The 106021-nt window shown below is 36.9% G+C and overlaps 1 protein-coding gene across 1 annotated transcript; it reads right to left on the reverse strand.

Annotated features, from left to right (window-relative positions):
* Positions 1 to 647: 647 nt before the first annotated feature.
* LOC140164548 (phosphatidylinositol-3,5-bisphosphate 3-phosphatase MTMR3-like) lies at positions 648 to 68872 on the reverse strand. Its single transcript, XM_072187853.1, is given in 16 exon segments — positions 648 to 838; positions 3577 to 4990; positions 5689 to 5859; positions 7081 to 7266; positions 8092 to 8208; positions 8210 to 8285; positions 12284 to 12395; positions 13060 to 13191; positions 13689 to 13882; positions 17252 to 17365; positions 27053 to 27146; positions 30747 to 30925; positions 45019 to 45101; positions 56924 to 57139; positions 63821 to 63994; positions 68706 to 68872. Coding segments are annotated over 15 exon segments (3150 nt in total). The 5' UTR covers positions 63824 to 63994; positions 68706 to 68872; the 3' UTR covers positions 648 to 779.
* Between the last annotated feature and the right edge of the window lie 37149 nt (positions 68873 to 106021).

The raw sequence follows: 106021 nt of genomic DNA on the forward strand, positions 1-106021 counted from the left end.
ACCATTCATAAGATGCTGTGAACTACCAAATTGCAACAGTTTAAAATGGTTGCTAACCTTAACAATGCAAACATTTTCGCCACTGTGTTTTACTATTACCGTGTAAAATGTTCCACAGATAATAACTTGTTTGAAGTTTTACAACATAGGACTTTGATGGGATATATGGTATTTGATATGACCAAGCAAAATTACTCATTTATTGTTATGGAATGATAGCAAGTCCAATTTTGGTACATTTTTTTAACATACTGTAGCATGTTACGTAGCAAACATATGACCTGATAGGCATTAAAAATTATTTTGCTCAGCACTTGGGACTAATTATGCCTGATAGAGTCAAATGATTATGGTCACTTTTAAAGACCCCCGACTGTTAAAACTTGGTGATAACTCCCCCCGGTCCGGCCCAACCCATTGATATATTCCAGACCCATAGATTTAGAACATTTTAAAATCCAATCCACTGTCAGTCTGCATCAGCTGTTTGGGGAATTTCAGGATTTCCAGATAGCCCTGTTGGGCATTAAGATGAAACATCCATTGATGCAAGTTCACTGTTTGGACCGAAATATGAAACATTAGACAATCCTTTTATACATGTGGTTAATTTAATGTTTCAAATTCATCAACTGTACCTGCAATGATGTCTCCTATAGAGCAACCCAAACTGTATATTGCACATGGGGCACTGTGAGACGGCATGGTCTGGGACCCATAGAGTGCGTCTTGCATCTTCTTCATTGACTTGCTCCCATGACAAGTCTGAGTGTAGTGAGTTACAACGAGAATGCTGACCAGCTTCCCCAAGTTCTGCTTCTAAGTCCTTCTGATTTAACTACAAAGGAATAAGAAAAGTTGACAAACCAATCAATAAAGAGAATCTTGGAGGACACTTTTGTCTGACTTCTTGATGGGGGATGAAACAGCATTGGGGTTAGAGTCACTGTACCAGAAGAGGTCACACAGGAGAACATTCTCTTATACTCATGTACTCTCTTATACTCATGTACTATAGCTTTAGAAATCCCCATATGACATTAATTTCACAAGTTCTGGTACTTTCAGATATGAAATAAAGTTTCTGAAGCTTTAAACACCTGACGCAAACTTTGTGGACCAAGCTCAGATCAAAAACAGGAATGATCAGTTGACTTATGGACTCAGAACCAAATAGAGACCAAGGGCTAGAAATGCTCAGCATATATGTGACATGATCAAGGGGGAACGAGTTACATGTCTAACCCTGGTCGAAAAATAAGTTTTAAAGAGGACATTCAGAGCTTTCAAACTGAAAACCCTGTCTTGATACGACTTTTCTTTGCGAAGTTACATCAATTGATCAGTCGCTGAAAACAATAAAACACAAAAGAATTTCAACACTTTCTTTGCCAATATCTCAAAATCAATATTAGCGACATAAGAATGGAAGCCAACTGGTCAACTGGTCGTGGGATAATTTCAGCAGAGACTTTGACATCAGTGAATTTCTGACAAGCTATAGCTTGAAATATCAAGGTATTTATATAATTTTGTGCTTAAAGCTTATTTTAAACTTTACTGACTGAACCATATCAGCACTTATACGACATTACATTCAGCTGTTCTTGGAAACTGGTATGCCTTACAGTGCAATAAAGTGCATGATACAATACATAATACTGTACGACCATTAATGTTTTCTAAGCACTACAGCTCAACTGATCATACTTTTCCTACATTCGACCTTGCATGATTTTTGAGTTGACACAGTCATGAAAATAACTATAGATACTTGACAGACCATTAGTAGCCCAGTTTTGAACCTTTTCATTGATCATTCATAACAATAGGTATCTGATGGATCAGTGAAGATAAGAAGGGATTAAAATATATCCGTAACCTTGATATTATAGAACATCTCGAGGAAAAAGTGCAATGGACATGTTTTCATTTTATGTTTCAAATATCCCAAGCATGAAAATTAGTATTTAACCCAAAATGGAAAATGGAACAATTTATTGAAATCTGATTTAACAGATTTTTTGACATCTTTTTCTGCACTGTATTATACCTAAATTAAGAAATTTGATAAATATTCAAAGAAAATAGAGGGCAACCAAAAAATTGTGGTTTTTACACATTTTGGGGCAAAAAAGGAAAAATAAGCAAAAATATCAAAATCTGTTTTAACAGCTTCATTCATCAAGTCATAACAAACGGCCTACATGCTTAATTTCTAATAAAATATTGAAATTGTGAAAAATATAGGTATTTTCATTATATAGATTTTCATGTTTTTTCTTGCAAATATGCTAATAATATGCAAATTATGAAATTGCAAAATAAAGTTTCTACATAGCATACATCTTTCAAGTGTGATGTTCAAAATGACAGACATCAAAAAGAGATTCGATGAAATGTAAAGGTGTAGTAACAATTTTGGCATGGACTGTCTGGTTAGGAAAAGTATGGTAAGTTGAGCTGTACTCATCCATTACTTCATTGTACAGCCTAATTCTACCAGCCATGCTGTAATATTGCTTATTATGTTACTCTTACTTAGGTGAGACAGGAATACAAATACATCCTGCAGGAGTCTTGCACTACTACACCCACTCATGCATAATATCAACAGTGTAATTGCCTAATACTCGGTTGCACTCTCACATTATAACAAACAAAACCACCCTACTCTATGACCTGAACTAAACAGGATATGCCACTTGTGCTCGGCAGTGTACAACCAGGGTGAAAAGATAAAACCTTGTACAAATAAATATAGACACTTCTACAGTGTACAACCAGGACTGTCAACTCTCATGCATTCGGAGTGAGTCTCACATATTTGGGCACTTTTCACGCCAAGGTAGTAAAATCTCACACCATCGCCAAAATATAGTTCGAGAATTTTGTCCCTACACCCCCCCATACACATACACTTTTTAGATTCTCATGCTCACTGGCAACAAAAATCGGGGGTCAAAAATTAAGAATTTTAGTTAACAGACAATATTTCCGTCTCGGTACGCACCTGACTATGCCCACAATGGCCTCATCCCAATGACATAGTTCAATAACCTCAATTAAACAATCACAGTGGAAAATTTGACCTCAAGTTGCAGAGTATGAGTTTTTGTACTCAAAATTTCAAAGGTCATTCAATGAGTGTACAAATATATTGGGGTCAAAGAACTGTGCCCTGATAGATGAGCCTGTTGTGGATCCTAGTGCCTATCTCATGCCAAGCCAAGCAATTCCGAAAAGTACACAGTCCTGTGTGCAACCATGTTATCTGTTCTTGAACTGCCAGAACATATAAATGATATAAAGTTTCATATCATTTTGCAATCCAAGCCTTTATCCTACACCCTGCGAAATATGTGCAAAGAGTACCCTGCAAATACTGCTAAAATATCAGTAAGGTCCATGCTTCTCATAACATCAACCACCAAGAAAATATACGTAAAAATGTGTTACCTTCAACAAAAATTTGTAGATGCATGACATGCAGAGCTTTGAATTGCATGAGTTGTGAGAGGTAGGCAGTAATCCTGCAGAATCAAGCCTGCATTTACAGGTGTGAGTCAGTCTTACCATTTCCCCGTTGACATCTCCGTTCATAATCGGCAGCGCTTAACCCCATCGCCTGTTGCTCCTGCATCTGCTTCATATAGTTATGCATCTGCTGAAGCTTCTGGTGCAACATCAGAATCTCCTGCTCGTGTTGCTGCATCAACTCCAACAGCTGCACCTGCTGCGGCATATTCACACACGTCAGTCCGTCCTCGTCGAGGTGCCTGCCGAGTCGCAGTGTGCTCGGAGACAAAGGAAGATGCGGTTGCGGCGGGGTGTGACTTGGCATTGCACTGAACTTGAGAGGATGCCCCTCAAAGCCCGGGCTGGGTCGCGGGCTGGAATGTGCCGAGGCGAAACTTGGAATGCTGGAACCGCCGGAGAGATTGCGAGTGCGCGGGTCACCTGCTAATTTCGTATGCAAAGGCATCTGAGGACGAGTCCTGGCTTCATTAGACAGATTATTGGTACTCCAAAACATGGGCGCCCTCATGCTTTCCAAGCAGAGCGCTTCCGACATACCAATATGGGAACTGCTAATATCACTAGTGCTCGTGCTGATGCTTGTACACTGTTCTAATTTCCTTGGCGACAACAGAGAACTTGCATCTTTGTTTATTTCGCTGTGACTACCATTTCTAGAATTAGTCCTACTCCCTTTGGGAGTTTCAAGATCAGATTCACCACCTGCATCTCCATTGCAAAGATGTCCATTTTGGTGGGTTTCTACAGATGGCGTGCCGTCCCCAGGTTGTTGAGACGAGGTCTCCCCTGTCAACGTATCAGTGGATCCGTCCAATTTACTACCATCAACAGAATGAGCACTGTTGGTACGACATGCCTTCACTGGAGTTGAAGTCATTGAGTTTTTGGTACTATCGTTTGACGGAGGAATAAAATCTTCCTCTTCGACGCAGTTGCCGTTCAGAAGATCATCATGGCCATTAGTTAACGGCGTGGCCAACTCCTCTTCACCATTTTCTAAATGATCAGCTTCGCTGTCCATATCAGAATGTCCGTTCATTACAGGTTTAGTCTCAATTAGTTCCGATTTATTAACCTGCTCTGAATCATCCGTTTTCACATCCTTTCCATCTCTAGGTTCCAAGGTGGGGGATTCTGGCGATCGCTCTGACAATTTACGATTGGGTGGAGGGGTACCAATCCTGCCTTCTAATCTTAAATCGCTTAAATTGGGGTCGCTCAAGCGTCTAGGCATGGCGGGATTTTCACTAATGCTTCCACGTCTGCTGTCATCTTCTGCTGATGCTGTGTGGATATCGTCGACGGATCTCGTCCTGGTTAGCTTGGCTGGTTCCGTCTGTGAGTGAACCGAGGTCTGCGTAGACTCTTCAGGGCTGGCTGGAGCTATGTCGGACATGTACACAGACTTCCAAATAGCGAGGTCTCGTACGTTGATCTCAGGATTCAAGACCTGGGCGATAAAATTAAAAGCAGAATGGAAAAGTTAGTCTTGGTTCAGGGTTGTTACTGAACTATTATCAATTGGTGGATTTGGAATCGGATACTCTGATTTACTTGTGACTTGTGTCTAGAGTAGAGAGTTTGATAAACTCAGTAGAGACCACAAGAGTAAGTATCATCAATCATGGTCATCTATTTATTCCCAAGCAATATTTTACTTGAGTTTTTTTTCATCAACATTCATTTTTCACGATTTTGAAAGACCTCTAATAAAATCATAGGCAAGGGCGTAGCAAGGGCCTTGGAGGCCAATAAACAAGTAGAAGTGTAAGGCCCTTTCAACATCTCCCTTATCAGCCCTATCCCTAACCCACCTTATTTTTGCTTTTGCTCAGGCCCCTGAACCCTCAGGGTCCCTGGACTTCCTCCAACATGTTCACCCCGCTCTCTACACCCCTGATCATAGGAGATTCAACGTTACTCCAAATAATTGCTATTATAATCAAAAACCTTCATGCATAATCACAGCAACCTCCTACTTGCTGTGCTGTGCACTAATCTCATTATTTTCCAAGAAATTCACAAAAAATTGTCACACCAAAATTTCAGGTCAATATATTGCTTCCTCCTGCATTGGTTAATTAATTGCAGGGTTGATGATGTCAGATGCAAACTAGTCTTTTTATCTCTGTCTTCAATTATACCTACCTGCTCATTACTAGGGTTGTACAGGAAATTCCTATACTTGTGGCCTTCTACTACCAACAGCGACCACACTGAACATGTGCGCTCCTTTAAGATGTATTTCTGCCTCTCGAGGGCGTTATTACATAAGAATGTGCCAAACAAGCATGAGTAGGTATGCTGAACAAGCTTCACCTAGTGAAGAAATAGATGTACAATACAGAATTAGTTTGTGTGCAATTTACAGCTTTGTGCCAGAGCAGATATCTAACACTTCCCACAATGCATTTCTTCCATGCACTGAACAGTGATAAGAAATACCTCAATTGCAAGATCTTGATGAGCACTGTTAATTGAGGTAGACAAGCATTGTGGGAAGTGTATGATATCTCTGTCTTGGTGTTATACAAGTGGTTATGCTACAATATTGTTCACACTTTTTGCTCTCTTCAAATTTTGTGTACTTGAAGAAATATTAATTTGTGAAAATGTTTATTTTGCATATAGGTCTACAATTACAAACAACAAAATTTAGTGAAAAGTTTGAACTTTTTACAGCAAAAATATAATTGGGCTAAAATACTATTTTGATATGTGACACGATCTGGTCCATGGGGGCCAAAGGCGGCAAATTTGAAACTGACATAAAGGTCAAAATATGGAGTAAAAAAACAATAAAAAACATAAGAAAATAGACATCAAAAACTTCATAACTTTAGAACCAAGTATGCTAGACCTTTGGTGTTTTCAGTAAATGATAGCCTATTGTATTTATAATGTAATAATTATAGTACCTCAATTTTCAAAAATGCCTCCTTTGGCCCCTATGGACCAGATCGTGTCACATATTATGAAATACTCTGGAGCCTACTTCACCGGACTACAAATCTTATGATCAATCTTGAGATTAAGGTTTATGTTTGACAAATTGTACCTCTTCGTAAAATGGGCCCCAAGTGTTTTTTGACATGGAAACAATGTATAAAATGCACAAAATACAACATTGACAAAAGATCATATTTGTTATGGCAATGAAATGGCCTCATGTTTGTTTCATTTGCGTAAACAAAATCTAGGGGCCACCATAACAGTTCATCAGTAGTGTTGATGTTAGTAATAACTTGTCTAGTGCAAGCTTGGTTGTTTTATCCCTCTCCACATGGGAGTCAACTGCAGACAAACAACTTTGAAATTTTCTTTAAAATTCAAAAACTTCAGAATTGTATATCGTCATAATTGGAATTTGCATGAAAAATGCATTAAAATGAGCACAAACAAGTATTGGTTCAGTGGTTCTTGAGATAACTCTTGATATTTTGAGAAAATCTCTCAAAACTTTATTAGTTTTTTATGTATTTGGCCAACACGCAGAAAATTAAATAAAATATGAATACTTGAAATCTTAAGTTTGCTTACCAGGAATGTTTCATTGAATTCAAATGCTGTTGGATACTGTCTTATCAACTGATGGACAGCGTCCAGCCACTGGACAAATACTGGGCATCTCTCGTTGACGTCATCGTGTCCTGGTTGGTGACCACATCGTTCACCAAATTTGTGGCCAAAATCTAGCCACTCCCTCTCAACCAGTATTTGAAAGCCCTGTGTTTGTAACATGGATCAGAATACATGATATCAATAATACATTACAGATGAGTAAAATATTCATGTTTTTAAATACACATAATATAGAAATCTGTAGAAATTATTTCTAGTATGTAAACTACATTGAACATAGAGACTATCTTGTCTACATTTAGTAATTCACATTTTTTCTGAACTGCTACAAGAAATGGATTGTAATGTCATGCAAAGTAAGCTTCCACAACTGTTCTGTAATTGTGTCCGGCTGCAATGGCCTAAAAACAATGTCCCCTCTCGGCTTACTTGACATACTTCAAGTCTGTACAAACTTTTCTATAATTATACCGTATTTCCTCAAGTTCTCGCCCCCGGGGGTGCTGCATTTTCCAAACTGTTAAAATCATTTGGTAAGCTTCAAACTCACGCTGAAATGATGAACTATGAACGTAGGAACACCGACTTCAGGTTCACTTCCCAGGTTTCTGACCAGATTTTCGCCAATTATCAACACTATCTTCGCCATGTGTGCAACTTGATAAGCTTACTACACAAGATAGCATAGAAATATCGGCATTTTTAAAACATCTTGGTTGAAAAAAGTGGTGGGCGTTTATTTGAAGAGGAGCGACTATTCAAGGAAATAAGTTGAAATTCATACACCATCTATGGAAGACATGACCTTAATCTTTCACACAGGGAGTGTAGATTTTCAAATGGAGTCACACATTTGGGTAACCCCATTTGAAATTCACACTCCCTGTGTGGAAGATTTAAGGCCAAGTCTTCCATAGGGGGTGCATGGATTTCAAGTGGAATAGCTCATTCAAGATCCAGAAGACTTACCTCTAGTGTCCTGTAGTATGGATCCAGCATGAGTTCAGCCAATGCCACAAGCTGCGGTGTCCTATCCCAGCCGTCTGTGCAATGTACAACTACCGGATGACCTTCCTCGATGGCGTTGGACGATGATCATGGTGGATTTGAGTAACAGGGACAGGTGGTGTAGCCATTTGGTATTTTCTAGTGATGTCAACCAACTGTAAAGAAACAAGGAGATTAGTAATTTGGGTTATTCCATTTAAAATCCACACTCTCCCTGTGAAGATTTAGCTAACGTCTTCCACAGTGGGAGTATGAGTTTTGAATTGAATAGATAATTGGGTAACTTCCATTTGAAATCCTAATTCCAGTTATAGGTAAAGCCATAATACAGGGGGAGTATGGGTTTCAAAATGATTAACCCTGACCAATTACATTTGAAAAACATATTCCCCCTGTGGAAGATATTTCCAAATCTTCCACAGGGGTAGTGTGGATTTCAACTGGAATAGCCCATTTCATGTTTGCGTTAGACGTTTCCACGCAGGTACAGTTCTTCGGCTTCCGTGGATCGTAAACCAAAAAAATTAACATATTTGCAAAATGACCTCTAGATGACCTTTGACCTGACACCTGTTGACATCATACAAGTAAATGTACCCAAGGGTCATTGTGTAAAGTCCAATTGAAATCCATCAAAGCATGACGGAGATAGCCGGAAAGCGTAGACAATGATGATGAGGGAGAAATCAATAAAAGAAGCCTAGGGGTAACATTGTTTGCAGAAGGTTAACATTTTCTGAACACACAGTCAGACAAGCAGCCTCACACACATACATCGGAGCACATTTTATATAGTCCCCTTTCCAAACTTCATTTGGCGGGACTTGACATGAACCCACACAGGGAGTGTACAGTTCAAATGGAGTCACATATTCAGGTAATTCCACTTGAAATTATTCACACTCCCTATGTGGAAGATTAATGTCATGTCAGGGAATAGCCCAATCAATAATAAGCTTCTGATCACATTGCTCAAAATAATTTAAAACAAACAAAATAAAAATATACATTTATTTGGACATCATTTTAAACTTATCTTAATTACATTTACAGCTACAAACAATCTACATTGCTTTACATCATAGTGTCAGTGAATATTGTACATGTGGACAAAAAGTAGGCAAAGAAATACCTTATGAATGTAATCATGCATTTGGTGGGGTTCTAATGATAAGAATCTCTGATGTATTTCACAAAGCACCATTCTAGGGACAATTGAGTATATCAAGTTACATGTTGTAAGTTCAAACTTGTCAATGGAGTTAGAAGTATGTGACACCCCTGAAAAAGTGCAAATGTGGGCTACACAGACAAAATGTGCTTATGCATTTTCTCTACACATATTTTCCTCCCACCAGGTGTCTGCAAACCCAAACATAAGAGGTTCTGCCACACAGTGTCATCGACCCTATATCTTCATGGCAGGAATCACAATGGTAGGTTGAATCCACAGCCACGATTAGCCATTTGGTTCAAACCTTTAAAGCTCTTTAGAACTAATAATTAGTCGAGGGACATAACTAAGGCTACTCACAACGGCCGGGTAATTGATCTTGGTTGTGCGTGAATAAGCTTGTATACCCCATTGAGGTCAATGGCCATCGACTTTTATACTGCCTACAGTGAGTGCAGCTGTACTACACGCTGTAGTACATACAGGGTATTACAGGACCAACGCAATATAAAATGGTCCAATTTTGAGTTCAAAGCGCACGGCCAATTTTCAAAGCGCATTCTAGCGACTATCATATCTGTTCAACACGTATTTTCAAGTGTATGAGACCACATCTGGTTTCTTGAGAAAAATTCATTTGCGGGAGATATTCATCAATTTCTAACCCAGTATTCAAGATTTTCGTCTGATATCAAAATCGTGCATAGCAATTCACGTGTATCGATCCCGTGTATTCATTTTAGTGTCCCTGTTCCACCAAATAATTATTAGCCAGGCGGTGTCGGTGTGTGCCATACAAGTATTATACCGTCAATATGGCGTACTGCATAACTGCATGCATGGTATTAGAATACAATATCCACATTTCAGTTATTGCCTCACATTGTACGCATAGTAGTAGGTAGACTGTCCCACAGTCTGGGTTCCATCTGTGGGTAAATAATTAGAGCTAAAACCACCTTCTCCTTCACTCCAACACACCACTAAGCCCTAATTATAAATGACAACAAAGTTATAGTGCTCCTAGAGCACTGCGTGTCGACGAAAACTCAATTAATCTACAGACCAACTTGTTTATTTTTTTTAAATAGCTCTCCTAAACCCAGACTGTTCCGCTTTGATAGTAACCTCCCTTCCAAATAATTATCAAGCTATGTAACATGACTGTGGCGTCAATTATGATAGCCCCGCCTCATTGTCAATTCAAATATGGTAGGCACATAACATGCATGACCCAGTTCTATTGTCATTTTGCGCGCACGTTGGTTATGATCAATAGACTATCAATGAAAACCTATTTCAAATATCGCCTTGCTTGCTGAGATCTACATTGATTGGTTAGGCTAAGTAGCCGCTTACACAAACGGCAAGACAGTGAGACCACGGACGTGATATATAGAAAACTTGCGTCTGACCCAGGATTGGTAAAAGTGAACTCCCACAAAATGCTGGGAGCTGAGCTGGAAGGCAACTTGCCTACACATTTGAAGGGTCCGTGTATCGGGTTTATTTAATGTTGTATAATCTACATTACCAGTCGTTCTCCATGGACCCGAGGTAGGGTCTAAGTAGTAGGATGTGTTAAATTGAATGGACTTGATCAAAGTATAGCATGCCTGTTTGATTCCTTTGATCCGAGTCAATCGATAAATGAAGGAAGAACTTCTATACAAAATCTGCCCCCTGAAAATACAATGCTGAAAATTCTAAAATTTGCATCCAGATTTAAATATTCTACCGTGTGAACTTTTATTTGTAATGTTTCATGGGAAAACTTAGTATTTGAATTAGAAATCAGTCAGCTGTAGGCAAAATAAAAAATGTCCTTTTTTGCACACCAATATTAGTCCACATAATATGATATCTACTACAAACTAAATACCCTGTCATTGGGCTATTTCCAATTGAAATCCATCACCCCCTATGGAAGACATGACCTTAATCTCCAACACAGGGAGTCACCCATTCAGGCAATCCGACTTGAAATTCGCACTCCCTGTGTGGAAGATTAAGGTCATGTCTTCCATAGGGGGTGTGTGGATTTCAACCAGAATAGCCCAATAATAAGCTACTGATCACATTGCTCAAAACAATTTAAATCAAACAATACAAAAATATACATTTATTTAGACATCATTTTAAAATTCTCCTAATTACAGCTACAAACAATCTACTTTGCTTTTTTACATCATAATATCAGCAGTGAATAGTGTACAATGCTTCCCTGAACCTGACCCTAACCTTGGCACATATATAATAACCACACTTTCCAATGCACCACTTGACTACGTGCATATGTTCAGGTCAATATACCTTATCAATCCCTTGTTATCAATTTCATGCTAGGTCTGTCATATGACCATGACCATAAAATAATAGTTTTCCTGGAATATGGACTACTGACACAGTACAGTAACCTTTGGAGTCTGTATACAGGCTGTATCAAATGTCTATTGAAAAGCCTGCCTCTTCTAAATGCAACATTGGATATTCTTGAAATGTCCAGAATGTATACATGTAGGTTTTGACTTGTATTAATGTACAAATTATTTGGATCTTATGTTGAATTTTGATGTGTCAGACTCATCTATTTCTAATGAAAACTGATGGGTACCAATCATTTTGATACCGCTTGTAAAAGGCAAAGTCTCGGGTTAACGGAAATAATAACAGTAATACCTGCATTTTCTACCATGCTTATCAGATTTGATGGGTGCTCAGCAAAGTCTAGCTTTACAAAAGCCAATTGGCACATATTGTTTGATTTTATTTAAAATTCCATGCCTGACAGTCCCCAAAGAAATACAAAATTAAAAACAAAAGGGGCCCGTTTCACTAAGACTGACAATCGATTTTACGATTGATTTAATAGGGGCTTACATGTGGTAAATCCTAAGTAAGATCGATCATACGGCTTTGTGAAACAGGGCCCAGCAGTATCAGCAACAACGAATAGCAACAATGTTTGTATGTACTTACTTGGCCATTTCTGGTGAGCTGCTGCATAAAAAGCGTACACTGTGGAAACTTTTGCGTACTACATGGATGTTGGCTAGTCCCATGAATTGTATATCGCTGGTTGTGTAGTACTCTGTGAAAATCAACATCATTATTATGTTTAAAAAATGCAAAGACAATTATTAAACATCTTTTACGGCAAACCAATGTTCACTTGATATACTCGTTTTATATTGCAGGGATGTAAACGGGCAACATTATCCATTTCCTGACAATCCAGCTGGTCCTTGGACAGGTTGCTTAGGGCTTGCGTGCGGTATTGACATTTAGGGGGTTTTGTCCTTGGAATAGGCTGCACAGTATCCCCTCCCCCCAAAAAAAAAAGTTTTGGGGGCTCTTTTTACGACGAATTATCTTAAAGGTATCAGTCAAAAATAAAGAAATAACACCTTTTTGGGGGAAGGGCAACACAACATCGTAACATCCTATGACATCATATTGTCAATCACATGACATCATCAAAAAGGACTATCCCGATTGTAGACAAGACATCATTACAACATCACCATCTGCTGAATTGTGTAGCATTGAAGTTTAACTCTTTACTTATTTTTATTTAAATTTTCTTGGCCTTTTTTGTGCCATTACATGGCATTGCCATCCTCCTCTTCAGACCTATTGGTTCAACAATCAAAACTTTCTACCAACATTTTTATTAATGCTGCTGGTAAGATGTATATTAATTTTCAACCACATCTTTCCTATCCTTACCAATGTAGTATCCCCCTCATAATTACCTGGGCATTCGCATCCTCCTCCTTTAGCCCTATTCGCCCAAGCTGCTGTATAGGAGCGTGCATCAATGATGAGTAGCTTTCTACCAGCGTTGTTATCATTGCTACCCAAGGTGGGAAGTAAGCTTAGATCAGCTGTAAAGGTAAAACATAAAAACAAGCATTAACTCAACTTAGAACTTATCGAAAGTTCTTATATTCACTTTAATTCCTCCCTTAAAGCTACACAACATAAATAACAATAACGATAAATAACACTTTGATGTTTTACAAAAGTTCATTCTACAAATCATATACTATGAAAACATGCTTGATATATTGTAATTGTTAATGAGTTATGAACATTTTACAAAAGTGTTGTTGTTTCAGCCCTCTTTACAACATAACTCAGGAACCACAGGACCTACAAAAATATATCTGTGATATTTGAATTCTTCTAAACACTCGCTATGAATTGATCAATTCAATTTTTGCCAAAGCTCACTACCATTCGCAAGATGCTGTGAACTACCAAAATGCAACAGTTTAAAATAGTTGCTAACCGTAATTTTAAGAGTACCACAAAATTTATCATTGAGACTTCCCCACTGGTTCCTTAAATATTAAGACTTCATCAAAAAAAACCCACTTACCTCTAGACTCTCCTCCAGCTGACCCATTTGCAAGTTTTTCATCGCTCCCTCGCCAGTCTCTCGTCCTTGGATCATCTGCGATGCAAGCTTTCAAGATGGCCTCCAACATGTATTCATCCTCAGAACTCCGCCAGCCTAACCAGCCTACTTCTGGCTGGCTGCACCGTGCTATAACTGCTCCATTCAGTTGATGTCTGCGAAAAAAGATACAAAGAACTGAAAGAAAAAATAATAAATGATAGACTCAAATCTCACAATCTTTGCAAAATATGATGTCGTCTGCATCACATACTGTCGTATCTCAAAAGGCTGCCATATGTGATTTTTAATATCAATGTTGTATTTCATATTGTTATTTTATATTTCAGCACGCTTCTTTCATTTATGAATGGACATGAGATTGTAATATTGTGAGAATACTTGAAGATTAACATTTAAAGTTAATTTTACAGTGTATCTCATCACAATTAGATGACAATTATACAAAAATCACAAAAGGCAGCCTTTAGAGATATGTCAGTATGTGAAGCAGACAACGATAATACCAACCTACTTCTGGTTGGCTGTAAAGTGCCATAACAGCTCCATTCAGTTGATATCAGGAATAAAGAAACACGTTTGAAATAAAAAATCAATGACATCAAACTCAGAGCTTTAACCAAACTCTTCACACTATAATATGAGCTAACTTCTAGCAGGTTGCTGCTATGTTATAACAGCCTCATTCAGTGGAGAGCATGTTTTAGGCGAGTTACAATATGGGCGAGTTAGGTAAAGGCGAGTTAAAAAGGCGAGTTACCCCCCACAGAGTCAGGCTATTTTTAGATATTCCCATGGGTAACACTATGAAGTCCCAGTGGCGAGTTACAGTAACACTATGAAGTCCCAGTGGCGAGTTACAGCAACACTATGAAGTCCCAGTGGCGAGTTACAGTAACACTATGAAGTCCCAGTGGCGAGTTACAGCAACACTATGAAGTCCCAGTGGCGAGTTACAGTAACACTATGAAGTCCCGGTGGCGAGTTACAGCAAGACTATGATGAAGTTCCAACAGTGAATTAAAAATGTCACAGTGTATTAAGTACTGTTTTTTTTTAAAGCTGCTAGTCCAAAATCAGCAAAATCAGTTTCCATTTATCATATATTTCTCTCGGGCTTGGGAATTAATATATAGAGACAGTGCTACTCTCGCCTGTGCATAGGCTGCCCTCTTCTTCTAGTATAAATAAAATCTGAAAAAGTTATACAAATAAAAGTCATAAAACTTTTTAAACACTTTTAAAAAAAACACAACACAAAGGGGCACAACACATAATCAGTCAATTGATTGTACCATGAATAATCGGATATACAAGCAACCACTAATATAAAAGAAACCTAATCATATCTCACTACTCTTGAAATAAAAAATCATACAAATACATCACTATGCATTCTACTGATACTGAAATCCTTTTGTTTTTACCATCAAAAACTAGTTAGGACATACTGCACACAGAGAAAAAAAAATCAAATTGTATGTGCCAAAGTCAAAACACATAATGCCTACATAGGCAAATTTGTACAGTATTAATGGTATTTGTAATAACTATTGATTGCAGTATTTAAAATCAAGGCTGATATCTATTTATATGATAAAGTATAATATGGAGCGGACATGAGTCAAAGAATACATTAATGGTATCAATTTTTTTAAATAATCATTTTTTGAATTTTGACCAAAACTGCATTTTTCACAACTCGCCACATGGACTTTCCGGAAACATCGCCTCACTTTCCGGAAATTCACAACTCGCCATGTGGACTTTCCGGAAATTCACAACTCGCCGCGTGGACTTTCCGGAAATTCACAACTTCGCCAGCGTGGACTTTCCGGAAATTCACAACTCGCCGTGTGGACTTTCCGGAAAACACTGCTGAGGGTAACTTCGCCATTTTAACTTCGCCACATGGACTTTCCGGAAAACACTGCAGGGGGTAACTCGCCATTTTAACTCGCCTTTTTCTAACTCGCCTATTTTTTAACTCGCCAATAACCTGTTCTCCATTCAGTGTATGTCTGAAATATAAAATCACATAATTACATTTAAAGGAAACTTCCCTGAACTATAATACCTGTCTAAGAAACAAGTTCTAACTTGAATCTCTCCGGTGAAAACAAAACTAGCCCAAACAAATTGCCCACTCCAATTCTGAGCATGCTAATGAACGACTTCATTCTGATTGGGTCTACAAAAAGAATATAATCTTGAATGTAATTGAAGCATAAAATAACAAAAAAGTGGGTAACTGTGAATCCAACGGACGAGGACACAAAACATATCAAGGACCATAAATGATACACAAAGATACCTTCAATATGAACAACCGGAAAGAAAAAGAGCAAGTTACACCAACTTGATGTGGGGAAACAATTCAAATACAGACTATACAGTATGCAGGAGGGACAAAAACAGCAAATGTAGGCATTAGAAGTAGGTACAGTTTAAATAGCCAAAAATTACCAGTTCCAAGGCTCACAGAAGTGCTGGACCTGCAAAATCAACATGGATCAATGGGAATATAAAAGTACACTAGAACAAGTGATGAAAATCACTGTGCACTTAAAGAAACACGCCAAACCAAACAACCAATGTAGGCATAAAAACAGGCAAAGTTCGATGGCCAAAAATTGCCAAATCCAGAGCCCACAGAAGTATCAGGAAAACAGTACAAGAGTACACTGGAAGTGATGAAAATCACTGTGCACATAGCAGACAAACAAAACCACACAGACAAAGAAAACCCAATAAAATAACACCTTTCAGCTTTAATACCAGGAGTTGTTTTTCAACACAACCATAACTAGGCCACTTTCATTTTTACTCTCAATCAAGAAAGGAAGACAGTCCTACATTTCTGTTCAAAAAATAATATGAGGAAAAGATAACAGCGGTAATTTGATGACAGATATAGCCAGACCAACTGACAATCACATTATTGTTGACACGTCTACATATAGTTCTTGGCACACTTCTGTACTTGTTCAATTGTTAAGCAATTAGATAGACAGTGCAATTTAAAATTACTTGGTTCTCTAGGTTGGTAAACATTAGTCAATTTCATCTTTTCGTAACTCTACCGAATACCACCTCTAATTTAGAGTGTGTAAGAAATATCACTACATATCAAAATTAGGATTTTAAAGTGGCAAACCTCTTTTTTAACTTGCTGAATTCTAGGACAATTATCATATTCATATTTGGATTATTCCATCTGATATCAAGGTCAACTGAATCTTACACCCACCATGCAGTTCTTCTTCAACACCAAAGGAATATTCCATTTAAAATCCACACTACCCCTAATAAAATAGACAGTTGGGTAACTTCAATTTGAAATACTCACTCCAGTTGTAGAAGATTTAGGTAAAGCCATAATACAAGTGGTGTATGGGATTCAAAATGATTAACTCTGACCAATAACATTTGAAAAACATACTCCCCCTGTGGAATATATTTCCAATATCTTCCACAGGGGTAGTGTGGATTTCAAGTGGACTAGCCCAATCTTTGCAACCTACCTCCACACAACTGTAGGAAACCTATGAGATGTTCTAAAATTGGCAACTTTCCTTAGGTCCTCATCAGTTGCCCAAGCAGGAACTATATGCATCTTAGGATAGGTGGAACAATATCTGCAAAAATAACACAAAATAACAGCATTTGTTAAAATAATGACATATTGAATCCCTTTACTTCCAGTACAGTATTAGGTACGGAAAAAAACCCTGTTCTACGGGCCCAACCAACCCAGATTTCCAGGCCCGTAACCAGGGGGCTGGGGACAGATTCCCCCAATCCCCAAATGCTCAAAAAGTCCCATTTGCGAGGGTAGCGAGCGAAAAAATAAGGGGTTTTTTATGCCTTTTTAGTCAAAAAAAGGTCAAAATTTTGGGGAAAAAATCCAGTTTTTCAAAATATGCCTCCCTAGTCCAAAAGGTCCAAATTTTGGAAAAAAGGTCCACTTTTTCAAAATCAGCCCCCCAAAAAAACAAAAAAATCCTGGTTACGGGCCTGCAGATTTCCATTGTTATTTAACAAGGTATATACATATAAAATCAGAGTTTGACAGAAATTGCTGTGTAAATGTAAAAGCAGCTGTTTTGGGTAAAAAGGAGATTTATTTTGACTGGAAAAAAAGTTTGCACAGCAATAGCAGAACAAATTTTAGAGTCATTTGCCAAAAAAATGCCTGATTATCAAAATTAACATAAAATAATCAAATTATGAGCAAATTCATAGCCTATATTCAACATTTCAAATGCTTAGACTTGTACCAAGTATTTTAATTTTGTGACTGAAATATTGTAAGAAATCATGCAAAATTGCATGTTTTGGCCCTCGATCAAATTGCAAAAATATTCAAATTTGACTTTTATTGCCAATTAGAGTTAAATAAGGATTAGGATTTAGCTATTTTTAGATGTAGCTGTATTTTTCTGGAATCAAGAGTAGGTCATAGTCTTACATTGTCATACGTGTAGTTCACACACAAAGGCAAATTTTAATGATGACGAAATCAATTCAAACAAAACATTGTGTTGCAAGTTTTCATAATGTAAACCAACCCATGATTATATTCATGTCTACCAACCACAACTACCGGATGTCGAAGCTATTCAACATAATTTAACGTAATCCCTTAAGGCAAAAAAAATTTGTTTGATTGGCGTAACATGAAAAAAAAAAAATTAGGGTAGGTCGGTTGGCAACTTTTTTTTTTACACACATTTTAAGCTGAAAATTGCAAATTTTTCTTCTTTTTTTAAAATTTTAATCTTTTTAAATTTTTTACATTTTTTTTGCAAAAAATTAAGAAAAAAAAGTCTAGGGTCGGGCCTATTTTTAGGGTCGGTTGGGTTACGCCAATCAAACAATTTTTTTAGGCCTAATTGTACTGTACAACTTTTCCGGAGTGGGACCATGGTATGCCTTTCACAAACTTCAACACACTTTACAGCCTAGCGAGAGCATGACTTGTGTACAGAAGGTCTGAAGTGCAATATTTGGACAGATGGGTCCATTTTTTTCAACCTTATGTTTTGTTTATAGTTTTTGTAAAGTGTTTACACATGAATAATTGGAATTGAGTCAAAAACCTAACTACATGACAAAGCATTTGAAACCTTGTTGAGAATCTATGTATTTTCAAGGATTTTATACCAAATTACTGTTAACCCTTGATGAGCACGACTACCGTGATGTTGCAAAGTCAGAGCTAACAACGTGCACAGCGTTCTTAAGTTCATTCATATATTTCCACTAGGCAACAGCAGTGGCTCAGCAGCCAATCAGAGACAAGTGCATTTCGACGATGCACGATTAAAATATGTTCTCGTCAAAAGTTTACAGGAAAAGATAATAGTTTTCTATTTTTCGGTGTTTAATATAAAGTATGGTTTGTTATAATCAGTGGCATATAGCGTCATATAGGGGCACGAGGGTGGGCATTCTGAAAATTTAGAAAATCCCATAGGAAAATTGCCGAAAAATGGCTTGTGCCCCCCGACCGGTGCCCCCAATATGGCGATTCACGCTACGCTACTGGTTATAATGTAAAGCTGCAATGCTCATGTGTTCTACAGTTCTTAAAACACCCATCCTTCCGTGCTTTATTTACAAAAGCAAGTACAACTTGAATATCTGAACAGGTTTAACATCCTGTGCATTATTCATTGTGACACAAACTTGAATAATACGAAAAGCCATTTAGGACAGAACTGTCAAAGCAACAGATGGTGTTTGATACATAATTTTGTAATCGAATGTCAAATCTTTTTACTCCAGGATCACAAAAGCAACAGAAAAAGGTATTAGAAACCTAGAAAGCATGTCAAGGCTATATGGGGTTTGGCATGCCGCACTTCTGTCTTTTCACTATCATCTTTTTACTTTTATCATTTCACTATGAAATCTGAAATTAAAAACATCTCCAAACTGTCATAACGATGATATTGATTTGCAATTGTCATCAACATATTTTGTGGTGCAAACCACTCAAATACACATTCCATTTGATAATATTTTGTATTTATATAATAGATGACTCATACACAGCTGATCATATCATTATTTACAATCAGAATAATGAATATGATTAAGCGAAGGAAATTGTGGGATGTTGCCAAAACTGATATTTTCAATACAGGCAAATAAAAAATGTTTAATATATTTTGTTTTTTAACGTTTACAGCAAAATATAAAGCATTATATCTCTGGCAGACAGACGGATAACATTATACAGGGCTCAAAATACAAGGGGGCTAATTTTCTCCCAAATTTTACAAAACAGTTTGTGAAAAATATTTGTGGTTGGCAAAAAGTGCTCATGGGGGTACTTTTGGTAGAATTTTCAAAATGGCCCTTTTTTATAGGCGAGTCAGAGCAGTGCCTGGGTAATTGTGCTCAATTATTGAGACAAATAAAGCCCACACTCAGAGGGTACAGTATGGGTTCAATACATGAGATCTCAAGGCTTACATGTATTTGAATGGGTTTTATTTTTCCCCAATGTGCATGATTTTCCCTGGAAGGGAAAAAATAGCAAAAAACTTTCTTTTTTGACTTGTTCATAACTCAACAACTGCAATACATATGAAAATATAAGTGACCAGTAGCTTCTGTGAATGTATTGCTCTGCAAAAATAAATTTAAGCAAAGTGACCAAACTTGAAAAATGTGATCTGAATGCTCCACGTTGCCTTAACCCTAACACTTCTTTTTGCTATCCAAAGTTAAAGAAGAAACAAAAAAAGGAGAGAAGATGAACAAAGAAGTCACTTAGTACCCCCGGGATTCAAACCTTAGACCCCTCGCATGCCAAGCACATGATCACCGACTGGTAGCACACAATCACCGACCGGTTGCACTGGCCCGGCCAGGGATCCCCCAAGCATATAGCACTTAAGGTGATTGCGTCATCGTATCACCTGGGATTCATGCATGCACAGTGGTTATCCTCATGATATTTTGTGTTAATTTCGGGTGTTAGGGTTAATCAAAAACGTATATTATTGAGTCTTGAAATACCAACATGAAAATTAAATTAACAGTTAACCAAGCACCTCCCTTTGTTTAATGTCATATGCGATGCATGAACAAATATTATATGCAAACATCAGGTATGTTTACGTAATAGCTGTCTAACCATTTGAAATATTTCAATTTATGAAACTATAAATAGATTTGTGAACAGATGATTTTTAATTAAGTAACAAAATGTACTATAGTGTGTCTCGTCTCAAGTTGGGAGTAACGCCATGTTGGATTTGGTAGTGGCCAATTTTTGAATTGCCCGATCGGGCAAGGTTAGGTCAACTTTTGCTAGCCCGATTATGCACAAATATTTGTGAAAGAAAACTGTCCATACCGGGAAATAGCAGGTATAAACTCAGGAATTGTTCCCGGGAAATTTTAGTTACTCACAGGAAATTGCGATTTTAAACTTACAAAAAAATTTACAGCATTACCCTGCTTTGAAGCTTTACAGTATTGCCTGCTTGATCCTCCGACTCATTTCTATCCTTTTCAGATTATTATCTCTTCCCAAATAATGTTTTGTAATTTTACTTTGTGGCAAAATAAAGAATACTAAGATAACAATTTATCAAAATTGGTATTCATCGTAGCATTTGTGATGTATTTACATACCACACATATTGTACGATAATTTTGCAACTGCCCGATCGGGCAGGGTGTCTGATGATTTAGCTTGCCCGACAGTACTTTTAATTGCCCCAGGAATCGGACAGGGGTTTATATCGGAGCCTGGTAGTGGCGAATTTAAATCTCTCGTGCTAACCTAATTACTGCGATAACACATGTGTTGAAGGGGCATTAGTCCGTACACTGGTAGCTCAACTGCGTAAACGCACTGATTCAAATCTGCCACTGCAAAATCAAACAAGGTGTTACTCTCAACTTGTGACAAGACACACTATATTCCATTTATGCTATTCACTTGATAATATAGCTCTTGATCAGAGCCCTCGCAGTACCTTAGAAGATCCAGAGATCCCCAAGTAAAATAAACCCAAGCAAGTGACTAGTATTAGTAAAGAAAATGTATATAGGCCAATCCATTCTGTAAAAATTAATACCACTCCCATGCATCACCCAGCAGTACATGTATTTGTACAGAGCTTGCCGAAGGCAAGCTTCACTATAGGCAAGTCACCAACAAGTAAAGTAGGACCACTTATAGATCACTGTCTACCTGAGATATTGGTCTACCCAACACACCAACCGCGAAAGTCCAGTGACCGGTCTTTACTATAGTGTCAGAGGGCATATGGCATGGTTTTTTCATTTTTCTTTCAATTGGATGGAAAATAGGTTGGCTTTGGAGCAAAGCTATTGATAATATTGAGATAGAATTTTGACATACACATATAATAATAATATTATGACCTGACCTACATCAAATATCAATACCATGTAAAATCTATTTATTATCATTTTTGTCGTTGCTGCTGTTGTAGTAGTTTTTTGCTTGTTTGTTTAAGGGCTGGGGTATGAACGTTTGGACAGTATTTATTGTGGGACATTAGAGCACATCAGACATATCGAATTGCATTCTGAATACGAAGAATGTCATTCTGATATCAAATAATTTTGATTTTTGAAATTGCAATTTAATACACATTTTATGGCAAATCATTAAAATTGATATTTTTGATATTTAACAGTACTTGAAGTAAACTTTATAAATCTGATGATTTATACTTAAAAAGTGTATGTAGGTGGGATGAAAAGCCGACAATCAATTGAAAATGTTGACCTTTCGTATTGAAGATATGGATTTTTTTCCCAAAACACCAAAAAAATTAGGTCTTTTTGGGAAAAAATCCATATCTTCAATATGAAAGGTCAAAATTTTCAATTGACCGTCGGCTTTTCCTCCCTGCTACATACACTTTAAGAATATGTCATTAGATTTATATAATTTACTTCGAGGACTGTTATATATCAAAAATTTGAAAAATATCAAATTTTTATAATTTGTCATAAAATTTGTATTATATTGTGATTTTCAAAAATGAAAATTATTTGATATCAGAAAGACATGCTTCAGTATTCAGAATGCAATTCGATAGGTCTGAGGTGCTCTCATGTCCCATAAAAAATACTGTCGAAACGTAATAAACGCTCATTTTAGATCCCTTAATTAGATGCTAGAATTGCAGTTTGGGGTCATCGATTGTCACCCTCTCCAGGACCCTTTTGTAACTAAAGAGGCAACTTCATTTCATAGTACATATAATTAAAGCAGGCCCCCAGTCAGACAGGCAACTCACAAAGCTACATTTCATTTATACACCTAGATATACTATTGGGCTATTCCATTTAAAATCCACACTACCCCTGTGGAAGATATTGGAAATATCTTCCACAGGGGGAGTATGAATTTCAGATGGAATGAACACATTAGCAGCTCCATTTGAATTTCATACACCTTCTGAGAATTAAAGATTCAACCTAAATCCTTTACTGAGGGAGGGTGAGTTTCAAATGTAACTGCTGATGTGTTCATTCCATTTGAAATTCATACTCCCCCTGTGGGAGATATTTCCGAAATCTTCCACAGGGGGAGAGTGGATTTTAAATGGATTAGCCCATTCTCTGTTTGCAAATATGAGTACCTGAACGTGGACAATCACAGCTTGATCTGTGAAACCGATAGGTACCTATTACAAAATATTTACTTTACTATTCCATGGGAAAATGTTGGTGATTTGAAACAACAATCACAAATTAATTCTGTTCATGACTTTACCACATATCTGCACTGAAAAGGCTTCTAGGACATGATCACCAAAATCATATCATGAAAAAGACTTAAGAAATTTAACCAAAAAGAGGTAGTGTTAAAAATAATTAAAATGACATACTGAGCTATCTAACAGGCTGGGAAATAAGTCGGGCCAGGAGCCATTTAGCCCTTGGTTCATTGAAAATAGCCCCTGATTCCATGTAAAACCCCTGAACCAGGGGCTATGTTTTTACAAAGTAGCCCTTGGTCCGGCACTTCTTACTTCCCAGCCAGATTGAGTGAGGTATCAAAATGTACACAACAAAGTTTCCCATCCATTGAATAGCCCCTGATTCATTGAAAATAGCCCTGGTTCCCTGTAAAACCCAGTGAACCAGGGGCTATTTTTAGTAGCCCCTGGTCTGGCACTTCTTATTTTCCCAGACTAGCTGCTTATAACATAATTTGCTTCTTCTTTTGCTCTTTTGTTCATCATTTAATTTTCTTTCAATTTCTTAAATCTAGGATTTTTAATCAAAATTAATATTTATGTGTCATTCATGGAGCTCAAAAAATGAAAATGTGTTTTTATATTGGTTTGTGGCTTCTTGATATTAGCACTCTCTACTACAATTCTTCTTTTTTCTATAGTCTGTACACCTTCCTCAAGTCAGTAATTCAGATATTGTTTTTTTTATTTTATCACTAACTGTAACAATGAGAAGTATATATTTTCAGAAAGGAAATGATGCAAGGAATCCAACTAGCATAACAGATTCCTGCAAAAATTAACAGTTTTTGAGAAAATCCCAAAATTTGATTTTACTTTTACTGACTCGAGGAAGGTATACGTACTAAGGCTGGCATTTTCTGGCGGGCTAGCGGGTACCCGCCCGAGATTACATTACCCGGGCAGGAAATACCCTGCCCGGGTACCCGAAATTCAACAAAAAAATGGACCTAGACCTAAATGCTAGGATCATTCATGGTTGACCTAAAAAAAAAAAAATTCAAGATGTTTTGTATTTTTAATATGAAAATTGATAATTTGTATTCATGTCATAGTCTATTAATGATTTCAAAATGCATTGAATTTGACTTTTTTTTTTTTTTTTTTAACAGTTTACCCGCTTTAAAAATGTGCCGGTTACACTGGTACAAAATTACCCAAAAATGCCAGGCCTAATACGTACTATAGCTAACATGTTGTATTAATTTTACTTTTCATGTTGCTAGTTGCATGTTGTTGTATTTTTGTTATTTTATCTATTGCAAAGTGCATTGTTCTAGATGTAATTGTGCTGTGTAACTAATACTCATAAAATCTATTTTTAAGCACACACCCTCAATTTTACTTTAAAGCAGTCCACCATTAAAGTATATTTGTTCACTTTTAGTATCACTTTAAGAATAATCCATAATTACAGCCTCTGAATGTGAAATTGGCCACGAATCAACAATTACTACACTTAGTAAACCAATTTAATAACCCATGACATAAATATTCAGCTCTACTAATTAGGACTTGCTACTTTTAGCCATAAACGCAGCCAACTTCTTTAAAATAAACTTTGGCATAATCATTCTTTCCCAAATTAGTTTCATTAGTTACTGCTGTAATTTGCTTGGTAGACAGTTGTACATTAAAAGACAGCATCATTAATGTTGTTTCATAATGTTAACCTTGACAAAATAGTATTAAGAGATAATCACTATACCATACCGTGAGCAATACATCAACATGCTGAAATCTACTTAGGCTTATCGATAATAGACAAGAGCAGAAATTTCATAATGTTAAAATAAAGCGTTGAAGTGTTGTCTGGCTTTTTTTCGTCAGAAGGGTGCCCATGTTGGGGGATTGGCAGGGGCCCAACTTAGTTCCCCAAAACAGATCTCTACAACTGCAAGAAGGAGCAGTGGGCCCCAATACCAAAATTTTGTTGTGGGGCTGACTGTGGACCAACGCCACTGCTATCTAGCATTGCTTTTCATCGTAACAATTACTATAGAATTCATTAAGGTCCATCAGCACTGACAACCGCTCTTTCTGATTATCGCGCAAAAATTAAACTAGGTCACGTCTGGATCAAACGATGCTATAGTGATTTAGGAGCCAATGAGATAATGGTGTAGTTCAATTAGCCGATCAGAACCCTACTTCTGTGTTTAAACAGCGCCAAATCAGCACAGACTACTGAAGGAACTTGTAGATGAGAATATGGTTGGCAAATATGATGCAAGTATTTGCCACACTGACTGTTCCCCCCCCCCCTGCCTACCGCGTTATTTCTTTCTGCAACCATAATGGGCCGCAATGCGATAACACATAGTACATACATGTAATTATAGGCCTATGAGGCTAGATATAACACGAGTTTATTACCATTATTATTTCCTCTTACTTTATAAAATAAAAAGCAATCGATAGAATTAAAATTCTACAACGGTTTACCTGGGGGTTCGAACCCACAATCTATGTATCCATAGTCTAATGCCTACACGACTGTGCTATGATTCGATTGTGCCAGAAAGGTGTTTGTTTATGATACTTATTGATTACGGAATAAAGTGCATACACACAATATACTATTACTAGTGTATTAGTACTAATAAATACGTATATAATCCTAACCCTAACCCTAACCCTAACCCTTACCCTAACCCTAACCCTAACCCTAAACCCTAACCCTAAACCCTAACCCTAACCCTAAACCCTAAACCCTAACCCTAAACCCTAACCCTAACCCTAACCCTAACCCTAACCCTAAACCCTAAACCCTAAACCCTAACCCGTACCCTAACCTAACCATAAGACCCTAACCCTGACAATAATGAACCTTGCCTCGGACTATGCGGTTAGTGATATATTGCGGCCCATTATGGTTGCAGAAAGAAATTAAGCCTGCCCACCATGGCAAAAAAGGAAAACTGAAACATTCATCAAAATTAAGTTATCAGAAGTGAGATCAAAGATATCTAGTAAACATCTCAAAAAAAGTAACTAACCCCCCTTAAATAATGGCCATTATTCAAAAAGGGGTTATTGTATTACAAATCTGTAAAATGTGTTGGAAGCAGAATTTATTTCTGCGCATTTTGACACCTCATACGATACGATAGCCCAGAAAACAATAAAACACCGGTCAATTTAATGTACATTTGTAGTGAGGTCCAGATTTGAAAGTTGCACTTACATACAAATGTTTACAATACAAAAACACTCAGATCTTTACACAGATTTCCTCCCATTACACTGAATACAAAATCAATACAATTTACTGCAACTTTCAAATCTTGGGTTACTTTGATTTGAATGTACGCTGTGACGTCAATATTTAGTCAATTGCTGCAAATGAGGTGTCAAAATGTGCGGAAATAAATTCTGCTTCCAACGCATTTTACAGATTTGCAATAAAATCACCCATTTTTTTAATAAGGGGGTTAGTTACTTTTTTTGAGATGTTTATATATCTTCTTTACCTACAGAACAATATGGTGCTTTAGTATAAGCAATTTGGTAGCTACTTGTAGAAGTCACTTTAAAACATGACAAGCAAACACAACTTACTTGAAATCTTGGTTTTCAAACACTCTCCAAGCATGCTCCAAGTCAAATCCTAGCCGCCGTCTCTCCACATCAAAGTTGTATTCAAACAGACCACCTGAAGATGCAAATCACATTAAAAACAGAGAAAATGGATCAGAGCTTATACTTAAAACTGTGTTATCAACTTCCCCAATGGCCGAGATTGGACAAGTTGTTTTGATTCACAACTGCCTTGGCAGTGTTTTAACTTGCTCAGATCAAATTGCTGCCCAGGAATAGTCCATGTGTTTGCTATGTGTGTCACCATTCATGTCTTGTTTCACAAGGTCCTTTAAAGGGGCATTTCATGATCCACATCAGCCTCGGCCCCAACTTTTCTATAAAAATAAGAGTTCTTATACCATCGGAAACCTCGGACTACATAATGATTGTGCGCAAAAAATCAGGGATTGAGTTTAAGGCATGCGAGTGCGATCGTACACCATCGCACATCTTAAATGGCCTGTCCGAGTGTTCTTTATAGCACACCTCAATTCCTAAACTTCTTAATGAGTACAATTTAATAGCACACCTGACAGTCCGCCTGGACATTTCAAGAAGTGCGATTTGTAGCACCTCTGTTATTTTCAAAAAGTTTTTGTCACCAAAGTTTCAAAGGTCACTCAGTGAATGTACAAATGTGTTGGGGTTAAAGAACTGTGTCCTCATAGATGAACATTGTGGATCCTAGTGAATGTAATACTCAAACGGAAGCAACTGCAAATTTCAGTTGCCAATAAGCAAATGACAGTGCCAAATTCAAGCCTTGAAAAAATGGATTATAATCCAAATTGATGCATGGATATTCTTTTTTCCAGTTTTCCCGTAACTTTATAATCATATCTTTAATGCTCTAGCTCTTGATGCGTTCGTACCAATCTCCCATGAGGTTCAGATCAGACAAAAATTCACAAAATACAATATCATGAACAAGATGTGCCGGAATTATGTGATGCAAAGTAGAAACCTATAGGTTTCGATATCAAGCTTTTTGAGAATCGGATAACTCCGGCAAGTAAATTTAGTAAGATTGAACCCATTCTCACCAAGAAATTTCAGGGTTTACATAAAATATTGCAAATGGGATATGTGACAATCATTTACTGTAAAACTGGTATTTTCGTGCATGTATTGTAAATGTTCGCGCTTTGGCAATTTTAAACTACATTGCTTCAATTTATTTGCTTGTTTTTAATTTTGCAATTTTGAGTTTTCTTACATAGACATATACATTATAGTCCTGTGTTTTTATTTTTCACGGTAGCTGTGTTGCGCGAAAAAAGTGCAAAAAATTAATGTACCGCAAAAATTTCCACTCTTACTGTAACAGCATCAATTTGCTGATTCTTGCTAACATGTTAACGCTTGAAAATATGCAATGGGTTATTCCAGTTGAAATCCTTACACCCACTGTAATGGAAGACAAGGCATGACCTTAATCTCCTACACAGGGGTGTAGATTTCAAATGGAGTCACCCATTCTGGTAACCCCATTTGAAATTCACACTCCCTGTGTGGAAGATACAGGTCATGTCTTCCATAGGGGGTGTATGGATTTCAATTGGAATAGCACAAACAGTTATATAAGATGCAGTGGAGAACATTAAGAAATAATGCAACAACCTGCAGCTAAGAATCAGTGCCAAAAGATTTCAACCCAAATCGCGGGTCAAATAATCGAAAAGTCGCCCAATTTTTCTCTTTACCATTGGTTTCTATGGTGCAGGAAACTATCGGAAGTCGATGGAGCCAATGTTAAAAAGTCGCCCAATTTTTTTCTTGGGACAGGAAATTGTTAGAAGTCGCGGGAAAAATCTTCAAAAGTCGCCCAATTGGGCTACCAAATCGCGGGTTTGGCAACCCTGCTAAGAATATTCAGAGCACAGTCTGTGCAGAATTGGGGGAAAACAAAGGGATTAAAAAACATGCATTGTGTTACTGAATTACTATAACTGCCAAAATCATATATCATGTATGGAAGAATCGGCATTGCTGATCAATTTAGAGCAAGTAGTCGATTTTCGAGTAGAAGATAGCATTTATATGCAAAGAGTTTCTACATTCTCAAATTACACAAATGAAACTAAGAAGTAGCACAACAGTTCTAACAAAAAATGAATCGAAACGGTACAAGTCACCGTACAACTAATTATTTATTCACTAAGAAGTGAAGTGCTATGTTTACACCGGATATGCAGGTAATGGGGCTTTGTTACGAAACTTATAAAAGTGAATCTACTTTGTTTTGCAATGTCTTCTTTATTCAAAACTGTGTGTGAAATCAAGAAACTGGCATATAATAGACCATCTTTCCATCATTCTATTATGCAGTTGCATAAACTACAAAATAAAGATGTATAACTTAATTAGTGGATAATTAAATCTGGTCAACCAGAAAAACTCACTTTTTGGTCAGATGGAATCACCCAGATGGAATCACCGACGTTTCGGCCAAAACCTTTGGCCTTCAGCTGGGTGGATGATTTAGGGTCATCCGAGGTCAATCGATGAGGAAGTTGCTTGATGACCCGATCCCAACCATGTGACAGATTCACTCTAACGCCCCCGCTCCTGTTGAGTGACGGTTGTTCGGCTCGCACCCACACTGCTTCTTTGACTCCCCGTTCAAACCAACGGGGTTCCATCTGGGTGATTCCATCTGACCAAAAAGTGAGTTTTTCTGGTTGACCAGATTTAATTATCCACTAATTGATCAAATCCCAGATGACTGAAAGTATACACAGTGTTAAAGATGTATAACTCTAAGCCCAGTCTACAGTAAGCCAAAAAATTAAGGTACCAGTTACATTTACCCCCTGTAAGGCAGATATGTCATAATTGGAACCCACAGCCAATAGCTGCATCTTTTAGCTCGACATTCGTTGACATTGTTCAAGAAATTTAAAAGACTTCATTGATTAGCACGAAAAACTAGCGCCATGCTTTCATTGATTAGAACACAAAAGTGCATCTTTTTATTTTGTATCTTCATTAGGTTTGGGATCACCGTTTCTTTAATTCTCCACCAATTTCAACAAACAAGGTCTTAAATCAGAGCTAAAGAGTACTGGCATCGGGTGCTTGTTTTAATTTTGACATATTTGTCTTTATTTAGGATATACAGGGGTGAACACAACTGCTATCTTAATTCTTTTGCTTACTGTATTATTACATTGTCAGAGGATTCCTACACTTTTCCTGGTTTAACAAACTTTTAATGCTGATTATTAATCTACATTACACTGTAGACCTGAAAATTTCGCCCACGTTTTTCCAGTATGAAAGAACTTTTAACAACCATCAACATTCTTCACCAAAACAAGACCTTATTATTATACAAAAAATCCATTTCACTTTCATTTTTGTAAAACTACAAAAATCTTATTTCCTGCTTTATCATTTCAATATTCGGGTCATGAATATGTCCAGGGATAATACAATCAAGGTAGTTTGTGAACATGGAGACTATAAGAATCTAGTCTTGTGCAGCTCAGATTCTCTAGATAGATCTGATCATGCATGGAAGACATACAAACATATTGACAGACATGACACCCTTACCTGGTGTCTGCAAGAAGCATGTCCCTGGCATTGGTAACTCAGGTTCTCTATGGACCTGATCAAAGCACCAGGCATGGAAGACATACAAACATATTGACAGACATGAAGCCCTTACCTGGTGTCTGCAAGAAGCATGTCCCTGGCATTGGTAACTCAGGTTCTCTATGGACCTGATCAAAGCACCAAGCATGGAAGGCAAAGGCGAAGACATCTTCTAACTTCTCTGGAGCTGCCGTGCAAGCTGTCAATCGTATCAGCCAATCCTGGCAATGCTCGTTGGTAGCAAATTTGCATCTGTAGAAGGGAAATAAAAAAGGAAATCACATTTAATGATTACTGATATGGGCAATTCCAAGCGTTGCGGAATGATGCAAACTGCCTTTGTGCGAATTTCTTTTTGATGCAGCAGCCAAATATGTATTAACAGCACAAGGTGAATAGCATAATGTTAAAGTATTTTTGGTTAGTGAATGATTAAGGTAGGTGAAACTTTTCCAAACCACCCTAATTTCCTAATTTGCATATGCAAAGTTCAAGCGTTATGGAATGATGCGCACGGGACCAGTATTTTTGCACTAAAACATTTTTGACAAACTCTGTGAGTTTAGTAATCTGAGATATTAAATGTGCCACTTAATCTAAAGCTTAGGATGTAAACTGACAATTGTCAGTATCGATTAAAAAAAAATTTGGGCATTGTCTCTTTATGCCAAATTTTCCGACACTAGGTCACGCTATGGAATGATGCAAGGAGCGTTGGAATGATGCTGTGTGTAAAATCCCATAGAAAATGAAAAGCAGTCCATGTTTGAAAATAAAAATAAATAGATCAATAAATTTGAGTAAATTGTGTTTTATATACTTGGCTACTTATGTTAGCTGACAAATATCAATATTTATCCAAAAATATTTATCACCAATTTTTTTTAATCAGATGACTTGTGTTGCATGGTCACATTTTGAAACTAAAATTATGTCAACATTTTGCTAGTCTAAAATTCTTGGAAGTGAAATTTAGCACTGGGTGTTAGCCATAGGATGTAACATAACAACTATCACCATCTATCAAGAAATAATCATCACTGTTTTTATTTTATCGTAAATTTAAAGAAAAAATCCTTGCAATCCATGAATCCTTATGGCGCTTGGAATGATGCAGGGGTTTTGTGGAGTTATGTCACTTACAATGGTTCAGGCAATGCTGAAACATCAATTACTGTAAAGATAATTCTGTGCAATGCATTTCTGAAAGTTCTAACCCAAAATTGTGAATATTTTTTTTTTCAAACGGGCACATTATGAATTATGCATCATTCCGCAACGTTGCGGTATGATGCAACTTTAATTGGTCGTTACCGCCGCAAATTAGACTTTTTGAAAATTATTTTTGGGTCATTGGATAGGGATGAATAAATTTGCTTTGCATTCTAGTTTCAATGAAAATCAACCTTATTTTAAAATTGCAGTGCTAATAAATGATACTTTTGCGTTGCGGAATGATGCTTTTAATCGTAAAATTGGTACTCAAACAATGCTGACGAAGCTACACGTTATAAAATTTGAAAATTTCTGGTGTTTATATTTTGAGCTACTTATAAACTTTATATTCACATGCATAATTTGTTTCCAAAATTTTACAGTACAGAGCAGTTGCTGTGTTTTTAGTTTTGCTGCTTTTACCAGTCAAGAATATGCAAATTTATGCAAATTAGGATGTTTTTCTAACAATGGACACCATTTCCTCCTAAAAAAGTACGTTTTCAGAAAATATAGCTTTTTAGCTACAATATGAGACCAAAATCACATACTTGACTTGATTTTTAAATTTTGACAATTTAGGCGAGGTTGCTTGGAATTGACCATATATGAAAGAGGAAGGAGTTGAAATTCTTAAAACAGTAGCAACTGACATGGAAAATGCAGCTACTACATGGAAAAAGAAGTTTAGGAGTGAACACAAGAGACTTTCCAAAATTGACCTTTGCAGCCAGGATCATCTCCCCCAGTTGAGTTGCATGGGTTACAACATGAATCACTCTTCAAATAAGGCCAAAAATTGAACACTTTGAAATCTGGGACACCATTCAAGGCAAAACATATGTCATGTGGAAAGTTAAATTATACAGGTTCTCATTACGAGTAGCATTGAAGGGGCAAATGCTCCGTCAGAAGGGGCAGTCATTTCCCTGATTTTGACAGTAGAAAAAAATTTCTGTATGTTTCATGACAACATGAGGGTCTTTTTAAAAATGAACAATTTGGAGCTCTATTTTGAGCTATTTTGAAATAGGATAGAAATACCTTGCACTCAATGGGCTACATTGTATAACAAAAGCACAAGTAAATTTAACCGAAGCGACCGACATTGATTTTGCTAACCCTGATAAATTTGCATTATTCTGCACATGTCCTTCATAGAGATTCTACAAAACTGTAGTACATCCATATACATGAACTCAATTTCTTATCTAGGACTACATGTATACATGTATAAAGCCATGATTGTTGACAAGGAAACAAGGAAACAAGGGGGGGGGGGCAGGGGCCCTGACAAAAAAATGAAAGAAAAAGTGCCCTCTGACTAAAAAAAATGAAAGAGAAAATCAGGAGGGCAAAGGAAAAGAAAAAGGGCAAAGGGAGCCCCTTTGCTAGCAAAATGCAGGGCCAAAATAGTGTAAAATACAAAAATTTTCCGCGCTACGCGCGCACATTGTAACAATAAGGCCATTTTTTAGCCGGATAATGGGCAAAAATAGTGTAAAATACCTTTTTTTCCCAACTGCAATTTTTTTCGTCTGTGCCCTAAAAATTTTATTTTGCCCCCCGACCAAGAAAGCTGGCTACGCCCCTGTTCCAAGGTTTGTGAGTTAAGCTTTAATTCTCATTTTTTCAGTTCACTTTCACCAGCTTACTGTATTGTGGTTCGTTTTGTACTTGAAATGTCACAATTCAATTCTGGTTGTCAAAGCCATAGTTATTTTTGGACAAGCCCTATTTCTTACATATCGTCATTCGTCATTTCATTCATGTGTTCCGCAAAAGAGTCACAGGCTGGCAGTCAATTGGATTTTTTGTACCAGAGATAACATGATTTGTTTTCCAATGCTATAAGGCTTTTAAAAAAAAGGTTTGTCTTAAAGCTCCTGCACGCATTTTTAAAAATTTTACTCAAAACACCATAAAATTACCAAATCGGGAATTTTAAAAAATCACATTTTGCATTCTTTTTTTTTTTTTTCCCCAACAAATGATTTGGTCTGTGAGTTTAATTCTGGTCGACATTCCTATGATTTTTTAAGTGATGCAATCACTATGGACCACAATAGCCTCATCCCAATAGCATAGTTCAATAACGTCAATTAAACAATCAGAGTGCAAAATTTGACCTCATGTTGCAGAGTATGAGTTTTTGTACTCAAATTGTCAAAGGTCATTCAATGAATGTACAAATGTATTGGGGTTATAGAACTGTGCCCTGATAGATGAGCATGTTGTGGATCCTAGTGAATGTGCTTTTCCAGTTGAAATCCATACAAGACTTATGGCACACATGACCTTTATTGTGAATTTTAAATGGGCTTTTTTTGCAATACCTGAATGGGTGAATCCATTTGAATACATACATACATCCCTGTGTCAGGTGAAGAACAAGGTCATGTCTTCCATAGGGGGTCCAAGAGCAGTGGTGGTGCCACGGAGGGAGGGGGAAAATGCCCCAGTCAGAACTCTTGCCCCTTGTTGCCCCCTCCCCGAAAAACCCAAAATTACTTAAAATTTCCACTTTTTGCGGTGATTTCCCCCCCCTTCACCTTGCCCCCTAATGCCCCCAAAAAATTCCTGGCGCCGCCACTGTCCAGGGGTGTATGGATTTCACCTAGAATTGCCCAATTAGCAAATTTGCCCCAAGGCTGAATGATTTCATACTATTTTCTATAGAGCCCCCAACACCAGCAATATATACATACTGTCAGGACAATTGTGTGTGTTGTTCATCGCCCACGATTGCATACTATTTCAGTCCAACAATGCAACTTGATCCACACTACATCTACAGTAGACAGCTAGATTAACATCAACATAGGTTCACCTGTTGAAAGCCATTTATACATTGCTGGGGCACTGTGTTACAAATGTATTATTCTGCATTCCAGTTTAACCTTTGCATCTATTTTATTTCTGCATATTCCAATTGGCCTTTGCATTATTTCTTTATAAAATTGTCTTTGCAACGGTGTGTGCATGTTGTCATATAATGTGTTGTCTAATACAAGATTGTGTACAATGCATGATTACTTAATTTTAAATTTTGTGTAAAATTGTTGATTTAAATGCTTTAGTATTATAGTAAAGCATTTATCTGCCACACTGTGAATCACTCCACATTGCAATGCCAACCTAACCACACATGAAATGTACTTTTTTAATTATGCTTTGTAATCTTACATTGTAGGCCCTATTTGTGTACATATAAGAACTGTAATTTGTTGGCTTAACCAGGGACCGGAGACCGTATTATATGGTCCATGGCTTAACCCGAAAGTGGTAGATTTAATTCCAACCCCCTAGTCCATAGCTTTGTGACATGGAGTGGAACACATATTTTAGTTGTTGTTGTTGTTGCTGTTGTGAAACCATGCAAGAGACTGGATAAAATCAAGGTTTGTGTGTTGCTCATAATAATTAACAATAAATTCAATTGTCAATAAAATTTTCACATGATAAATTGGTTATTCAACAACTCCTCCTATACCTTTGTACAGGAGCCAACCGTTGTTAATCCGTGATGAATCCACACTTTTACTGAAGCGTATTACTTAACGCGAGCGAGACTACGCGTTACGCGAGAGCGCGTAAAATTCGTCATGCCTGGAACCTTTGTGCGTATGCAAGCTTACAAGTTGAATTCAGTATTTTTCAGGTAGCGGCTAAACTTTGCCGTTGTATTCTGTAGTTTTATTGCTGATATTAACAGAGAAAGCATCGAAGTTTTTGCAAGGCTTAGTGACAATGATTAACTGACATTTCCTCGTGAAATAATCGTGAATTATACGATCTTTAGCTTCTTTTCGTTGTTGAAAGGATTCAATCATGTTTCATCGTTGTTCATCACCGTTTAACAACTCGCGTTCAGCGTCTGCGTGGTTTACTTAGCCGGGCAGCTAAAGCTGCCCTCGCCAAGTAAACCACGCAGACGACGCGCCGCATCGTTGTTAAACGGTGATGAACAACGTGAAACATGATTGAATCCCTAAATTAATAGTGGCATGATACCACCAGGTGCGTAAATGACTTCTCATCACTGAAAATTACTATTGCGACCAACTTTCAATAAATAAATAATGATGGCTTTATGAGTGTACACATCCATTCAACAAAATTGCAACAAATGCTCAGATTTAATTTAAATGCTAATAATGAAAGATTTTTAAGCGTGCTTACAACATACATTGTACAAGACTAACATAACATTATTGTATTTGTTTTTTAGGAGGCATATAAATGCATTTTCCCCAAAACTGATTGACCTTTCTTTTATTAGCCCTAACACCCCAGTTGCTTCTTGGCGAGGGGGAAGGAAACAGTTGCCACACCCGTGCACGGGCCTACATTGCCACAGAGAGGTAGCTTGCCTGCCCAAGCTTTCCGTCGCCATATGACTGTTCACATGATGACGCAATCGCATCACGTGGGATACCTGCTTGTGCCTACGCTTTCTGAATTGAAGTTTTTTTGATGTTTGGTACCGTTCGGGTTAACTGAAACCACCTCGAACTTATGAGAGGGGTGGGTAGAAATATGTTCCCACAAATGAGAATGACACAATATACTTTTAGCAGTATAAAACTACAACTTATAAGTCACCTTTTTGATTGGTCATTCTCAGGGACAGGCGATTTGCGCGGAACTTTTTTTCCGCGCAATCCCGCGCAATTTGCTATTTTTTCTCCTCTGGGCAGGGATACATGATTTGCACTGAAAATCAGCTCCGCGCAATCTCCGCGCAATTTGCTATTTTTTTCCGCGCAAATCGCCTGTCCCTGGTCATTCTGTATGCCTTAGTACATGTTTCCACAGCTAAATCTTCAATGATCTACAACTTTCCTTCATATCAACAATCCAAATCAGTTACCGCTCAAGTTAAAATCTTCATGCTGCATTTAATTTGGCGGGATTTTTTAAAGCATTTTAACAATTTATTAAATTAATCACACCAAGACTTATTGAAGGTCTTTCAAAGATACAATGACATTTCCTACATCAGTGGTCTTGTTCAGACGATCACAGAATTCAAGAGGATTGGCATGCTCGAGAATTGCCATTTCTAAGTCAATCCCTAATGGTGTCACTATGAACCACAATAGCCTCATCTCAACGGCATAGTCCAATAACCTCAATTACATAATCATAGTGCAAAATTTGACCTCCAGTTGTAGAGAATGAGTTTTTGTACCCAAATCTTCAAATGTTATTCAATGGATGTAAAAATGTATTGGGGTTTAAGAACTGTGCCCTGGTAGATGAACATGTTGTGGATCCTAGTGTGTGTCCACTGAAGCCTGGAATCCCTAAGTTTGGCAAAGTCCGATGGCATCAACTCTAGAATTACAACTGGAAGCTTACTGGTGACCCATCTAGTGATGCGCTACATTGAGCCATATTAAACCACGGTCAGCACTTGCCAATCTCAAAATGTATCGTTCACACGACGGTAGCATTCGAGGAGTATTCGAGGACCATTCGAGGATCACTCAGGGAAATGGTAAAATCACCTAACTTTTGGGGGATACATTTGAGGAAAAACATTGGGATTGGAATCCACAACAAAGGTCATATGTTAAGCTCAGCACTTGCTAATCTCAAAATGTATCGTTCACACAACGGTAGCATTCGAGGAGTATTCGAGGACCATTCGAAGATCACTCAGGGAAATGGTGAAATCACCTAACTTCTGGGGGATACATTTGAGGAAAAACATTGGGATTGGAATCCACAAGGCAGTTCACACGACGGATTTCCCAAAGTTTTTGCTTGAGAATCGTATTGCTACAAGCAAATAGCCCTCTGTGGACATGCCTAATATTACAATACAAGCAAATATGTGACCATCCTCCACAACTGAGCCCGGATGTCGCCAGTGCCACTATTGAGATATGCTCCATCGAACTTAACAATAAACAATAGGAAACAAAGGACTGTTTTATTGATTTTTCACTACTTATGTCAAGTACTATAGACATGATATACATCATTTTAAAGCTAATTTCAAGCAGAATATTTTGGTTGAATATCTCAAAAATGATGATTGGTGACTTCAGGGCTCAGTTGTGCTGAGGGGTCACATATATTAAAAATTTGTTGATGGCCGATACCCCACAAATCATAGTATATGCTACATGTATGTTATTTACTTGTGGATACAACATTTATACTACAGGGGTGTGAGAGGCCACAAACCAAAAACGAGGAAAAACGCTGAAAACGACGTAAAATCGGGGTAAAAATGCCAAATATGGGCTGATAATAAAAGAAAAAGGCGTAAATTTTGGCAATAAAAAACGAGAAAATCAGCTGAAAAGAGGAACTCTCACATCCCTGATACTAGTAACAGAAGTGCCAGTGTTCTGCTCTGCTCACTTTAATATCATGAAATTGACATGGACTGGTAAGAATTCAAACCTTGAAACAACTTCTTATTGGGTCTGAGTATGTGAAATATGTTGCAATGAAAGTTATGAAACATACTTAAAAAACATGAATGTTAAACATTCAGGGCCCGATGTCATAAAATTTACATACAATGGTTATCAATGCATGCCCTTTTGAGTGTTTGAAACTAAGTTGATTTGTAATCAATTAACACCTTTACCGATGATAGGAATGAAATATTTTAAGTTTTAAATCAATTCTGTAATTAGTATTACTTCAATTAATTAACCATTGTTGTAAAGTTTTTCCCTAGATGTTTCAGTTGCTTATTTGTACCTTTTTCCCTGTGTTCTACCTTTTTTTTGCCCCCTTCCCCTCCTTTAGTCTTTTTCTGAAATTCTATTTTACTGAAGCTTTTTTTAAATTTTGTCACCTGTATAGTTTTCCTTCACAAAAATGTACATTTCTTTAAGATTTCTTAATATAGAATGGAAGTTATCTTGACAACAATCAGACAATTTCAAAATTTCATATTATAAACAATCCAATATGCATCCTTGAATGAAAACTTTGAATAAATGAATATATTAAATGAATGAATGAACAATGATATTCCGACCTTGCCATCAATTTATGTAGGCCTGTACATCTTAAGACAAAATCTAATCAGCTGATTTATTCATTAGCAAACCAACAAGTCCTTGAATGGCCATACAATCTCATTGTTTTGTCATTTCAATGCATAATCAATATTGTTACTAATAATATATAGCTGGGGCCACTTCAGTGATGAATAGGAAACACGTTTGAACCTATGTTCATTAGTTATAAATGTGACGTGTCATGTCAAAAGGAGACACTTTTGGGCAGGATCGTAAACAGAGAAATAGCCAAAAATCTGCCAAGGGGAATTTTTTTCACAATTTGGGTTTGTTGCGAATTTGTGATGTTATTAATGTTTAAAATATTCTCTGATAGTTTCAGACCAGAATATAACTGACATCTTGTATATTTTGAGACATTTTTCTAGGTAATTCCTACTCTCAACATTGTCAATAATATTTTTAAAGGCCGATATCTCAATTTCCAATTTTATAATACCATAACTTATGAACTCAATATCTTCGCTTAGGAATGTCCGATTTCATTGGGGAAAACAGCATTGTGGAGCAAAATATCTCTATATTTAAGATATGTAAAAACCTCAAAATTGATAACCTGCCCAAAAGTGTCTCCTTTTGACATGACACGTCACAAATAAATGAAACATCTTGCTGTACATTTCAGGAAAAATAAATACAGAAGAAAGCAGTGATGCCAACGCTGCATCTTCTAAAGGCAACAAGTCAACAAGTCGCAAAATTAAAGGTGCAAAATTGGGCTAGTTGGTGATCACTTGCCGTTACTAAAAACACCGTAATTTACTTGATTTTACAAGATAAGATTTGTCACTAGTAAATTTGAACATTTGATTTTGCAATCTTATCTTATAAATAGGCATCAAGAACATTACATCACTTATTTTGTATTTGTTTTAACTATGATCTACATTTCTCCTTCATGCTCCTTTGCACATTTTTGCAACAGTTAGTTGACTTTCCCCAAGAATCAACAAAGTATTTTTTATAATATTATATTTATTTCTTTGAAATTTCAAATAGACATAAAATCAGCATTATCTACATGAAGAAGAGCTAATTCCACCAAGCTTTATTTACACAGACAACCAGCAAAAAATATCTTTCAGATAATTTTAGATATTTGCTTGATGCACCAACATGTAACTACAAAGACCGATTAATAACTTTGCACTCCTGAGATGAGTTACCAGGATGTGGAAGCGAGATCAAATCAGGGTTGCCAAAAGATTTTAGCCCGAATCGCGGGTCAAATAATCGAAAAGTCGCCCAATTTTTCTTTTTACCATTGGTTTCAATGGGGCAGAAAACTACCGGAAGTCGTGGGAGCCAATGTTGAAAAGTCGCCCAAATTTTTTCTTAACCATTGGTTTCTATTGGCCAGGAAATTGTCAAAAGTCGCGGAAAAATCTTCAAAAGTCGCCCAATTGGGCTACCAAATCGCGGGTTTGGCAACCCTGGATCAAATCCAAGGCCCAGATTGGGCTATTCTATTTGAAATCCACACTACCCCTGTAGAAGATTTTGGAAATATCTCCCACAGGGGGAGTACTCCCCCTGTATTATGGACAGAGATCATATGGACAGAGATCTTTTTATTTCGCTGCTCCTGAACTTTGGAACAATTTACCATATAATGTAAAAAACTCTAAGACTCTTGTACAATTCAAATCTTCCTTAAAAACACATTTGTTTACTCTAGCATTTTGTGACAATTGATTTATCTCATGTTTTACTTTGTTCATTTATATCACATGCATAAATTGTTTATAGGTTGTATTGTGTAGGTATTGTTTGTTATTTGTTTATTCATGTTTAAGCGCTAAGGGACTTCGGTGTAAAGCGCTATATAAGAGTCGTATTATTATTATTATTATTATTATTATTATGGCTTTACCTTCTAGATGCACAGATGCAGACAACTAGTTACAAGTACACCATTTCAAGAAGTGTCTATTTCTTGGAACTTTCTTGTGTTTTGCATAATTTCTAAGCTGATTTTTGTGTGTGGGGGAGGCTAATTTGGAAAGTGCCTCATCATTTTGTCCTCTTCCTGTCAGTCTTCCTCCATTTCATTTTTTCTTACGATAAATCCAACTTGTTTTGTGCATACAGACCAAAGGGTTTCTAGTAAGGATGAAATAATTCCGTCTGATCTAACATGTTTTGTGCATGCGGACCAAAGGGTTTCTAGCAAGGATGAGTGATTTCAGAATTTGAATATTAGGATTTAGGTGAATTTGAGGGGGTATGTTTGAAGGAAGGGCAGGCTACAGAAGATGGGAATGGTTACTGTTTAAAACTAAAAAGCATTATGTTTGTACTTTCAATAAGCATGTTGACCATGTGGAAATCTGTCCTCGAGTCATTAGCACACCTGGTACAAGTAACGGATGTCCACCCACTCCAGGAAGGATGAAGATAGTATAATAACCTTATTGAGATGGCTTTCAGGAAAGGATATTTTGTACTATATTACATGATGTACATTAAAGGGAGATATTCTGTACAAACAAATTTGTTTGCCTAGCTGCTCTGAGATCTATCAGCATGTTTCTACTGGACACACCGTGTTTCTACTACTGTACACACCATATTTCTTACCACGTAACACTCACCAACTGATTACCGTTTGCAACCATCATGTTTCCACTGACGCTCTACTCTGCAAACGTTCGTGCTATCTGGTGTAGCTGCATTTTATTTTAATACCTTAGGTCATTGTGTGTCACACGCACCGCCACTTATGAAAGATTAGTACCATTAGGATAGAAATAAACATTTATTTTTATTTCTTTATAACATTCGGCCAAAGCAAGGCAAAGCCCAATAACCATCATGTGGCAATGCAGGGAATTGAACCCAGGTTGCAGTGGTGAGCATGCGAGTGAGGAAACCACTACACATAACACCCCTTTTCAACAATTCAAAGTACCCTTTTTATGATTTTACAAACACATGTACACTAAAATTAATGGTTGGACGTCGAACGCATCCTTTTTTTAGAAAGTTTCCCAGAAGCATGTGTATCAAATAATTTGCAGTTAGTGACCATACCAGCAGTTGCTCTTGACATGGAGTCTAGCTCTTTCTACAGTCCATGCTGAAATATAGCAGTTCAGATTATAACTAAGCTGCTGAACATGGATCCATTATTCTTGCAACGTGCAACTTAAACCGATGTTCATGTTATTATTCACGATAGATAGGGAAGCACAACATCCCAAGGACATGTGATAATAACATTAACTGAACATGTTACACAATTCCAAATGTTACATGTCATATTTATAGTAGTAAGCGATGCCACTACAAGCTGTATCTAAGTATACCCATCAGTTTTGATAGCTATTGAAAAGCCCATGCTTCTCCCAAATGCAACATTGGATCCTCTGGAATTAAATGACCATAATTTATTGACTGTTGATTAAAGTTAACAAATTATGCAGATCCTAATGATGCATTTCAATGTGAAACTCACCACTCATGCTCATAATCACTGGAAACTGATCAGTGATGGGTACCAATCATTTTGATACAGCCTGTATGAATGTGGCCAACTGTTGTTGTGATGTTCTCTTGCTGTTTTCTAAATCGGTCCTAGATGATTGTATCAAGAAAACTGTTTTATATTGGGAACCAAAACCATTGTTTCACCAATTTCGAGTAAGCTATGTTGACTTTAATTGTCAAAACATGACCATACAGATGTTTTATAATTTTTCTATATATCTCAAGAACAAGTCCTGTTGAGCCATAGCTGTATTTTATGAGGTGTGTTTTTAACTGCTACAATAAGCTGCATGCATGTGTTATTATTACGCTCGTACCCGTTCACCATGGATGCTAGCCATGCTTAAAGTGACAATTTAAGGAGCGAGGGAATACAACAGGTTGATAAAACCTACATGTATGACCTTTAATGGTAATGTCTGAGCGAGACAGCCAAATCCAACCAACTATTTGCGGATCAAAGATACTTGCCCCAAGCATTATATAACACACAATGTGTTCTACTTGCATACATTGGGCTGTTCCACTTAAAATCCACACTACTCCTGTAGAAGATTTTGGAAATATCTTCCACAGGGGGAGTATGAATTTCAGATGGAATGAACACATTAGCAGCTCCAAATAAAACTCTCCTTCCATCTGTGGAAGTTTCAGGTTGAATCTTTCTCAGAGGGTGTATGAAATTCAAATGGAGCTACTAATGTGTTCATTCCATTTGAAATCCATACTCCCTCTGTGAAAGATATTTCCAAAATCTTTCACAGGGGGAGTGTGGATTTTAAATGGAATAGTCCATTACCACTTTAGTACTCTCTCATATCAAGTTCTCTTGGCAATAACGCTTTAGAATGCATAAAAATAACATTAAATTGTCTGGAAACCTGTTTGCACAAAAACCTGGATATAATTTTTGCAATTTTATTTTGTAGCTATAGTTTACAGCCTACCAGACCATTTAATGACAGTCTCCGATACAGGCAGTTATATTTTTGATAATAGCTTACTGGTGATGCAGTAAGCAGCGTACAGAGTTTGGTAGATCTTTTTCAAGCGCATGTTTCTTACCACCTGGGATGACTGTCTTGAATTTTGATCCAGTTTCCATGCACTTGCATAATGCATATAAATGTGGGAAAAGCGGTGAAAAAAGGACTCATAACCACACACTTTTTACTAAAACTTTATCCTGGAAAGGGTATCAAGTTTGCTGTACATCTTGGAGAAATCCCTATTTAGGGATAGACATCATAGTGTATAAGACCCAGAAACAGTACAATTGCAAACGTCCCAGAAAGGATACACATTCAAAAATAAGTTCTTTGTTATTATTTTTTTTAAAGTCCCACAAAGGTGTCCTTTCCACCATTTTTTTGACCTGTTTACATGCAGGGTTATTTTGGGAACTTCACCAAGAGTGTTTCATAACCTTGTACAGTGTGCACTCATCTTCATACTATTTTTTAACCAAAATATGTTGTAAGTACGGTATGTCCCTTGATTTTTCGTCCTCATACTTTTTTAATCAAAAGCGTTCAAGGTGCTCCCTTAATCTATATTCAGGTCAGGATAGACTTGTAGATGCAGAGAGCAATACTTAGCCTTATTCAAACCTATTCGTACCTAGCAATATTAACTGCTTCTCAAGGGTGAAAATAAGTGGGAGACGGGAGCCGTTTAGCCCCCAGAAACCCTGAAATGGCCCCTGGTCCCATCTAAATTTAAGCTGACCAGGGGACACTTTTCTTTAGAAACTGGCCCCTGGTCACTACACCCAAAAATTCAATTCCATAGCCATTAATGCATGATGATCTTACTCAGAACAAATATTGGCCCCTTGTTGATTAGAAGTGACCCCTGGTTCCATGTTGAATGAAGTGAACCAGGGGCCATTTTGTGTAAAAAGGAGCCCCTGGTTCATCATTTCTTATTTTCACCCTTGCTGCTTCTATAAAGCAGACATTTTCAATATGAAAAATTATTGTACATTTTCTTCTCTTGTTCAAACTTGTGTATTTTATGATGCGAAAATATTTTGTTTGTCCACCTGAGCTGGAAAAAGTGTGTGGAATCCAGGAAAACATTCACTAGAAAATATTGGAATTTGGAAGAAATTCTACTTTCCTAAATTGATAAAAACATAACCAAATAAATCTGTCTACTTTGCAACCCCTTTTTTTGGAAATTTATTTTTCGACATCAGCTCATGTTTACCAACTGCAATCATTCACAATGATGACTGCTCCCAGTCACACGGAAGAGTTGTATTAATTGCATGGTGCAGAATCCTCCGGCAGAATTGGGATAAAAGAAATGGGCTTCAAAATAGACTACCATATACGTGCTATTCCAGTTGAAATCCATACACCCCCTATTGTAGACATGGCCTTAACCGTCCACACAGGGAATGTGTATTTCAAATTAGGGATACCTTAAATGAGTGACTCCATTTCAAATCTACACACCCTATGTAGGATATTAAGGTCATATCTTACATGGGCAGAGGGTGGATGGATTTTAAAAGGAACAGCCTTATCTGGATACAGCGATTGTATATCAACAGCTCCAATTGGCAATATGGGTTTTTCTTACCTAAGAGACTTCCCATCTTTACACTGGATCACAAGGTAGAATAATTCCTTACACTCAACACTCTCTATCAACCTAACTGGCACCTGTACAGAAACAAAAAGAGATAAAAAAAATCACAAAATGATAACCATATACTGACAAAAAAAAAAAGAGATATTAACCCTAACTGTACCAAACATCATAAAACCTCAATTCAGAAAGCATATAGGCACAAGCAGGTATCTCACATGATGCGATTGCTTCATCATGCAAACAGTCATATGGCGACGGAAAGCTTGGCCGGGCAAGCTACACCCCCGTGGCAAGGAAGGCCCATGCATGGGCGGGGCGTGGCATCCGTGGAGTCAGGGGTTCAAAACCGCACCCAAGAAAAAAAGTTTTCTCTTCTTCTTTTTTCTATCCTCCCCCCTCCCCAAAAAGCAACTGGGCATTAGAGCTAATTAAAAGTGTAAATATTCTGTCCAGTATATATTCAACTTACAACATCCAATGCCCACCCATATTATATTTTTCTGGAAATAAAAATTGACCTTATACATGTAGTACCTTAAGATTCAAACACATATTTTTATCATTGCTGATAGCAATAAAATGTCAAAGTGCGTGCTTATTTGACCAAATCTTTAAAAAAAAATCTTGCATATGATGATATCTTATGACACGATTCAACAGTGAACTAACTGAGCGACTCAGCTTGACTCGGTGGAAAAGTATTCTCCGATATCTTATGTATCAAAGCTATATCCAGGGTTCAAAACCAGAAAGCCTTAATTCACTATGACCAGCTCTGACAAAATGAGCATAAAGTTGGTTCCTTGCTTTGGGCTTCAAAAATCCCCACAATGTCTTTTGTTTTCTATTGAATTTTGTTGCGATCAATGGACCGTATCCTCTATAATAGTGCCCTATCGACTCTATGCTCATTTTGTGGGAGCATGTGCCCCCCGATATGTTTTTTTATCATTTTGGATTTCAATAATTTCTTGTTTCCCACATACATCTGCAGACTTGAACATTAAACACATTATATATTTGCGGATTAAACACACAATCTATTTGCAGGTTAAACACACAGTTTCATGAATTTAAATTTTGGGCCAGCTGAGGAGCGGGCTGAGGAGAGGGAAAGAAATGTGAAAATTACCACATTGCAAAAATTATCAGTTAATCAGTGTTTGTCTGCTGCGATGTTCATGTGGGAGTATACCTACTACAATCACCAGTAGCCTGTAAGAATAATTGTGAAGACTTCTGGATGAACCAACTATGTTTTATACTATTCTCTCTAACATTTGTAAGATTAAAATTTATTATTTGCCAGGTTGCAATTTCTTTACCCGGATGGTTTAATATTCAGTAAGCCCATCAACATGACAGTTGATATTAATGATTAATTCCCAATGCCAAATGCAACAAGCAATGGCTGAAGACAAGCGATTGCATTCACTGGAGCTCGCTCATCATTTTGGCAATTTTAAGCAATAAATGTAGTACTCAATTTTTAGTTTTTTCCCCATTTCAGTACTAGGGTGACTTTTTGTCAAAGCAAGAAAAACAGCCATCAAAAGAAGGCAAATTATTTTGGGACAATTTGGGACAAGAAAAAGCAAAAACAAGCATTTGCCCTAAATATAAATACATCATTGCACTTAATTATTTACAAATTACATTCATTTTTATCTTGTCTAATTTGGTTTGCATCATGGATATCACATGAATGGAGGCCCTGCATGAAATTATCGATTGGCTCCAAACAAAGGATTTGAGCGGTGTCCTTCACCGTAGTTATGGCGGAGTGCAGTCCATTCAATCAAATGTTGTCATCAACCTATTTGATCGTAGTGCAGGGTTATGTGTGTGAGAGGCGAACTGTCACGGTAGATTGCAATCATGCTTTTGTTGAATGCATTTGAGTAGTCTGCCATATTTACGGGATGCAAGGCCTCTATACAAAGTCAATACACGTGTACCCACTCCCTATTCCAGAAAAATACAGAACAATTTTTTTGAATAAAAAAAATATTATCCAGTTTTGCCACATGAAACATAGCTAAATCCTAATCCTTTAGTTAGTCCTAACTAGCGATAAAAGTCAAATTTTAATGTTTAGCCAATTTTTGGAAATAAGGGCCAAAATATGCGTTTTTAGGGTATTTTTCGTATGCTGTGACAATCAAGCCCAAAGACTTGTACTAAGACTAATTTCAGTTTATGCATGCTAATTTTTGGGAAAGACATACATGTCTTTCCCAAAAATTAGAATGCATGTTTCATTCTTATAACCAACCATTTATTAAAGTAACACAAAAAAAGTGAAAATTAGAGCAAAATTTCGGCATATACTCGAGATTTTGAATGCTTAGACTTGTTCCAAGTCTGTGATTTTTGTGACTCGATTGTCAGAAAACATGCCGAAAATGCATGTTTTTGCCTCTTTTTTCAAGAAATTAATAAAATAGTGAACTTTTTCTTTTATCTCCAGTTAGGACTAAATGAATGATTAGGATTGAGCTATGTTTCATTTGGCAGAACTTGATAATAATTTTGTAATCCCAAAAAATCAGTGCTGTATTTTTCTGGAATGGGGAGTAGACCTGTAGTCAACAATAATCATATTATATAAATGGTTTTTGTAACAAAAGATTTTAAATTTCTTGAACTTTAAAGTGCAGTTTGGTTAGTATGGTATTGGTTACCGCTTGATAAGTATGGTGGGTTGGTGGTCTCACAAATATTTCTTGTTTATTGATTTATTTTGCTTGATAAACATTGCATAATTGTTCATCCACGTGCTGGCTAACAGGGACACCATTATATTAGTACACTATCAATCGAAGAAATAGTGTTATCTTCTGGGCAAATTTTGACCAACATGATATGCGATCCTCAAACAATGCGTCGGTCAATTTCTCTGTACATAAAATCGTCAGTTTATGCACGTGGATAAGAAGAAAATTTGTAGTATATTTGGAATATCAATAATTGATAAATAGAATGAATAATCTGTACCAATTACTTTTCTCTCTCGATCTGGAAGTGGGTCAAATTAATTACAGCTTTGCCAATTTCTTTTTCTTTTTCGACGCCGGCCTTAGTGTGCTTCTTGTGATTTGCCATAAAACCATTTTACCAAGTTACTGTAATATTACTGCAGCTCTTTTTTTTAAATTATCGATACCAAGACGTTTACATTATCAGTACGATTAGCGTAATGTAAATTAATTTATACAAATATCATCTTGTTATCACAATTTTAATCACTATATTACATGGTTACTTATTAATTAAAACAAGTAATGCACATGTGACTCATCATCGATTAGTGACACAATGCAAGAAATATTGATCATGAATGATCAAAAGTTCAATTGTTTGTATTCATAGACTTTGTCAGCTTGGCTCAAAATCAAAATAATGTATTTATTTGTTTGTTTGTTTGTTTGTTTGTTTATTTATTTATAATATTTTATTCATCATTATGTTTTTTTTTTCTAATGCTTTCATGTTAATTATTATTGTATACATATGGTTGATAGAATTTGTATTTGCATCTTTTTGCCTCAAAATAGCATTAATTATCCTGACGCGAAAGCATTTGAAATTTTATACAAGACTGGCGATTGTCTTGTGTGCTCCCAATTTCTTCTAAAAAATAAAACACCAACTTTAAAATTCCATTCATTAGTCAAATATTTATTAAATTCCCTATATATATGCTGACCTGAAATTTAGAGATTTAGTAGCTGCTAAACTAATTACATGTTATGTTAATCCAATTTTTAAACGCATCACTATACAAAGCTGTTATTTTGATTTATACCGCTAATACTATTATTCCAAACCAAAACATAACACTTCTTTTTCAAAATGAAAAGAAAAATAAGGCTTATTTTTAAAATATTAATATTGGCTCTATGTGAAGACAAGCATGGACAAGAATATGATATATCCACAAACATACAGACATATGTATGCACACATTGTACACACAAACATATTCTTTGAGTGATCTAATTTAAGCATGGGCGGTATAAAAAACAAAATCCGACTAATTTTGTCAGAAATCAATTATTTTCGATGTATCAAATAATGGCATAGCTGTAGTAGATTGAGCATCATTGGTTGGATATCCTAATGTTAAACATTGCTGTGAATTTTAAGTGGAGAAAAATGTGTTTATGTCACTGTTATTCTGGCTGTAGTGTAGTCATATGTATAATCATCTCGGAATCATCTACAAAGATGCGACTATTTCAAAAGCACAGTTCACAACGTTGCTAAAAATCTATTTGCTTAGAAAAACAATAGATTAAGGGGGTACTACACCCCTCGATAAATTTGTGTATATTTTTACATTTTCTCAAAACTAATAACACAGTGGTAACAAAAGTTATGTATATTATAGGGCAAGGAATGCAATTACTCAATGGAATTTCAGTGACCCAAGACAAGTGGTACGTTATTTATGATAAGAAAAGAGGTACCGCTAGGATGTACCTCATTTCCGATCATATACTGAACCGCTTGTCTTGAATCACTGAAATTTCAGTGTAGTAATTGGATTCCTTGCCCCAATAATATACATAACTTTTGTTACCAGTGTGTTATTATTTTTGAAAAAATGCAAAAATAGTCACAAATTTACCACAGGGTGTAGTACTCCTTAAGTGTTGATACTTTGATTAATATCATTTATGTTTTAAATAAATATTCAAAATAAGTAAAATTTTAAAAAAATAATATTTTCGATTTTCAAATCAAAATATCTCCCAGACTGATCTCATTCATCCATGGTCTATATCCCTTTTATCCACTGTGTACGTGCATGGAAACACACACACACAAGCTGCACATGTGTGTTACACTCTTGAGAAATCTGAACATCTGTAATGCAACGCTACATGTTCAACTCTAAAGGGAAAGGTCAAATGTGAGATGAGATGAGATGAAATTGACCATCACTAGCTCTCAGTGTATTGTTCGAGTGATCTATTATATCACTTTTATCTAATGTACGTGCACCCCAACACACCTCCAACCAGTGTTCGAAATAAGCACTTATCCTCTTGTCCTCTTGTCCAAAAATCACTGGGGACAACCATATCGAGAAACGTACTTATCCTCTGGACAACCATTATATTTTACCTCTTAAATATGGCACATTTTGGGGACAACCAAAATGTTTTGAGGACAAGCAGAATTTATGCTTAAAGTTGTCCTCGGGACAACCCCCATATTTTCCTTATTTCGGACACTGCCTCCAACCCACATGATACACACGTATACACTCTTTAAAAGAAAGGTGAACATCTATTCATGTTCACCGCATCCACCACATTTTGCACTTAATGCTTTTAACGAAAGGTCAAATGTGATACGAGATGTGAAATTGACCATGGCTGGCTCTTGAGCAAAAGGTATATCCAGTATGTCCAGGTGACCATCTACAGTACATATATATCGACTACTCAGTGTCAGAAACTTTGTGGGTTAAGTGCAATAGCTGCCATGTGTAACTGCCATGTGTAGAACGGGTTCCATATTGTGTGTAAATTGACTTTATGCTCACAGGGCAGCTATTGTACTACTTACCCACTTCTGGCACTGAGCAGTCTATATAGGTTGCTTAATGATCATAATGTGTCAGGTACAGTATTTAGTTCTGCCTCAAATGTAATGTCTCGGTTTCTTCTTTTAGTGAATTTTGTTATGTACAAAATCCAATTTTTAAACGCATCACTATACAAAGCTGTTATTTTGATGTGTACCGCTAATACTATTATTCCAAACCAAAACACTTCTTTTTCAAAATGAAAAGAAAAATAAGGCTATTTAATATTAATATTGGCTCTATGTGAAGACAAGCATGGACAAGAATATGATATATCCACAAACATACAGACATATGTATGCACACATTGTACACACAAACATATTCTTTGAGTGATCTAATTTAAGCATGGGCGGTATAAAAAAACAAATTCCAACTAATTTTGTCAGAAATCAATTATTTTCGATGTATCAAATAATGGCATAGCTGTAATAGATTGAGCATCATTGGTTGGATATCCTAATGTTAAACATTGCTGTGAATTTTAAGTGGAGAAAAATGTGTTTATGTCACTGTTATTCTGGCTGTAGTGTAGTCATATATGTATAATCATCTCGGAATCATCTACAAAGATGCGACTATTTCAAAAGCACAGTTCACAACGTTGCTAAAAAATCTATTTGCTTAGAAAAACAATAGATTAAGGGGGTACTACACCCCTCGATAAATTTGTGTATATTTTTACATTTTTCTCAAAAACTAATAACACAGCGGTAACAAAAGTTATGTATATTATAGGGGCAAGGAATGCAATTACTCCAATGGAATTTCAGTGACCCAAGACAAGTGGTACGTTATTTATGATAAGAAAAGAGGTACCGCTAGGATGTACCTCATTTCCGATCATATACTGAACCGCTTGTCTTGAATCACTGAAATTTCAGTGTAGTAATTGGATTCCTTGCCCCAATAATATACATAACTTTTGTTACCAGTGTGTTATTATTTTTGAAAAAATGCAAAAATAGTCACAAATTTACCACAGGGTGTAGTACTCCCTTAAGTGTTGATACTTTGATTAATATCATTTATGTTTTAAATAAATATTCAAAATAAGTAAAATTTAAAAAAAATAATATTTTCGATTTTCAAATCAAAATATCTCCCAGACTGATCTCATTCATCCATGGTCTATATCCCTTTTATCCACTGTGTACGTGCATGGAAACACACACACACAAGCTGCACACGTGCGTTACACTCTTGAGAAATCTGAACATCTGTAATGCAACGCTACATGTTCAACTCTAAAGGGAAAGGTCAAATGTGAGATGAGATGATCTGAAATTGACCATCACTAGCTCTCAGTGTATTGTTTGAGTGATCTATTATATCACTTTTATCTAATGTACGTGCACCCCAACACACCTCCAACCCACATGATACACACGTATACACTCTTTAAAAGAAAGGTGAACATCTATTCATGTTCACCGCATCCACCACATTTTGCACTTAATGCTTTTAACGAAAGGTCAAATGTGATACGAGATGTGAAATTGACCATGGCTGGCTCTTGAGCAAAAGGTATATCCAGTATGTCCAGGTGACCATCTACATATCGACTACTCAGTGTCAGAAACTTTGTGGGTTAAGTGCAATAGCTGCCATGTGTAACTGCCATGTGTAGAACGGGTTCAATATTGTGTGTAAATTGACTTTATGCTCACAGGGCAGCTATTGTACTACTTACCCACTTCTGGCACTGAGCAGTCTATATTTATATAGGTTGCTTAATGATCATAATGTGTCAGGTACAGTATTTAGTTCTGCCTCAAATGTAATCTCTCGGTTTCTTCTTTTAGTGAATTTTGTGTTCATTTATAAGGGTCACATTGTTTAAAAGAAATATTATTATAGTATTTTGAGAAAATAATCAGATTTTGGCAGATTTTTCCGGAAAAAAATATACATTTTTTTTGTTTAAATAAAAAAAAAATTCCACATTTCTTTTTTTTTCAAATTGCGTGATTTTACAAATGCGCGCACAGCCGCACAAGCTTTGAGACAAACCTTTTTTTTTTGGCCTCAATACAACCTGATTTTTTGGGATATTTGTATTGTTTACGCATTATGTCCCAACTTACGGTACACAAAATTGGAATCAGCCAATTTTGTTTTAAATTAGTAAAACAACAAGCAATTTTGAATCAATGTTACATAATTATTACGACATTAAATCCCCCATAAAGCTCTGCACACAGTTAAGCCGTCAAAAAACAAGTGGACTTTCTCCCCACTAAAGGGGTACTACACCCCTGCCCAATTTTGTGCCTATTACTATTTTTGCATTTTTCTCAAAAATTATAGACCATTGGTGACAATTATATGTATATTATATGGGCAAAGACTACAACTGCTACACTGGAAATTTTATTTCAGTACAGACAACAGTTGTGGAGTTACAGTCAAAAATGAGGGAAAACCAATATTTGATCAATAAATCAATAACTACTTGCCTTGAGTTGCTGAATTTTCAGTGCAGTAGTTATAGTCCTTGCCCTATAATATACATATCTTACTTGTCACCAATGCGCTATAATTTTGAGAAAACGCTTAAAAAATAAGCACTAAAATTGGCTAGGGTGTAGTACCCCTTAAAGTGGACAGAAAACCTTTCCGACAGTTATTACGGTACTAATATTATTTCCACTTGTACTATACAGAATATCAAAATTAAAATTTTACCGATTTCAATAGTACATTGTTCCTTTAATTTTAAATTATCAAATCTTGTCCAAACTAATAAAAGGAAAAGAGTAACCATTCAATGTGTTTTTCTTTCTCTTTCTAAAAAAAGACCTTCATAATGTCAAAAGACCTGGGAATTGTATTGATTCTTATCGGCCATATTTATTTCTTAAAGGTTTTCATCTTTCAGTTGTATTGTTTCATGTCATGCATGACAGTTGAAGTATGGCAATGATTTCTTGTTCTTTTTCTTTTTTAGCTAACATACCCAGAAAACATGTTTTTAAAACATTATGAAATAAAAATGTGATAAAACATGTAACTTTGGTTCTGGTCAAAACGTTTCAATTATATTTAAATATCAGGTTATATATAAAGGTCATGGAAACATTTTTTAAATGTTTACTATGAAAAACACTACAACAATTTAAAAAATGTTGTCAAAATGTTATTGCAAAATATTTTTTGGCAAACAATTTTGCAAAATATCTTGTCAACACTTAACAATACAAAAACTGTATGTCAGAATGTTTTGCATCAAGTTTTCAGAATTGTTTTCTGTTCAGAATTGCAGGCATTGAGTTTTAAGGCGTGCGAGTGCGATTCGCACGCGCCGCACGCCTGAAAATGCGCCGAGGGTGCGATTTTTCGCACGCCTTAAAAAAAAAAAAATTTTTTTTTTTTTTTTTTTTTTTTTTTAAGTTTTCTTTTTGGATTTAGAATGTCCCTGGAACTTAAGAATGTCCCTGAAAAAATTTTAGAAATAAAAAAAAATTACAAAAGATTTAAAAAATTATTAATTCATGTTCAAAATAGGCAAATTTATAATTGATGTTCACATTGCAACCTATTTATGATGTAAAGAAGCATACAAAACAAATGCATTTGAAAATCATTCATAGATTATTATGTGAACATAAGTTTAATTTGCCTATTTTAAACAAGAATTTATAATTTTTAAAATCTTTTGTAATTTTTTTTGTATTTTTATTAAATTAATTACAAATGACACTAGCAATTAGTCCAAGGTCCAGGGACATTCTAAATCCAGGGGAATATAAAAATGTAAAAAACAAAATTAAAAAATTACGGTAGATTGTGATATGAACACAATACAACTTTGCCCTTTGTGCATACCAACTTGTAAAATAATTTTTCTTGTTATTGTATTTTTCAATTAACCACGAATGATACAAGCAAAGTTATCACCAAAGCAAATTTACAGCTAAAAGACATCTTTGCAGAATGCACCGTTCATTACCCCAGAGCTTAACCGTGGCCAATTAAAAAAAGTACATGTAGTCACAATATTGCTAAGTTTTAACTGAAAATGAAATCATAGTCATACACCAGTTTTGAAAAAAGCACACCTTGATTTATTTAGGTGTGCGATTTGCAGCACACCTAAGAGCACACCTCGGGTTATCCAGGCGTGCGATTTACAGCACACCTGTCACTTTGCAAAACTCAATGCCTGGAATTGTTTTCTGAATGTTTTATTATAAAATGTATAAGACGGGTTTTATAACCTGACATTTAAACGTTTTCTGCAAAATATGTTGTGTTTGCAGGTATTCTTGCACTATTTATATTACCAGTTTGGCTTGTATGGCCAGCTGATTGAATATTCTAATATCCCAGATATAAAAGGAAACAGGGTTGTCACTACGCCGGACGGCGCCGGTCGGGGCTGTCCGGCACTGTCCGGGCAGTCCGGCACTCACCATTTTTTTTAATTTTTAATTTTTTTTTTTTTTTTTTTTTTTTTACATTTCCGGAAGTGGATGATGATATTTCATCATAAAAAGAGCAAGAAATTTTTTTTTTTAGTGGGGTGGTACCCTCAAAGCCTATTCCCCAATCCCTAGCGTTCACTAAAAAGATAGTGCGAGGCGCGAGAGCTTCGCTCGCTACGCTTCGCCTTCAATATTTTAACCAGTACTTTTTTGGTCCTGGTGACAACCCTGAAAGGAAAGATTTGTCATCACTCGCACATAAATTCTATACTTTATTTATACATATTTTCACACAGAAGTGTACATTTTGTATTTAACTCTCATGCTAACAATGATGTTGATTACACAGTCAAGTCTTCATTTGGAAAATTCCCTAAATGTAAATGCCATTTGATTACACTGTCAGGTCTTCATTTGGGAAATTCCCTAAACGATGACACAAGTGATGCACATTGCATGATGTACAGAATTCAAAGGCATTGTGACAATAACAAGTTATTGCACAATTTTCACTACAAACTGATACTTGGAAATAAAGGTGTTGCAAAAAGAAAGTGTTTAGTATGATTATAACCTAATTCAACCTAGCTTAGGTATTTTTTTCTGGATTAATGTCCCCATTTTGGACTCTTGGTTTTCATCTCCAATGGTCCATTCTCCCAGGTGTTTGATCCATATAGGCCAGTATATCCAATATCCATGTATTTTTTCTGATGATGTTAGTATAATTATGGTTGGGAATTTTGCACTTGATCGCATTATTTGCATAAATTGCATTTTTGATGTCTATTGCGTGTTCAGATGTACATAATGCACTTAAAAGGGCTGGGGTATGAACCTTTGGACAGTATTTATTGTGGGACATTAGAGCACATCAGACATATCGAATTGCATTCTCAATGTAATACACATTTTATGGCAAATGATTAAAAATTGATATTTTTGATATTTAACAGTACTCGAAGTAAACTTTATGAATCTGATGATTTATACTTAAAGTGTTATATGTAGATGGAATGAAAAGCCGACCATCAATTGAACATTTTGACCTTTGGTATTGAAGATATGAATTTTTTCCCAAAACACCAAAAAAAATTATGTCTTTTGGGGAAAAAAATCCATATCTTCAATATGAAATGTCAAAATTTTCAATTGATCGTCGGCTTTTCTTCCCAGCTACATACACTTTAAGAATATCATTAGATTTATAAAATTTACTCGAGGACTGTTATATCAAAATGTGAAAAATATCAAATTTTAATAATTTGTCATAAAATTTGTATTATATCGTGAATTTCAAAAAATGAAAATTATTTGATATCAGAAAGACATTCTTCGTATTCAGAATGCAATTCGATATGTCTGATGTGCTCTCATGTCCCACAAAAAATACTGTCGAAATGCTCATTCCAGATCCCTTAAGCTTTTAAAAAATCAGCCAAAAACAAATGAAATACATCTCATTTTCAGGTCCAAATTCAATATTATTTTAAGTTCTATAAGAAATGCTATTTTGAGAACTAAGTATAATTGTCACAGACTACTACAGACCATGTATCAACAGTCAAAGTCCCCGCGCAATGCATTGTATGCTGTGAATTCTCGCATATTCATGAGGACAGATTGTTTGATTGTGCCATGTCTAACAATCACGCCAGCGTTGTATGCCTTCGCGTATACACGGTAGAGCATTGTGTGCCTTCGCGATTGCGATTGCTCAAAATGCACAAAACATCAAATTATATACCGGCTCTTCTTTTAGGGTAGGGATGACCAACCCATTGTATCACTTTTGTCAATTCCATACAACACTGCTCACTCACACGAAGCCAACAGGCTGCACACACAAAATCTATTTCAAACTTACGTTTACAAATGAATGAGGGTAACGTATCAGCAACCTGTAGTTTGACAGCACGATGATGGCGTCCGAGGCGTGTCCCAGGAACTCCACGCTTTCTCCGCAGAGTTGAGGGAATGGTACCTCCAGGTCTGGATCATCCTTCACCAGTGGCTTCTTAGGGAATGCTTCCACAGAAGACACACACTCCAAGCTTAGATCATGATCCTCGAGTAGACCCGCCTATAAGAAATGCAAGAAAATAAACATCGGGAATGATTTTTACGCAATGAAAGAATGATTTGCCATAAATTTGTAAATAACCAGTTCCATTGAAGATATTTCATTTTAAAACCTATACTCTGATCAGCTCATAATAGATGGGACTCATAACATGGGGGGGGGTATGGGGAAAAGTGAATTTTAGGCATTGCCCCCATGACTGCCCCCCCCCCCTACCACCACTGGTTGTGAACAACTTCCTGGAGGTCCAAGGTTAATGCCAACTTCTTCACAGAAGGGATCTGTATAATGTTCAATGACTGCTGGACTAAGTGTGTTAATGTAGGGGGGATTACAAAATGTATGTTGACAAATAAATATGTTTGAGTTTTCAAAACTGACTCCTTTGGCCACAAACTTATCAATCACTCCTCATATGTGACTCCTGCCACAACTGAGCCCGGATGTCGCCAGTGCCACTATTGAGATATGCTCCATCGAACTAACAATAAACAATAGGAAAGAAAGGATTTATTGACTGTTTTATTGATTTTTCACTACTTAAATGTCAAGTACTATAGACATGATATGATACATCATTTTAAAGCTAATTTCAAGCAGAATATTTTGGTTGAATATCTCAAAAATGATGATTGGCGACATCCGGGCTCAGTTGTGGCGAGGAGTCACATATTAGGAAGGCTACCTACAGCCCCCATCCATCCCTACCATCTCTGGGTTTTATCAGACATTTGTTATCGACCTCTACCTGTACATCTATAGGTTTAATGTTGGTTGATGCGATTGATACCTATTTTGACATTTTCCAGTCTCATCAACCAATTAACATTATAATGAATAGATGTAGATCAGGAAAGCCATGCACCAATAATATTAATATGCAGCCTGCCTCGTGGCAGTGAAAAGTTCATCCCAGGCGCTAAATATTGCACATTATATGAATGAACCCTGGATGTCCTATGTATAATGCATAGTGCATCATGACTACATGTTTTTTTTCCCTGTAGCTACCTATTTTTGTACATGATGTGCAACTCGTTTTACATCTCCAAGTCAATGCTGAAGATCATTAGAGACCAATTTTAACACTTTTTAATGCAATTAAATAACTACCAGTGTCCCAGGAGAGCGACCAAAGAATTGAAATCTGACGCTATTTTCTTTGCCGAGATTCATAGAATAGATATTGCATGCCTGCATGGTACGTATTTTTCAGGATAGTTTTTCGAATCAAAATGCCACATGTATGAGACACATGTACCGGGGCAATTCTGGAAATGAGGTACTATACTAGATGTTCTTCAGATTTGAGGTGCATTTTCAGCCATTACGTTTAGACTTGGCTGCATTTTCAGCCATTTTTAATTTACTACTGGTCCTCAATTTCATGAAAATTGGATTTAAAGAAAGGGTGCTTTTTCAAAATTTTCTCCAAAAAGTGCCAATTTTTCATTGTTTTTAGCAAAAATTGCAAATTTGGTTTAACGTTGGGTAGTTTTTCCGAGTCCTAGCCGCACATCCCCAACTAAACCAAATTGAGAACATGTTTTTAAAGCTTTTTTGGTCAAAAAAGGTCCAAATTTTGGGAAGAAAGTTCACTTTTCACAAAATCACCCCTTCCACTTTCTCAAAATCAGCATCTCCAAAAAATATCCTGCGTACATGTACGGGCCTACCGCATGATATGTGTGTCTTATCAGACTACAAGTACATGCACTATCAACGATAATCTAGTTCATGAGAAGTAGCTTACTAATTGATAACTTCTCTATCTTGTCTGGCAACCTCCCAACCATTTGAGGCCAAGAGGCTAAGTAGAATTTCATGCCATGCATTTTACTGACATAAAACACTGTACTGACATAATATGTTATCATTACAATTACATGTCTAGCTAGCTGATTTGAGGCTCTTCTCAATTGGGATGCAGGCCTTGCAGGGTCAGAATTTCGGCGAGAATCCGTGAATCGATTCTCGCAAAGATTCTCATAAACAGATTTGTGTGAATCAAAGTTGATTCTCGCAAACTTGTAGTTGATTTGCAAGAATCAAATGATTCCTGCAAATTTATTCTGCAAGAATCAAGATTGATTCTCGCACTGTGAAACGAAATTTTGACCCTGGGATGCAACCATTCTCTCCTGCTGGAAAAGTGCCAGTCCAAAAATAGCTAAATTTGTAAGATTTCTGTTTCTCTAATAAACTTACTTATCCGTTGGCATTCCAAACTCTTTTTGAAAAATCTATTTCCTGACAAATCCCAGAAATTGAGGCAGGAGAGGTTGAGGACTAACAAATCAATTTTATATATTATTATGTTTTGATGAATCCAAGTGTGGGAAAGTATTGGAACCAAAACATAATAATGATAAAATTGGATGCTTTACGCCCAATATTTATTGGTCTCGCTATGAGTTATTAAATAATGGAGTCGACCTCGCCTCGTCCAATAATTTAAAACTCATAGCTCGACAAATAAATATGGGCTCAATAGATCCAATTTCATATCAAACCTTTTTCCCATGACGGCACTTAATCAATATTGGGTCTTAGATGTAAACAAACAATATGCGTTCCCCACATGCACGCGATGTGAAAACACCATAAACTGCATATTTTCTCCTCGGTTTTTTTCCCACCTCAGCTTCCAGGAAAGCTTCCCGGAACTGTATACTGTTTACCTTTGTTTCAGCTTGTTTTGATACTACAAAATACGAGAAACAGGAAAAATGCAACGTTATTTGAAAATCAATCTTTGTTTTTATAATTTTTTACTTTTTATGATGTGACAAACTTAACGCTTACTACGAGCTGGCAATCTTGCGCAGGACACCTTGCCTCATGCAAAGTTATTTTGCGCCCGCTGTGCAGTATTTACATTTGGATGACTTGAGTGCTGGACTCAATATCGATTGATTAGTGACGTCTGGAAAAAAAGGTATACAGCCTTAATGAGAATGATCATAACATGTAAAACTTTCCAAAACTCATTTATTGTCAAGTGTATCTTTAATTCAACTATGCCAAAGCAATTTATTGTTCTGCCCAGCCTTTTTCAGGTACATTTTCCCTTTATGGTCGCATGTCATGAACTGGTCATCTTTTGTGTAACATAATGTAAAATGAGAAAAAAATCACCAATTTTGATTCACTTAAACACAACTTTTAATGAAAACATTTTAGACCATTAAAAGTATATATTTCTGGAAAGCTTATATTACAAGGATGCAAAATCAACAAAGTATAACATCATAATACAGGGTGGGTAAGAAATATACAGGGTGAAACAACAACAAAATTAGCATCTTTCTTGTCATGATGAACCCCATATTTTTCTTTTCTGAAAGCTATGTAGCTCAAAATAAATATGGATTCAGAAAGACATTGCATGGGCCCTTCAAGCAAATTAGGAAGAAAGAGTTTGCTATCCCTTGCGTTAAACATACAGGGTGGTCAAAAATTGTAAAATAATTTTACAATTTTAATGACATTATCAATCAAAACTTTTTTCCTCCATTTCTGGCACTAAAACTAATAGCATAATTGAATTCCTCATCAAATTTCCTTAAAAATATGTGTACTTTTGAATAAGCAGGGTGACTCTGGCAAGAGATAAGCCACTTGGAATGTCGGAGCGTTACATGCACACTTTGTACAGTAACATATAGGGAAAACTGTCTTAATTAGCATTTAATTAGGCAATTTATTAGTTACATCTTTTGTTACATTTGATATACTATGAGGTAGATCTACAATCCAGGATGATATATGTGCAATTTGTGGTCCATGCTACTTGTACTTTTTAAGATACAAAGGTTTAAAGTTGGCCATATTTTCACAATTTTGTGTACAATCCTATGGGGCTCTCCCACCCGGCTCTCCCGCCCGGATCCTCCATTGACACATCTTACATATTGAAGTATAAATCTCCAAGTATATGTCCAATTGACTTGGGTTTTTTTGTATTTGACAAAGAACATAATTATCTACAAAATGACACCAAACTTTCTACAATAGGTATTATACTTTTGGAATAAACCAAACTTGAAGTGTGAAGAAAGCGTTTTCATGTTACGGATCCTCCATTTTTGGGTGACCTATTTGTGACATGCGACCTTATACATGTAGCTTAATTTCACTGCACAACTTTTTAAAGAAATCTGACAATCAATTTCCTTGACAGCAACTTGCCACCTAAATAGTGATTATCTTGTGCGATGTTCTCAGTTTCAATATTACCACATTCTATTATTTGCACAATTTTGTCACTTACGTTGCATACCAATAATTTCATGTGACACACTGCTAATATCTGCTATATAGAAAAAGTTCAAAAGTCAAAGTGCTATCAAACATTCCAAACAAACAAAAACTTTATTGACAATGAAATGAAAGGCAACTTAAACACGCCTACTTAACTGTGTGACAATGCAAACCAGTAGTAACGTACCTTTAAATCAAACAGGATTGCCATACTTTATCTGACTGAAGGCATGGGTGCTGACCGTGTACCACCATAACCATTCATATGACCATTGAAAGAAAAGACTAAGGATGGCAAAATAAATTTTGGTTAGCGTCCTGAGCTTGGATCGGTCGGGAAAACCCTAGGCAAACGATAATTCCTAGACAAATGAGTGAATGTTCTTAGTCATCCAGTAGTTTCAAACAGAGTTTTGGAATTGAATCTAATACTGGAACTTACTTTTTTTTGCAACTTTTGCTACGTTGCATCTGGAACCACCAGACTTCATCAGGCAACTGACCCGCTGGACTGGTGGTTGACACATGGTTGACTATGTCATGAAGTCTGGTGGTTCCAGATGCAACATAGCAAAAGTTGCAAAAAAAAGTAAGTTCCAGTATTAGATTCAATTCCAAAACTCTGATAATTTCTAGACATTTGAAAACAGGAAATAAAGGGAATTTCTATTGAAAAAAATATCCTGTATCCTCTGCAAATGTGCAAAAACTTTCCAAAAAGTAGTACAGTTTAACTTTTTAGGCAAAGTAGCTTTTTCTGAGGCACATAGTGTGCATGTTAAGAACCATAATACCATAACATTTGGTAACCCTTCTTTATAAATGGCAAATGCAATACCTGGTAGCTAGTCAACCATGTGTCCATCAAAAAGGGCCGTCCTTGGTAACTACCTGTACTTGTATGTGTACCTGAACACCCACACTATTCAACATTCCAGTATCCACAAATGTAATTCAAACAAGTTTACACTGGCTTTCAACACTATTCAACCAACTTGAATCTTCGATAGTAAATCCAACACACACTTACCGAGTTGCGTAATATCATGAAGTTCACTGTTGTTGTGATTTTAACCCAAACATTTTATTAAAAACCACTATAACGTACCAGCCAATGGCAAGCCTTGATTGTATCCGTCTGTATGCAATGCGCATGCATCACGCCACTGAGCAGCAAGTTGCATGACAGTACAATGTATGAACCAACGAATGAGCGTTTGTTAGGAACGAACAAACTGAAGAACAGAGCTATTGCATGAGCTGGCTTCACCGCTAAAAACACATACTCACTATGCAGTGACACACAGCAGTCAATGCATTTTAAGGCGCGCAAGTGCGATCGCGCACATAGAGCCCACCTTAAATCACTTTACCGAGTGCGATTTATAGCGCACCTTGTCACCTCAAGGAGTTTCCAAAGTTGCAGCGGTTCCCGAAAGTGATTTGAATAAAATAAATCGACGTCATGGCCTTTACAAAGGTGACGACCCAAACAATATCTTTTCTACTCGCTGATTGGCCGTTTTCGACAATTTAATATGTAAATTAGCTGACCTTTCTTGTGAGGTCACGCTACCGAAATATGATAACGTGCTGTTCATGTCACAACAAAGATGTGACATGCCATTGACCACCGTAGTAAATGTGGTAATGTTTATGCATTCAACTGAACTGTATAATTTAGAAGCTGAACAAGGCTGATTTAATATTTTGACATGACCTACACACGTGTGATCTGTCAGCGGTGAGTGTAGCGCTATGATAAAATTGTACCGAGGTTTGCCGATAGAAATATCAGTTTATACTACTCATCATGGCGGACAAAAAGAACAAATGGGTCCAGTACAAGACGTGGAAAACCTACAAGCTTAATGATGTAATGGGGTTTGAAAAAACCGAGGCAGACGGGACGATATGTGTGTCACAAGTTTGGTGTTTGAGTAAGCCCACCTGCACATTGTAGTCACACATTCAACACCAATGCTTCTTATCTGAATATCAAGTGCAATAATTCAAATAGCCCACCTAAACTTCTTACCGAGTGCAAATGATAGCACATCACCTAAAATCCTTACAGAGTGCAATTAACAGCACACCTGTAGCTCACCTGACTATTTCCAGAAGTGCGATTTGTAGCACACCTGCTGTTTTTCAAAATTCATTGACTGACACAGTGGCTCAGTGGTTATGACCTTTGCGCTTTGCCTCACTTGCCTCACCCCACCCAGGTGCAATGGGAAGCTGTTAGGGGTAGTCACAGTCGTTGTATTGATGAACCCTGCGCCATTTGTTGGCTGCAAACATGGTTCCCACTTATTCTAATGAGTAATGACGGCGGAATAAATATAAAGCACTTTGAGGCTGTTTGGCATAAAGCGCTATAAAAATATCTACATTTAGTTATTTTTATTTACTTACCATCGTGCTGCAACTGCAATAGCTATTGCAGCCTGGCGTCTATTAACGTTCTCCTCCTCGTCTCTTTCTAGTATTTTATTCCTTTTTAGATGTTCCCAAGAGAATGAAGAAGAAAGATGTCAGTTTGAAATGGCCCGTACCAAATCGTAGGTCCTTGCAACTTCAGTTATAGCCCTGTAACAATACAATTAAGAGATATGTATGCTCGTTATTGCTGATTAAACGAGGCAAACAGATCATATACTTGAATATATTAAACCTTGGTGAAAAAATTGAGTTTTTCACTGATAAGCTCGCTCGCTCAATAGATCATGTCCCTGAGTAGGAATATCAGGTCTGCATACAAGTTCTATGTGTAAAATTTCTCAGAGTACCGGTATCTAAATATATTTACTGGTACTTCAAGTTCAAATGTTACCAGTTTTGTCATGTATCAATCTCCTTGAACCACACCTGAAAAGTGCAACTTGCATAAAATATGTTTGCAAAATACATACATGTATATTGTCTTTAAAAGTGATTATATGGAGCACCTGGTGTTGCAAGCTGCAACATCAAGTACTTTTCTTTTCCATATTTTGGTTATTTCTCTACATTTGTAAGTAAGGTCTAAAAAAATTGTTTCATTGGCAAAACAAAATTAGGTACATGTAGGTCGGTAGGCATTTCTTTCTTTATTTTTTTTTTTTACACACACGCTTTTTAAGCTGTCAATTGCATATGATAAAGGCATCAATGATATTGACAATTTCCAGTGTACTTTTAAGGTACCGTACCCCAGTAAGATAGATAAGACAAATTATCAAACACAAGAAGGTACACCGCTGCCCTGGAAGTCACACAGTAAACTGCTTTACCAACTTGCTGCCTAAAACCAACACGGCTAGTACTGAGGTAAAGAGTACACAATATATCTGTATGCATGTCAATTATATCCGGGCCACCTGATTCTGTACATTCTCTACACAAACACTGAAACCCATATATGACTCCTTCAGAATACATCAAAGTACTGTGCACAGGTTTACAATAACATTGCGTATTTGGTGCAAACATACTGTTTTATTCCAATTTGTCACTCAATGTGTGCAAAAGAAGCTAACGAAAGGCAGACTTTACATTTAGAATTGTCTCCAAATAATATTGAACTTTGGAAGCACTTACACAACATGCCATTGGTTGAGACTTTGAACTCACAAATACAAACCAAGTAAATAAATTTTAAAAAAACCACATAAACAGAGAAGCATTTAGTGCTGTTCTATTAGTAAGCTTATTAAAATAATGCCTTGCCAATTTGGTATCACATTTTATAGCACATAAAACCACACAAAAGCATGTATCGAAAGTATTTATATGAGCTATGGCTATGTACATTGTATTACAGAGTTGTTTATGAAAACTTATGAACTGGGGATGAAAAGAAGCAAAATAAAAAGAACAAAGTGAACATTCTATATCCTATGTTTCGTCTGCTTTAGGCCTACTATTTAGGCCATTCATTTGTAATGTGTGGCCCCAGCACTGGTTTGATAGATTTCTGCCCGTGTGTAAACATGGTCTACCGCCCTCATAAATATTCTTATAATCCCCTCCCAGTTTTCCTGTTACACTAGCGTAGCGCGGCAGGATAAATTTTCTTTTCTATCAGGAAAATTGACCTCAAATTTATTTTTTTAATCAGGAAATGGAGAGTTTTATGAGAACGCACCGAACCGGGATATCAAGTTTCCAATCTGGTGGAAATGGGTACAAAGAGGGCGGACTGCAAGTAAAATGTAATGCCCGTACAAAGCTTGCATGCAGCTCCGATTTTTTTTTTTTTTAAATCAGGATGTTCCGCTAAAATGGATAGGCCCTAATTGACACGGGGCATCAGTCTCCATAATTTGGGAAGCAAGTAGGATCAGCGAGTAATCAACCCTCAAATGAGCAAATCTCAGAGCAAGAACTTCAAGAAGGTGCGGGCCCTACATGTAGCTCTGCAAACGGAGAGCTCAACAAATCAACCTTCAGCCCCAATTCTTTGCATGTTTGTGAAGTTTAATCATAAGGCCCTTCGCACTTGATTATTAGTTTCCTGTTTACCGCCCGCGTCCAAAATTGTGACCGTACACCACGAATGAGCCGTAAATGTCCTCAATTGTATTCTGAGTTACAGTGTAAAATGGGCATGAAGGTCATATTCATAGGTACCTCAAATTGGTGCTACGTGTATCTCACTAAATGAGGTACACGTAGCACCAAATTGAGGTATCTATGAATACGACCTTCATGCCCATTTTACACTGTAACTCAGAATACAATTGAGGACATTTACGGCTCATTCGTGGTGTACGGTCACAATTGAAAATCTCAAAATAATTAATTATTTTATTTTTATTTCTAATTTTCTCCTTTAAAATAACTTTCAACTACTTCTACTTGCCATTTTCTGACTTTAATAATATCAACAATAATGATGAATGAACAAAGAGTACAACTCCACCTTCACTATTTATAAATTCAAATATTGTTGTGAAATAATTAAATGCCCGCTCTAGTCAAAACAAGTCAATAGTTCCTTGTAATAGTTCAAACTAAATAAAAGAAAATAAAAGATAATTAATAATTAAACCTCACCTCGTCCCCTTTTCAAAATCTTTAACAGGAAACTAATAATCAAGTGCGAAGGGCCTAATGTAACAGTAGTAAGGTACCAAAATTTATTTTGATGACTTTTAGATCTGCAAAGCAAAGCTTGTAGATTTTTAACAGGTTTTAACCATACTAACAATTCGCCGATGAGTCATTTGAGCAACCTTTTTGTCCACTTAACCGTTGTGATCGGCATTGTTTACTTCCATTGCTTAACCGAATTTCTATTGCTATATATGGTATCATGCCTCACCGATTCTGATGCATTTTGAGATAGCTCCGTGTTCTTTGCTCGAGAACTCTATAGCTTCGAATTTGCACACGATAGTTACGCATTTTATGCTAGAGTACTTTACTATGGTTTTTCGGTTCGGACAGCGGTGCAATTTTTAACACCGGAGGTTATTTATTCTGTTAATGTTCAAATTTGAATGAAAGTTATTTCGATGAGTCAACTGTATCTTTTGAGCAAGATTTGCGTATTTTGGACTGTCTAAAATTTTGCTGAAGTGTAATTTTAGCAACATTTTTGATGCAATCGCCTGTCGTGATCGGCTGTGTTTACTTCTGACCTTCCATTGCTTTACTTACACGGTGTCATGCTTCAGCAAATCCGACTAGATTTTGAATGCAATGGTCTCTAGCCTAGAATGTGAAGCTATCGGTGAGCAAATTCTGAATTGGCTAGAGTTCTCGAGCAACGTGTTCTACTGTTCTATCCTCATATCCATCATCGGTTATCAGTGGCCTGAATGAGGATAGACTTTTCGATCAAACATGACCAATGCAACGGAATATTCCCTTTTAAGGGGGTACTACACCCCTGGCCAATTTTGTGCCTATTTTTGCATTTTTCTCCAAAATTATAGCACATTGGTGACAGGTAAGATATGTATATTATAGGGGCAAGGACTACAACTACTGCAATGAAAATTCAGCAACTCAAGGCAAGTAGTTATTGATTTATTGATGAATATATTTAAAAAAAACACGACTTTCTCAGTTCTCCCAGCCATTTTGTTTACTCGTTGTTATCGACGTCACCAATTAGTCTCGACCTCACTTGTGCACGTGGCTGTATCATGAACACGACTTGGCGACAGAAACCGGCTGTAGGCGAGGTGGGTCATCTTGTGACTTGCATTGTTTCACCACCGATCACGCTAAATCCGGACGTAGGGGTCGACGGCTTGAAATTATCTTTAAAGTATCAGAAATTCCAAGTTTAATTTACTGGATACATTGAATAAGATAACTATGATTTGGAAATCAGATATGTGAGTACCAATTTCATATAAATTGACTGAATTGCAAAAAAAATTGTTGAAATGTTTGAGCTGCGCAAAACGTTAAATGTGTAAATCCCATTGACACACAAAATGACATAAGCCAGTCTCAGTGTAGACTGCGGAACTCAGTCCTCAATGATAGTCAGTCATTTATCTTTTCGTCGTTATATGACTATCATTTGAGGACTGAGTTGTTATAATATATCTTCCGAGGTGCAATTTCAGACAATAGCTGGGGATTAGTGGGGCAGAGGTTATCTATTGAATCCTTTCATGACCACTGAAGCATAGTCAAGTATGCCAAGGACACTCGGCACAAATTGAAAGACCATCACAAAAGAATGCATGCATGTCAGGTCATCGACACCAATTTGGTGTTTGTTATGACACAAATTTTGTGTCTGTTATGCACCTCGAAATATGTACCTTAAAGTCTGTATCTAGTCTCAGTGTACAAACGGCGTACACGAGACTGGCAAGCTGGTCTAGTTTTGCCCGTTATTTAAGTTTGTGTTGCGAACTAGAGCTTACCTGTAATTTGCTAAATGAATATAGGCCCTACGAAGTCTATTTTGTTCTACAAATCGAGAGCCAAAGCTCAACAGTTGTGCATATATTAATGACAATCAACAGCAAAACAAACTTTGCCACAAGGTCACGCAGCTGATCAAAAACAAAAACAATCCATTCCACTGCACTGCATCGATCAATTTGTCGCATTCAAATTCTTCTTTGTGGTACCTTGTTTCGCACGTAATTACTCGCGCAAGTTCCACATAAATTGCATCATGTAAATCTAAAACGTCCAGGTTCCAAACCAAAACAAAGGCAGAAATTATCAAAACAAGAGATGTGGGCGTAGCACATATAGAGTTGTGAAGCTCGGGTGTGTTTACATTTTCAGTCGAGTCATTTCAAAACACAGAGGTCCGCACACAAAAGTATTTATTATATTTTACCTTATTTATAAGCTTTGCCACATAAAAATCCAACTTCAAATGTCTGCAAAGGGTTGCTCAGTTATGGTCTGCAGTCTTAGTTGGAAATTCCCGATGACAGCGTCAGAAACCTGAATTTTGTTTTGGTTTTTCCAGGTAGTGACTGACACTTCGATCAGAAGATGGCGGAAGGGAATGATTGACATTTTGTACCGGATGTTGTCCTTTCGTGATGATGTCATCGCGTAGTTTTAGATCACGTGATCAAAAAGACCAGCGCTACGTACATTTTAGGATGTGGAGTTGTCATGCATATCTCCATTCTAATACGCTGTCAATTTGGTACATCATATTCAATCAAAATCCCGCCAGTCTGTAATTTCTTAGAAACTCCAGAATGCCGACACAAAAGAAAGGCATGCTATTGTTATTTCGACCCTTGTGCCTTGTCAAACTGAAGAAAGTGACATAAATTCTCTCCTGCTCTAATACCTTGCTAATGTTGTTGGTAGGCCTACTTTAACAAGGACTTTGCCAAAGTCGCCAGAAAAAACGTCAGGTTTATATTTTCGTATAGAATAGAAAAACAAAGCGGGAAACTTTTAGTGTCTTAAAGAAACAAAACATTTCTTAAGTTTTTATACTAATTATAGGGTAGGCTCCTACCTGCAGGGAATATGGGACCATTAAGGACGTTTAGCTTATTTGCATAAAAACTAAAGAAGATATGCCCACAAGAGATTGTTATGATGAACAACCTGTCCTTTAAGATTATTAATAAAACAGGCAATGTTACCTTGTTTTTATGTTTGTTTGGACGCTATGCCGTCAAAATGACGTCATCGTCAAGTGTCCCATATTACCTGCATGTGCAGGTAATATGGGACACTGTGTTATCTCTATGTGTGAAAATCAAAAGTTCAGAAAATCACTCTTTTGTTCTAAAAACATTTTTGTTACATGATTTTGAATGTTAGGCCTAAATGCAAATTTCTACAAGAAAATTCAATTTTCTAAATAGTTTTGCTTTTCGCATTGACAATGCACACAATTTCCTATGTGTCCCATATTACCTGCACCCATTCAGTTGAAAATCAGAGAAAATAATCATTTATAAAAGGAAAGTGCCACTTGTCAGTGGAATTTTACCTGCTGATAAGCTTAACCCATCACCTAAAGATCATAAAAAATGACAAATGCCCCCCAGGGGCGGCGGAACGATTTTGAAAGTGGGGGGGGGCCAGTCAGGGTGATGTAAAAATTCAAAATAATGGCCGCGAAGCGCTTCATCGCGTCAGCTTGCGCGACGCAGAGGTTGTCTGAGGGGATGTGCCCCCCCTCAGAAGTGAGAAACTTTTGCAAAATGAAGGCCCAATTTAAGCCATTTGGTGGACCATTCTGGCACTATTATTGTGTACAATTTTAGTTTGAAAAATCCGAAAATGGGTTAAATGAAGGCCCAAATTGAAGCCATTCGTGGATAAGTTTTCACTATAATTGTATAAATTATTGCTTTTAGTGTTGGGTGTCCTAATACAGGGGAGTTGGAAAATTTTGCAAAATGAAGGTCCAATTGAAGCCATTTTGTGCATAATTTTTTCACTTTCTTTAAGCATGTTAAGGTCTAGAATAGAGATTTGATTATTTATGTTCACCCAGACATGTTACACACAGCACATTATGGGTTAAAAGTGGGGGCCAGGTCCCCCAGTCAAAAAGTGGAGGGGCCACTGGCCCCCCTGGCCCCCCCGGTTCCGCCGCCCTTGATGCCCCCCTCAGTACCAGAGTTTTTGGATACACAATCATAAAATGTGACGTCATTGATTTTATATCAGGCCAAAAAAACGACATAATTTTTTGGGCAATTTCACTCTTTTTGGCATTGATTTCCAAGAGTTTGATACACAGACTCCAAAACTGCATTTCTAGAAGCACAATTGATGTCTCTAAACACTTAACAAATCAACTTAAAGTGTTTACCTTCTTAAAGCTACTTTTTGTTAAAATGAAAACAGGTGTCCCATATTACCTGCTGTCCCATATTACCTGCAGCTAGCCTACCCTAGTCTTATATTTTTAATATAAATTTTAAAACACAAAGCTTGGTGGAAAAAATAGCAGTGGTAGGCTACTAAAAGAAACTTTGAATAGGCCTCCCCTAGATATTTTTATAGGCCTTATTTTATTTATAAATGATTTTTTTAAAAAATAGTTCCATACCCCGGTAGTCATCTTGAGTTTCTTTTTTAACGTTACTTTTTTGTGCACAGTCTGCGCGCTGTTTTGTGATCAGTTGAGAATAATGTTAAGACTAAATGCCATTGGAAGTCTGGAGCAGGAAACCATTTAAAGTCTGGGAAGCTACTTTGATTTAGGATGCACCGCTGATGAGACTGGATTAAGCCTTTCTTTGCTCTTGACCAGGGACAAGTGATTTGCTCGGAACTTCCGCGCAATCTCTGCACAATTGGCTATTTTTTCCTATGGGTAGGGATACATGATTAGCCCTAGGGCCTTTTGACTGTGGTAATCCAAAACCATGCTAGGCTATATCATAAAACCTGGCTATAGGCCTATAGGCCTATCCAGTGCTAAACCGATGTGACTGCTAGGACCTATTCCCCAGAAAAAAAGTTTCTGGGTGGAGCGGTTAGTGGGTTTTAGCGGTTCTTGAATAGGGCCTATAGTGTGTTAAAAGGCCCTAGGCCTATAGGCCTAGTAGGGCTATAGGCCTACATGATTTGCACTGAAAAAAAGTTCCGCGCAATCTCCGCACAATGGGCTATTTTTTTCCGCGCAAATCACTTGTCCCTGCTCTTGATCCAGAGGCTGACAGTAGCCTACTAAAATTGTTCACTTGATCATATAGTTGGGAGTGGCCTTTAGGCCTATATAATTTTCACTTCTCTTTAGCCTGTCTTGAGCCTTATGCTTGAGCCTGGTACTGGTCCCATCAGGACCCAAGTGTGTCTCCACATGGAGCGAGTCCCATCAAATCAAACAAACAACCGAACCGAACTATAAAATCCCGCGGGTGGGTTCAGTTTGTATTTAAAGGTAGGACGTATGACCGTTCCAGGATTTGAAAATGACCCCTATTTCACGGGGAATCGAGGACATTTGCAGCAATTTTACCCCCTATTTTGCGTGAAATCAAGGAAAATTTGCCCCAAATACCTCCCTATTTTTATCATTTTGAGGACGCATTTTCATTTCACCCCCTTATCACGAGGAATCGAGGACATTTTTCCGAAATAAATACCCCTATTTTTACCATTTCAAGGACGCTTTTGAATTTCCCCCCTATTTCACGGGGAAATGAGGACAATAACAAAAACTGTAGCGGTAAAACGCGGACGAAAGTCCTAGAAATACACCCTATTTTTCATTTCAAGGACAATTTTGCTCCAAAACACCCCTAATTTGGACAATCGCGAACATTTTTGTCCTCGAAAATTCCGCGGACATTTCTTGAAAAGTACCCCTAATTGGAACCATCATGCGTACACATTGTCAGTGAAGACTGAACCCACCGGGTATAAAATGACAAATTACTCAGCCTGAACCACAGCCTGCCCTGGCCCTTATTAAAAATTATGTAAAAATTATGTTGTAGCGCCCGCGTTTTCGAACATACACGATTACAACTAATATTTGGTGGCGCTATAACAGTAAGAAATCTGCTTGAATCTGTACTGTTGTGGAGACGGAAATGATTACTGATTCGATTTGATTTAATTTGATTTGAAAATCCAGGCAAGCAAACATAAAAAAGCAGAGAAGGGCAAAAACATAATCAACGGGATCCCTGGAAGATTCCCTGATAGCCCTTAATCACTTTAAAGTGCAGGTCTCCGATCCGACAACCCCGTTGACGAACTTGAAAGAAGGCTCAACTAAAACAAAAACAAAACATAGGCCTACGCCCTAGTGTCGTCCAACACAACAATTAGGGCCTAACGGGTAGGCCTACATAGTCAGCTCAGCAGCTAATGAGTGTATTTATTCTACATACATGCAACAGCAAACATAACGTGAAGATAATCAAAACGAGAAAGAGTGCTGGAATCTCAAGGGCTAGTGGAGCCGGCGGCGCGGTGCCGGACCAGGAAAGCAGTATCTGGCTATAGTCAGTTCTTAGTACGTTATAATTGCCTTTTTTAGACTCAATCATAAAACAAACCTTAATTATTTTAATAAAGCTTAAAAGCTTTTCTTTTGACAGAAATTTCCATTTTTATACCACAGGAAAGCTCTGGCTACATTTATGTATAAAAATTCGTTTAGCAAAAATATCGTAGTGGTGTACCAGAACCATGAGAGCCAGGCAATTATGTATCATCATAGCCGGATGCATGATTATTATCAACTGACCAGCAGGGAAACTTTGAATGGATCTATATAAAAAAGGATTCAAGCAGTGTACACAACATGTTAAAAACTGTTTAATATGTCCAACAACATCCAAAGTTTAGGTTTGTCTTTTTAAATTGTGGATGTTGTTGTACATAATAAACAGTTTTTAACATTTTTATCATTGCAATTTAGGGCGAATCCAGGGGTTTTGAAAGTAGCGGTTATAAACATTTTGGAAATCAGCCTTTTTCTTGCATACCTTGCTGGTACAACAAAGATTTTCTTTCCTTTTCAATTTCAAACACGAGTGGAATAGTGAAATAAAATCCTTAAAATATTGCAGTTGGAGTTTACAAATCTGGATTTTCATTCCTTGTATTTATAAAAAACATAACAAGGTACAAACATATCATAAAAACTCAATTTTGAGAAAGAAACAATGGGCTATTCCAGGAAATAGGTGCACACCCCCTATAGAGGAGTAAATTTTCAATCAGAGAAATGTCCGGATTTCCAAGTCTGCTTTCTGAAAACGACTGGATTTCCAGTGGCCAATGTTACTGGAAAAAGCTTGGAAATCCAATCAAATGAAGGAAAAATCACGGAAATGTTGAAAATGAGCTCTCAAATTAAGGATTTCTGATTTTCAACTATTTTTCTGTCGGATTTTTTTGCCTTTGGGCACTTTAAAAGTCTGGATTTCCAACAATCACGACTGGACAAAAAGTCCGGATATCCGAACTCCTCTATAGGGGGTGTGCATCTATTTTCTGGAATAGCCCAATGGCTAGAGTACACAGCCGCGTTAAAGAAACAAGAAAACATTTCTTAAGTTTTTATACTAATTATAGTCTTATATTTTTAATATAAATTTTAAAACACAAAGCTTGGTGGAAAAAATAGCAGTGGTAGGCCTACTAAAAGAAACTTTGAATAGGCCCCTAGATATTTTTATAGGCCTTATTTTATTTATAAATGATTTTTAAAAAAAAAAAATAGTTCCATACCCCGGTAGTTCATCTTGAGTTTCTTTTTTTTGCGTTACTTTTTTGTGCACAGTCTGCGCGCTGTTTTGTGATCAGTTGAGAATAATGTTAAGACTAAATGCCATTGGAAGTCTGGAGCAGGAAACCATTTAAAGTCTGGGAAGCTACTTTGATTTAGGATGCACCGCTGATGAGACTGGATTAAGCCTTTCTTTGCTCTTGACCAGGGACAAGTGATTTGCTCGGAACTTCCGCGCAATCTCTGCACAATTGGCTATTTTTTCCTATGGGTAGGCCTACACCGTTAGAACACTGTTTAAAATTTTGCTGTTTAAAAGAATGTTGTTCAGAAAAGTAAACAGAGTTGTTCAAAATCAAAAATTGGAGCTTGATTGTTTTAAACAACAACAAATGAAAAGGCAAAATAATCAATTTAAACAGAGTTGTTTAAAAATGCTAATTTACCGCCAAATCGGCATTTTAAACATCGAGTTGTTTAATATTATTTGCATAATCCAAGATGGCCGTTTTGACAAGCATGCATGTGTGGAGAGAAGCGAAGGAATTTTATTGAACTTTATACAGCAAGTGTACAAGTTTTAGGACTGTATCGCTCTCTATTTATGTAAATGTTTGCTGTGCACAAACTGGAAGCAATTTTGTGATCCACATGTGGTTAAAAAAATTGATACTATGCCTGTAAGCTTACTGTGTTGTAAGATACAGTATGCTTGTACAGTAAGCTTATAGTTAACATCAACAATATTATGCTCAGTTTTTTTACCACACAGATCACAAAATCACATTCAGTTTTAGCAGCAGCATGTATACATAGAATAGCGAACGATTTCAATGTAAAACGTGTACACATACAAGTAAAATGTTTGATAAAACGTAAACAACATTCAGTGAATAAAACATAGTTTGAAACTAGATTCTTTAAACAACCGTTTACAATTTAAACACTGTTGTTTAATCTAGGCTTACACAACTAAGTTGTTTAATTATACCACTAAACAACAGTTGTTTAAATCTTGGTCAACATTTTAAACAACGAACTGTTTAATAATTAAACAATTTTGAATTGTTTAATTTTTAAACAACTATTGAGCGATTCACCTGGTAACTTGTGGTTGTTTAAAATTTTAAACAACTTGTTTAATTTTATTTTAACAGTGTAGGGATACATGATTAGCCCTAGGGCCTTTTGACTGTGGTAATCCAAAACCATGCTAGGCTATATCATAAAACCTGGCTATAGGCCTATAGGCCTATCCAGTGCTAAACCGATGTGACTGCTAGGACCTATTCCCCAGAAAAAAAGTTTCTGGGTGGAGCGGTTAGTGGGTTTTAGCGGTTCTTGAATAGGGCCTATAGTGTGTTAAAAGGCCCTAGGCCTATAGGCCTAGTAGGGCTATAGGCCTACATGATTTGCACTGAAAAAAAGTTCCGCGCAATCTCCGCACAATGGGCTATTTTTTTCCGCGCAAATCACTTGTCCCTGCTCTTGATCCAGAGGCTGACAGTAGCCTACTAAAATTGTTCACTTGATCATATAGTTGGGAGTGGCCTTTATATAATTTTCACTTCTCTTTAGCCTGTCTTGAGCCTTATGCTTGAGCCTGGTACTGGTCCCATCAGGACCCAAGTGTGTCTCCACATGGAGCGAGTCCCATCAAATCAAACAAACAACCGAACCGAACTATAAAATCCCGGGTATAAAATGACAAATTACTCAGCCTGAACCACAGCCTGCCCTGGCCCTTATTAAAAATTATGTAAAAATTATGTTGTAGCGCCCGCGTTTTCGAACATACACGATTACAAATAATATTTGGTGGCGCTATAACAGTAAGAAATCTGCTTGAATCTGTACTGTTGTGGAGACGGAAATGATTACTGATTCGATTTGATTTAATTTGATTTGAAAATCCAGGCAAGCAAACATAAAAAAGCAGAGAAGGGCAAAAACATAATCAACGGGATCCCTGGAAGATTCCCTGATAGCCCTTAATCACTTTAAAGTGCAGGTCTCCGATCCGACAACCCCGTTGACGAACTTGAAAGAAGGCTCAACTAAAACAAAACATAGGCCTACGCCCTTGTCGTCCAACACAACAATTAGGGCCTAACGGGTAGGCCTACATAGTCAGCTCAGCAGCTAATGAGTGTATTTATTCTACATACATGCAACAGCAAACATAACGTGAAGATAATCAAAACGAGAAAGAGTGCGGGAATCTCAAGGGCTACTCTGGAGCCGGCGGCGCGGTGCTGTATGAAGGCCTAATGCCCAGGAAAGCAGTATCTGGTGAACTTCTGGACCACTTCCAACTTATTTTTGTGACCCTCTCTGTTAGGAGCTCAAACTGGAGTACAATACTCCAGGATAGGTAGTTCTCACTATAGAGCAAAGAAAAGCTTCTTCCCATCCGGATCATGGTTAGACTATGCCATAGTCGATTTTTGATAAATAAAACATGTTATTAATCATGATGAAAGCATTCAGTTGAACTCGAAATTAAACTGATATTTATTACATCAAAATACTAGTATAAATTTTTATGAAAAAGTTTATATAATTATATTAGTGACAGTAAAAGTAAAGTATACGTAGGCTTATATTATTGAATGCAACATCATATTCATAATGTCATTATATATGCACTTCAATACTGAACAATTCTGATTTTAGAATCTACATGTTTATTAATCGCATAAGTCCCAGTTAGGAAGCTAACAAACAGAGGGAGTATGGTGACTGAAAAGATGATCAGTTGTGAAAATCTATCAATTGTGCACAAATTTTAGCTTAAATTCAATATCCAGAGTAGGCCTATGCACAATGGGCAAGTGGACTACGGGGTAGTCTAGATCATGGTCCAACCGGACCGTTCTTTGGACAAAACAAAGCAAACGTTCGGCCTAAGACATTGTCAACATGGGGACCCACGCGGTTGTTTGAACTTGGGCAAGACACCGAGACGATTTTGTAGAAACTTTTCCCCTCCAGAAATTCACTTTGCCCCATGCCCCTCCTCCCTCCCCCTCCCTCCCCCAAAAAAAATCCTGAGTGCCGCCATTGAGGAGTGAGATGAAGACAGTTAAAAATGGAAAGAGGATAATCATTGGCGTATAGCCTCATAGGGACACGGGGAACGCCCCCCCCCCCAATCGATCTGAAAGTTGTTTTAATCCCAACGGCTTGTGCCCCCCGCATCAGACCCCCTCATGATCCCCCACCCCTCAATATGATGGCCCATCATGCTACGCCACGCGCCACTCGTGATAATGAAAGGAAAGCTGCTGGAAGGGACTGGTGGGGTGGGTGTGTCCAAAACAGGGATGGAGCTGGATGGATGGAGCAGAACTCTAGAGCTAAACGAGTCAATTTAAGTACCAAAATGGGCGCACCTACAAAAATGGGACACCAATGTTTTTGCTCCCTCCTGAACAACATTATCCAAAAAGGGCAAAAAAGGGCACAGGGGAAAAATGTTAATTTGCATATTTCCAAAATGGCCGCTAATGCAGGCTTCAAATTTTAAAATTTGGGGGATATGGATAAAACCCATCTACATGTAATTGTATTATTCCTCTCATTATTATGAGTCCGAAAAGTATAGTTTGACCTATATATCTCCGATGTACTTAAGGTCAAATGTCAAATTTTGGTCTCCATCATTATGTACAGGGGCAAAGCATTAAAAATGCCCCGATTTCACTCAAAGTGGTCTCAAATTGTTTCGCTTGGAAACAAAATTTAACCAAAGAATAGTTTGCCATAGTGTTTCGTTACCATGGTAACAGGGCAACACATTCAAATCCCATTGAATCATGTTAACCTTGACAAATTTTGTGATGTTACCTAAAATAACAAAATACCCGAGATAGCAAACTATTCTTTGTTTAAAATGATGTTCCAAGAGGAATAATTTGAGACCACTTTGATCAAAATCGGAGCATTTTTTATCGTTTACTCCTGTGCACAATGGTGGAGACCAACATTTAACATTTAACCTTTATGCCCATAACTCAAGAACTGTACATCGGAGATATGTCAAACTATACTTTTTCTGAATCCCTATAATGAGAGGAATACAATATGGTTATCCATATTCGCCCAATTTTGAAATTTGAGCGCTGCATTAGCGGCCATTTTGAACAGATGCAAATTAGCATTTTCCCCTGCTTCCTTTTTTTGCCCTTTTTGGATATGCTGATCAGGAGATTGTTTTAAAGAGTCAATAGCAAGCAAAAACATTGGTGTTAGTGTTCCAGGCTAGCTCATACGTAAATTGACTCGTCTAAAGCACTCCATGGTCCAAAATGACTCCGGACCTGAAATGACTGTAAATCTGTAATCATTCTTCACATAGCGCCCTCTTAAAATACATGCATTTCGCTGGAAGCTGTCAGGCGTTTGAATACGTTTCGGAAATGAAGCGCAGGAAAAACTAACGAATAACAAAGAAGATATAAAATATTAATGTAGATGAAGATGAAGATGAAGATGAAGATGAAGATGAAGATGAAGAAGAAGAAGAAGATGAAGATGAAGATGAAGATGAAGAAGAAGAAGAAGACGACGATGAAGATGAAAATGAAGATGAAGATGAAGATGAAGATGAAGATGAAGATGAAGATGAAGATGAAGACGTAGACGAAGACGAAGACGAAGACGAAGACGTATGACGATGTAGATGGATATGTCGATGTCGATGTAGATGTATAGATGTAGATGAAGATGAAATAAAGGTGAAGAGGAAGACGAGGATGAAATAAAGAATTTTAGATGAAGATGAAGACGAAGACGTAGACGGAGACGAAGACGAAGATGTAGATGTAGATGAAGATGTAGATGTAGATGTAGATGTAGCCTATACATGATGAAGATGAAGATGAAGATGAAGATGAAGATGAAGATGAAGATGAAGACGTAGACGAAGACGAAGACGAAGACGTATGACGATGTAGATGGATATGTCGATGTAGATGTAGATGTATAGATGTAGATGAAGATGAAATAAAGGTGAAGAGGAAGACGAGGATGAAATAAAGAATTTTAGATGAAGATGAAGACGAAGACGTAGACGGAGACGAAGACGAAGATGTAGATGTAGATGTATAGATGTAGATGAAGATGTAGATGTAGATGTAGATGTAGCCTATAGATGAAGATTAAAAAATAAAGGTGAAGACGAAGACGAGGATGAAGATGAAATAAAGAGTTTTAGATCATGATGACGATGAAGATGAAATAAAGGTGATGATGAAGATGAAGGTGATGACGATGAGCAAAAAGTCAAACAACTCAATTTTAAGGTAAAAAGGTACAAAATAATCAAGAGCGAATTTGAGCGTTCGCAATAATCATGGCAAAGATAGTGCAAAATAGTCAAACAAATCAATTTTAAGGTAAAAAACGTACAAAATGATCAAGAGCGAATTTGAGAGTTCGCGATATGGGGAGCATCAACTGCTGCCGAGCAACAGAAAGCGACAGTCCGGGCAACCCTCCCACTGTGTCGGGAGGATCATGCGAACAGTGGGTATGTTGACGGTATTTTGCCAGGCGGACGTTATAATGTTTGCAAACAAAGTTCAGGTGCAGGTTCGCTTTTTGACAAGTTTTAATGCAGTTTACAATTTGGTACCTTAACCCTCTTTAAGGAGCCCTATTAGCACTGAATAGACCTATCTAAATAGGCTATAGTCAGTTCTTAGTACGTTATAATTGCCTTTTTAGACTCAATCATAAAACAAACCTTAATTATTTTAATAAAGCTTAAAAGCTTTTCTTTTGACAGAAATTTCCATTTTTATACCACAGGAAAGCTCTGGCTACATTTATGTATAAAAATTCGTTTAGCAAAAATATCGTAGTGGTGTACCAGAACCATGAGAGCCAGGCAATTATGTATCATCATAGCCGGATGCATGATGATGTAGGCCTATCTTCTGTGTTTGCGGGTTATGCCAGGCGGTGAGTGGCATGATAGAGCCGGCAACTTGTGAAACCGCTCGGTCGTATGGCATTTTCCATCTACTCGGTTAGTTTTGTGGGGTTCATTATCGAACCCCAACGGTTTTAGCTTGTATTTATATTATTTATTGACATAGGCCTATTTGTTTGTGATATTTCAAGCGTTTTAAAATTTCAAAATAATCCCATTCAATTACACGGTTGACGATGAAAATTTACTGACCACCACCTGGGTTATGCAGTGTAGGCCTATACCAGGTGGTGTATGACGTGCAGTCCCTAAATTCAGTAAATTTTCATCGTCAACCGTGTAATTGAATGGGATTATTTTGAAATTTTAAAACGCTTGAAATATCACAAACAAATAGGCCTATGTTGATAAATAATATAAATACAAGCTAAAACCGTTGGGGTTCGATAATGAACCCCACAAAACTAACCGAGTATATGGAAAATGCCATACGGCCGGGCGGTTTCACGAATTGCCGGCTCGATCATGTCATCCGCCGCCTGGTGTATACCATGCATAACTCGCAAACACACGATCGAAATCAACTGAAATTTTGTGAATAAGCTTTTTTCGTGGATATCTACTGAACATGTCATAAAAAGTTGATGCTATAGGATCACAAAATACTCCTGCATGAAAAGACAATTATTCGAATATTATTTTTGATCTTTTCGTCAGAGCAGCACCACACCTGTGTCTTGAAAGTAACATGCCCAAACAACGCCATCACTATGGGACCACAATGGCCTCATCCCAATGCCATAGTTCAATAACCTCAATTAAACAATCATAGAGCAAAATTTGACCTTAAGTTGCGGAGTATGAGGTTGTGTACCCAAATTTTCAAAAGTCATTCAATGAATGTGCAACTGTATAAATTTGGAATTAAAGAAATGTGCCCTGATAGATGCGCATGTTGCGGATCCTAGTGCATGCATGCTTTCAACTAAAAAACTATAGAAAGAAAAGACAGATCTCTCTTTTTTCTGACTTTGTTACAGTTGCAAATAACATAATACTATTATTTTCCCGTCTATAAAAATGCTTTTTATTTCCAAAAGGCAGAGGCAGTTCCGACGATTGAAAGTTTCCATTCATCAGCAAAAGAAAACGTTTATTGACAAAGTATTCTTCGTGTTCTTTTCAGCAATTTTCAGATTCCAAAAGGTCTAGCGTACTTTTTTGCGCACCAGCAGCGTCAAGTCGGCATTGATTTCTCCTGGCAACTAAGAATGCGTGGTAGTTGTCAAGACTCCCTGCAGGAGATGTTGCAACCAGCACGGGTACCTATCCTTCTTGCGGCATGGGGGAACATAGGAACTTTTACTACAGACATTCCTGACAAACATCCGAAAATATCATCTTCCAGTAAAACATCTCCTTTTTAACAATGTTGCTTGAACAGTTGTTGTGTGGTGCTATTTTTATATTCCATTTCTAATGGTTTGATTTTTTTATATCAAAATATATTGGTCCAAATTCATATGCAACACATATTTATTTTATACCGTAAAGATTCGCAAAATGGCGCGCATGGGCTATTTTGAATTGGCGTACAAAATTTCACGTATAAAATTAATAGAGAGCTCCCCTTCTCTTAAAATCTCAACAAATGCCTCGATTTTACGGGAGGGCACTAACACTTTTAGTTTATGCCTACAATTTCGGCTATGCCAACGGAGCCCTTGTGCACGCGCCAATCTTTATGTCATTTTTATCATGGGGCAAAAAAGCAAACTAAAGCATTATTATCAACTGACCAGCAGGGAAACTTTGAATGGATCTATATATTTTTTTTAATGTTTAAAACTGTTTAATATGTACACCAACATCCAAAATGTTGTTGTACATAATAAACAGTTTTTAACATTTTTATCATTGCAATTTAGGGGTGAATCCAGGGTTTTTGAAAGTAGCGGTTATAAACATTTTGAAAATCAGCCTTTTTCTTGGCTATCTGAACCATATCATAAAAAGAGGATGCTAGAATGACAAAATGCCACTTTAAAGACATCTGCACCTGAAACTTTTTAAAAAATCGACAGCTTCTTGGCATTGCGTTATAAGTTTCCTGCCCATCAAGCACGACGCGAGTCACTGCGCGGTATCTGCGCCGAATGATCAGTTAAATGGCTGTCTCGAGTTAGTCGACACGACGTATGGTCCTAAAAATGGATCCCAAATAAAAGCACCGCATATAAGATCTAAAAAAACGGAAACTAGAAAATCAAATGAAAAAAACAAGATCTTGTTTATAAACCAGCTGGACTCACAATGCCTGACATGCTGCGATGTATCCTTAAGGCCAAGATCAAATTCTTAAGTTAAAAAAGGAATAAAGTAACCATATCACTTTAACGCTGTTTTAGTTTATGAAAGAACCTGTGTCATGACAAGTTCAACATATAATAGAGCACTTAACCCTATGGGTGTCGATTGCAGACGACAAATCCGATTTTTTTTTTTAAATTCAAAAATTTCAAAATTGTACATTTTCATGCCCATATTTGGAATCAGCATGAATAATGCATTAAAATGAGTACAAACAAGCCCAGTATTGGTTCAGTGGTTCTTGGCGTAGCTCTTGATATTTTGAAAAAATATCTCAAAACTTGGACTCTTCATGTTGAAGCCTTTGGTCAGCACATATAGCATTAAATGCACGAGAGAAATTGAATTTGCCATGTAATATGCATGAAAACATTGTAAAATGTAGGCCTAGGTCATCTCATTGAACGTACAAAATTAACAAGACACAAATTCGGATTCACACTAATATTTTTAAGTTTTAGTTGAATCTGGCTTTTCTTAAGTACCTTTATGTTAACTCATATCACATGCAGGACCGGATTTACCATTGGGCCAGATGGGCCCGGGTCCAGGGCACCCACATTTTGGGGGCCCCCAAATTGCCCTGTGCATATTCCTTTTTAGCCCAAAACATCTTGTTTTGGGCCAAAATAGGGTAAAATTGTATAATTTTGCTCGCTTCGCGCGCACTGGGCCTTTGCATAGCAAAATGCACCTTCATTTATGGGCTATATTAGTCTGAATTTAATATTTTTCACGCCCTTCGCGCACAATCCGAGTAAAACCTATGCTCGTCTTCCCGCGGTCGCCACTAATCGACCTTATAGGCTACCTAAACCAAAACTGGGCACTAGAGTGTACTTGCCTTCCTCACGGTGAGTTTTGGGGCCTCCAAATTTTGGTCTGGCCCAGGGCCCCAAAAAAGGTAAATCCGGCCCTGATCACATGCATAAAACACCAAGTCAGAAATAAGTTTTTGTTTTGCTTTAGTTATTATTTGTCATTTGAAATTATAATAAAGAAATCCTTTAAATCTTGCACGATCATATTGATAATAATTATGATTTTTTTCTACTCTCCATTTGACTGAGATATTTCTTAATTCGTCACAACTCAATTAATAAGGTGGTACTACATCCCCTGATAAATTTTGTGACTAATTTTGCATTTTTCTCAAAAAATAATAACACACTGGTAACAAAAGTTATGTATATTATAGGGGCAACGAATCAATTACTTCACTGAAATTTCAGTGATTCAAGACAAGTGGTTCATTATATAGGCCCTATGTTAAGAAATGAGGCACATTCTAGCGGTACCTCTTTTCTTATCATAAATAACACACCGCTTGTCTTGAGTCACTGAAATTCCAGTGTAGTAACTGGATTCCTTGCACATATAATATATCTTTTGTTATACTAGTGTGTTATTATTTTTTGAGAAAATGCAAAAATAGTCACAAATTTATCAAGGGGTACCTAATAAAAGCACGCAAAAATCAACGCTGCCTTGTTGTATCTGAAACTATAGCTGCATTTGAAATACGACAATTAAATATAATAACAAAATAAAAAATCACATCAAATTTCAATAATATACCGATTAAAGATAACTCGCTTATACAGTCAGACAGTTTTTGATAATAATTTCACCGCATGACACCTGTCATCATTGAATAATGATAATTGATTTCAATTGTAATTCTAATTGTCATATTTTATTGCAGAAATTATGGCTAAAATGTGAAGAGCTTATATCGATATGCATGACTGACGTTTAGAAACAGCTTTTACAATTCTCATTATTGTTTTAAGTTCGATGTCACCATGGTCACATGTTAAAATTTTTTTTTTTAATTTATTTATTTATAACATTCGGCCGAAGCCAGGCTAATCCCAATAGTGCACAGAGGCTACTAAATTTAAGGGACACCATCCGGATATGATGGGACAGGGATATGGGAAGAGGTCCGATTTTAGATGCAGGAGGAAAACCGGAGCACCCGGAGAAAAACCTGCGAGGACGAGCATGGATCGGCATATTATATTACGCTGTGTACCCATTTTGTAAAATTGAGAAGAATCATATATATTTCAAGCTGAAAGTACGAATTTTGTTTCCATACAATTGTGCTATAGTATGCAAATGCAATAGTATAACCATGATAACCGTAAACGGTTAAAAATGTCTTTTGGACGTCACGATGGGTATATGTCAAAATGTACGCTCCAAAAACTGTGCGTACTATTAATTTTAATGAATAGAATAATACCTAAAGACCCGTAAAACTCTTAACCCCCTGAATCCTGAATTGAATCTTGGAAGCTCTTGGAAGCCCTATACCAAAATAACATGTCATACGTCATGGTTTACATGGTTTATGTGCTATTGCCCTATTTGCATGTGAAAGTTACTCGTGATTGAATTCTGCGTTCTATGGCTTCAATATGACGTTTTGAGATATTTTCTCAAAATATCAAGAGCTTTCTCATGAACCACTGAACCGATACTAAGCTTGTTATACTCATTTTAATGCAATTTTCATTCTATGCTGATTCCAAATATGGTCATGTAGGCCTAAATGTACAATCTTAAATGTTTTGCATTTTTCAAGCAAATTTGAAACTTGTCGTCTGCAGTCGAGAGGGTTATAGGAATGCCTTCAACAATTTTCACGGCACACGTCATCGCCATTCAAATGATCGTGAAATCTGCAATAAAAATTTCTTCTTGCTTTTTGAAACTAAAATCAAAACAATTGTAAATTTAAATTTAAATACAGAAAAAGATTACCATGAAACTAAAATCAAAACAATTCAATTTAAATACAGGAAAAGATTACCATGATTACTGTCCAGTGCAGTGTTAAATTCAAGTTTGTTACACTCTTGTTCCGGCAGTTAACAGTCGCCAAGTATAAGAAGAAAAGTTTAAGATTAATGTTCAAAGGCGTGATTTTGCGCTTAATCTGCAAAGTTTAACGTATGTTAAAAGACTGTTAAACTCGAGCGTATAAAGGTGGTTATTTTTGTTACGTTAAAAGGCGTTAAACTGTGTAATGTTTAGTGGAATTGTACTTTACCTGTTTAACGATACATCTCGCGCCACGGAATTTTAACCAATTATTGTTTAAAATGACAAAAGCAAATGGCGGCCACGAGTGAATGCTGGTCGTGCTGCTTATGGTCTTCTGAAACTTCGTTCAAATAGGTAGGTTTGAGTCAATCAGGTTGCACCAAACTCGAGATTCGTTTGATAAGTTATGCATAGACATCGTTGAGACATATAAAAGATGGATATTGATGCGTTCATTTGCTAGATTTAACAACGTCATTGGGATTGACATTCTAGCGATACTGTACTGTACTGTTCTACGTGCACGGTACATGTATATCACCAATGTGTGTACCGCGATGTTCAGTTTTGGGCATGACGCACAATAGCTTACAATGTAGACGAGATGCATTGAAGTATCGGTATGCTGGATACCGTATCGAGTGTGTGAATTTATTAGCGTTGATGTATTGTATTTTAGCATTGTATCGTAATGCATGCGAGAGAGAAAGGCTTACTAGATTTTAATTTTTACTCGGATACATTGCCCGGATACATAGCGGGTTGAACTGATAAAAACAAAAACTTTATGCATGAAATTGTATTTTTGAACGAATCTCACAGTTGACCAAGATCTGATGACTTCAAATCTATCATGAATTATGTTTCAGTATAAAATTTTAAAAAAAAAGAAAGAAAGTCCCAATCATAATTAAATCCAATACAACCATTGATTAAGCAGTTGTATTTCTTAAACAATCCTTAGATAAAATAGAACATATAAATCATTATCTGTTTAGAGTTATTAAGCAAATATTGATTAAAAGACCTTAAACAACCTAGTTGGTTAAGCACTTAAACTTGAAGCTGGTTAAAGTGCTATATGCATTTATTGGTTAAAGGTTTTAACCAACTATTGATTTGAGCCTTAAACAACAAGAAAATTAAGGGCCCTTAACCAATATTTCGACGAGAGGACCACGTAACTAACACGAGTTTAAGATTGATTAAGATTGTTTAAGACTTTTTTAATTGGCGAAATAAGAGTGTAATAAAATTGCTTATTGCCTTATAGTAATAGAAAACCCGTAAGAAATTACCTTAATCGAATCAACGTCAACCTTTTGATGACATACCATTTACTAGTCTCTTATTGACACGTGTATATAATAGAATTATAATTAATTGAAGTTCTCAAGTTCATCTTAGATAAGAGATTTAGTAACTGCCCGTAGAAATTTCTAAACAAATCAGATAAATTTCTTTTTTAAAATTTGACAGGAAAGAATTGAAGTTTGAGATGATGGAGACAAAATTCGATCGATGTTTCATTATTTTCCACGAGCCACCAGCCAAAGAGTCATGACCCGGAAGATTAGTTTTCCTGTTAATAACCCTTCACTGCGCGAAAGCTCGCACGGGAGCACTGTGAAGCAGACGACATATCAAAAATTTGATAAATGTCAGAAATGTTCTCACATTTGGTAATTTCATGAAAAAATTATATTCAGATGATTGCAAACATAACTATAACATTAAAATGTTGGTTATGTTTGACAAGTTTCCATTCTGACTTCAAGAATAATGAAACGTATGGTATTGTATTAGCTTGCATGTATAGCCTCGCGGAATTGAATGCATTGATGAGTCGAATTATATACCCTGTAACGGATAAGGCGTCGGGGACTATACAGAAATCCTGCAGAATTCTATCTCATGTCTCTACAAAATCCAATCATCGTAGGCACAAAAGAAATGGATGAAAACGATCTTGGAGGAGGCACCATACAGGCATCATCCTGGATAAATCCACTCCTCATTTCTTACACGGCACGTGTGAAGCTCGCGTATCATTAATCCCATAGCCTGCATCTCGCTCGTTCGCCCGGATCAGCGCGCGGCGGCATCGTCAATCGCGGTGGGCCGGGTCGATAGTGTTGTACAAGCTTGACATAAATCGGGTTTTTTCGGTTAAAAAGTAACTTGATACATGCTAAACATACATACATTGTAATTTAATCTATCTGGGATAATTAGTTACTCGGGCTATGTGATACTACAATTCATTTTTTCACATTTTGAAGGCATTTTTGTGTCAAAATAAAAAAGAGTTACAAAAAAGTCATTGAATCGATCGCTGCCGAGTTTGGGAGCAGGTGAAATTGGAGTTAAGAATTGGAATAGCTTATGTTTAATCAGACAAGAACATGGCGGGTATCAGCAACTTATGAAGACAAAGTTTACTTATTTTCACCGACTGGAAGTTTAGATGAAACAACACTAGCGGTATCGTTTACGCGTTACAATATAAATCTGTGTCGTCGTGTCTCTAGTCTAAAAGTTTTAATCGAACAAGTTAAGTTCTCGTAGGTAGCTTCGCTTGATGGCTAAAACAATGGTAGAACAGCTTTGAAATTCAAATGCTAATTTGGCCAATTATGTTATCCTAAATATTTCTGTTTTTTGTTGGTGAACTACTTGCTATCGATATCAGCAGCAGATATAAGCATTGAAGAATTGCTTGCAATCATCGGTAGATAGGGCATTTATGAACTACTTGCTATCAGCAGTAGATAGGGCATTGATGAACTGCTTGCTATCAGCAGTAGATAGGTATTGATCAACTACTTGCTATCAGCATTAGATATGGCATTGATGAACTACTTGCTATCAGCAGTAGATAGAGCATTGATGAACTGCTTGCTATCAGCAGTAGATAGGTATTGATGAACTACTTGCTATCAGCAGTAGATAGGGCATTGATGAACTGCTTGCTATCAGCAGTAGATAGGTATTGATGAACTACTTGCTATCAGCAGTAGATAGAGCATTAATGAACTACTTGCTATCAGCAGTAGATAGGCATTGATGAACTACTTGCTATCAGCAGTAGATATGGCATTGATGAACTACTTGATATCAGCAGTAGGTAGGACATTGATGAACTAGTTGCTATCAGCAGTAGATAGGTACTGATGAACTAGTTGCTATCAGCAGTAGATAGAGCATTAATGAACTACTTGCTATCAGCAGTAGATAGGGCATTAATGAACTACTTGCTATCAGCAGTAGATAGGTATTGATGAACTACTTACTATCGGCAGTAGATAGAGCATTAATGAACTACTTGCTATCAGCAGTAGATAGGCCACTGATGAACTACTTGCTATCAGCAGTAGATAGGCATTGATGAACTACTTGCTATCAGCAGTAGATATAGGGTATTGATGAACTACCTGCTATCAGCAGTAGATAGGGCATTAATGATAGGGTATTGATGAACTACTTGCTATATCGGCAGTATATAAGGTATTGATGAACTACTTGCTATCAGCAATAGATAGGGTATTGATAAACCATTTGCTATCAGCAGTAGATAGGGCATTGATAAACTACTTGCTATCAGCAGTAGATAGGGTATCGATGAACAACTTGCTATCAACAGTAGATAGGGTATTGATGAACTACTTGCTATCAGCAGTAGATATGTCATTGATGAACTACTTCCTATCAGCAGTAGATAGGTATTGATGAACTACTTGCTATCAGCAGTAGATAGGCATTGATGAACTACTTGCTATCAGCAGTAGATAGGCATTGATGAACTACTTGCTATCAGCAGTAGATATGGCATTGATGAACTACTTGCTATCCGCAGTAGATAGGACATTGATGAACTAGTTGCTATCAGCAGTAGATAGGTATTGATGAACTACTTGTTATCAGCAATAGATATGGCATTGATGAACTACTTCCTATCAGCAGTATAGATAAGGTATTGATGAACTACTTGCTATCAGCAGTAGATAGGATATTGATGAACCTCTTCCTATCAGCGTTAGATAGGCCATTGATGAACTTCTTACTATCGGCGTTAGATAGGGCATTGATGAACTACTTGCTATCAGCAATAGATAGGGTATTGATCAACTACTTGCTATCAGCAGTAGATAGGGTATTGATGAAGTACTTGCTATCGGCATTAAATAGGGCATTGATTAACTACTTGATATCAGCAGTAGATAGAACATTGAAGAGCAACTTGCTATCAGCAGTAGATAGGGCATTGATGAACTCCTTGCTATCAGTAGATAGAGTATCGATGAACTACTTGTTATCAGCAGTAGATAGGGCATTGATGAACTACTTGCTATATCAGCAGTGGATAGGGTATTGATGAACTACTTGCTATCAGCAGTAGATAGGACATTGATGAACCTCTTCCTATCAGTAGTAGATAGGGTATCGATGAACTACTTGTTATCAGCAGTATATAGGGCATTGATGAACTACTTGCTATCAGCAGTAGATAGGGCATTGATGATCTACTTGCTATTGGCAGTAGATAAGGTATTGATGAACTACTTGCTATCAGCAGTAGATAGGCCATTGATGAACTTCTTGCTATCGGCATTAGATAGGGCATTAATGAACTACTTGCTATCAGCAATAGATAGGGTATTGATCAACTACTTGCTATCAGCAGTAGATAGGGTATCGATGAACTACTTGCAATCAGCAGTAGATAGGGTATTGATGAACTACTTGCTATCAGCAGTAGATAGGGTATTGACGAACTGCTTGCTATCAGCAGTGTAGATAAGGCATTGATGAACTACTTGCTATCAGCAATAGATAGGGTATTGATGAACTACTTGCTATCAGCAGTAGATAGGGTATTGATGAACTACTTGCTATCGGCACTAGATATGGCATTGATGAACTACTTGCTATCAGCAGTAGATAGCACATTGAAGAGCAGCTTGCTATCAGCAGTAGATAGGGCATTGATGAACTCCTTGCTATCAGCAGTATAGATAGGGTATCGATGAACTACTTGCTATCAGCAGTAGATATGTCATTGATGAACTACTTGCTATCAGCAGTAGATATGGCATTGATGAACTACTTGCTATCAGCAGTAGATAGGACATTGATGAACTAGTTGCTATCAGCAGTAGATAGGTATTGATGAACTACTTGCTATCAGCAGTAGATAGGCATTGATGAACTACTTGCTATCAGCTGAGCAGTAGATATGGCATTGATGAACTACTTGCTATCAGCAGTGTAGATAAGGCATTGATGAACTACTTGCTATCAGCAATAGATAGGGTATTGATGAACTACTTGCTATCAGCAGTAGATAGGGTATTGATGAACTACTTGGTATCGGCACTAGATATGGCATTGATGAACTACTTGCTATCAGCAGTAGATAGCACATTGAAGAGCAACTTGCTATCAGCAGTAGATAGGGCATTGATGAACTCCTTGCTATCAGCAGTATAGATAGGTATTGATGAACTACTTGCTATCAGCAGTAGATAGGCATTGATGAACTACTTGCTATCAGCAGTAGATAGGACATTGATGAACTAGTTGCTATCAGCAGTAGATAGGTATTGATGAACTACTTGTTATCAGCAATAGATATGGCATTGATGAACTACTTCCTATCAGCAGTATAGATAAGGTATTGATGAACTACTTGCTATCAGCAGTAGATAGGATATTGATGAACCTCTTCCTATCAGCAGTAGATAGGCCATTGATGAACTTCTTACTATCGGCATTAGATAGGGCATTGATGAACTACTTGCTATCAGCAATAGATCGGGTATTGATCAACTACTTGCTATCAGCAGTAGATAGGGTATTGATGAAGTACTTGCTATCGGCATTAAATAGGGCATTGATTAACTACTTGATATCAGCAGTAGATAGAACATTGAAGAGCAACTTGCTATCAGCAGTAGATAGGGCATTGATGAACTCCTTGCTATCAGTAGTAGATAGAGTATCGATGAACTACTTGTTATCAGCAATAGATAGGGCATTGATCAACTACTTGCTATCAGCAGTAGATAGGGTATTGATGAACTACTTGCTATCAGCAGTAGATAGGGTATTGACGAACTGCTTGCTATCAGCAGTGTAGATAAGGCATTGATGAACTACTTGCTATCAGCAATAGATAGGGTATTGATGAACTACTTGCTATCAGCAGTAGATAGGGTATTGATGAACTACTTGCTATCAGCAGTAGATAGCACATTGAAGAGCAACTTGCTATCAGCAGTAGATAGGGTATTGATGAACTACTTGCTATCAGCAGTAGATAGAGTATCGATGAACTACTTGTTATCAGCAGTAGATAGGGCATTGATGAACTACTTGCTATATCAGCAGTGGATAGGGTATTGATGAACTACTTGCTATCAGCAGTAGATAGAGTATCGATGAACTATATACTTGTTATCAGCAGTAGATAGGGCATTGATGAACTACTTGCTATATCAGCAGTAGATAGGGCATTGATGAACTACTTGCTATCAGCAGTAGATAGGACATTGATGAACCTCTTCCTATCAGTAGTAGATAGGGTATCGATGAACTACTTGTTATCAGCAGTATATAGGGCATTGATGAACTACTTGCTATCAGCAGTAGATAGGGCATTGATGATCTACTTGCTATTGGCAGTAGATAAGGTATTGATTAACTACTTGCTATCAGCAGTAGATAGGCCATTGATGAACTTCTTGCTATCCGCATTAGATAGGGCATTGATGAACTACTTGCTATCAGCAATAGATAGGGTATTGATCAACTACTTGCTATCAGCAGTAGATAGGGTATCGATGAACTACTTGCTATCAGCAGTAGATAGGGCATTGATGATCTACTTGCTATTGGCAGTAGATAAGGTATTGATGAACTACTTGCTATCAGCAGTAGATAGGCCATTGATGAACTTCTTGCTATCGGCATTAGATAGGGCATTGATGAACTACTTGCTATCAGCAATAGATAGGGTATTGATCAACTACTTGCTATCAGCAGTAGATAGGGTATCGATGAACTACTTGCAATCAGCAGTAGATAGGGTATTGATGAACTACTTGCTATCAGCAGTAGATAGGGTATTGACGAACTGCTTGCTATCAGCAGTGTAGATAAGGCATTGATGAACTACTTGCTATCAGCAATAGATAGGGTATTGATGAACTACTTGCTATCAGCAGTAGATAGGGTATTGATGAACTACTTGCTATCGGCACTAGATATGGCATTGATGAACTACTTACTATCAGCAGTAGATAGCACATTGAAGAGCAACTTGCTATCAGCAGTAGATAGGGCATTGATGAACTCCTTGCTATCAGCAGTATAGATAGGGTATCGATGAACTACTTGCTATCAGCAGTAGATATGTCATTGATGAACTACTTGCTATCAGCAGTAGATATGGCATTGATGAACTACTTGCTATCAGCAGTAGATAGGACATTGATGAACTAGTTGCTATCAGCAGTAGATAGGTATTGATGAACTACTTGCTATCAGCAGTAGATATGCATTGATGAACTACTTGCTATCAGCTGAGCAGTAGATATGGCATTGATGAACTACTTGCTATCAGCAGTGTAGATAAGGCATTGATGAACTACTTGCTATCAGCAATAGATAGGGTATTGATGAACTACTTGCTATCAGCAGTAGATAGGGTATTGATGAACTACTTGGTATCGGCACTAGATATGGCATTGATGAACTACTTGCTATCAGCAGTAGATAGCACATTGAAGAGCAACTTGCTATCAGCAGTAGATAGGGCATTGATGAACTCCTTGCTATCAGCAGTATAGATAGGGTATCGATGAACTACTTGTTATCAGCAGTAGATATGTCATTGATGAACTACTTCCTATCAGCAGTAGATAGGTATTGATGAACTACTTGCTATCAGCAGTAGATAGGCATTGATGAACTACTTGCTATCAGCAGTAGATAGGCATTGATGAACTACTTGCTATCAGCAGTAGATATGGCATTGATGAACTACTTGCTATCAGCAGTAGATAGGACATTGATGAACTAGTTGCTATCAGCAGTAGATAGGTATTGATGAACTACTTGTTATCAGCAATAGATATGGCATTGATGAACTACTTCCTATCAGCAGTATAGATAAGGTATTGATGAACTACTTGCTATCAGCAGTAGATAGGATATTGATGAACCTCTTCCTATCAGCAGTAGATAGGCCATTGATGAACTTCTTACTATCGGCATTAGATAGGGCATTGATGAACTACTTGCTATCAGCAATAGATCGGGTATTGATCAACTACTTGCTATCAGCAGTAGATAGGGTATTGATGAAGTACTTGCTATCGGCATTAAATAGGGCATTGATTAACTACTTGATATCAGCAGTAGATAGAACATTGAAGAGCAACTTGCTATCAGTAGTAGATAGAGTATCGATGAACTACTTGTTATCTGCAGTAGATAGGGTATTGATCAACTACTTGCTATCAGCAATAGATAGGGTATTGATCAACTACTTGTTATCAGCAGTAGATAGGGCATTGATCAACTACTTGCTATCAGCAGTAGATAGGGTATCGATGAACTTCTTGCTATCAGCAGTAGATAGGGTATTGATGAACTACTTGCTATCAGCAGTAGATAGGGTATTGATGAACTGCTTGCTATCAGCAGTGTAGATAAGGCATTGATGAACTACTTGCTATCAGCAATAGATAGGGTATTGATGAACTACTTGCTATCAGCAGTAGATAGGGTATTGATGAACTACTTGCTATCAGCAGTAGATAGCACATTGAAGAGCAACTTGCTATCAGCAGTAGATAGGGCATTGATGAACTACTTGCTATCAGCAGTAGATAGAGTATCGATGAACTACTTGTTATCAGCAGTAGATAGGGCATTGATGAACTACTTGCTATCAGCAGTAGATAGGGTATTGATGAACTACTTGCTATCAGCAGTAGATAGGGCATTGATGAACTACTTGCTATCAGCAGTAGATAGGACATTGATGAACCTCTTCCTATCAGTAGTAGATAGGGTATCGATGAACTACTTGTTATCAGCAGTATATAGGGCATTGATGAACTACTTGCTATCAGCAGTAGATAGGGCATTGATGATCTACTTGCTATTGGCAGTAGATAAGGTATTGATTAACTACTTGCTATCAGCAGTAGATAGGCCATTGATGAACTTCTTGCTATCGGCATTAGATAGGGCATTGATGAACTACTTGCTATCAGCAGTAGATAGGACATTGATGAACTCCTTGCTATCAGCAGTAGATAGAGTATCGATGAACTACTTGTTATCAGCAGTAGATAGGGCATTGTTGAACTACTTGCTGTCAGCAATAGACAGGGTATTGATGAGCTACTTGTTATCAGTAGTAAGATAGGGCCGGCATTGATGAACTAGGTATACCGATGTTGTATATCGGTATACCGATGTTGTATATCGGTATACCGATGTTGTATATCGGTATACCGATGTTGTATATCGGTATACCGATGTTGTATATCGGTATACCGATGTTGTATATCGGTATACCGATGTTGTATATCGGTATACCGATGTTGTATATCGGTATACCGATGTTGTATATCGGTATACCGATGTTGAATATCGGTATAATGATGTTGTACATTGGTATAATGTTGTATACAACATCGGTATAGCTATCAGCAGTAGATAAGGTACCGTATTGATATTGATGAACTACTTGCCATCAGCAGTAGATAGGCCATTGATGAACTTCTTGCTATCGGCATTAGATAGGGCACTGATGAACTACTTGCTATCAGCAATAGATAGGGTATTGATCAACTACTTGCTATCAGCAGTAGATAGGGTATCGATGAACTACTTGCTATCAGCAGTAGATAGGGTATTGATGAACTACTTGCTATCAGCAGTAGATAGGGTATTGACGAACTGCTTGCTATCAGCAGTGTAGATAAGGCATTGATGAACTACTTGCTATCAGCAATAGATAGGGTATTGATGAACTACTTGCTATCAGCAGTAGATAGGGTATTGATGAACTACTTGCTATCGGCACTAGATATGGCATTGATGAACTACTTGCTATCAGCAGTAGATAGCACATTGAAGAGCAACTTGCTATCAGCAGTAGATGGGGCATTGATGAACTCCTTGCTATCAGCAGTATAGATAGGGTATCGATGAACTACTTGTTATCAGCAGTAGATAGGGTATTGATGAACTACTTGCTATCAGCAGTAGATAAGGTATTGATATTGATGAACTGCCATCAGTAGTAGATAGGCCGTTGATGAACTACTTGCTATCAGCAGTAGATAGGCCATTGATGAACTACTTGCTATCAGCAATAGATGGGTATTGATTAACTACTTGCTATCAACAGTAGATAGGGCATTGATGAACTACTTGCTATCAGCAGTAGATAGGACATTGATGAACTCCTTGCTATCAGCAGTAGATAGAGTATCGATGAACTACTTGTTATCAGCAGTAGATAGGGCATTGTTGAACTACTTGCTGTCAGCAATAGACAGGGTATTGATGAGCTACTTGTTATCAGTAGTAAGATAGGGCCGGCATTGATGAACTAGGTATACCGATGTTGTATATCGGTATACCGATGTTGTATATCGGTATACCGATGTTGTATATCGGTATACCGATGTTGTATATCGGTATACCGATGTTGTATATCGGTATACTGATGTTGTATATCGGTATACCGATGTTGTATATCGGTATACCGATGTTGAATATCGGTATAATGATGTTGTACATTGGTATAATGTTGTATACAACATCGGTATAGCTATCAGCAGTAGATAAGGTACCGTATTGATATTGATGAACTACTTGCCATCAGCAGTAGATAGGCCATTGATGAACTTCTTGCTATCGGCATTAGATAGGGCACTGATGAACTACTTGCTATCAGCAATAGATAGGGTATTGATCAACTACTTGCTATCAGCAGTAGATAGGGTATCGATGAACTACTTGCTATCAGCAGTATATAGGGTATTGATCAACTACTTGCTATCAGCAGTAGATAGGGTATTGACGAACTGCTTGCTATCAGCAGTGTAGATAAGGCATTGATGAACTACTTGCTATCAGCAATAGATAGGGTATTGATGAACTACTTGCTATCAGCAGTAGATAGGGTATTGATGAACTACTTGCTATCGGCACTAGATATGGCATTGATGAACTACTTGCTATCAGCAGTAGATAGCACATTGAAGAGCAACTTGCTATCAGCAGTAGATGGGGCATTGATGAACTCCTTGCTATCAGCAGTATAGATAGGGTATCGATGAACTACTTGTTATCAGCAGTAGATAGGGTATTGATGAACTACTTGCTATCAGCAGTAGATAAGGTATTGATATTGATGAACTGCCATCAGTAGTAGATAGGCCGTTGATGAACTACTTGCTATCAGCAGTAGATAGGCCATTGATGAACTACTTGCTATCAGCAATAGATGGGTATTGATTAACTACTTGCTATCAACAGTAGATAGGGCATTGATGAACTACTTGCTATCAGCAGTAAATAGGACATTGATGAACTCCTTGCTATCAGCAGTAGATAGAGTATCGATGAACTACTTGTTATCAGCAGTAGATAGGGCATTGTTGAACTACTTGCTGTCAGCAATAGACAGGGTATTGATGAGCTACTTGTTATCAGTAGTAAGATAGGGCCGGCATTGATGAACTAGGTATACCGATGTTGTATATCGGTATACCGATGTTGTATATCGGTATACCGATGTTGTATATCGGTATACCGATGTTGTATATCGGTATACCGATGTTGAATATCATTGTATATAATGATGTTGTACATCGGTATAATTTTGTATACAACATCGGTATAGCTATCAGCAGTAGATATACCGTATTGATATTGATGAACTACTTGCCATCAGCAGTAGATAGGCCATTGATGAACTACTTGCTATCAGCAATAGATAGGGTATTGATGAACAACTTGCTATCAACAGTAGATAGGGCATTGATGAACTATTTGCTATTAGCAGTAGATATGGCATTGATGAACTACTTGTTATCAGTAGTAAGATAGGGCCGGCATTGATGAACTAGGTATACCGATGTATATCGGTATCGGTATACCGATGTTGTATATCGGTATACCGATGTTGTATATCGGTATACCGATGTTGTATATCGGTATACCGATGTTGTATATCGGTATACCGATGTTGTATATCGGTATACCGATGTTGTATATCGGTATACCGATTTTGTATATCGGTATACCGATGTTGTATATCGGTATACCGATGTTGTATATCGGTATACCGATGTTGTATATCGGTATACCGATGTTGTATATCGGTATACCGATGTTGTTTATCGGTATACCGATGTTGAAATATCGGTATACCGATGTTGTATACCGGTATAATGATTTTGTACATCAGTATAATGCTGTAGAATGTTGTATACAACATCGGTATACCGATATATATATACCGGTATTGTATATCGATACTGATGATAGCATTGACCGTTCTTTTGAATGTGGATCAATCAATTCCTACATGCTATCTACTGAAGATAGCATTTGACAATTTATATTTGAACGGGGATAAATCAATTTATGCTATCTACTCAAGATAGCATTGACAGTTCTATTGAACGCGGATCAATCAATTTCTGCTAGCTACTGAAGATAGCATTTAACCATTCTATTGTACGGGGATCAAGCAATTCGTGCTATCTGCTGAAGATAGCATATGTGAACGGGTATAGCATTTTTCTATTCTATTGAACGTGGACCAATCAATATATGCTATCTACTGAAGATAGCATGTGAACGTTCTAAATTTGGGGATCATACAATTATGCTATCTACTGTAGATAGCATTTGACAATTCTATATTTGAACGGGAATCATTCAGTATATATGCTATCTACTGAATATAGCATTTGACCATTCTATATTTGAACGGGGATCATTTAATTCATGCTATCTACTGAAGATAGCATTTGGCCATTCTATATTTGAACGAGGATCATTTAATTCATGCTATCTACTGAAGATAGCATTTGACAATTATATATTTGAACGGGGATCATTCAATTCATGCTATCTACTGAAGATAGTATTTGACCATTCTATATTTGAACGGGGATCATTTAATTCATGCTATCTACTGAAGATGTATAATGATGTTGTACATCGGTATAATGTTGTATACAACATCGGTATACCGATATACATTGTATACCGGTATTGTATATGGACGGTAGGCCTACTGAAGATAGCATTGACCGTTCTTTTGAACGTGGATCAATCAATTCCTACATGCTATATCTATATACTGAAGATAGCATTTGACAATTATATATTTGAACGGGGATCATTTAATTCATGCTATCTACTGAAGATAGCATTTGACCATTACAATAACGGGGATCAATTTATTTATAAATGCTATCCACTGAAGATAGCATCCACTGGAGATAGCACCTTGATAATGCTATATGATATTGATCTATTCATGTTATCTACTGGGGATTGTAATGCTGTCTATTTGCCTTTTTCTCAAGGGGTGCGGGTGCAGTGGTATAGAGGGGGTTGCCGACCCTCTCCTCTCTCCATTTCCCTCCCTTGAGCTAAATCACGAGCATAAGTTACCAACAGCTTTCATGTATATGATTATAAGTCCATTCTTAGGATCATTTGAACTAAAAATGTTGATACAACTTAAAGGGGGTCTCCGGCAATTCTAACATTATGCCTTATATGTTAGAAAAATAATTATCAAGCATAAATCACATGGGTTTATTAAAAACAAACTCATATTGACCACAGTCGGCTCTCAACACGCGATATTCAAAATTCTCGGCCGTAAAGTTGTCGAGTGCAATGGTGTCTCAGTAATACAATGAAGGGTGACGACAATGGAGCATAAATAACCATTACACCATTGCACTTAGACAATCTCGGCGCGGGAATTTTGAATATCACGTGTTGAGATCCGACTGTTTTTATTCGTGTTTATGGTCAATATGAGATTGTTTTAAATAAAACTACGTGATTCATGCTTGATAATTATTTTTTTTAACATATAGGCCTAAGGCATAATGTTATGATTGCCGGAGACCCCCTTTAACTCCGGCGCGATGTTGTCGAGGTCCTATATAGTTTGGGTTATTCTGTTGGTTCTTGACTAAACATGTATTTTACTAAAGAAACAATCTGGAGACCACCAAAGAGATACTTTTTGACTGACTTTAATATATTAATTTCTTAAATCTGTGATGTGTTTATTTATTGAAATACGAAATTGAGCTGCGATTTTATATGTTTCCCTTGAATTGACCAGATAATTTAAAAAAGTTCGGTGATTTGTACCCTGGCTTGCTCAAGCTCAGCTCAGTCAGTCTACATTAGCGCTATGTGCGCTACACTCTTGACTTCAGTCATCCTGCCATATGCATATTTGTAATCCTTCAAATAACCATCAGGTTCTTCTGAATATTTGCAAGCAAACTGCTACTAACGAAGATTTGCCAATCAGCATACGGGTTTTTCCAAAGTTTCAGAATGTCTTTCTTTGCAGATTGTGATGCACACAGTGGTGATGACTTGGAACGGAAACTTTGTGAACAGAACCTCAACATCCTCCGAAACGTGTTCTTTCGTTTCAGCTTTACCTGAATGAAATGATAATATAAATACGAATTGAGCAATAGTTAGACATAATGCAAATGATATAGACCTTTTTCCCTCTTTCCCATCATGCACTATTCCAGGGGGGTATGAGTGTCGCAAAATACATCATCTCCCGGGGAGTACAGAGTTATGTTCATCACATTCTGGAATACGGACATTTCGACTGGTGCCTTCATCACAAAAAAAAGGAATCCCCGATAATGATGGTAATGGCGCCACGGTCACTAATACCTTTCGGGGGCAAAAAACAACATTTCTATGCCTTATGGACATGGTGTATTCACCCAAAAAAGTTTCCTGTTATTGAAACCTAACTTTGCATACATTTTATAGACCTAATGGTGAAAAACTGATGACGGGATACGCAGTGATATTTTACCGCCGTCCGTTTCACTTTTTTTTCGGAGTTGAAAATAAAACGAACACAAAATCTCTTACACAGATGTTCTGCATCGCTCCGTAACTGCATCACTCGTGTATTCAATAATTGCATAATTAGTAACATCGATGGCCTTTACGATAATCCGCATATATGGAATCAGTATGCCCATATTAAGACAAAATAATTGCAAAGGCCTGGCAAAGACCATCGGATGCACACGATCTATGAGGTTGATGAACTACGTCATACCCCCCTGGAATAGTGCATTGTGGGATAGAGGGAAAAAGGTCTATTGACAAGTGTCGGCGCATCGCAAAATAAGTCTTACAAGAATTGAGAAAATTAATATTCTATTAAAATTTGTATCTTAGAGTTTGAGTCTTCATCATATATTTTCTTTTCATCCTTTATCTGTTTATAAACTATTTTGGTCTTTAATTTTTCTTTAAATCTGGTATGAAAAAGTACGTTGTTAACTGACACAAGTACGATATAAACGCATGATATTTTTTTTTATAAATTGTGTATCATATAATTAATTTATAATAGAGGCCTATAAGTATAAACGCACCTCATAATCTGTCCAACATGCCACATGAGCTTCAACAATTCTGTTGAATTCTTCGGCTTCTGCTAGTTTCTTTTCGATTGTGTTGATCAAACCATAGATTGCCACATTTCTTTGAATGAGATGGTTGCGGACGAACTCATCTTCAACCCGACTTATGAGATATTCATTTAAGTCGGCTAGCAGCTTAAGACCTTCATGGTTCTTTTTGTTTGTGGTGGCAATGTCGGCCGTGGCGCATGGTGCATGGTTGTTGTTCGTGGAATTACACCTGAAAATTACAAATACAAAATTCAAACATAAACCATCATTTATTCATTTATTGTAACTAAAAATACTTAAAATGGCAAACCGTCCTCGCCGGTCTTCCACATCTATCTTGAAATGCTATGCCTATTGATGATAATTATTTAGTCTTAGATAATGCTTTACAGTTCAAGATAATACTTCTAAGCTCGACACTTTTTTAATTTTTTAATGTTGAAACCAATATAATTATATACTTACGGTGCCATGGCCTGCTGCTTTACACATGCATTCATCAAATTATTTGCAACCGCAACTTTCAACAGTGATGACTGCATCTTAATAATCTAAAATTTTGCTTTAGTTTGCTGCACGAACTGAATTTATGAAACTTTATGAAGTGTAGCTTGATTTGGTTTGGTGCTGGTTTGGTGTTAATGTTGTTAGTAACCAATGCGCACGATGCGCGCAGTAAATACGCAACAATAACGCGAGTAACCTAAGCGAAACAATTGAAACACGCTCTACGCATTGCGCAGTACAGGTCACTCGCGTGCCTCGCGTGGACCTGTGCTGCGCATGCGTAGAGTGTGTTTCAATTGTTTCGCTTAGGTCGCGCGCGGTATTGTTGCGTGTTTAATGCGAGCATCGTGCGCACTGGTTACTAACAACACCAAACCAACATCAAACCAAATCAAGCTACACTTACTCAAGTTTCATAAATTCAGTTCTTGCAGTACCGCAAATAAACTAGAGCAAAATTTTAAATTATCAAGATGAAGTCATCACTGTTGAAAGTTGCGTTTGCAAACAATTTGATGAATAAATGTGTAAAGCAGCAGGCCATGGCACCGTAAGTATAAAATTATTATTAGTTTCAACAGTTTAGAAGTAAGTAGGTATACCTTCATGGACTGTTAATCTAAACGTGCTACGACTAATAGCTAACTTCTCAAATATACTCAAGTTAAGCACAGATACAATAATAGACATAATAATAGGCTATGTCACAATAAATTCATTAAAAGACATTATTTATGTTTGAATTTTGTATTTTCATTTTCAGGTGTAATTCCACGAACAACAATCACGCACCATGCGCCACGGCCGACATTGCCGCTATAAACGAGAAGAACCATGAAGGTCTTAAGCTGCTAGCCGACTTAAATGAACATCTCATAAGTCGAGTTGAAGATGAGTTCGTCCGCAACCATCTCATTCAAAGAAATGTGGCAATATATGGCTTGATCAACAAAATCGAAAAGAAACTAGTAGAAGCCGAAGAATTCAACAGAGTTGTTGAAGCTCATGTGGCATGTTGGACAGAGTATGAGGTACGTTTCATAGGCTTATATAATGATAACTTATATTATGCAGAGTAGTGTCATTTTACACAATTTGGACTTTTTCATACCAGATTAAAGAAACATTAAAGACCAAGATATAATATGTAGTTAAGATGAAAAAAATATATGATGTAGACAAAACCTCTGAGATACAAGCTACCGAATGGGCTCGATGTTTATAATCGCAAGACCCGAATCCGCATTATTATATTTTTGAGCAAAGTAAAACCTTGATGCAAAAGTAATAATTTAGTCCTATATAGTGAGGGTGATCTAAAGGAAAAGATCGCCCAAATTATATCTCAAAAGGCCTCAAAATTATCTCAAAATTGACACACAGAAGATTATTTCAACTCAAATAATCCTGGAATAGGCCCTTATTTAGAATTTGAAAACAAAATTATAGCAAAATAGTATTTTTACACAAAATTTTAGAATATCATTAGGGACCATTCACAAGCATTTGTTAGGGGAGGGGCCTGATGCAAACAATTTCATCGCGAAATTTTTTTCGCCCCCTCCTTTTCAGATCTCAAAAATTTCAGCCCCACCTTTTTTTTTTGACATAAAAATTATGGGTCAACCCCATAGAAAAGCATATAAAATCACTTGTCAATTTCATTTGCATTATGTCTAATTATTGCTCATTTCTTATTTTATTATCAATTCATTCAGGTAAAGCTGAAACGAAAGAACACGTTTCGGAGGATGTTGAGATTCTGTTCACAAAGTTTCCGTTCCAAGTCATCACCACTGTGTGTATCACAATCAGCAAAGCAAGACATTATGAAACTTTGGAGAAACCCATATGCTGATTGGCAAATCTTCGTTAGTAGCAGTTTGATTGCCAATATTCAGAAGAATTTGATGGTTATTTGAAGGATTAGAACTATGCATATGGAAAGATGACTGAAGTCGGGAGTGTAGCTCACATAGCGCTAATGTAGACTGACTGAGCTGAGACAGAGCAAGCCGGGGTACAAATCACCGAACTCTGTTTTTGGTCGTTAAATTATCTGGTCAATTCAATGGGGAAACTAAAATCGCAGCTCAATTTCGTATTTGAATAAATAAACACATCACAGATTTAAGAAATTAATATATTAAAGTCAGTCAAAAAGTATCTCTATGGTGGTCTCAGGATTGTTTCTTCAACAAAATATAATTATGTTTAGTCAAGAACCAACCGAATAACCCAAACTATATAGGACTTCGAGTCAGTGGCGTAGCATCATCGGGGCACGAGGTGCTATCTTCAGTGGACGCTATCTTCAGTAGATAGCATTTATAAATAGATTGATCCCCGTTATTGTAATGGTCAAATGCTATCTTCAGTAGATAGCATGAATTAAATGATCCCCGTTCAAATATAGAATGGTCAAATGCTATCTTCAGTAGATAGCATGAATTGTATGATCCCCAAATATAGAATGTTCACATGCTATCTACTGGTCCCCGTTCAAATAACAGAATGGTCAAATGCTATCTTCAGTAGATAGCATGAATTAAATGATCCTCGTTCAAATATAGAATGGTCAAATGCTATCTTCAGCAGATAGCATGAATTTCTTGATTCGCATTCAATAGAATGGTTAATGCTATCTTCAGTAGACAGCATGAACATGAATTAAATTAATGATCCCCGTTCAAACATAGAATGGTCAAATGCTATCTTCAGTAGACAGCAGGAATTGTATGATCCCCGTTCAAACATAGAATGGTCAATTGCTATCTTCAGTAGACAGCAGGAATTGTATGATCCCCGTTCAAACATAGAATGGTCAATTGCTATCTTCAGTAGACAGCATGAATTGATTGATCCCCGTTCAAACATAGAATGGTCAATTGCTATCTTCAGTAGACAGCAGGAATTGTATGATCCCCGTTCAAACATAGAATGGTCAATTGCTATCTTCAGTAGACAGCAGGAATTGTATGATCCCCGTTCAAACATAGAATGGTCAATTGCTATCTTCAGTAGACAGCATGAATTGATTGATCCCCGTTCAAACATAGAATGGTTAATTGCTATCTTCAGTAGACAGCATGAATTGATTGATCCCCGTTCAAACATAGAATGGTCAATTGCTATCTTCAGTAGACAGCAGGAATTGTATGATCCCCGTTCAAACATAGAATGGTTAATTGCTATCTTCAGTAGATAGCAGGAATTGAATGATCCCCGTTCAAACATAGAATGGTCAATTGCTATCTTCAGTAGATAGCAGGAATTGATTGATCTCCGTTCAAACATAGAATGGTCAATTGCTATCTTCAGTAGACAGCATGAATTGATTGATCCCCGTTCAAACATAGAATGGTCAATTGCTATCTTCAGTAGACAGCAGGAATTGTATGATCCCCGTTCAAACATAGAATGGTCAATTGCTATCTTCAGTAGATAGCAGGAATTGATTGATCCCCGTTCAAACATAGAATGGTGTCAAATACTATCTTCAGTAGATAGCAGGAATTGATTGATCCACGTTCAATAGAACTGTCAAATATTTGGGGATCGTACAATTCATGCTATCTGATGAAGATAGCATTGACCGTTGAACGTGGATCAATAAATTCCTGCTATCTACTGAAGATAGCATTTGACAACTATATATTTGAACGGGGATCATTCAGTACATGCTATCTACTGAAGATAGCATTTGACCATTCTATATTTGAACATTCTATATTTGGGAATCATACAATTCCTGCTATCTACTGAAGATAGCATTTTAACATTCTATATTCGGGGATCATACAGTTTATGCTATCTACTGAAGATAGCATTTGACAGTTTTATTGAACGTGGATCAACCAATTCCTGCTATATACCGAAGATTAATGTTCAAATGCTAACTTCAGTAGATAGCATGAATTTCTGGATCTATAAGTTCAAATGTATACCGATATACAGCATCGGTATACCGATATACAACATCGGTATACCAATATACAACATCGGAATACCGATATACAACATCGGTATACCGATATGCAACATCTGTATAGAATGGTCAAATGATATCTTCAGTAGATAGCATAAATTGATTGGTCCACGTTCAAATGGTCAAATGCTATACCCGTTCACATTATGTTATCTTCAGTAGATAGCATAAATTGCTTGATCCCCGTACAATAGAATGGTCAAATGCTATCTCCAGTAGATAGCAGGAATTGATTGATCCCCGTTTAAATATAGAATGGTCAAATGCTATCTTCAGTAGACAGCATGAATTGTATGATCCCCGTTCAAACATAGAATGGTCAATTGCTATCTTCAGTAGATAGCAGGAATTGATTGATCCCCGTTTAAATATAGAATGGTCAAATGCTATCTTCAGTAGACAGCATGAATTGTATGATCCCCGTTCAAACATAGAATGGTCAATTGCTATCTTCAGTAGATAGCAGGAATTGATTGATCCCTTTCAAATATAGAATGGTCAAATGCTATCTTCAGTAGACAGCATGAATTGAATGATCCCCGTTCAAATATAGAATGGTCAATTGCTATCTTCAGTATGCAGTAGA

Source organism: Amphiura filiformis, chromosome 11, assembly GCF_039555335.1.
Source record: "Amphiura filiformis chromosome 11, Afil_fr2py, whole genome shotgun sequence".
Classification (NCBI taxonomy): Eukaryota; Metazoa; Echinodermata; class Ophiuroidea; order Amphilepidida; family Amphiuridae; genus Amphiura; species Amphiura filiformis.